The 144179-nt window shown below is 34.5% G+C and overlaps 1 protein-coding gene, 1 non-coding gene and 2 pseudogenes across 2 annotated transcripts; 3 read left to right on the plus strand and 1 right to left on the minus strand.

The window, feature by feature from the left end:
• Positions 1-2957: 2957 nt before the first annotated feature.
• On the plus strand, positions 2958-69679 carry LOC144373373 (uncharacterized). The gene is given in 7 exon segments (XM_078036467.1): positions 2958-3063; positions 21623-21700; positions 58577-58703; positions 63770-63848; positions 66800-68717; positions 68719-68760; positions 68762-69679. Coding segments are annotated over 6 exon segments (2775 nt in total). The 5' UTR covers positions 2958-3063; positions 21623-21664; the 3' UTR covers positions 69335-69679.
• Positions 69680-122540: 52861 nt separating this feature from the next.
• Positions 122541-124671, plus strand: LOC144373375 (TNF receptor-associated factor 4 pseudogene; annotated as a pseudogene).
• On the plus strand, positions 123462-124671 carry LOC144373376 (TNF receptor-associated factor 4 pseudogene; annotated as a pseudogene).
• Positions 124672-141189: 16518 nt separating this feature from the next.
• LOC144373377 (U6 spliceosomal RNA) lies at positions 141190-141292 on the minus strand. Its single transcript, XR_013433075.1, has one exon. It is a non-coding gene; the product is annotated as a U6 spliceosomal RNA (small nuclear RNA).
• Positions 141293-144179: the final 2887 nt, after the last annotated feature.

Consider the following 144179-nt stretch of genomic DNA (forward strand, 5'->3'; position numbering starts at 1 on the left):
ATGCTTGAGGGTATTACCAGCATTGCTGGACTAGTACAAAGTTTCTGATTCAGTTGTCTGGATGTGAGCCTGAAAATTTTAATTTTAACAAGTTATCACATGATGCTGATGCTACTGGTACAGGAACGATACATGAAGAACCATTATACTAGAGGGCCCTCATTGTACATTTCTCTCCTCTTTCCTAATTTCTTACTCCTTCAAATAGCTTTTTAAAAACAGATTATCATATCCTTTAATTTGATTGAAAGGGGGAAAAACATTTTTTGTGATGACCATACCAAGATTACTTTTCAGCATCTAATTTCGGGACAGAAAATCTCTTTAAAGCTTGGCTTTAAGTCTTATTTATAGGTGTCTCTTTATCTTCTTTCTGTAAGTATTCTTTTTAATGTTTAAAAATTCTTTTAATATAAATAACTTATTTTTATGGTTCAAAAGTTAAAATGACACAGGCATGCTTGGGAAAATCTGATTTCAAACAGCTTCCACCCCCCCTTCACTCCTCTTTCTTAGACAACCTCTTTTAATTTATTTCTCATAGATATCAATTGTTTCCTTTTATCATAGGAGAAATGCCAGTATACTATATTCTTTTTATATAAAATGTAGCATACTGTGTAACTAATTCTGTTCCATGGCTTTTTCTTTATATGCTCTTGAGATATTTTTTTTTTAATATTTATTTAGAAAGAATACAATATTTGTTTATAGAAAACACTTTTTAAAAATAACTTTGTTTAAATAGCATCTATTAAGTACATTGTTTATTTCACCAGCCCCCTTGGTGGGTATTTGGGTCATCTCTATGTTTATCACAGACCATACTGTGGTGAAACAGCTTGTATACATATCATTTTATACATGTGCAGGTACATCTGTGGGATACATTCCTAGAAGTGGGATCACTACACCAGTGGGCATTGCATTTATACTTTGTTAAATATTCTCTTTTTTAAGTATTGCACCATTTTGAACTCCCACAAGAACAGTTTCTCCTGTTATCCATGGAGTATTGGTTGTTTGTGGATACGTAAATTCAAGGATGATTGAGTCTCTTTTATAAAAAGGCTTAGTATTTGCATGTAACTTATGCACATCCTCTACATACTTTTAAATTATCTTTAGATTTCATAGAATACCTAATACAATGTAAATGACTTGTAAATAGTTGTTATTGTTTAGGGACTAATGACAAGGAAAAAAGTTGGTGTGTGTTCAGTATGACAATTTTTTTTAAAATATTTTCACCTATGATTGTCGAATCCAGTCTGGATACCACAGATACAAGAGGGCAGATTTCAGTGTATGAGAGAGTTCCTATTTTTCTGGCACCTTTCCAATGTACTATGTTTACAACCCTTGAATTTGTTAACAGTTTGATAGATGAGAATTATCAATACAGAGTAGTTTTAATGTGCATTGCTATCATTATTAATAAGGCTGAGCATTAAAAACTAATTGTATTTCTTTTTTCTGTGAATTCTCTGTTCATGTGTTTTGCACATTTTTGTTTTGGATTCTTTTTTTCCCTTCTCAATTTCTAGAAATTTATAATTTGGAGAGATTAGTCTTGTGTGATATAAATTGTAGTTTTCCCCAGATTTTCACTTATTTGATTTACATTCACATATTTTAGTATACAGAAGCCTTACATTTTTTTCTTTGAATTTCACAGTATATATTACTTATTATGGTATCTAGATTTTAAGTCACTGAAACTCTTTCAAGATTTTTAGAATTTGCCCATGGTTTCTTTTAGTATTTTTATGGCATCATTTTTACATTTAAATGTTAAAACCAGGATTTATTCTGGTGTTCAGAATGATGTGTAGGTTCAACTTTATTTTTTTGTGTGTGTGCCCGTTATTTTCATCTGTTGGTTTTAGAGCCCTTATTTGAACACTCTTATTGTATTTTTAACTTTTGGATGTCCTGAAGTGTCTCTGGGTTTGTATGCTATTAGTCTTTTTCTTCATGTGCCAGTATCACATTACTGGTTTTATAAAAGTTTTAATAAAAAACTAACTAGTTTTTTCTTCTTGCTTTTCAGAAAGGAAACAAAAAGTCTTGTCTTCAAGTCCCTCCTGTTTATTTCTCTCTTGTGTGCACCCTAATAACAGTGCTACTCAGCATTTCCCAAAAGCCCCATGTGTCCTATGATGCCATCCTTTCCACCCAGAATCTTCCACACCGAATTCTGCCACTTAAGATATGTTATACTTCCAGCCAAGTAAAAACCAGTGTCTGTCACTTCAAGCAGCTTTCCTATCTTGTGGTGTGAGCCTTGGTAGATAGGACACTCCTTGGGAGAAATCGTTGTCTGTTCTGTAAAGGAGAGAATGCCAGAACCCAGCAAAATACCCGACAATGTTCACATTGAGATGTTTGTTAAATGAACAAATGAAGAATTCACTTTGGACTTTTCGCCTTACATGTCTGGGTAGCTCCTCTCACCCATTACACTTTAGTCTTTGTAGAATACAAAGACTATGCCTCTTTTCAATAAGAGTTATAAGAAATACAATAAATAATAGGGGTGGATGTGGTGAGTGGCAGATTTTTTAATTATGTGAGAGGCTATAATGTTAAAACATTGAAAGTTTGTTCTAAGAATTATTTTAGAGCCTCTGATGTGGATTATCCCTCATATTCCTTAGAAATCTTCCTTATGGGCATTGCTATTATACATATAAGGAACAGACTCAAAGAGGGGGGCTGACATGACTTGCCCTTGGTCACAGGCAAGTGGGAGAGGCAGGGTCCAGGTGCAGGAGATGAGCGTGCCATGGTGCCCCAGACATATGCACTGAATGCAATCATTTACATAGGTTAGATTTGTAATAGTGCCCAACTTTACTTCCCAATTGTCCTATTCTGTTAACTTCTGTTTTGTTCTGATTGATCTCACATGTTCACATTCTCCAGGAGGATTTCTCTAACTGCCTTGGATGCTGGCATGTGTTTGATAGAAAATAATCTTTACTTTTTTATTTTCAGGTTCCTAATGAAGGTGATAAGAAAGAATGTAAGGCCGGAAAACAACTAAATATTTTTAATGTGGTAAGTATTTTATGATTTTACATTTAAAAAATTCTTTAATTATTATTTGTCTAGTGTGGTTCATTAAGGTGTAAAAGGGATATTGTTTTAGGAGTGTTTGAATTTATAGAACCTATGGGTGGTAAGGTGAATGCCAGGAATATGGGCTGTTTGAATAATGATGTTTGCCTTTCTCTATCTCTTTGACTCTAATATTTTAATTTCTATTATCTTGTCATTTTAAAGTGTGGTTTTGAGAAGGAGATCCTGTATTACATCTACTTGCAACATTCAATGAATTCTTTTCTTTTAACTAGGAAGTTGAAAGTATTTGAAGAAATTTTGGTGATATAGAGGCACTTCTTTATCTTAAAAGTTTGTTGTGATTTTTTATTATAATAATTAGAAAAATTTCTGCCCATATGAAAAAACATAATGACAAAAGTAAGTCCTCATCTCCTACACAAAGAAATGGCCACCATTAACACACTTTTGTAAACTTATTGATGTATATGAAAGTATATATAGGACTTTAAATAAAATTCAGTCTCTATCTCTCTATATGAAGCTATGTGGTCATTTTTAATGTGTTTTATATATCTCTATTTGTGAGTTGAAACTGATGTGCATAATCATCTGTGATCATTTTACTGGCTGCCTCTTTATTTTTTTATTTTTTTTAGTTGTCAATTGATCTTCATTTACATATATAGTGCTGAGAATTAAACCCTGTGCTTCACACATGCCAGGAAAGTCCCCTACCACTGAGCTACAACCCTAGCTCTGGCTGTCCATCATTTAGAGGCATCATACTTTATGTATCTACTCCTTTGATAACCATTTAGATTGTTACTTGTTTTTCTTTCTTGTGAGTAATGGTATGTTGATGACAGTATACTTATTCATTTATCTTCTTAGAGGTATAACTGCCAGGTCAAACATTATACATTTTAAATATTGATAAATATGGCTAAGCTTTTATCTGTAAAAACTATTCCCCCTCAATTTTTATGAGAATACTATTTTCAAAACCCTTGCTCATAGCAAGTTTTGTTAATCTTTTTAATCTTTGCTAATCCAATAGGAAAAAAAGAGCATTTTTGAAGTAACATGTTTTTTATTGGTACTGGAGTTTGAACCCAGTGGCACTTCACCAGTAAACTAGATCCCCAGAACCTTTTGTTTTATTTTATTTTGAAACAGGGCCTTGCTAAGTTGCTGAGGCTGTCATTGAACTTTTGATCCTCCTGCCTCAGTCTCTTGAGTTGTTGGGATTACAGGTGTGTTCCACTGTACCCAACTATTGAAGAAAACATTGTATTATTCAAAGACTTCTTTTATTCAATATTCTTATTAACATAAAGAATTCTAATCCTTAAGAACATACTTGTGATTCTTATTTGTGATATATTCTTAGGTATTAAATGTAATGAAAATATTTAAACATATTGAGTTGTTTTTAAGTCTTTTGCCTTGATTTTAACTTATTATTAATATTTGAAAACTTGATGGTTGGGGATGTGGCTCAAGTCATAGCACACAAGCCTGGCATGTATGAAGCACTGGGTTTGATCCTCAGCACCACATAAAAATAAAATAAAGGTATTGTGTCCACCTTAATTCTTTACCCTTTATTTCTCCTGTTACCTGCATTTGTTAAAATTTTTTATACTACATTTAAATAGATATTAAGACATAATTACATGGCTGGGATTTTGGCTCAGTGCTTGGCATGTGTGAGGCACTGTGTTAGATCCTCAGCACCACAATCAATCAATCAATCAATCAATCAATCAATAAAGCTATTATGTCCATCTACAACTACCAAAAAAAGACTTTATTACATGTTAAATGGGTTGGATTTTGTGCATTTGGAACAGTTTCTTCCTATATTAGGCATAAAGCTTAGTTTAGACTGGCATAGTAAGTGATCATTTAATTGGAAATTTGGGTAGACAGAGAAGTTCAGTCTTCCTGTGCACAATTTAAGACTTTGTACCCTTTGAGATGGAACAGCTATGCAGTCAGGGTGGTAGTACTGAGCTGCATTTGGAAAAGAGATGCCAAGTGCTGATGTACAGTGTAGATGAGAGCTGCTCAGGGTTTCCTTCTGTAAACACTGCAACTGACCAGGTCTCCCCCAGGGGCACTGTTAACTCAAAGTCTTATGGGTGGAGTTTTAGAAAAGGGAGGAAAGAGCAGTAGCTTTGGGGTACAAGGTCCATAATGAGCTCAGAGTTTAGTGAAACTCTTTGGGGATATTCCAAAGTTCTTAGAAATTCCCATCCCTCTGAGGAATTTCCTCTCTTCTAACACTGAAAGTTTTTTCCAGTGTGTGGCATGATGCAAATTTGTGTGGAGCTATGCAGAGTGAGTCTATTACTACAGAGTCTAGATGGTGTCTTTAAATAGATATCCAGCAATCCAGCATGGGAGTATGGCTGCAAACCACTATCACCTTCCCCACACCTTATCTATAGCAGTGCAATTGAAATTTCACACAAGCTTTTCCTTCTTTGGTTTGTAAAGAAGAGAACACCTTGGTGAAGCTTCGGTTTGTGTATGTTAAACCCCATGTGTTTTGTTTTAGATATATTTTAGTCTTTTCTTTTTTTAAGAGAGAGTGAGAGAGAGAGGGGGACAGAGAGAGAGAGAGAGAATTTTAATATTTATTTATTTTTTCTTAGTTCTTGGCGGACACAACATCTTTGTTGGTATGTGGTGCTGAGGATCGAACCCGGGCCGCATGCATGCCAGGCAAGCGCGCTTCCGCTTGAGCCACATCCTCAGCCCTCAGTCTTTTCTAATATAAGATAGTTTTTCAGTATGAACATTCTAGCAGCCATCACTCAAACATTAACTGCTGTCAATGAGAAAGGATATGTTCCCACATCTTCTCTTGGTGCTTGAAACCATCCCACTTCATTTTTCTTTGACTTTAAGAGCAGATAACAGACACTTGGGAATTATAATCAGATTGTATCATTTTTTATGGAAAGTTTACCAATTATTACACTGCAAAATAGTCATTTCATTGTAACAGAGAGTGTTTCTCTCCATGTCTCTCTTTCTCTTTCTCTCTCAGTTCAGTGCTCTGAAAATACCTCTTAGGTGAATGAATGCTTTGTGTCATGCCCTGATTTAATATGTTTAAAAGAGATCTTATTGATAGGGTTTTCAAAAACCTATGTGGGAGGTGGATGAAGGAGAAAGATTATTCATTCAATGTGAAATCTTTATAGATCTTTAGATGTCCACAAGTTAGAAGGATGGCCAATGTTAATCATCCATCCCTACTCTGATATAAGTTCTGAAATGAGTATTTGCTGTGAAGAGTTGTGAACAGTGAGGATTTTTGTGGTGGGCTGTGGATTGAGCATTGCACTGTGCTCTTTGTGTGCATTACTTCATTTTGTTCTCAATACAGCAAGGACTCAGTAAAATTGTGAAGTTTGTCCTTGGGCATGTAGCAAGCATGTTTTAAAAAAATGAAAACAAACAAACAAAAAACTGTCACTTGAATTCAGTTCTCTCTATCTCTAAGATCAAGTGCTTTCTTATGGATACAGAAAGGGGTATTGGTAGAAGCTTAGAAAATTATATGTGACTTCAGAGGCTGAAAGAGGAAGATAGATAGTATAAGGCCATCTTCAGCAACTTAGTGAGACTCTGTATTAAAATAAAAAGGTCTGGGGATGTAGCCCAGAGGTTGTACATCTCTGTGTGGTTCAATCCTCAGTTCCACAAAAAAAAAAAGAAAAGAAAAAAAAGGAGAAAGTTGTTTGAATGTTTCCATGGTTGTAGTCTAGATAATGGAAGTGTTGAAAAGACTGACAATAACTTTATTCTGTCATCACCACTGCCATTATTAATACTATCCTCTTGGGATGAGGATGTGGCTCAAGCGGTGTCGCGCTCGCCTGGCGTGCGTGCGGCCTGGGTTCGATCCTCAGCGCCACATACCAACAAAAGATGTTGTGTCCGCCGAGAACTAAAAAATAAATATTAAAAAAAAAATTCTCTCTCTCTCCTCTCTCACTCTCTCTTAAAAAAATACTATCCTCTTTATTTTTAATGTTCTTCAGCATCAACTAATGAAGTCTAGGAGCATGCCAGGGTGTCTGGCTCATAGGCTTGTATAATTTAACAGCACTCCAAAATGAAAAGTTCATGCTGCCAAGTACAAACAGATGTTCTGTGGATTGTTAATTTGGTTATAGGAGAGAATGCTTGTTTTTCCTTTCTATGTGCTAATAAAGAATCTGGAAGGTTTTCTTATAAATGTAATGGATTTTGACTTGTTTAAATCCATGTAATTGAAAAGAAGTAGGCATTCCTAATAAACATTTTTTTTTCTTTTGTAGTGTTTGGTTAGTTTCATTCTGTAACCTGCCAGCTAATTGTGAATTGCATGCTCATTTGTTCTTTGCTCTTTTTACTTTGGATCTGGTTTTATGGTTGGTTTCAATAGGAATTTATTGGTAGGAACATAGATTATTTCCCAATTTGAACACATTGTGTGTTTTTATGATAGAATATTCTGTCACAGGCAGAGTGATTCAACCAGACCCTTATGCAGAGGTGTTACTATATGACTTTGTGCAATCATTTTAAAAAAGAACAGTTTTATTGATATATAATTCACATTGCCATCAAGATCACTCCTGAAAAGTACAATTCACTGAGTTTTAGTATATTCACATGGTTGTGTGCCTATCTTGCTGTCTAATTCTGAAATACTTTTGTCATCTCCAAAGAAGACCCATACCCTTTAGTCATCACTCTCTGCTCACTCTTGCTTCATGTATCTATGAATCTCCTTTTTCTATTTGTGGATTTACTTGTTCTGGATATGTTATATAAATGTAATCATTCAATATATGGCCCTGTGTGTCTGGCTTCTTAGCCTATTTTTGAGGTAGCCCATATCAGAATTTTATTCCTTTTTTATTGCTAAATAGTGTTCTTTTATATGGATACACTACAGTTTGTTTATCCATTTATCAGTTGTTGGATATTTGGATGACTTACACTTTGTGGTTCTTATGATCATGCCACTGTGAATATTTGTGATTTTTATTTGACTTATGTTTTATTTGGGTAGATATTTAGGAGTGAAATTAATGGATCATAAGTAACTCTGCCAGATGTTTTATAAAATGACTCTACCATTTTACATTCCCATCAGCAATGTTTGAAGATTTCATTTCTCCATATTCTTGCCAACAGTTTGCCATGGTATTTTTTTTCATAGTAGTCATCTTAATGGGTATGAAGTGGCATCTCATTGTGGTTTGGACTTGCATTTCCCTGATAACTAATGATATTGAATATCTTCATGTACTTTTTAGCCATTATTTATCTTTGTTAGACAAATGCCTATTCAGATTCTTTGCCCATTTTAAAATTGAGCTGTCTTTTTCTTGTTCATTTGTAATAGTTCTTATGTATTCTGGATATACACAAATGTACTCTTATGAGATATGAGAAGTATAAAATTTTTCTTATTCTATAGTCTTTTCACTTCTTATGAAGCAAATAGATTTTTTGTTGGAGTCCAATTTACCAGTTTTTTTTGACTGCTTATGCAGTTTTCTCTGAAATTTTCTATAAGTTAAAAAAAAGACCTTATTTCTCAACATCTGCTATTAAAATTTTTTTCTACAGAAACTATGATCATTTCTTTAAGTACAAAATAGGTTAGAGATATTAGAAAATATTTTGTGTTTTCAAATATTTTCTTCAAATTTAATGGGTGAAGCCCAAGTTTTCAAACCTGATATCCAGTGTACTTTTTTTTTTTTAATCAGAAAATGTCTTTGAGTGTTCTGCTTAGCTCAGAATGCACATATTATTCTGTAAACATTTATAAATGTCTAATGTATTCTGAAGACTTGACTGGGCTTGGAGATCCAGGGATGCTGGGAACATGGTCTTGTCCTTAAAAAACAAGAGGTCATGTGCCAGGCTACAGATTTCTATGGAGTGTAGCGGCACCAGTGGAGGAAGAGGGGCACTGTCTGGGTGAGAAAGCCTCACAGGGAGTCAGTGCTGGTATTCTGTCTGCAGAGATGTGTGTGTGATCAGAACCTTTAGTTATAGTATACGATTCTTTTTTCAGACATTTGCTGTTGTGTGTGTTGTGTACCTTGGTGCCAGTTATATAACAGCAATATTTATGGATATTGATGTAATAAAATGTAAATATCAATATGATGACTTTGATACATAGAAGAAAGCCTGAAGAAAGCCACTTTTCTTTGATTTCTCCAGGTTTTCAAGAATGGGAACTTCCTACTTACTAATTAATTCAGTGTGGGGTGTGTGTGTATCTGAGTTCCAGCCCAAACCCAAGCAGTTCTGGGTAATCAGAGCTAAAATGTGAGTCAAGGAGGAACAGCTATTTGGATGGAGAGAAGATTGTGTATAGACAGTGGGGTGAGTCCTGTTAAGGAATTTAGATCTTTCTTTAATAATGGAGATCCATTGATGAGTTTGGGCATATGTGGGGAACATGGACTCTCCTGTTAACTGTAACACAGATGATGGTTTTGAGGACTAGAGATAGGAGATTTGTGGGGCTGTTGGACTAGTCCAGATGAGAGTCAATGAGGACCTAAGCTAAGGCACAGATGATAGAGGTGGATACACAGACTGGAAATGTTTAGAAGGTGCAATTTGGGATGCTTTGCTGCAATCAACCATCATTAATTAAAAGGAGGATTATTGAAGAAGGAAGATTTCTGAAGAAGGATTAAAGGAATAAAATGCCACAGAAGCCAGCATGATTTTAGGCCCTTGGGGGTAAAAAGTGACATAGCAGGGGGCCATTTTCAGGCTCTCCCACAAGAGGGATGAAAGAGAGTCTCCTCCCATCTGTGTTTTTTAAAATCCTAAGAGCACTCTTTTTAAAAAATATATATATATATATATATATATATATATATATATATTATTTTCTTTACTTGTTGATGAACTCTATTTTTTTTACTTTTATGTGATGCTGAGAATCAAACCCAGTGCCTTATACATGCTAGGCAAGTGCTCTAACACTGAGCCAAAACAACAGCACTCAAGAGCACTCTTAGCTTGGATATTGTGGCCCCTGCTCAGGCAGAAGCTTTGATGGGAGTTCCTGCCATCATCACTAGCATTCCAAGAAGAGGGGAAGGATTGTGGAACAGAACCATCTGTTTCTCTTTGGTAATTCAAGCTGGCTTGGCCAATTGTTGAGATCTGAAGAGGAAAGTTGAGAATAGTTCAAAAGTTTGTGACATGGATAGCCCACGATTACAGCATTTCTGTGCAAGAACAAGGTTCACAAGTGAGTAGACAAGAATGCAGGAAATAAACAGAGTTTACCTTTAGACCAGTTTTGTTTTGGATGTGACTGTCCAGATGTTATGTTTTTGTGACTATTCCCCTCTAGAGACTGGTTGTTTTCTTTGCTATGACTTTCCAGCATGGATTTTTAGAGGTACCCTTTTCAGCTTCTAGAAAAATTAATTCATTTTATACAGTGCAGCTTATTGAGTTTTTTGTTTTCTGCCTTTTTTTTTGTACTAGGAATTGAGCCCACAGTGCTCAACCACTGAGCCACATCCCCAACTTTCTTTTTTCTTTTCTCTTGAGACAGAGTTTTGTTAAGTTGCTTAGAGCCCCACTAAAGTGCTAAGGCTGTGTTTGAACTTGCAGTCCCCCTGCTTCAGGTTTGCAAGCCATTGGGATTACAGGTGTGTTCCACCAACCTGGTTGAACAATCTTTCTTAATGGACAAAGAACAGTAGATGCGGTTTAACTGGTTCTTGCTCCTATGTTAGTGAAGTGTGAATTTAAATTTCTTTATGCATCTCAAAGAGAACACAATATTGTACAGCAATTCTAAAAGGGTGGAAGTTATGTGGTTTCTGTAAACTACTTTTCTTGATGTTATCCATGAAACATCAGTGTGTTTAGCAGTTAAATAGAAATTTTTGTCAGAGGACAGTGGAAGGCTGGACTGGCACTACACTGTTACACCAACAGCATCATTCAAAACAAGCATTCTTGGCTGGGGATGTGGCTTCCCTCACATGTGTGAGGCCTTGGGTTTAATACTCAGTTCCACAAACAAATCACTGTTCTATGTTTTCATTAATGAAATACAAAGTCATTTTTGGAGGAATGAAGTATCAATTACTCGTTTATATATCTTATTTGTTATAACATGACATGAATCATTTGCTTATGTGATAAACACTGCTACAGTTAAGATCAGAATTGTCTTGAATATATAATGTAACTTTAAACATGGTCAGGATTAATAATAATAATGCTGGTAAGGCCACTCTATAGATGTCATTTTACTAAGGATCTTGATCTTGCCTAACTTTCCAAGATATAACAATAAAGGCTAGCTGAAAGCCAAAACTCAGAAGATAAATTGTTGCACACACTCAGCTCTGCCACTATGTTTTTTCTCCTCCATGCCACGGCAGATGGTCAGATTAAGGTGAATTCGAGAAAAATAACTGTACTGAGATTAAATTGGGAGTTACTCATGATGGGATGAATCCAATTTCTCTGGCAGGTTTGGTCCAATTTGGAGCCCTCTTGTTAAAAGGTTCAAGATATACTCTGTGTTGTCAGTAATGGGAAGTAGCTCAGTGACCTTGGACAAGTTATTTAAGGTCAGTTACACTCTACCTTTCTAAAATATTCTCCATTGTAGCATTGGTTTGAGGATGAGCACAGCTGCTGCATATAAACTGGTAAGCACAGTGCCAAGCACATTACAAATTACAAGTAGATCTTACTCCATGAAACAGTGTTTTTCTTCAAGGTAAAATGCAGCATGAGGGCAGTAATTGACATTGGACGTATCATGAGGAACCACAATTTGGCTCTTAGCTTCAATGGAACTCAAGCTGTAGCAGGTATTATTTCACAATTTTAATTAAAATAAGTATCAGAGGTAAGATGTAAAGCTTCATAATTTTAATTAAAAGTGGTTAAATGTTTTTGCTTTTTTCACCAATTTACCTAAAGCAAACCATTTACATTTGTAAAACTCCAAAAATCAATAATTAGAAGATGCAATAACTGAATACTATGGTTTGTTTCATCTTTGTTTAGTGAATATTGCTTCTCCATGAGGATGAGAATTCTTGAATATTGTGCTTTCAGAACTCATGTTCTGCATTCCATGGTTACTGAACACTTAAGATTAGTAGTGTTTAATGTAGATATGAATTTGGGTATGATGTGTTTAGAACACATGCAGAAGAATCCTGTCAGTCAAAATTTACTAAAAGCTTATTGTTTAGCAAAACTCTATCTTTGAGAACACAAAACATGACAATTCTGAAAAACTTGAAGAAATTTAGAAGAGTGACTTTCTAAGCGAATCAGAAGCACATGCCATCCATAGTTATTGCTAACAATTGATTTTTATAGATTTTTGTGTACCTGGCATGGGTTCTTTGGATTCTTTTTTTAAAATTATTTATTAGTTATAGTCAGTTATACATGACAGTAGAAAATGCTTAAATTCATTGTATACAAATGGAGCATATGTAGGGTTCTTTTAGAGAAACAACCTTAAAGGATAGTATCATTTCAAGGGAAAAAGATAGTGGAAGATTTACAAATGGATTCCCTTGGTAAGCTGTAAAATGTCTTGTATATTGTGGCAGAGCTATGGATGATTTTATTTGTGATATATAATTAAGCTTGTATCTTCTATAAGATATAGTAATTTCCATACTTAGTCCTTCTAACTGAACTCAGTAATGAAGAATATGCTGCTACAGAGTATTATCTTTGATACCAGCTGTTAGAGAATTCACTTAAAACATCCTATTTTTTATTGGTGTTAAAAATCATTTGGGGTCTGTCTTTTCACATCCTTTCATATTTCTAAGCCAGAATGACCTCTTAGAGCTGGCAGACTTCATACTCACTGTGTGAGAAAGTAATTTGTAATCTTTGTTCTGAGTTCACTTAAGATATGAGAAATACTTGTAATTTTGGAATTAAGCTGTTAGGATACAGTTCTTCAGTCATATTATCATTGAAATTTATTATTTTAACCTTTAATTAGGAGAGTCGCTGTTCTTGGCTGTCTGTGGCCTGTTTCCATTGCTATTCTTTCATCATGTGATTTAAATGTTTCTAAATCTTACAAATTATTTCAAAAGAAGACATGGAATAACTTTGTAGTTCGGTACTTGTCCATTCTGCATGAAATCCAGCCCTTTCAACAGTGGCATACAGAGAGCACATGTGCAGTAAACATTTATTTGAATTAATAAATTGTTTTAGGGCAGCTTGCAAAAGTAATGTTGTCAGTATTCAATCACTGAGCCTTCAGTACTGGTAGTTCAGCTAAACATTCAGACTTCATTTGAAGCCAGTAAACAGACAACTGTGCAATCCAGGGAGACCAATTTGTTAACTTTTCTATCCAATAGTAATTTACTTTTTTTTAAGAGAGAGAGGGGAGAGAGAGAGAAAGAGAGAGAGAGAGAGAGAGAGAGAGAGAGAGAGAGAGAGAGAGAATTTTTTTAATATTTTTTTTTTAGTTTTTGGTGGACACAATATCTTTATTTTATTTTTATGTGGTGTTCAGGATTGAACCCAGTGCCTCACGCATGCCAGGCAAGCACGTTACCACTTGAGCCACATCCCCAGCCAGTAATTTACTTCTACAATCATGTTTATGTAGAGTAAATGTCAAAAGAAAAGGTGTATTTGAAGCAGTTACATGAGTAAGTTTGCTACAGTGAAAGATTTTTGGTATGCTGATGGAAAAGGGACAATTTAAAATTTATATTATAAATTCAGGTTGCTCTTTTTAAAGACAGTTTTATTGAAGTCTAATTGACATCCAATAAACTTCGTGTTTAAAGTGTATGATTTAATCAGTTCTGACACATGTGCACACCCAAGAAACCATTATCACAATAAGGAGAATGAACAGATCCATCACCACCCCAAGTTTCTTTGTTCTTCTATCCTCAAGGTCCTCTGTCCCTTTCTCCAGGCAACCACCAACCTACTGATCTACTATTACTGTAGGTTAATTTGCTTATTCTAGGGTTTTATGTAAATGGAATTATAAAACATGTGTTCTCTCTCTCTCTCTCTCTCTCTCTCTCTCTCTCTCTCTCTGCCTCTCTCTGCTCTTTCCCTCAGTGTAATTATTTTGAGATTTGTCTCTGTTTCTGATTATATCAGTAGTTTGTTCCTTTAAGTGCTCAAAGTATTCTATTGCATGGATGTGCCTGTTCACCACTGACAGACATTTGGGTGTTTCCAGCATTTGGCTCTTAGAACTAAAACCCATCTGAACAACTGTATTACAGATCTTTGTGTGGACTTAGGCTTTCTTTTCTCTTTGTTAAATACCCAGAAGTGAAATGAGTAGATCATGTGCTAGGTGTATTTTTAATTTTTTAAACTGCCAAACTATATTCCAAGTTATTGTTTCCTTTTACATTCCTAACAGCAGTGAATGAGGAATCAGTTGCTCCAAGTCTCTATCTTAAATATTACAGTGGTAGTCTTTTAAAATTTTAGTCCTTTAAAAAATACATAGTATTACCTCAATGTGATTTTTAAATTTTTTTTTAGTTGGATATATACACAATGCCTTTATTTTATTTATTTATATTTATACAGTTCTAAGGATTGAACCCAGTTACTTATATGTGCCAGGCAAGTGCTATGCCACTGAGTCACAACCCCAGCCTCTCATTGTGATTTTAATTTGCATTTTCCTATTGGCTGATTATGATGTTGAGCATATTTTCATGTGCTTATTTGCCATTCCTTGGTAAAGTATTAAATCTTGTATGTTATTATTTATTGAGGTATTTGTTTTTCTTATTAAGTTTTAAGAGTTCTTTATATATTCTAGATACAAATTCTTTATTAGATTTATGATATTTTGTCCCAGTCTGTCATGTTTTACATTCCACTAGCAGTGTCTCTCAAAGAACAGATGTTCTTAATTTTGATGAAATTCAATTTATGAATTGTTCTTTAATGCACTTTTGGTATCATATCTAACAACTCTTTGCCTAACCCCAAGTCACAGAAGTTAGCTCCTGTTTCCTTGAGGAGGTTTATTGTTTTCGGTTTTACACTTAGGTATATGACCCATTTTGAGTTAATTTCTGTATGTGGTGCAAGGCAGCAGTCAAAATTCATAAGTTTTTGTATATGGGTATTTAGTTCTAGCACCATTTGTTAAAAATGAACATTGTCTCTTTGCTGAATTGCCTTTGTACCATTGCCAAAAATCAGTTTTTTTGTGTACATGGGTCTATTTTGGCCTCTATTTTGTATCATGATCTACTTGTTTATCTTTATATCAGTACCACATTGTCTGAATTACTTTACCTTTGTAATAGTGTTTTATTCCAGATTTTTTCTTTGCAACGTTTTTTGGACTGCTCTGGGTCCTTTGTATATGCATTGGAAGTTTATAATCAGCTTACCTGTTTATACAAAACAGCCTGCTGGGATTCTGAGATATTGAATCTATGAATCAACTTGGAGAGAACTGACTTCTTAACATCATTGAGTCTTCCAACAAATGAACATGTTATTTCTTCCCATTTGTTTAGATTTTCTTTAATTTCTCACAGCAATCTTTTAAAGTAGAAGTTTTGCATATCCCTTTCAAATTTGTCTTAAATATTTGACATTTTTAGTGTTATTAAAGTATGTTTTAAAAATTCAATATAAAATTTTTCATTACTAACATAGAACAAGAATTCAGTTTTGTATCTAGCTCTTGTATCATGCAGCTTCGCCAAACTCACCTTCTTGCACTAGCTTTTTTGGGGGCATATTTCATCGGATTTTTATATATAGATAATCTCATCATTTATAAAATGATGAATGTCAAGTTTTTCTTGCCTTATTAATCTAAGCAGAATCTCTGATATATTGTTGGATAGAAATGATGGGAGTGGTCGTCCTTGTCTTGTTCCTTATATTAAGAGAAAAACATTCAATCTTTTTTAATTATGTGTGCTGTTAACTCTAGGGTTCCCCCCCCCCCTTGGATTCCTTTTATCAGAATGAGACTGTTCGTTCTATTCCTAAGGTTTTTATTGTTGTTGTTTTTGAACTAAGAATGGGTATTGGATTGTTATTATTTGTTTGCTAATATAATGATGTGCATTGTGTTTTGAATGGAAAACAAGCTTCACAATATTAGCATAAATCTCATTTAGTCATGAGGTATTATTCATTTTATATATTATTATAATTAATTCATTAAAATTTTGCTTGGGAATTGGATGTATTGGCATACACTTATAATTCCAGGTACTCTGAGGCAGGAGGGTCACAAGTTCAAGGATAGGCTGGGTAACTCAGTGAGATCCTGTATCAAAATAAAAAGGACTGAGGATGTGGCATTAGCCTAGCCACATTAGAGCATTAGCTTAGCATGTGTGAAGCTCAGGGTTCTATCCCTTTTCACAACCACCCACCCCCTCACAATTTTGTATAGGATTTTGCACCTGTGTTAATGAGGGGTATCCGAACCTCTTGTAATGTCATTGTCTGCCCTTGATAGCAGGTTAATGCTGGCCTCAGAATAAGTTAGGAAGTATTTCCTCCTATTTAGTTTTCTTATAGAATTTGTATAATTTTTTTCCCTATATATTTATTGGAATTTTCTAGTGAAGCTATCCGGATCTGAAAAAAAAAATTAAGAGAAGATTTTCAAGCTATAAATTTTCTTAAATATAAACCTGTGACTATTCAATTCAGATTTTGATTTTAGGTGTGTTTGGTGGTATCTTTCTAGAAAATTTGTTCTCTTCATTTAGGTTGATGGATTTATTGGCATATATCCTTTTCATGTCTCTACAAACTATGGTGATATCATCTTTTCTTTCCTGATTTTAGTAATATGTATATTCTCTCTTTTTTTTTTTTCTCATTAGCCCAACTGGAGGTTTCCAATTTTTTTTCTGTCTTCTCAAAAAACCAGTGGTTGTTTTTGGGTTTTTTTTTTGTTTTTTATTTTATTTTATTTTTTTTTGGGGGGGGGTGGAATCAAGACAGGGCCTTACACATGGTAAGCACACACTGTACTATTGAGTTATACCCCAGCCCAAGAACCAGCATTTAATTAGTTTATTATTCTGTATTTTCTCTATTTTTTGTTGTTTATTTATTCATCTTTCTGCTCTTTCTTCATTACTTCTCTTCCTCATTTGCTCTCTACATGTAATTTAATTATTTCTTTTGCCATATTTTAAAATTTTTATACATAAAATATGGTTCTTTGAAGATTATGATTTAAATTGTTCCCTCCCTGAGACATAACAATATTGAGGCACAGAGTAGTGTGTAGCTCAGTGGTAGAGTGCTTTCCTCACACATGTGAGGCACTAGGTTTGATCCTTAGCAGCACATAAAAATAAATAAATAAAGATTAAAAATAAATAAATATAGATTAAAAATAAGAGGAACTAGGAGAAACTAATGTCTGAGGTACCTTACTTTGTTGACATCTGTGGAAATATTTCTGAGAACAAATCCTAAGTGTTACTTTTTTTGTCACTTTCTTTTACTTTTTTGCAGTGGCAGGGATTGAACTCAGGGATGCTCTGCCACTGAACTACATCCCCAGCCTTTTTTATTTTGGGGAAGGTTCTCAATTGCTGAAGTTGGCCTTGAACTTATGATTTAATTGCCTCTGTCTCCCAAGCAGCTGGGATTATAGGCTTGCACCTGTGTGCCCAGTTTTCTGCTGTTAGTTTTTTTTTTTTTTTTAGATGGACACAGTACCTTTAATTTATTTATTTTTATATGGTGCTGAGGATCTACATGAGAACATGACTCTCTGAGGACTGGAAGGTAAATATAATTTGTAATTTCAAAGTGGATTCCTGGAATTAGTGAAAATAGTAATTAAACCACATCTAATGAAAAGTGGCATAGCACATTTGAAAGGAACCCTCTTTTATGATTTTTAGCTCCAGAATATGATGTCAATTAGATACTGCCTTTGCCTTATTGAGAGATTTGCATCCTTATGGAACTTTATTTCTGGCAAGGGTGACACTGACGTAGCTCAGTGGTAGACTAGCTTTGTTTTCAACATGTAGTAATATAAATAAATAGGCCTAAAATGTTGACCCCATGCTTTATTTTCCAAGAAAATTCTGGCATAAATGGACAGGATATGTAACATTCCTTAACAAACTGTTATCTGCTGAAGAAATGCAGTTTCAAAATAATGTTTATAAGAGCAACTTAAGTGACCCTGAAGTGAAGAGTTTTGTGACCTTGCTATAGGCCAGATTCTGGAACTCAGAGAAATAAAGATAATCCTTAATAATCATAAAATCTGTGAGAGTTTATGCTTAAGAATTCAATTAGAAATGGTGAACATGAGCCTAATTAACCTAAAGTTGTCATGGCAGAGGATACTTGAGAGTTTGATGTTATCCTTCTGTCAGTCCATAGTCAAGAAGTGTACCTGGTCAGGACTCTTTGGGATCTTTTTTTAGATCTTCAAAAAAACTGAAGTTCAAGAAAGTCATGCTATTATCTTTTCAGAGAGAACACACGTTCTTCTGTCACAGTGTCACCCTGTTCTTCCTTCACATCACTTCTAATAAACTCATTGCCTGCCACTCTTATTGATAAGTTTGGAAAGTTATGTCTTGATTGAAAAAAAAAGTTTGCATTTGAAGGGAGTGGTCTTCATTCTACCTCAATTTTTCAGAGTGTCCCAGCCCTGTATCACTAAAAGATCCTTGCCAGCTGAAGGGCTATCAGAGACTCCCTGGAGTGTCTTTACTTCATAGTTTATACTGCTCTCTAGAGGGTGAGACCCAGGAAATGATATTCACTAGATACTCCAAAAGAATTTAGACATGGTGGAGAGACCCAGGGAATGATATTCACTAGACACTCCAAAAGAATTTAGACATGGTGGCTCTTCAAACCTTTTGTTAAGCACTTATGAAACCCACAAGTAGGACAATGTAGGAGGTTAGAATGAGGACACATCACACAGGAAAATCTTAAAGGAGGAATTTCAAATCAGATGTTCCTACACATCCTGTCTGACAGGGTCACAGTGTGGGGGATTCTGTGGCAGGGCTGCACAACCTGGAACCCAGAACCATGGGGAATGTTAAGTGTTTTGTTTATGATACTCATGAGATAGATAATAGGGCATACAACAATCAATAATAAAAGTCCATGTTGCCTGAGATTGCAGGAAAATTCCCAGAATGGGATTAAGGATACGACCTGAGATGTATTTTAGTATCTTTGACAATACAAACAATAGTGTTTTTTTTTTTTTTAAGAAATTCACAGGGAAAAGATTGCAAATCAAGGTTCCTGAGAAAAGCTTAACAATTTATACTAAGCCCCTCATTCTAAAGCCACAACCTATGCAACATACATTCCCTTTACTAACAGAGCCTTCTTTTCCCTACACAGGAATTTATGATGAAAATAGGAAACACATAGTCAATACTAATAGCAAATGAGTTGAAATGCAGAGCCTGCTCTTTAATTAAAAATTATAAAGACATTAGAATTCATAATTTGATGAAGGATCAAAGAAACTCTTTAAAAATCAGTTAAATAGGTCATGTGAAAAAAGAAAATTACTTTGGAAAAACAGAATAATGTAAAATTTTATATAGGTATATTTTAGAGTCAGTTCAGAGGAGTAGGCTTTTAAGTAATAGGCTTTCACTGTTTTAAGTGTGTATTATTAGGACTTTAGTTTAGAAGCAAAAAAGCTTACCAATAATCATATGTGTGCTTTAAAGTTAAAAGTTAATAGGTCATGATACAGGTAGTCAAGTTGCATAGTCTAGTACTTAGTGATTGAAGTGAAAATGTAAAAGCTTAATCATGATTGGCAAAGGTTACAGGAACATATTTTAAACAATTTGTTCAATATCTTATGAAGTTAATATATGTCAGAAAAGATTGCAACTCTTGAAAATTATGTAAATGAAAAAAGTTTTGGGCTTTGATGCTATTTTAACCACATGAATAAATACCTTTAAAAAGGTTAAAAAAAATAAACACCCCTTCTGATCCTTCTGAAGGCTGCTTGTAATTTGCAACCTGTTATCCTGTCTCCTCTTTTTTTGCTGAGACCACATATCCTTCAGTATCCAATGTCATTCATACTCAGGACCCCTGGATTCCTGCTAGGGATGGACCCTGGCAATAATAATTAAAATTTTCTTCATTTAAATTTGAGGTTGACTCTGTTGATGGGCTATATTGAATTATAGAAAAAAATATATATATATAGACATAATGCCTGTGATTTGTGCTAATATTCTCATAGTACCCCATACCAAAGAAAAAACAGACATCATAATTCTATTATTATGCTCAAGGCAAAATTGCAAATACTTTATTTTTTAATTCCTTATACTCTAGGTTCTGGAATACTGAGAGATCTAGAGACCTGGCACCATTCACCTCTTGTTTATTTTATTAAGCTAGAAACTTTAGAATTTTATTTTTGCCCCAGTTTTTGTAGGGGAGTAGGGACAGTGCTGCCTCAGGGAATTACTTATGAGTTGAAGTCTCAAGCTCTTTTCTCATAAGGCCAGAGAACAGAAATATTAAATAAAAATTTAAAGTAATTGTGATATTTAATTTTTATATAAATGCACTTCTGTCTGTACTAGATCTAAATATTGGGATGAAACTCTGTCATGAAATAATTTTATCCTGAGGCACTTAATGCAATTCACAGCAAAAAAATAAAAATAAAAGTAAATAAAATAAAAAGATTCCAAGGCTGTGGAGCAGTCCTCTAATATTGTAATATCAGTTACTTGAAAAGCCATGAGAGGAGAATTTGTGACCCTTCCCCAGGACTCTGTGTATGTTTCTATCAATTCATCAATCCATTCATCTGTGGTCCTGGGACACTGTAGTGAATAATACCCATGGGTCTGATCTCCAGTATTTTTTTTTTTCTACTGGCAGTTGAACTCAGGGGCACATTACCACTGAGACCACATTCACAGCCCCATTTCTATTTTATTTAAACACATAATCTCAGTGAGGTTCTTAGTGCCTCGCCATTGCTGAGGCTGGCTTTGAACTCACTGTCCTCTTGCCTCACCCTCTCCAGTTGCTTGGATTATAGGCATGCACCCCTGCATGCGGTAGATCCCCAGTGTTTGAGAAATAAAACAGCAGACAAAAACCTGTCTTTGTGTCCTTATTTGATTGTGATCTGGATGAAATTTACTATTACTCAAACAGTAGGCCTACTGAATTAGGCAGTCAGTGTAGATAGGTAAATTGAGTCAGGATGAATCTAGGAGGCCAATTTTGAGTGAATCTGGGAAGTTGGAGACTGTCCCCTGAGGGATATTATCTAGAAACTGCCCCGCTTCAACCTGTTACCAAGGTAACCTGTCTCAGGAATTTCCCCTTCCTACAGGGAGCTATAAGATTGTAAATGTGTCCTTGTCTACTCCATCCTGCCATTCCCCCTTCAGCCCACCACTTTTCTATTCCTTTTGTTTTTGGAGCCTGCTATTCATTGAATCAATTTCTCTGCTTTCAGGTTTCTGTGCTACACTGGAGCTGAAAAAAAATATATATATATATGGGGAACACTAAGCATCTTGAAAGCCAGAAAATGGTAAGTGTGTGTTCTTATTTTGAGACTGGGTAGGGAGGCTGTTTGAAGCCAGTGGGATTTGCAATGATGGCTGGAAACTCCTCATAATTGTCACCAGAGTCTGGTGGCTAGAGGGTCTCTCTTGGCAGCTCAGACTTCAGTTTTCTCTGACTAGTCTAGTGAAGCATAGATCAGTATTTGAGACCTCAAGTGTTTTGTTCCATAATTGAATGGTGTTTTCAGGGCCTTCATGAATTCCTATGTGGGCATCTGTGTGGCATTAGCTCAGCATGTCCCTAGATTTTGTGATGAAGTCTGGGATAATCATCAGAAGAGGACCCCAACTTCATCCATTGTGTTCCTGTGTGAGAGAAGCTGTGGTTTTTTTCAGGACCCCTGTTCTTATTCCTCCTGTTTATTGTTGTTGTTTATATGTTTGTTTATTTTGGACCAGGAATTATTCCCAGGGATGTTTATCTAGTGACCCACATTCTCAACCTCTTTTTATATTTTTATGCAGAGATAGGGACTCACTGAGTTTCTTAGAACCTCACTAAGTTGCTCAAGCTGGTTTTGAACTCAACATCCTCATGCCTCCTGAGCTTTCTATATGCAGACTAAGAAGTATCTAAAATCCAGAATGGCTATCTGATAGTTTAGCTATTTATAGGTCTGAGATTAAATCTCAAATTTCCAGCTCTCTTCACATTCTCAAAGGCAGGGTTCCCTGCTCACCTTGATTGAGAAAAAAATAAAATAAAATAGATAGTAAAATGACCAGGCAGCAGCATAATGGACATCTTATTTAACCACACCTGGAGGATAATGGATAGATATGTTAATGAGCACCATTAAGGCCTATTCAAATTAAAAATCACTTGAGACTCACTTGTGGGAATACATTCAACCAAATTCTTTGTCCTTGGGGTGCAGCCAGTTGGAAGTCACTGGAAGAAGGATGGGTTACAGAAAGGACAATCAAGAACCCAGTTGGTAATAAGAATGCCTTTTTCAATACTTATGTAAAATAGATTTTGCCCCATGCTCTGCCAAAAACCAGAAATAAACTTTGAAGCTGACACCAAAAAGAAAAAAAAGGGGGGGGGGGTTCTTCTGCTTTCATGCCCTCTACCACATTGTGGGAGTTATATTTCTTCTTGCTAAAATAAATCCTATTATTTTACTATTACCTCCCCTGCGTGTCCATAGATTTGATTCTTCAAAACTTGTGAGACAAGATCCCAGAGAAAATTGGTTAAATGGGAAATTTAGTTTTATCTCAAAACTTCAGTTTCAACATAATTATTTTTCCCATGTTTTGTTTTAAAGGGATGCCTTATTTGTAATATTTTCTTTAAGAACTGGAGGGCAGTTTTAAAAGATTTTGATTTATCTTTATGAGCCTCTCACATAAGAAAAAAGCAGGGAAAATTAGATGACATTAAAAATAATGACTTTTTTTTTAAATAAAATAATGTAGTCCATGTGTCCCAGTTTCCAGGGTTCAAAATTGTGACATATGCAGTCAAGGAGAGAAATAAAATGTGTCCCCATGCTTCTGCCCTTTCAATGCTTTATTCACTCAAATTGCACTCTATAGGTTCTTACTCAAGAAAATAACAATCCTGCATGCCAGGCACTGCAATAAACATAATCCATTCACAGCAAAAAAAAAATAGGTTGATTAATTTACTGCTAACAATCCTAGATTAATTCTAAACACTGAAAAACTCACCTAATCAAGACAGGCTATTGACAGACATTCTCTCTGTGTGCTAACTTTAAATGTCAGATCAAAAGTTTTAAGCCTTAGGCTTTTAGTCCAGCAGATGCACACTCACTCAGACGATGGTGACCAGGTCCAGAACCAAGGCAGGCTTCTCCTGGCTTGGAGTGGACAACAGGTTGAGGAGAGAACCTATGGAGAAGTTGTGGCTTTCACCAAAGTTCAGATGAAGTGGTAGAGTTTGAGAGATGAGAAATTCATGCAGAGGATCAGAAGAACAATGAGAAGTGATGGGATGTCAGGTCCTCTTCAGGCTCTTCAGCTTGAGTGCATGCTAGTTTCTGCTGGCTAAATCCCCACTCATTAGCTCTATTATTTATACTAAATTTGGGGGCTTTTAACCTCTCTTTCAATTCTTATTAGCTATCATGGGATTTCTCCATGACATCATTTATCCTGGGGTCAGAAACTTCTGGTCTTGTGGTCTCCACTCTGATTTTCTTGTCTTTCTCTCTTATCAGGCAAGTGTAGCCTGCCAGATATTTCACTCTGTTTATAAAGTTAAGGAGAAGTAACTTTTTTTAGGCCATACTGGAGTATTCTGTGTGTGTGCCTGGTGCCACTGCATGTTTAAAACTGGAGTTTTTAAAATGGAGTTGTTTAAGCTCAGGGCTAAGGCCATCCTCACGGTCCCAATTAAAGACTTTTTAAAAATGTAATGGGACCTTAGTTGATGTTTTTCCCTCAATATATGTAAGACCACTTTATTAAAATGACCTGTAGGAGCATTCCAAACATTTCCAGGAAACATCTTTGTCCTAGTGTGGAGGAAATTAAAGATGGGACTGGACTTGATTTAAACTATAAGGAAGTTTAATCATAAAGACTAGAGTACATAGTGAATCTGAACATAAAAAGCCATGTGAGAAACCTGGTACATTAAAAAAATAGTTATCAAGGGACTTTTATTTTACTTACTGATATGTGGATCTGAGGATGAACCCAGTGCCTCACCCATGCTAGGCAAGCATTCTTTTACTGAGCTGAAACTCCAGCCCTAATTTTGTACATTTTTTTTTAAAGAGAGAGGGGAGAGAGAGAGAGAGAGAGAATTTTTAATATTTATTTTTTAGTTCTCGGCGGACACAACATCTTTGTTGGTATGTGGTGCTGAGGATCGAACCCGGGCCGCACGCATGCCAGGCGAGCGCGCTACCGCTTGAGCCACATCCCCAGCCCCAATTTTGTACATTTTTAATAACCTGTTTCACATAGACATTAACCAGTAGCCTTAATACTTTTTCAATATCTGTTTGGATTGAATTAATAACCCAGAAATCAGTGAAGCAAAGAATCTAATTTTATCTCCAACTGTGGTTTCAGATATCACAGTGTCTGAGTTAAGATTCCCCTTTGAAGAACTTAACTGTGTGTTGTGTTCTCATTCCAATGTCCCATATTTGCCCAGTCCTTAGTTTTAGAACAGTCTGACATAAGGTGTCCACTGTTATCAATGTCTCTAACCCTATTTAGAAAATATCATTATCTGAGTCTTGTCTTCTAGAGATCAGTTTAAACTATAAGTGTGTAGCATCTAAGGGGAGTAGTTCAATGCTGTGAAGCTGGAAGAAATCTTTTGATATTTTTTTCATCTAAAAGGATGTTTTTTGGAGAGGTGCATACCAGGAATTAAACTCAGAGGCACTCCACGACATAGGCTCATCCCCAGCCCTATTTTACATTTTCTTTGGAAAGAGTTGCTTAGTGCATTACCATTGCTGAGGCTGCTTTGAACTCTCCATCCTCTGCCTCAAACTCCCAAGCCCCTGGGATTAGAGGCATTTCCCACCATGCCTGACTGGCATTTCATTTTTTTTATTAGATACTATGAATAAAGCTACAATAAAAATAGAATTGCTGTTATTTATTTGAGAAAAGTTTTCCAATTCATTTAGAAATATTATTACTAGATTGTATGGCACTTTTTAGCCAGATTTATCATTATTATTTTTATTTTTGAGTCACTATAGATTAACCCATGGACACTTTTTCACTGTGCTATACACCAACCTGTACCCCTTTTTTGAGACAGCATCTCACCCATTTGGTTACAACCTTGCCAAATTGCTGAGACTGGTCTTGAATCTTGAGATTCTCCCTTCTTATACTCCTGAGCCACTGGAGCATGGGCATGTGCAGCCTTGCTTTGCTACCCAAAATTATTATTAGTGAATTATATGTCATTTTTATCTTGAGCTTTGGAAGAACCTTAACACTTTTTTTATAAAATATATTTATTAATTTTTAAATTTTCACTAATATTTTTACATGTATATGTATACTGGCATAATTATAATATTTCAGAAATTGTACACCTTAGTTTGTTTGGCACTGGGAGATAAATCCAGGAGTTCTAACCACAGAGCCACATCCCCAGTCCTTTTTATGTTTTATTTTGAGACAATTTGGAGAAAACAGGAGCCACTTAAGTGAAACTAAAAATGTATCTGATCCCAAGAAAGCAATTTTTTCAATCTACAGCATTTATTTTATTTTGAATATACCTCCTCTTTTCACCTATTTTTTCTGGTTTCAACAGCATGGACAAACATATCTGTAGCCTTATGTTATCATATAACTACATATTATCAGGATCAGAAACACAGTATTTTATATAGGCTTTGCTACTGTTTGAGGAATATCATATATATTAAATAAACACTTTACATGAAAAATAATAGCAATTTATATTCTTTCTCTAATTCAAGAGAAATTGTTTCTTGTCCTCATCAATACTGTGTAATTTTTTTTTGGCATCAGATATTCACTTGCATTTTTATAATTTGTTAAGGTGTTAAGAGGTTTTAATTTTTGAACATTTCTCCTACCATAAGTGTCATTTTCTTTTTTATTAAATATTCTTAACTTTTATGTGAGCTCATAAGTTCTCCCACTTCCCTTTATACCTTTTCTTAAAATTATGTTATTATTTAGTTGTGGCTGGACATAATACCCTTATGTTATTTATTTATTGCTATGTGGTGTTGAGGATGGAACCAAGGGCCTCACATTTGCCAGGTGAGTAATCTGCTACTGATCCAGAACTTCAGCCCATCATTGTACTACTTAATAAAAAAAAGTTTATTTCTTAATGTTGCTCAATTTATAATTTTTTAACATATTTATGTAACTTTCTGAAAATAAATAACTGCTCTGTTTTGTGATTCTTGAGATTTAAACCAAAGTTGCCATTACACTCATCAACATCCCCAGGCATTTTTTAAAAGTCTTATATAGAGACAGGTTGTTGGCAAGTGGCCAAGCTAACCTTGAAATTTTAACCTTTCTGCCTTAGTCTTCCGAATAGATGACATTAGAGGCAAGTACTATGACATTTTCAATATAAATCACTTTTATTCATGCTGGGGATTTAATGCAGGGACAACTGACAAATGAATCACATTCCCAGGATTATTTTATATATTATCTAGTGACAGGGTCTCACTGAGCTTTTTAGTGACTCTTTTTATTGTGGCTGGCATTTAACTCACAATCCTCCTACCTCAGTCTTCAGAGTTTTGAATTGGAGGCATGTGCCACCACATCTATCATAAATTCTTTGTCATAGTAACTTTTGACAGATATAGATGGGTTATTGAATTTAGGGGTGGTATACCCTTAAGTCACAGCCATATACCCAGGCCATTCAATATTTTATTTTGAGACAGAAACTTCCTCATGGTGGTCATGGCCTTCCTGTGTTGACAAGGCTTTCATTGAAATTTTGGTTCTTCAGCCTCTACCTCCCAAGTCATTGAGATTATTTGTGTAATACCATCCACAGCTCTATTTTATTTTTATATTGAAGTATATAATACTTCTGAAAATGAGTTTCTTCTGGTATTAAGAAACTGTATAATATAGTTTTCCCCAAAAATAATTTCTTGACCCAATGACTTTTTGGAAAGAATGTCATATTTCTATGTGTGCAAAGCACTTCAAACTTTCTCTAAATTTCAAGTTTCTTGTTGTTTGTTTTGTTTCATTTTCTTTTTCTTAATAAAGGTTCTCTGTTACTTATATCTATTTATTCATATTATTATAAGGTACGTAATTATTTCTATAAGTTCATATTGTACAACAATGTGTGTTAAAATTCATCTGTTGTTCAGTGATGTACTTCAAGTAAATATAATATGTAGCCTGAACATTTGGCAATACAAAATTCTAGATGTCAGTATTCACTATGACATATAAAAAATAAATAAAATAAATTTTTAAAAAAAGTTAAAAAAAAATTAAAGTTCATTTCTTGCAATATATACCTATTATTAAATGAGGCATATTTGGTACAGGTACATATATATTACTATTATATACAATTAATATTTTATTGCTACATCTCAAATTAATCATATCTCTTTCAATTTAATTTGTCTTCTGGAAACACCCATACATGACACTCTATGCAGATGTACATTTTTTTGTGGTGAGACAATTTTGCTTTTGCTTAGTATGTTCTGCCCTTTACTCTCCTTTTTATGAAATTGTCATTTCAAAATTATACATTTTCCTGAATTTTAGACCTTATAACTAGTGAAGTCTGTAGATTTTCTTTTTATCCTCAGCTTTAGGTGCTTCCCACTATATAAAGTTCTAATGTTCTGTAATTGACCTCTAATATTCTGTAAAATTTACCCCCAATTCTTAGCACTCTGGACTATTGATGTCTGAATGAAAAAATCTCAAAATTATTTATGCAAAAAGCAGGAAATGGATGGATCAGAATGTAAGACTGGTGGATGCTAAGTATGTAGGTGACATTGTTTTTTTTTTTTTTTAAGTATTGGTGGAGGGGCTGGGCTTAGCTCCAGATTTCTGACCTAGTACATAAGAGGCCCTGTGTTTGATCATCAGCACCACATAAAAATAAATAAATAAAATAAAGATATTGTGTCCAACTGCAACTGAAAATAAACACATTAAAATTGTGGAATATATGGGGGTAGGAAGGAAAAGATAATGAAAAAAACTTGAGCAGCAGAAGGGTTCAGATGCAACAAGTCTACAATGGCATCATGAGGTTAGAGGGGTAGTGTTCTTGGAAACAGAAATAAAATTTGGGAAGAAACAAAAAGGTAACTCTTGCACTATTCCCAAGTGAGAGAGCCAGTTGAGTGGGTTCTGTTTTTAACTCTTCCCATCTATAAGTGGAATTTACAATTCATGAGGTATGTCTCAGCAAGTAATAGAACACCATATCGAAGTACATTTACACTTTTTCAAGGCTACAAGCTCTCTTTTACAATTGTAGTCACATTACATCTTTGTACTTTTAAATTATTTATTCATTCATTAAATTATTTTTTCTTTATTTACTCACTTTTTCTTGTCATTGTTTTTATATTACTAGTGATTATATAATGGCATAAATATCCCGAATGTTAACTTCTCTAATATTGGTTTATGTGTTTAGGTATATACTTATTATTTGAACAATTTCCCCCTTGCCAAGCCTGATTAATATTAGATCTTAATCTTGTTTTATAAATACTTGATAAAAACACATTATTTTAAACAGCTTAAGGATCTATCTCCTGAGCATGATTCCAATCACAAACTAAAGTGGGCATCTGGGTCAATTAAAAGCTGTGTCAAATATTTTCTTTGTTCCTATTTACACCTTAAAATAGGACTCCTCTCTCACTTGTATATGTTTGAGAACATACTAATTTTTGAATGTAGCATTTAATAAATATAGATGAGTTTTCATCAACAAACCCACTATTGTTTTTAAATTGTTTAAATCCTTGACACTGAAAGTTTCACTGATTACCCCCACATCTCTCTCTCTCTCTCTTTCATATTACAGATTGAACCCAGGAATGCTTTTCTTCTAAGAAACATCCTCAGCCCTTTATAAAATATTTTATATATAAAAGGGGTTTTGTGGAGTTTCTTAGAGACTCACTAAGTTGCTGAGGATGGCTGGCTTTGAACTAGTGATCTTTCACCACAACCTCAAAAGACTCCAGAATTACAGGCATGCACAACTGCACACAGCTTTTGACACTCTCTTTAAAATAATCAGTCACAACTCTAATAATTGAAATTGCATTTACATCACTCTTTTCTAATGCAGTAATATATTACCATCTAAAATATTTTTTGAAACAAATTTATTAGATGACTACTATTTTATTCCCAGAATTTATTCTGTTTCCTCTTTAGGATTGATAAATGGTCTTCTTCCTCTTCTTTCTTCTTCTTAGATATGTGTGGTCTATTGTTATCAAATGGGTCTATGATAAGTGTGTTGAAAATTATGATTCTAAACCTATCAAGAATCCCAACATTTCCAAGAGTATTGAGAGCAGAAAAAGAACAATATTCATAACTAATGAATCACTTTCAGTGGAAGCATAGTACCAGTGTCCAAGGTGGAATGCAGTCAAGATGCTTCAGTGGTAAGTTGGTGTCAGAACACCACCCTAGGGATTTGGGGACCTCCAAAGCCCCATGTCCATATTAGAATCTTTTATTCACCTTTTAAATACAGTTATTGCTGCTTGCATACAAAATAAAACACTATATATAAGAAAGGTGAATGAGAATTAAATCCTCTGGAGACACCAAGATTGATCTTTAATTCTAGCAGATAATTAGTAAAATAAGAAAGACCTTGCAATAGCCCCATCTTTCCCAACTACATGGAATAGAACATTTAGATGTACTGAACTGAAGTGACAAAAATGCATTTCATGGAGGTGGTATCAAAGAAATTTTAATGGCAGAATCCTGGAAATGTTAGATAAAAATATACACATACATATACAGTTATACATAGAAAAAGATAAATGATAAGCTCATAAATGCAAGGGTAAATTCAGTGTACATGAGTTGTATGTACAAGGTAGTGATAACAGCATGAGTTGTATGTACAAGGTAATGATAACACTTAAAAGATGAAGAAAGTAGTAATTGAGGTGATTCAGAACTCTATAATTGTGGGAAATAATAATAAAAATTTAATAAAAATAGATACTGTTATATCCCTTTGGGTATGCCTCTTTCCTCTGCTTTTCATCTGAATTTGATTCTCTCAAATAAGCTTAGGTGGGTAAAGTGCTTTCTGAATTTTTGTTTTCTTTTGTTTTCAGGATTTTGTAAGCTAAGTCTTATAATGCCCAGTCCCGAACTCACTTTTGCTGCTTTTTTTTACAACTTATTCTCATCTTCAGAGGCACAAACCCACTTCACTCATTTTGTTCAATGAACTGACTTTTTTATATCTTTGCACACAATGTTTGGAATAGTCAGTCTATAGGAGGGTTTTCCATATCATATAATATGGTTCTCAGACCCTGTGGGAATTGAGGGTAGTTCCCTGCTGTTTAACTATCATCTTCCCTGTGAGAAGGCTTATCTATCTACTGTAATCCACCAACTCAGAAGAGAAGTATTCGTGGTCACAAGCTAAAGAACACTAGAAGCTATAAGATTTGAGAAAATGCAAGGAATAATTTTCTCTTAGACTTTTATAGGAAGTATGGCTATTTCATCAATTTGATAAAAATTTATATACTCACAGTCATTAACACTGTGAAAGTCTTGTATTTAAATAATCCATAATTGTAAGTAATAATTTCTGGTTATTTCATTCCAGTAAGTGACTTAATTTTCTTAACCATATTAAAAATCAGAAATTACTGAAAATCAAATCTATGTATTCAAATTTTCATCATGATAATATGATCAGAATTAAGTAGGAATTAAGAGAACATTGAACAAAGTTGCTATAAAATATGATTGAAACTTCCCTGCCTTTTCTGAGTGTAAGAAGCAGGTTGATAAAGCAACATTAAATTTCTGAATAGTATGTAAGTTTATTTGTGATTCATTTTTCAGTACTAGTTTCCAGTGCTGAAGATATAGCTCAGTAGGCAGAGTGCTTGCCTTGCATGCATAAGGCCCTGGGTTCAATCCCTAGCGCGCGCGCACACACACACACACACACACACACACACACACACACACAGAGGGGAGAGAAGACCTGTTTCTTTATGATGTAACTTATTGGTATTCTTTGCTAAACCATTCTCTTCGTATTAGATACTCACATGTTCTCTTTGATTTTAGTTACTTCTGATAACTTCTGCCTTAACTTTTATTTTCTTATGAATCTTATAGGGATACATTTTATTATTTGGAACTAAAAAATGATTTTCACAAAAGGAGGTTTTCTACTGTTATATATATATATACTCTGATCATTCTAGTTTTATATTTTGGTGATTGGCTGTTTTATTTTCAGCTTTTTAACTTACTCAATTTAAACTTGGTCAATTTGTTGGCTAGTTTCCTATCATTTGTTTCATCAAGTGAATGTAGTTTGATCAATTTTATGGTCCCATTCTCTACTTTTCTACCTCATTGATATTGGTTTCTTCAAAGTTTCCCATCAAAGTCTCTGATTGGTGGTGGGGATAATTAGAAACTAAACTCAGGGCTACTGGAGTACTGAGCCTCATACCCAGACCTTTTTTGTATTTGATACAGTGGCAGGGCTTCACAGATTTGCTTAGTGCCTTGCTGCTGAGGATAGCTTTGAAGTTGAAATCCTCCATCCTCAGTCTCCAGAGCTACTGGGATTCTAGGCTTAAGCCACCTTACCCAGCTAGATCCTGCACGTCTTAATTTGATGTCATTTTAAACTTGCAAATACAACTATGTTGCACTTACAGAAATATATTTCCATTCATTATGCAACTATTATTGTGGTAGCAATTTTTTTTTGGGGGGGTAATGTTTCTCTCTAATTATTCTGTTGTACTTACTAAATTAAATATATATATCATATTAATGTCATGTTATTGGCAGTGTTTTACAACATTTACTATTTTTGTAGTTATGTAGTAACTAAAAATGAATAAGCTCATATTTCTTCAATCTTATATGACCATAATGTAGCTAGTTTCAGACATACTTTTTACTGTTTGTACTCAAACTTTTCATTTTATGATGAGTATGCCAATGACAAAATTTAGTTTCATTCAAAAAATCAGTATTTAATTGTATTTATTCAGGTTATCATCACATCTGATAAGCCTATAAAGAAAATAGTAGTGTGACTACTTCATAGGTGATTGTGAGTTGTTTTAGTAATTAATATGTTACCACAATATGTCCATTAAAAACAGCTCATAATTTACTCAGTGTACATTCATTAAAATATGATATTTTGGGAGACCTTTAGCATGACAGCATGAAGATATTCATGAAAAGTTAGCCCAGCAGAACTAGTGAACAGGAAAAAAAAATCCAACTATTTATAATTGCTGGTCCAGAAAAGTATCTCAAGAAAATAGACAAGTAAAGGTACAAACAAAAGTATAAAAGGCAATAGAAATAAACATCTTCTAATTTCTTAATGGATATTAAAAGCAACATATAAAACTGCATATTTAGAATATATGTCCCTAGTTCCTCAAAAACCCTACACTCAAAACTAAAAACAAAAACAAAAAAACCTTTCACTATGTGGTAAGCATTCTTAGTATTCTTCTTTATATTGTTTGACACATATTTTGAGGTTTCTAAAAAAAAACATGTAAATAAATAGAGAGTGTGTTCAGACTGAAGTGTTTAACATTTTTTTTCATCACCCATACACATACATTTGGCTTGGTACAAAAATCCTTGTTTAATTCTACTAATTTGAACTTTTTTTTTCAGAGTGCAACCAAATATTTCAGGATGTGTATCTTCTAGTCTAGCATGTACTTAGTGCCACATTAGTTATTCACCAATGGAAATCAGTCCTCAAAAGGCACTGATTAATTAATTATTTATTTTTTAATTTTACTGTGGAATTGACTTAAGTAAATGTGTGGCTCTTTATTTTATTCTTCTTATTTTTGTTCTTCTTTGTACTAGGGATAAAATCTAGCAGTGCTTTATAATTGAGCAAAATCATCTCTGCCTACGTTGCCCAGTTAGGTTTGTACTTTCATTAGTATCACGAATTAAACCCAGAGGAACTTAACCACTGAGTTACTTAAAAAACTTTTTTTTTGGTTAAATTTCTGAGATTGCTTTTAACCTTGAGAATTACCTGCTTTTTCCTTCTGAGCTACTGGTATTACAGAAGTTCACCATCGTAACGAGGAATCTTGTACTTATTTGGTTGGCCTCACCATCACAACTTATTAAATTATAGATGTACACTGTCATGCCTGGTGCTTGCTGAGCAAGTTTGAGGTACTGGGTTCAATTCTAAGCATCACATATACATAAGTAAATAAAAATTAAAAGTCCATCTACAACAAGATACTTACTTCACATTTATTTTTTATTTTATTACTAAATTAATATTTGTTAATAAAACTGGTTATTAAACCCATACTATTATAATTAAGCTTTATGAAACTGAGTAATGAACTAAAAGTAATGTATATGTCCTGGTCTCAGGAGATTACAGTTCATCAGTTATTTACAATATATATCATGTTCCTTTGATTTGCAACTGTTAGTTATCTCCTTCAAATACAAATTAAAGTAGAGGCTAAAAAACTTTTAGGCCATATTTGTTTCACCTAAGTGCTAATTTTGTAATTTAAAGAACTATTAGATAATTAATTTTTAGTATATTTCAGATATTAGTCATTTTAAGGGTTTTGGTGATTGACCCCATTGACACTTTACCAATGAGTCACAGCCTGAGAATTTTCAATTTTAAGATATGGTCTCTCTGTGTTGCATAGGATCTCACTAAGTTGTTGAAGTTGGACTCCAACTTGCAATCCTCCTGACTCAACCTTCAACATTTCTGTGATTACAATAGTGTTCCACTGCCCCCTAAAGTTATTAGATTTTAAGAGAGGACAATTGGAAATAGAATGACCTTGCTTAGTTTGCTTTGTATTTGTAATCCTCTGACCTCAGCCTCCAAAATTGCCAGTTTTACCAATGTATGATAAATTTTGTAATTTGCATCTTTGTGAATTACTCATATAACTCATGTGTAAATAACATGTCAGGAAACTTTATGCTCAGGATCTTATTTCTCAGGTTTCATTTTGTCTTTTAGTAAATGCCTTGTGACTCCTTTTTCATAAATCTGACTGTCCCTATGCATAGTTTCTTCTGTCTGAAAACATGGCTATGAATTATGGATGATTTTTGTTTGTTTTAATGCAGACTTGTTCCTTGCTATGTTAGAGTAAGACACATGACATATGCAAGAGCATAGATAAGAGAGACTGCCAACACTGAACTAGAGCAAAAGCATGAGTGAGGAGGCTGAGGAGCCCAGAGAACTGAGGATTGTGTGAGACTGAGCACACTAATCAGCAGGGAGATCAAGTTTATATTCAACATAAAATAAATAGGCAATACAAGAAAGCATATATGTGAAGTATTAGAAGATACTAGTTAATCATGTGAAATTTTTACTCTCTCATAAAACAGCAACAACAATCAACAGAGTATTAGCAGAATGTTAATTAGAACATAATAAATGTTTACTTTTACAATAAGAAATATATATAATACAGTTGAAAATTGGCATTAGATATCTTTTCAATAAGTGAAAATAGATATAGCGAGACACGCCTGTAATCCCAGGACTGAGGGCTGAGGCAGGAGGATTATAAATTAGAGGCCAGCCTAATACACTTAGAAAAACTCTCTGCCAAAAAAATCAAAAGGACTAGGGATGTAGTTCAGTGGTAAATGACCCCAGGGTGCCATCTGTGATCAAATATACAAAACAGAGAGAATGAGAGAAAGATAGAGAGTGACGGGCTAAGAGAGAGACAAAGAAAGAAAGAAAGGGGGAGAGAGAGAGAGAGAGACAGACAGACAGAGACAGAGACAACCAAGATTAAAAATATATATTTTACATGGGTTGTGGCAAAACAGTCAAACACCTGCCATGCTTGTGCAAAATCTTGGGTTTGATCTCCATTGGTGCATGCACACACACACTCACAAAAATGAATATTAATTCATATAAGAATATTAAAAACTGACGACTTTACAATAGTGGTTAATGTATAGACATAGTTTTCTTATATACTTATTACAAATTATAAAGTAAAAATGAAAATTTTAAAAGTCACAGTATATTCACATAAATGTAAGTGGATCTCATAATGAAAACTCAGTGGTTTTTTTTAACAGTAATAAGTTACAATTTTATTTCCCCATTTTACAGGCTTTAATTTTGGCTGCTTTATGAATTCCATAAATTATTTATCTTTTCATTCCTAGAAAGCACATGTGAACTTAAAATTAACTTTATAAATATTTTCAGGGTGTAATTCTTTATCATTTAGTATATTCACATGTTTACCATCCCCAGAATTTAGTTTCAGAAACTATTTTAGATGAAAAGAAAGTAGTGCCCACTAGAAGTTTTTCCTTTTTGTATTTTTCACATAGCTCAAGGTAATGACTTATATGTGTTTTGGATTCATGAATTTACTTGTGCAAAAAATTAAATATAATATTAATTGTAAATCACATTACAGTTTCTCTGTTTACTTTCAATTACCTAAAGGTTTCCATGTACACAGTCATTGTAACATTTAGTGCTCTCATGAATCATATTTGCTCAATATGGCTGGGATAATAACTCAGAGGTAGAGTGCTTTCCTAGCCTGTGTGAGGCCCAGAGTTCAATTTCTAGCAACTCGAGTATAATATTCCTGAGTAACAGTCTACTGTGAGGATTTACATGTTTCCATTTATCTATTTACCTTGAATTGATTTATCATATTGGTTCTTATGAATAGTTCAGTTATAAATATTCCTATATGAATGACAGTCTCAATAATTTCCAGTTACTTTTGGTATATTTCAGAAATAAATGCTTCTTCATCTAGTACTTCTTTATTTTACCAAGAAACCATCAATGTAATTTTACTTTTGTATCAGAGAGGCATGGAATTTTCAATATTCTGCATATTTACATTTTTTTCTTTTCCATATTGTTTTTTGTTTTAGAGTATTTTTGCAAATATTTATAATTTTTTTTTACATAATATAAAACAGTTGCTTTAGATAGGCAAAAGGAACAAAAGAATAATGTCAAAAATAAACACATAGTTGTTCACTCAAAGGTATAACAAAGACATATTAGAACTGTGGTAGCAGTTCTATGTACTCTGTACTATATACTATGTACTATGAAGTCATCTAGATTTTAGGAATTTTTATTGACTTAACAGCTTAAAAATTTGGGGGTCTCTGGGATGTATAACATTTTTTTTCAATGGTTTAGTTTCTTATTGTTGGGTAATTATGAAGGGTGCATTTTGGCACTGGAGTATGAGAGTCTAAAAGGTAATTATTTGGGCTCTGGGCTCAATCATCCTCTCAATAAGGAGGAATGACTGCCCTCTAGCCAAGGCTAAAAACTTGGAAAAGATAGTTCTTAGCAAACAAAAAGGAAAACTTTATAATTATGTCTTCACTTTCATGGTGAGGTTATTTTTTGTACAGAAGTTTTTTCAAGTCCAATTTCTTATTTTTTATTTTTACTTTGGAAGCATAATGAAGACTCCACAGCTGAATCTGATTTATAAATATGTAATTGTTTTTTTTCTTAATTTTTTAGTTTTAATTCTTATATTCTAGAATTAAAACACATTTTTGTTAAATATTGTACATAATTTCATGTAAAATCTAATAACATTACTTAAATCATAAACATGCATTTATTTCAATTTACATTAAAGAAGAGACTACTTATTCTCCATTTAATTTTTCTGACACAATTGTCAAAATTAAATTGACCAGAGGTATGGAGTTTACTTATAGACTTCTAGTTTTCTTCCATTGTTGTGTTGTTCAATCTTATTTGTATATATACTCCCTGAATATTCAAATAATTATAATGATTAAGGTAATAGGATATGTCAATGTTAGTAAGATATAATATGTAATGACAGAACATTTTTACTTAATTTTATGTATCATTAACAAGAACAACTAGTAGAAAAAAATGAAGCACAACATTTTTAGAAAAAATAAACAACACTTTTTTTTTTTACCTTGGATTGAGTCAGAGGCACTTCACCACTAATGCACATCTCCATACCTTTTCATATTTATTTAGAGACAGAACCCCTCAAAGTTGCTTAGAGCCTCACTAAGTTGCTGATGCTAACTTTGAATTTATTATTTTTCTACCTCTACCTCTTGAGCCACTGGGATTTTAGATATGTGCCATCATGTTTTGTTAGTTTTTGTATTTTATAAAGATGAAATATTGTTAACTTTCATTATTGAAAATCATTCTCACAGAAGTGTTAATAATCAGAACACTTTAGGATAAATGTGGCCTCTTTAGTTAATAGCTGGAACTGAATTTTTATCTGTATACCAGGGATTACTCTTGTGACAGAGGGGGGTTTACGTACCTCAGGTTTCTCTTAGAATTGATTTTTATTTAAATTATTTTTGGGTTTCTATTCATTTATATTTTTTTTACTCTAACTCATATATGGATTTCTCTTGTTATATTTAAAATAATTTTTGCAATTAAATTTAAAAGAGTGCTCCATCAATGCATATATATCATAATCATGGAATGCATTTCCCAATTATGTCTATTTGAAATCCTTTTGTATTGACACAAGTTCCATGTAGCTTTATGTTCTCATATAGAAAGGCACAGATAATAATCTCATCAGGGATTCTAGTGTATTCCGTGGTATCTTGTTTAAAAGTGCTGTGTTCTTCTACACTCTTTCATGGGTTTTTAAATTTTCATTTTTAGCAATTTTGGGACACAGATGATGTATTCTTTTTCTAAAATTTCCATAGAATATTTTAATGCCATGCCTGTGGGATGCATTGTAGCATTTTCATATTTCTCACATGGTAAGAAATTAAGAATATATTGTTGATAAATGATTTTTTTTAATTGAGACATCAGTCATTACTCAAAATTATTCCAAGTTCTTTTTAGAAGGCTCAGAAGTACACTCTTGAGTATATTATCCCCACTAGTGATGTACACAATATGGATACAGATCCTGCTCTTTTTGGTATGTCTCTGTCCGAACCCTAAGAGAGTTAGCAAATTTGCATGTAGTATGTGGTTTAGTGAAAATCTTTGGGTTTGGAGTCATGCATAGTTGATTCTGAATTCTACCTGGTAAGCTTAATAGCTATGGATATACAAACACATTTTTTCCTTCAAACCATTATATAAGCTTCATGTATAAAATAGGGTTGAATGATATAGAGTGCTTGATATCAGCATTTCTTCCTTATTTTCTGCCTTTATAAAGTACGTATTGTGTTTTTCATCTTCACCTGTTAAAATGCAGAATCTAAATTCCTAAGTCTATCTAATATTTATTTCTTTTTTTTAATTGGAGTGGGGGTGGAGTACCAGGAATTGATGTCAGTGGCACTTGGGTACTGAGCCACATCACCAGCCCTTTTTTGTATTTTATTATAGACAGGGTCTCCCTGAGTTTCTTAGTTTCTCAATATTGCTGAGGCTCAGTTTAAATGTTTTTAAGAATTCTCCAGCCACAGTATTAACACTTGTATTGAGACACTTGTATTAAGTTCAGGCACCACTGTTATTTGCACTTTTTAAAAATTTATTGTGGCTCATAGGAACCAGTAAAGATGAAAGTGAATAGTATAGTACCTACACTCAGAAGATCTTGATTTTACTTTTCAAATCCTATTGTGTCCAAAATAACAAGAATACATTAGTGGAGGAATTATCAAACCAGAGAATCAAGGTGCTTCTTTTGAGGATGATAGCTAACCCTCTGAAGTTCACCAGCCATCAGCTAACTTTTTCTACCAGAAAAACCCAGATAAGCCCAGCTTGAATTAATAAAGCAGCCCAATCATAATCTAATAAGCTCTAGAGTCAATTATAAATCATTCACCATTTATAATTGGAAACCAAGATTCTGTCACATACTTGGAGAAAATTCTGTGGAAAACAGCAGTTGCCTATTGGTAGTGTTTTCTATTTCCCCTAAGTAAAGTCTGGACCATTATTGAGGTGCTTTTAGCTTATGCAGACATGTATACATCAGATTGATGCAAAAACTGTCACAATACCTCATACAAACTGAGGAAAAAATATCAGCCTAGGTAGGCATTAGGTCAAAGGCTAAGTTACAAAATAAGGTATTTGTCTTTAATATATTTAAGTTTTAGAGTCAAGGCTGTGAAAAGATATACCAAAATGAGACATCCAACTCTTGGAACTCTCTGTTTTGCTATCTGACATCTGAAATGAGAATGAATCTGTGTCCAGCATCAAATAGAAAAAGAAATCATTATCTTATATACTTTGTCTTTTGGTCTTCCTTCTCTTTCTGAGGGCAGTGTCACTACTGATGTTTGGTTTTGTGAAAAAGCATTTATTATAAAGTGTATTCTCATATCTCTTGTATGGAATGCAGGGGTCCACACCCTTTGACTCCCCAAGGACAGGGAAGCCATATTCTCAAAATGGAATGTGATCATTATGAATTAATTTGTGCTAGAGCATTAAAATTGAGGGAGTTGTGAGGATGGAGTTCTAAATACATATATATTCTTTATTAGTAATTTTATATTTGTCTCATAATAAGAATACTCTAGATATATTCAGTTTTGTAATTAAAATAAATTTCAACTATGTCTATTTTATTTTATATACTAAAATAGTTAAATCTACACCTGTGCCTAACATATTATTTGTAGTTGGAGATTAGGGGAGTGCTTCCCAGTTCAGAGCTCTAACTGTCTTAGATCAAGAGACTTTAATTTAAAAAAAAAAATTATTGCTCATTATATAGTTTTCAGTAATTAACAGTATCTATGCATTTAATTCATACATTGATATTATCCTATATAAAAGGCTTAATGTAAATATCCTATTGCCAGGATAGATTCCATAACTTTTGGATAAACTCTCCTTTTAAAAAAAGCTGCTGTCTGTACACAATTATAATCACCTTTAAAAAATGAAGTAAATGCACACAAGAACATTCATTTCTTGACTCATTCTGGCTTCCTTCATTCCTGGAGTTGATGCCATCTACTGTTATTAGATAGTAGGCTCAGTGGATTCAGACTAGGAGAGCAGCAGTTTCCAATCGGGTGCTCTTGGATGATAATTGTTTAATCCAACATATGATAAGTACAAAAGCTATGACTTACACTATCTGATCGAGTTTTAATTTCTGGAGCTTGTCATTCTTTCAGATTAATTTCTAGGCTTTTTTCACAGTGATCAGGAGACTGAGGTTCTGCTTCCACCTAGATAATAAAAAAATCTATTGGGAAAATGCAAGTCATCCTGAAAGCCAGGCAATAGTTACTGTGCAGTGTATTGAGACTGTATCTATACACTGTAAAGGGAGAAGCACTCTGAAATATTGTGTGGAAATTATCTGGAGAGTAGTTGGATGCCCTGCACCTGAAATAAATCTCCTGAAACAACCTTCGCTTAAGTCTTTTTTTTTCTTTGACTATTGGTAATACTGCTACATGATAATGGGCATGCAGTCATTTCTTTTACTTACTCATTTTAACTCCTTGAATTTATATCCAGAATTAATTTAACCATGTTATAGGTTATTTCTGTTTTAAATAATTCAAGTTTACATTATTTTCACAAATGACTTTTTTAAACTTACATTTTCACCAACAGAGTGCAAGGGTTTTCTTTTTTTCCATATCCATAGTTTCTTGTCTCTTTGTTTGGTATTAGATTATTGACAAAACTATTCTTCTTTTTGGGGGGTAGGAACTCGGGATTTAACTCAGAGTCACATCCCCAACCCTATTTTGTATTTTATTTAGAGACAGAATTTAACTGAGTTGCTTAGTGCCTCATTTTTTCTGAGTCTGGGCATTGAACTTGAGGCCCTCCTGCCTCAACTTTCCAAGCTGCAGGGATTACAGGCATGTGCAACTCTGGCTGGTGACGAAAGCTACTCTACCACCTGTGTTCAGTATACAAGTGTCCATTATTTGACTTGTTTATCAAATATGTCAGGGAAGATTGTGGAGTCCAATTTGTCAAGTATCCACAGAGAGAGTGTGTGGAAACCTTTTCTGGGAATTAACAAATATATGTGCTTTAAACACCTTATCTGAACTACTGCTTGGGATTTTAGAAGCCCATTTAGATGCTTGCAAATCAATAATAAAAAAATATTTTGTGATCTAGGGGAGATTTGCATATGATCAGTAAGCTTTATTCCCAGAACTTGAACATATGGAATGGCTTTTTATTTGGGGTCCTCTGCCTAAGCCTCCTACTTTTCTTTCTCTAGAGTGTTTTCTTATATGTGAGGAAACTAGTTTCTTCCATTGAATGGAAGATGTTGAGATACATCAGTCAGTACAAAAAATTTTTTCTGCTGGGAAAAATTGGCTGTCATGGAATTTTTAGAGGGGCAAGCTGAAGACTGGAGCTCTTTGTGTGCTGAACACCCATAAATGCATAAACCAAGTTATTTGTGATTTAACTTCTCTGTCCCAATCCCAGGGTCTTAAGCCCATGGATGCCCTTGCAAGAACTATCATTTTTTTTTCTGTATTCTTAGTAGTTTTAATGTGAGCATCCTTCTTCAGCACAAGCAAAATTAAGATCTAAAGCACAGAAAACAGTTTAGAGGTAGGGTGTTATATATATGGTCCCAATCTTCCTCTTCTTGGGGTTTCACTAGCTGTTGGTAATTCTGTTCCTTTTACATAGCACATTGCCTAAGCCTGGACTAAAATCCCAGCCTACCCTAGCTTTTTTAAATCATCAAAGTGTAGACATTTTCCAAGTTGTAGAGTTTATATAAATCTTTCAACTCATTTTTTACTTTGCCTAAGAGGAACATAAAATATAATATTTCCATTTAATGTACTCATTAATGGAAAGTGAGTCAGGAGCTACTACTTATTTATATTCCCAACATTGCCCTCACTTAATGTATGCCTTTTATTATTGGGCTATTATTGTAATCCTGTGTTTTGCAGATTGTACACAAACTATTCCAGTGAATTCTTCTCCCAAGTCGATCTTTCTTCAGATTGGCCATGTCAACCATTCACATGTGATGTTGTTCTTGAGGTGTTTAGATTTATGTTGACCTTTCAATTTCTATTAAGTATACATAAAGTTTTACATACATATACATTCATCTATGGATTTTGTTTTTTATTATTTTAAAATAAGTTCTTCTTTAAATTCAGAATTTGGGGGTTGCTGGTTTCATATGTAACATATAACATTCCAGATGAATTTTAGAATTTTTTCTCTGGTCGCTTCTCTCATTAAAAGTAAAATATGCTAATATTTTAATTAAGTGATATTGTAGATTTAGAGGAAATTTTACATCTTGGTAATGATAAGTTTTATCATGTACACAATGATGTGTATGATAAAGTCTTTTATCTTCTTTTGTATATTTTTATTTTCTCAAACTACATATTTTTATACACGCATGAATGCAAAATAACACATGTACGACATAAAATTATGTGATGACTCACATATTTGTCAAACTGGATATGTTATGATGAAAATGGGTTTTGAAAATCATTTTTCTCACTGTATTCCCTTTGCCTTTCTAACCTTATTCTTGTTAAATCTTTCTCAGTGTACATTGCTTTTTCTCCATGTCCTGGATTTCAGCTGTTTGGGCCAATACAGCTATATCCTTATATGTTGTCATGGTTCAGATATGCAGTAATTTTAATAAGCATGTGCTTCTGCTGTGGAATAGACATGTATTTCAATAGCCATTTCTTAAAAGAAATAACAATTTTTACTCTCTCTTTAGTTCTGAAAATTTTCTTGCTCCATGTTTTTATATATACTATTTAATTTTTGTGCCACAGATATGATTTTAATTGTCATTTTCAAATTTCTAAAGCTATTGAGCTATTTTATATTTATTGAACACTATGTTTCCTTTTAAAAGGTGGCTATTGAAGTCTTTTCCCTTCCTTTTATTGGCACGGAGAATTGAATTCAGAGGCACTTAAAAATATTTTAAAAATATTTTCTTTTGATACATGGTCTCACTTGATTGCTTAGGCCCTTACTAAACTTCTGAGACTGTGTTTGGACTCACAATTCTCTTTCCTTTGTATCCTGAGCTGCTGGGAATATAAAAATCTGCCACCAATCATAGCTCTTACTTTCTCTATTTTGGAGTCTCTGTGTTTTTATTTACTATTTTAGTGCCCAGTTTTAAAATCAGGGATTCTTAACTACTGTGCAACATCCCCTAATATTTTTATTTTATTTTTTTAAGTTTTAGAAAGGGTCTCTAATTTGCTTATGGGCTTGGATGTGTTGCTATGGCTTGGGATACTCTTGTCCTAGCTTCTGTTACTCCTTTTTTATATGTGAGGCAATTAGTTTTTTCCCCAATTTGTTACTTCAGTTTGTACCCTTTAATGGTATCATATTATAAATATGATTTTCATTTAAGTATTTTCCTGGTTTGTTATAAAAATATCATTTAGGGGATGGGGATGTGGCTCAAGCCATAGTGCACTCACCTGGCATCTGTGGGGTGCTGGGTTTGATCCTCAGCACCACATCAAAAAAATAAAATAAAGATGTTGTGTCCTCTGAAAACTGAAAAATAAATATTAAAAAATTCTCTCTCTCTCTCTCTCTCTCTCTCTCTCTCTCTCTCTCAAAAATAAATAAATAAATGAAGGTATCATTTAACTTTGAAAATAAACAACCATATTTCTGTCTCTTAATGTTATTATTATTTTCATTCTTCATGATTAAAAAAAGGTGTGTCATACTACTCAGACACATTCACAGCCATTTCTAAAGTTTATTTTGAGTAAGGATCTCACTAAGATGATTAAGCTGATCTTAATTTTGCAATATTTCTTTTTTTTTCTTCCAAGTAGCTGGTATTACCGTCACCAACCATTAAGTACACTGTATAAATTTCTTTCTTGTAAAAACTTTGGCATATTTTATATTTTTCTTTTATATTAAGGTGTATTTTACCAGTGAATGATTTATTAAGTAATAACAGGAAATGATACAATGGCATCTTTTGTTATGTAGATACTCCATTGTTTAAGCAGATTTTTTGGAAAGTTTATTCTTTTTTTTTTCTCCTTCATGGTAGTTCTGTTTCTGTGTTATATCATTGTCTAAGTGGCCAGAGTCTTCTTAAGTATTCTGTCTTTAGTTCCACAGGGCTAATAACTCACCTCATCATGATATCTATATTGATTGCTATAATGTTAAATCCAATAGTCATATGTAGCACAATGTTTTCATTAATGATGGAATTTATGTACTCTAATGGCTAAATTATAACCTAGTTGTGTAGTGGTATATAGCATGTAGAATTATGTTAGTACCCTGCATCATTAGTAAAATAACAGAATCCCCTTATGGTGTGTTTCCTATAATGTATCCACATAATTAAATGAGGCATCATTATACATACCATACATTTTACAAGTATATAATATATAAATAATATAAAAATTTTACTTATAAAATTTACCAGAGCTCTTTTAATTTTACTTGTGTTCTCAATGCAACATTTGGAATTACTGATAATTTCTATGCTATATTCACTGTTAATATGTTCAAGTATTACTCCTTTGTTAGTATTTTCCCTATACTCTCTACCTATAAAAATTCCCTTTCTCAAAATATTGAGACTGATATTTAGTTAATGAATTCTTACTTTAATTTTGAATTAGTCATTTAATAGTGTAATTTCTAGTAGCCTAATTTTTTAGTCTCCCTTATGCTCTTCCCCACCAACTTTTATGAAATTAATTTGATTATATTTAAAAATGCAAATACTTGATCAGCATCACACTCTACCGATTAATGAATTATTACAAGAGGAACATACTATATGACTACTATTTCTATTAAGAAATAGAACATTAATGATGCTACAGAGAACAGCTTCATGTCCTCTTGCTTTCACTATACACTCCAGTCACCCTAGTGGTAACTTCAACTTTTTTGTTTCAACTAGTTATCTTAAAGTATTATTCTTTAAACAAACAAACAAACAAACAAAAAACAAGTGGGACCATTTATTTATTTTATTAATTGTACAAGAAATGAGTAAAATATGTATCTATTTGTGTAGGAAACAAAATCTTACACCAATTATGCCTGAAGCTTTTTTGGTGGAGCAAATATGAGGGTGATTCAGGAGTCATAAAAAAGAGGGGTAGCTCAAAATGTCAGGGATGGAGCATTAAGTGTTCAATTATGAGAGGTTACCTGAGTTTAAGGATTGGTGGGATGGTTTGAAGAAAAAGAAAAAAAAAAGATTAGGTATGAGTTACTGAAGACAATCTGAGGGAGCTCAGGCAGAACAGGTTCAGAAGTAGAGGACCAGCAGTTTTAAGTTGGATGAGCAGTGCCTGGAGAGGGATAAATTCGAAGTCTTGAAAGAAAATGAGAGTGACATTTCTGGTAAAGCTCTAAGAGCAGGAAGCCAGGTGTGTGGAATACTTGATTGATTACAGCATTATGGTTTTTAGGAATGTCCAAATATGAGGCCACTGGGGTAAGTATCTGGCTGCCAAAATATTCCCTGTCTTTTTCCCCATGGGATCAAACTCTTTTCTCATCTAATACACAGTTAGCAGTTTCTTCATCCTCCTTAGATTCATTCATTTAGTCAGTGGAAGATGGTGGCAGAAGCACTGTATTTTCATGATGAAAACAGCAGTGACAGTAACCTGTTGGAAAATTCAGAATATTTTATTGTGCAAGAGTAGAACTGATGACTCATTGAGGTATACCTATGTAGGCAGTATAAAATCAATTTTCCACAAGGCTTGTAATTTCAGTCATTTTTTTTTGCCATTCTATTTCATGTTCTCCTTACTGATTGATATGCAATAGTAAATTTGCTTTTTTTGTAAACTTGTCTAAATAGTCATGATTTATACTCCTTTTTGTAAATTTACATAATGGTTTAATATTTCCTCTTTAATTAAGTGAATTTAGAAATATTTTGACTGAAACATACTCTTTTGGTATGCCTTCTTTTCCTCACAAATATAAACCACTTTCATTCTGTCATCAACTTTTTGCTACATATGTACTTTGTAAGTATTTTCTCTCACTTTATATTTTAGCTTGGATACCTGAGTGTTCCTCATCTACAGTATTAAAAATTGGCCTTCACATACATAAATCCATGAAAATAAACAGGAAAGGGTCTTAAAAATTGAGTAATATAGGTCACTGATATAGTTTCTCTTTTCACAGTATTCAAATAAGTACCATGCACATTCATTGTAAGAGGATGACCAAGGACAGGCAGAAAGTATAAATAGAGTATTAGTTGGAATAATCCAAAGCTCCATGTAATTGAAAGGGTTTACAGGGTTTCAAGAAAAAAATAAGACTTCCACTCTGTACACAGCTCTGTCCTCTGCTCTGCATCTGGAGACAATGTATTATGTCATAATTTAATCTATCATAGTCAATTTTGTGCATAATTAACCTGTCTTGCTATGTTCTCATGGATAAATGTCCCCTCTCTTCCTTCATCCACTGTGCATGAAATTTTATTTTTTGTGATTCTGTCAAATACTCTGTGCAAGAATAAAAATAAGCTCAATGGAGGATCTAACATCTACGTTGCTATAATTCTCAGATTCTATGAGGCTTGAATGTTGTAACTTGTTATGACAGCACCATTCCCTCTTGCGCTTGCTCTCTCTCTCTCTCTCTCTCTCTCTCTCTCTCTCTCTCTCTCTCTCTCTCTGTGTGTGTGTGTGTGTGTGTGTGTGTGTGTATAGTCTCTCTTTATTCTTTTGAAGGCTGTATTAGTACTATAAGAAGGGAAACATTTGTAACCACAGAAAAAATACTAATAGCCATTAAAAGCAGTAATGATTTTCTTCCAGAGTTTCTGAAGGAGTGTGTCTTTGCTAAAATTTGTTATTAATCCTCTATCCTGATAATAAAAACATCCATAACTATAAAAGAATGAGTTTCTATTATTTTAAGCTGTTATATTTGTGATTATTTCCTTTAGTAGCAATAGGAATCTAGGAATTTTTTGCAAGTTTAATTGACAATGTAACCAAACTGAATCCTCCTAAAGTGGTAGGTATCAAATATAAATACTGGTTTTCCAGGTTGTTTATATATATTTGCAAGTTTAATTGAAAGCTGCCTAGCATATTTTCAGAAACAGAATGAGCTTGGTAAGGCAAATTCTTCAGTATTTCATTTATTTATTTATTTAAAATCTTAGCTGCTGTTTACTGCAGATGTTACTCTATCTTTTATATAACTTCTCATTACTTATTCTTTATAAAATATTTTGTTCAAAAATACTTTTTAATATATTTTATTTTTGCAGTTTTCAAAAGTGTAGGGCTGATTGTGACAAACTTTCTGAAAATGTTTTTATTTTTAAAAATTGGAGGAATTCTTTATTGCTTCTCTCATCTACTTAATTGAGAACAGAAAATTTACAGGTTCATGTTTCTTTCACTTCTTTCACTGAGTGGATGTATTTGTTTCTCTTTGGTGGTCTTGTTTTTTTTTTTGTTTGTTTGTTTGTTTTGTTTTGTTTCTGAATTGTAGATTTTTGAGATTCGAACCAACGTTTTTAATATGGTAAAAGTAAGGTATATACCAAGTAGCTTACTTGTGTCTCTTGCTATTTAATTTTGTTTTTTCCCAAAATGAGTTACAACAGAGCTAAAAAAGTAGATATTTTCAAGGTCACCATAAATGAACTGTGTAAAAATAGAAAAAAAAAATTAGACAAAATGGAAAAGTCAACAAAACATATGCACTTGGGCTTCTGACTAATTTGGTAGATTTCTCGCTGAATGTTATCTAAAGTGTGCTGTCATTGTGTACATAAAAATTTGAGAGTGAAGACTTAAATTCAGAATGGTCACATAGAAGTGTTTTTCATCTCTAATGTGTGTTAGAGTTTTTACCAGGGGTATTAAAGAATCTCTATACTCATTATTGGGTAGTGTTTAGTGACTTTGAAATCGTTTATGAATTTACTTTCCTGAAAACTTTAAAATGCTGAGAAAAAGTATCTTGTAAAACATAAAACAATCATTATAAAAGTTCTGTTGTTTAAATGGTATCTCAACCTATAAATAGTGATATTAAAAATCTATACTTAGAAATATGTGCACATAGCAAAGAAAATTTACCAAAAACTACATACCTATTAATATTGCAGCCAAAATGTCACTAATAACATTTTATAATTTCTCAGTATTATCTATTAAATTCTGTATGTGGTGCATTATTGTCAAAGTTTTACCACACTGCCTAAATTTTGTAATATATTAGAAATCTTCTCTTTTTTTTTTTTTTGGTACCATTGATTGAACCTAGGTACACTTAAGCACTGAGACGAATCCTGTGCTCCCATGCCCTTTTTATATTTTTATTAGAGACAGTGTTTTGCTGAGTGACTTAGAGCCTTGCTAAGTAGCAGAGGCACTATTTGTCCTTATGATCGTACTGCATCATCCACCCAAGTCACTGGAAGTATAGGTGTGTACCACCATGGCTAACATATATTAGCAACATTAAGATTGACACTTGTTTCTCTTTGTTTTTAATAACCTATGGTTATTTTGTACAAAAATTATGCAATGTATTTTGGGATGTATAATGTGTACATAAACATTTATAGTACTTGCACAAAGTGTACGAGAAAATAAATAGTCTGTGGTAAGGTTTTTATTTTGTATTTAGTAAACTCATATAATATTGGCTCTAAGTAAATTGAAATGATAAGATGGGAGTTATAATTTTCTTAGCAACCAGTAAAAATAAAATATAGTGTCATTGAAATACTAGGAAAGAATAAGCTGAGTGGAATAATTATTTGTTTAAAATTATTGATGGCCCCACTCATCCTAATTGTCCAAAATAAGAAATAACTCAAATATTCTTGAATGTTGAAATGAACAATTTGTAGTGCATCTATAAAATACAAAAGCAGTCACCAATAAAAAGGAACACTTTACTAATGCACACATGATTATTGACTCTTACAGCAGCTGTATTTAAATTATATTGCATTATGACAGGCAAAATAAAATTATAGTTTTTATAATACATTACAGTAACATCATTCTGGGGAAAACAAAGTTGCATGTAAAAGAAATTTTTTTTGGGGGGGGAGCAATGATGTAAATACTTTGTGCTTAAAAGCAGTGAAGGTTTTTAACATTCTAATTTGTTAAAACTGTATAATGTATTTCTATGACATTCAAGATTTGTACATATGACCTCACTGAAAAATAAATATACAAGGAGGATGGCTGGCCTATGTTGTGAAATGGGTAGAAGCATAAAAAAATAAAAATGGCATACAATACACAGGTATTAAATCTGGGTAACTGGTAAAATATTTACTTTTTTAAGATGCATTTTACATTTATGTAATAAGACATTCCCATGCTAGTTATTAAGAACCTTTTTTCTCTTTGGGATAGTAGATGAAAAAACTTATTTAGACTTTACTGAGCAAGGCTGATACAAAATGTGTTTACTTTTGAGTAACTTCTGAATCTTTTCATAAATGCTTTATGTGGTTTTATATGTGCATCATACTTTAATGAAAATTTTAAAAGTTATGTTTCTGAAATAATTATGTTTCTCAGAATACTAGTAACAATTTATGATTTGGTATAAATCTCAAATTGGTTTTCTTTCTATTTAATATTTTATCATTCTCAAGCATTTATTCATGTTCTAACACTTGGACGTAACTTTATTTATTTATTTAATTCAGCAACCATTTGGTAAACATTATTTTTTATTCACTTTTTTTCCACAGTACACAGGGTGGAAGTAAGTATCACCAAACACACACACACACACACACACACACACACACACACACACACACACACACCAGTGGAGATATATATATATATATATATATATATATATATATATATATATATATATATATATATTCATTCATTCACTGGTAAAATATTCACTTTGTGAATATACTTTTTTTCCTTTGAAATGACACCATACTATGTTATGAATTCTGTCATTGAACTTGCAATCCAAAAGCATAAGTTACATTTATTGCTAGGATTATTGGCATGCAGCACAACACATGGCTTAACACATTTTTAAAATAATTTTCTCCAATTAAATTATTTGATAAAATGATGTGGTTCATAATCAAGGCACTTAAAACTGTGCCTGGTGTATTTCCAGTAATTTTTAACTGAGTTGAATTGGCAAAATGAATATCAATGATCCGTGTATGCAAAGGATATCAATAATATAATATAGGCACTCTGGTTTGAATAATTGCCCAATAATAGTCCATATATTTACGGTTTATTTTCAAGGGTGTTTTATTTAGTGGAAACTTTGCAAAAATAAATCATATTTGAAATTGTTTAGTTCATTGTACAGTATGTACTTGAAAAGAATTGTTGATACCTGGTGCTTCTGTTTGCCATGGGCTTCTGTCATAATGTGCTCACTCACCTCAAACATAAAGGAATAACACCAAGCATTTATCAACCATAATCTCCAGAACTTTGATTTAAAAATAAGATTTTTTATTTGTTAGTTGATTATCACAAGTATATTTCATAGCTTAAAAAAAAAAAACACAAAAACAAAAAATACTGAGAAATTGGGTGGCCAAAGTAATGAGCACATATCTTATATGTCTTTGCAACTCATTCATCAAAAGATGTTAATTTAAAGTAGTAGTTTTTTGTTTTTACTACACATGATAATTTATTTCATATCTTTCAAAGACACACATGCCTGGGTTTCTCTCCAGGGATATGGATTACATTGTTTTAATGCAATATTTATTTATTTTTATTTTTGGAAATTAAGGAGCCCTTTAGGTGACTGTACATTTTAGCCAGAACTAGGAACCATTGGTTTATAGTTGAAATCACATTAGCTCTGTGTGGTTTTCTTGTGTGTTGTGTAGAGTTGCCCACTTCAGCCTTGCATGTGGGGGTATATAGAGAATAGATTTGCCATGTTGAAAAAAAATCAAAGAATTTTATATATATATGTCTTCAGTTGTTTAGTCAAACTAGTTGTGGAGGAAATATTTTTTTCAGTATACCTATCTTGTTCTCTTGCTTTCATGGTAAGAAACTCTTTAATTAAAAATAATATCTAGGGTTATTCTAGGTTAAAAATTATAAGTAGACTATGAACACCAAAAAAAGAATAAACTAAGTTGAAGATACATTATGTGTTATGCACATTTTTACTATTATTTCATGATGAAAAGTAAAAATGAATCATTTAGCTTTAATTTCAAAACATAGTCCAAATAGATTTACCCAAATTATTTCCTACTAAACACACACACACACACACACCCACACACACACACACACACACACATACACACCCACATGCACACAAACTTGAATGTTCTAAAAAGTGTTTGAATAGGAAAAAATAGTAAAGGATATGAGGCTTAAAAAATTGTGCTTCTATAACATAGGTGTAATTCTTCAGTTTCTTAATTCTTAGAACAATTTTTTATGATTTTTTTTTGTGCTGGGAATTACACCCAGGGTCTTTTGCATTCAATTGAACTATATCAAGAGCCCTAGAAAAGTTTCATGATTATTGTGACCTGGGGAAAATCTGAATTCTTGAGGCAGGCTGTTGTGATTCTAAGTTTAAAACTTGAATAACCTTTTAGTACCTGTGGCATTGTAAAGTTTTATTAATTTAGAATAAACATAAAACTTATTCTCTGAAAAAAAAGAAAAAAGCATAAAATGCAAAAATATCTCCAGTTCCATATCCTTTCCTGTATCCCAGCAATTGTCAGTATTCTTTTATAACTGTCCTTATGAAGAGGCAGTATCTCTTTGCCAATATGTGAATTTAAAAATAGCTATTATATTACACCAAGTAGAAGAGAGAGAATATGCAAATGTACTGGTATTGTGCTTAGATCTAAAGTGTCTTGAATTCTTCCTGTTTTTGTCTTTGTAAACTTCATCATCTTAAGAAGAAGAAGCTCATATTAAGCTTATGAAGGAGAAGAGGTTATGTGGATGAGAATGAAAAGACCAGAGTGGACAGCCATCTCTCTTCCAGAAACAGGGTAACCATGTCAAGTAGCTGAGCTTACACTTGTAAAGTATCTGCTGAAATCAGAATAGCCCAGATAAACCCAGTCCAAATTTGGCTTGCTCATTAACTGCTCATTTGAATCATGAATTAGTTGGCTGGTAGTTTGTGATACTTAACAGCTTTGTAATACTTAATAGCTTAAATACATTTAATAGAAACAGAAAGCCAGAATTTACACATGCTAATTTCAAGTTAACTGCATAGATTTAGGCTTGGAAGAAGCACTGAATTTATTTTTGTTGATTTAATGTTGAAAGTCCTATAAAATTATATTGAGTAATGCCAAAATTCATGTAGACATGAAAATGTTATTAGTACATTAACTCACAGCATATTCTGCAACAAATATAAACCAGACAACCATAGCTGGATTACTAGGATGAAGGTCCAATGAGAAAACAAACAAAAAAAAATTGATTTTTTTGTTCACAACTAAATTTCAGTTTCAAGGTTTTGACAGATATCAAGACATGAGAATACTTTTCCCTGGATTTTTATCATCCTTTGTTTTCTGTCTAATATATGAAAAGGCTACTGACCTTAACAGTTTTCAGTTTGGAAGAATGGCCTGCCTCAGGCAACTCTCACCTTATAGCACACTCCTGGGTCTAAAAATACCATTTCTTTCTCATTTGGTTTAAAGGAGAAATATTGTTAAAGAAGACACATTTCCTCACCTCTGATAAGAAAAAAGGGTTTTAGTCATTCAATTATCTGCAGTCCAGGGAATCACAGCATATCAGATACACACTTGTGATGTGACAGCCATTTGACACATGTGGCTAATGAGTTCTTGGAATGTAGTTGATCTTCATTGAGAAGTATTAGAAGTGGAAAGAAGTGTGAGATTTGAAAAAATTAATGAAAAATACATGAAGTTAGCAAACAATTTTCATTGTTTCTATATTGGAATGATAAAATTATGAATATTTGGGTTAAAATATAAAAAAATTACTTGGAAATTATAATCATGATTTTATTATATAATGTAATGTTTAATTATTTTATAACTTAAATTATTATAAAGTACCAATTATTTGTAATAACCTATAGGTTCTAAGAATTTATAGGAATTTATTTATACATTCTTATAATTATTTATTTTTTTTGTTTTCCTTACAAACCCTAAAAGTTCAGTTACACGTATATTTATCATTTTATTTCTTCCAACTATGATCCTGTAGAAGATTGTCTACTTTTTATAAAATCTAGTTGCTTCAAAATTTCTGAACATGAGCTGGGCATGTTGTTGAATACCTGTAATGCTGGTGCATCAGGATACTAAAGAAAGTTAATCATAAGCTTAAGGACAGCCTCAAACACTTAGTGAGATTCTGGCAAAAAAATAAATAAATAAATAAATTTTGAAAACAACTGGAGATGTTCCTCAGTAATGCATCCCTGGGGTCTGTCTCTGGAACAAAAACAAACAAACAAAAAGCCTTATTTAGCCAGAGTATGAAGGTTATGAAATCCAAAAATGTAAAGTAATTCTCGCTCTATTATTTGCATTTGTGAATCAGTCATTGGTATTACTGTCATTGATAATTGATATAAAATTATATTCAACATTAAATACTTATGTCCCCTTTTATGGCCAGGTATTCTTGCACGTAGAAAGCTCTGTCTGAGAAGGAGTATAATTAACATTTTGTTATTTTTGGGTCCTACAGCCTGAATTGAAATTATTCACCTTGCACTCAGAGGCATAGGGGTCCAAGCATGGTATTTTTTTCTATTCAGGTAAAAATTATAAAATAAAAATTATTGAGGTGATAATTATTGAATCAGAGGGAAAAACAAAGAATAGAGGTAAGGCTTCAAAATCTGGGAAACAATTTATCTCTGTCTCAGGCAAATCTCTTGATACACCTCCAGGTTTTTGGATGCATGAATGGCTCTGTAATGGACCCTTTCCTTCTGACTTTCAGGGTCTAGAGTATTTAAAAATAAGAAGTCTTCAGGGCTGGGCATTATAAAATAAAAACAAATGGGCTGAGTAAAAGTATTCAAAACTAATTGTGAGAACTGCACTTTCCTGAGGTCACCTTTGTAATATTTTAACCCTAGTCTAAATTTGATAGAGCTCAATATACTGCCATGTCTGTCCCATGGGGTTGACAGTCAGGATTCTACTTTTTGTCCTCTGTATGGTGACCTCTGTCTGGCCTGAAACCAGCTCTGTACTTTCTTACCTACACCCCTTCAGAGTGGTTGTTAAATACAGGATCAGGACATGAGAATTTTGACTCATATAAATAATTCATATTTGAGAGGAGTTGTGGTCCAAGGAGTTTTCATTTTCTCTTTTTTTATCAGGGGGCACCCACTTTTTTAAATGCATCTTCCAATGTAGGCAAGCATGATTTTCCTAAATGCCATATTTTCTCTGCTGTATATTATGAAGTATTGTTCCCTGGAACATTTCAAATTACACAGAGTTTTAATTCATCTTTTCTCTTAGCTTTGTATGGAATTTTAAAAAGTGAGTGTGTGTGTGTGTGTGCATTTGTGTGGTTGTACTTTTACATGAGAGGAACGTGTGGTTATAACTTGAAACTCTTTAAAAAGTATTTGTACCTAATGTCAGGTGTGAAGATGCAAGTTCATAATCTCAGCATTTTAATAGGCTGAAGTGAGAGAATTAATATATTGAGAATAAAAAATATAAAGGAGAGGTGAATGTTTCTCAGTGTGTAGGCACTGCTGAATTTAATCCTTGATATTAAAATAAAAAAAAATCTTTAAACTTTTGTTTATTTGTCTTTCGTAAGCATAGACAGCAAGTTTAGGTCTCCCTTAAGAAAGTTTAGAATATGATGTCTCTTCAGTATCTGCCTTGTCTTTGAGTTGCTCTGGGGTAAAAATTACATGAAGCTGACTCAAGGTCTCATCAGGGTCCATGTTTGTTGAATTTCCTAGAGAATGCTAACCTGTGTGTAATCCTCTCTTCCTACAGAGCAGCTTTTGGTCAGAGAATGGAACACCTTGTTGGACTAGCTGGATACTCTAGATACTCTAGAGATTACAGGAATATCCTTTATAGGTTTCATCTAAATACTTCAGATATTGGAATATTAATATTATTTTCCCCAAATGTTAGGTTCAGCTCCCCAGAAACACATTACTGCTCAGATTTATTGATTCTGTAACTGAAAAGAAAGGGAAATTTGATTTTTATCCTCCTTTTTCTTTCTCATGCAGGGAAGATTGAGTATAAGGGGCCAGAATTTGAAATGAGAATAAGCTGTAGCAAGAATTTAGAAAAAACAACATCCTAGTGTTTTTGTGCACACGTCTTCAAGGAAAAACTCAGTATATGCTAATTGGAAGACATAATGTAATACCTCAAGTTTGGGGTGGTAACTAAATATTTAAATAAATAGGATGGTGGATTTAGCATGTCTCACTTAGTCTAATATTTTTATTACCTATAAAATGCAATTTATCACTAATATTTGAAAGATTAAGAAAAGTTGCCAAAGAGAAAATATACAGGCAAATTTCAAATAAAATTATACTCAAACTAAGGTAATTTTTTGAGCCTGAAAAAGAACATCATTGAAGGTTAAGTAAGATCTTAGTTGTATCTGTGGCTATAATTTTCTTTGCTGTGGAGCTATTTCTAGAATGTCAGATTGGAAAAAAATTAAGAGATAGGTAATAAGTAGCTTTTGTTTTTTTAAATCTACTTTGCAATACTTCAAATTCATCAAATATAAGATATGGATGCATCCAAAATCTTAGGCTGTCAAGTTTTTCTTTTTAGAAGAAATAGCAAATAAATAAGGTGAAATGAAAATGGACCAAAGAAAGTTAGAGCATTCATATTTTTCTGGGCATATTGTAACATGCCAGAAATCACAACAACCTGGAGGTTGAAGAAGAAAGATCAAAGCTGAAGCTTAGTGTAGAAACTTAGTGAGAGACTATCTCAAAAAATAAAAATAAAAGGCCTAGAATATATCTTAGTTGTAGAACACCCCTGTACCAAAAAAAAATCAAAATTCCAAATGAAGTATCCTTTTCCCTGAAGCCAATGAATACTTAGGAGTTTTAAGAAAATTCTGTGTATGTTGGTTTGGGCTGCCATGAGATGGCTCAGTATTCTAAGGTTTTCATATAAAGGAAATTATCTAAAGAATACCAACCTGTTTTTTTTTAAACAAATATTTTGTTCTTACCACTGAATGTAAAAGTGTTCAATTAAATATTATTTTATGTAAAACAATGAGAATATTCAGAATGAGTATCTGAATCAGCATATTTAAAATAGTTAGGATCTTTTAAATCACATTGGGAAAGGGCTCTTCTATGGCACTACATAAAAATTGGAGGTAATATCTTCAACCACTTATTTCTTAAAATGGCCTATATAGTGTCCCATTTTTCTCTGACTTTTTTTATATTCTATGCAAGGTTTCAATTGTCAACTTCCATATTTATATAATTTATCTCAAGCTGGTATACATAACTGTGTTATTTTTTTATCAGAATAAATTACTTGAGTGAGTAAATGTAGAGTCCCCTAATTTATAGGAAATTGATTATAAATATGAATATCGTTCTATTCTGGGGCTTGAAACTGGCACTTCATTTAGTAAAATTTGATAGGAGCGAACACCAAACTTTTGGGATCTGTACTAGATGGTATCAGAACTGAATTATTGGACTACTAGTTGTTGAAATATTGGTTGTTGAGCAAATTTACACATTTGGTATCAAAAGTAGTTGCAGAGTCAGGAACGGTGGCACAAACCTGTAATTATAGTGATGTGGAAAGATAAGGTAGTAAGAAAGTAAATATGATTCAAGACTCAGTAATTCAGAGACCCTAAGCAACATTGTAAGCCCATTTATCACAATAAAAAAAACAAAACTTCTTGAAATGCATTTCAGGGGTAGAGTGCCCCTGGATTAAATCTCTAAATTAAAAAAAAAAAAACAAAAAAAACAAAAAACATGCTGTTTCAGAAAAAAGACATCACAGATCAGAATGTTAAACTAACTTCATGTATGTGTTTGTTCACTAGTGATAATTGAGACCCTGGTAAAAGGAGTATTTCCAAGCTGTCAGAGAGGCATTTAGGGTACAAGAACCGTTCAGAATTTTTTTTTTAACTGCTTATTATTCTCTCACTTTCTACTTTGAAATGAGCCAAGTGAGGATAGAGTTTCACAGTGAGAGTGGTTTTACAAATCTGGGAATGGTAAACCTGATATGTCTGTTTCCTTATGAACTGAGAGAGTAACAGTCTATTCACTTAATTTGCTTTTTTATTTTTATATTTTGTTATAACTTTGTGCCATGTGATTCAAGTTCACCCAAGTACCTAAGTGTTTTGTAATAGTTTGATAGTTAAAAATTTTATTCTTTTGTATTAGAAGTGAGTTGTGATTTTGTAAAAGTAATTCTTTTAAATACAGTATAGATTTATGTTATATTTAAATAATGAGAAGATAGACAACTTTGGTGATAAACATTCAAATAATTATGTGGACTGTTGAAAGTTTTGGTGTGTCTTTAGTGATCTCTTATGTCTTCTATACACTAAGGTGACCACTGTCATATGAGTATAGTTATTACTTACAATTTTGCTATGCATATTTCAAGTATCATTGATTTGTTTCATTGTGCTTCTTTTGAATATTCAATAACTAATTGCAACTATTATTTATCCTTTGGAATTTTGTTGGATTTTTTTCCACTTTTTTTGCTTCATTGATTTTCTTTACATGTGCTGCTCCCTGGGTTTTATTATAACAAAATTATCCACCAATTTTAATTCTTAAATTATTGAGGCTGAGGATATAGCTCAGTTGGTAGAGTGCTTGCCTTTCATGCAAAAGACCTTGGGATCAATCCCAGGCACCACAAAAAATGTATCATATTGAATGGTTGATATCACTACCATTTGTGAAACCCACCTCTTTTAACTCTCATTAAAATTTGTATGAAATTAAATACTATGTCATTAATCTTATGATTTATGTATTATGTATTTCTTCATTTTTATTTCAGGAACCATTGACATTAAGGGATGTGGTCATTGAATTTTCTGAAGAGGAATGGAAATTCCTGGACTCTTCTCAGCAGACTTTATATGGAGATGTGATGTTAGAGATCTATAAAAACCTACTCTTTATTGGTAAGCCTAAATTTCATTCAGAATTTTTAATTCAAAACCAATATTTATTTTTCTAACTTTATACAGTATCTTATGATAGATTTTATTCTGCATTAAAAAGTTTGTTTCTTGTTTTTAGTACAAAGATTGGGAATTTGTTTATGTAGAAAAGGAAATATTAAAGATTTTTTTTTCTTTTTATGTTTAACTTATCTTTTCTAAGTAGTGCTCACAATGTAGAGAATGAAAATGGTTTCAAAGTATTTTAGAGTTTTTGTCTAGAAAAAAATGTTTAAGAAAATAATTTTGTAGACTCTTATAGGATATTTTCTCTTTCTTTTTATTCCTAATAAGGGTAACATTAAAAAGACTTCTTTAGTTTACAAGAAAATAACAAAACGTGACATATTACATCAAAAAATATTGATGTCTCTATGTAATCTTTGGTCACCATTTGATCTCCAATGAAATAACCTTGGGATTTGAAGAGAAAAGTGACAGTAGACATATCAAATTGGGTAGAAATCAATGAAGCAAAGATTACAGATAAAAGGTCCAAAATTAAAGAGGAATTCACATTTAAAAATGTTAATTGATAAGCTAAAATCTGACAGAAAATATTTTTTCAAGCCTAGGTTTGTTTCAGTTGCAATCATTAAAGAGCATTTCATTCTCTCCATTTACCATGCATATCAATTATTTAAGCTCCTTTGCTCCTTCTTGTTCTTCAGTGATCTCCCTACATTTAAATTAACATATTGTAGGAAAATCAAAAGAAGAGGGGCTGGGGATGTGGCTTAAGTGGTAGCATGATTTCCTGCAGCCTGGGTTCGATCCTCAGCACCACATACAACAAAGATGTTGTGTCTGCCGGAAAAAAAATATTAAAATTCTCTCCCTCTCCCTCTCCCTCTCCTTCTCCCTCTCCCTCTCCTCCCCTCTCTCCCTCTCTACCTCTCTCCCTCTCTCCCTCTCTCCATCTCTCCCTTTCTCTCCCTCTCCCTCTCTCCCTCTCCCTGTCTCTCTTTAAAAAAAAAGAAAATCAAAAGAAGACACAGACAAGAGACAGGAAATGTGACATAGTACAGAGAGGCCAAACTGCCAAGCTTTATTTATATCAACAGGTTAATTTAGGTCATTGGCATCACTAGTACATACTGTTTATTTTATTACTAGGCAAGTTACAAACTTAGCAACATTATGCAGCTTATTTCTCAGTTATATACTAAGTTGCAAAGTGCAGTGTTAGGAGTTTTGTGTAGCTCTCAAGAAAGTCCATTTTATAAACTTACTGTTTTGTGGACAGGTTTAGGCTCAGTGAAACATTGTGCTTGTAAAAAACAGAGTTTCTTTATTCCAAGAAGTTGTGTGCCAGAGATTATGTTTGAGGCTGATAACATTCTAGTGCAGAACCTTTTCAAGCATGGCACTGCCATAGCAGCTTGACATTGCACATGTATTTAATTACTTGACTAGTTCCTAGGGAAAATTGCAGGGAATTCTAAGGCAGGGAAACAAAGTACTGTTACCCTTGGGAGTTTTCTCACCAGAGGAATGCTTCTCTGCATATTTCCACAGTCAGAATCCCTACAAATTATTCCACAATGACTGTGAGGATATGCATAACCTGGCATTTATTTGCATTTGGGGGGTCCCTAGAAAATCTGCTCATTTCCAAATATCTCTAGGTTAAACCATTGTAAGATATTAATATTACAGGAGAGTGTCTTTAATATAATTTAAATATTTATTTATTCAAATTTTTCTCATCAGAACTTTATATGAATGCTTATATTGAATATTCTGTGAAGTTTTTCTGCCATGTAATGAATAGCAGTATTTCACAATACCTGCTCCTAGTGGTTATGTAAGTATAGCTGATCAATGTGGTTCAAAGAAGAATTTTCAGGGCTAGGGCTGTAGTTTAGTGGCAGAAGGCTTGCCTCACACATCTTTAGCACTACCTAAAAATAAACGAATAAAATAAATGCATTCTATCCATCTATAGCTACAAAAAAATTAAAGGAAAGATTTCTATTATAATACAATTATTCATATTATTGTAGGCAACATTTCTCTAATTCTTGTATCTTTCTTGAGTCTCACTCTTTAGAGAGCTTTAGTGTTCATTATGTTTTATCACATTAGTGATACTGTTTTTGTTTTTATATCTATATGTAATAATTAAATAGAAATTATTATGACTTGTCACTTTAGGACAACATTAGGTAAAATTAAACTGCACGTGACCCATCTGCTAATTCTCAATCAAGTTTTCTATGCTTTTACTTACATGTATAAATATTTCCTCTGTTTTATATATAATTGTATATAGTGCTTTGATTATTTACTCTGCCTTTGTGCTTAATCATGTAATGTATCTAAATTTTGTTTATACACACACACACACACACACACACACACACACAAACAGCAGATTGAACTCAGAGGTTCTTATAATATTGAGCTACATCATCACCCCTTTTGACTTTTAGTTTAAAATAGACTCTTGCTAAGTGGCTAAAGTTGGAATTGTATTTCCATGTTTCAGCCTTCCAAGTAGCTAGAATTAATGGTATATTCATCATCTCTCCATATATGCATCTGTTCTTTTGTCTAGGAGTAAGACTTGAGCTTTTTAAAGGTACCATGAAGATTTTACAATTATTTTATTTTTTATATATTTATCAAATTTGTAATTGTGGTCAAAACTGTATATCTTTTCTGAACTTATTGTCTCATATATTTTAAACTTACTGGTCAGTTCTGTTCATTCAATTTTTTTGTAACTTTTTTTTTCTAGAAAATTTGTATCACATTTTTTCTTCAAACAAGTGCTCCTTTGTCTTACTTTTTCATCCCTAATGCCATTCCTTTTGGTCTGTATATTTGGCTACAGAAGATATCTCTCAGAAGTAGAATTACCTGGTATTTGTTTTATTTTATTTTTTATTTTATTTTTTTTTGGGGGGGAGGTGAATTATTATTTTACTTAACATACTCTCCTGAATGTTGATCATTGTAGATATTATATAATTTATTATATTTGAAAAGATTTCTAACTTTTTCATTCCAAATTGCCTTCATATAGTCATTTGAAATGATATTTGATTAAGTTGCCACATTTTTCTCTTTTGAATGTTGTTTAATGAGAATAGGTCTGTAAATATATTTTGACCATCAAGTTGAGGGCTAATTGATATACTTTCAATTTTATTACTCATTGCTTTCTCACTTAACTTCATTCCATTGAATATTGTAGCTTTTATTATTTTATATCAGGAAGTACTTTTAATTTTTTTATTATGTGTAGTTATTGATGTACCAAGAATATTCCAAAGAATTGTTCAAATAACTTATTTGGATTACACAAAATAATATTGATTGTTTGGTATTACATAGTCTTCTTAGATTTTTTTGGGTGCTACTTGCACTTCTTTTTAAAATAGGTGCTTAACCACTGAGCCACATCAATAGCTCTTTTTGGGGAAGGGTACTGGGAATTGACCTCAGGGGCACTTGTCCATTGAGCTACATCTCAAGCCCAATTTTTAAATTTTAAATAGAATCATGGTCTCCTTCATTTGCTTAGCACATTGCTGTTTATGAGGCTGGCTTTGAACACAATCCTGCTGTTTCAGTCTCCCAAGCTGCTTGAATTACAGTTGTATATTACTGTGCCCAGCTGGCAGCTGTTTTTATATTTTATTTTGTGACAGTGCCTAGGTAAGTTGCTTAGGGCCTTGCTTAATTGCTGAATTTGGCTTTAAACTCCTATTCATAAATTTTGAATATCACTTTCACTTTTGCTTTCCAACTTATTATTTTATGTTATAAAGCAACTTCAATATTTTAATATATTTAACATTTGTTTTGTATTTTTAACCCGATCTCTTTGGAACAATATTCCATACACTATAAAGAAGATTGTCTCTTTAAACCTAATTATTTTTTAATGCTTTTTGAAGATTTTCTATTTTCTGGGTACTAATGAAGTGATATATATTTTTTAAATTTGCATCAACTGGAGATTGATGTATCCTACTATTACTGTGTTTCTTTTTATGCTGTTGAATTTTTTCCTGTGATTTCTTTATATATATAAAAAAATATGATTGAAGTTACAGCGTGTGCTGCTGGGGACTAAGCCTATTCTTTTGCATGTGGGGCAAGAATTCAAACATGTGAGCTGTGTCCCCAGCCTGAGACATTGTTTTTAAAAAATATTTTAGTATATAATTTCTAACTTTTATGTTGCTATTTTTTCTATTTTTTTAAATTTTCTACATTGATAGTTTATTAAATACATTTCAGGTGGATTTCTGGCATTAGTTAGATAATTAACAACATCAATTTTTGAAATCTCAATTACTAGTATTACATTGTTTGTTTGCTTGAGTTGATTATACATTTTATTGTGTGAGCTATTATTTTCATTGGGATTTTTCTATTTAAAATCTGTTCAACTAGATCATTATAGTCATTTTGGAAAATATTTGGAAGTTACAAAGTAAACAAAAAAGGTGATGTGCAATGATATATAAATTTAATTCCATATAACTGGAAAGCTGAGACAGTGGAATGCCAGTTTAAAATAATTTTTAGCATCTTTTTGATAAACTGTCTTTAAAAAAGTATATAGATATAGAAATATAGAAATAGATATAGAAACATAGAAATGCCTGTGGATCTAGTTTGGTGATAGAATACCCCTGTGTTCTCTTATGAAATAATCCCCCCAAAGATAAAATATAAATAAAAAAATAAGAGATATTCATTTCCTGAAATATTTGAGTCACAGGTGGAGTCTGAATATGTTGAAGTGAAGGGCTATGATTTGACATTGTTGTAGTAATATTAGTCAGTTTGCATTTTGTCCTCATCTGTGGTGCTATAATTTCTTAAGATAATTTTCAAAGTTCTCAAGGCTTTTGTCATCATGTTGTAGTAAATTCTATATGTTTCTTGAGTAATAATATCCTTGAATCATACTGTTCTGTGGCTATTTCGCCTCACTTTGATAAAGTTTTATATAATTGCAGAGTTATTCACCATAGTAAGTGAAATAACTTCCTGTTATTTTTTAGGTATGTCTTCTAATCAAAACCAAGAATTTTCAGGAGAGCAAGAAATACAATATTTTTTGCAAAACTTGAAAAAGCAAAGGTATGGAAAGCAGGACAGTTAATACTTGGTTTTAAACAAGAAATTGAAATTGAAAGAGAGGGAAGTTCATAAAATTTGTCTTAATGAATGGAAAAAATACATGAAAATTATTTATTCAGAAAATTACAAGTTCATCAGGTTATATTATTACAAACATCTCAGAAGACTGACTGCTCAACTAGTGCCATTCAGTTTTCTTTGGTTAAAACTTTAAATTACATTATTGTAATTGTAAAATTTTTACTACTCAGTATTTTTTGTAAAACCACTTGCAATACACAATATTTTAAATTGCAAAAACATGTATCAAATTACATTTACACAATGTTTACAGGGCATTATGAAGCTGTATCTTAAAAATACCTTTAGAAAAATAAAGACAACCAGTTTGCTCAGCTTTAGAAATAAGATTAGAATAGAAATAGGCATTTTAATTAAAAAAACTCAAAAAGTTATAAAATGCTTATAGTCAGTTATGTTTTAAAAACTTTTAATAATCTCGACATAAGCGCAGGATAGAGAAAAGTGTACAGATCATTATTTTAAAGTTGCAGCATTCTAATCTGTCTTTCTTATAAAGTAATAAAAAGATTTTCTACACAGTATAGACAGATTGTCTAATTTAAACACATGCATAGTATTTCTACTTAAAAGAAATACATGCTGATTAAGGAAATGCTGAAACAAGTCTTACTAAGACATTTCTGTTGAAAAGAACAATTCAGTAATTAAATGTGCTTACAGGGAAAGTTTGGTAGGTATTGTGTTTAAATGCAATAATAATTAAGCAAAAGAGAAGAAGAAGATAAACAGTTTAATCTTTCTAAAACACATCAAATAAGCATACAGCTCATCTATCATGTATGACAATCGAAACACAGGAAAGTCTCAGGAACTTCTAGCACAGTCTCCCAGAAAACCCACAGCCCAAATGGCTTGCAGGAATGCATCACACCCCAAAAGCAGAGATGAGGGTCTTGTGAGAATTGTGGAAGACTTCTGACACTTTTCTGGGCTCGTGCTAAGAGGTAGAAAACATGCCTGGGACAGAAGTACTAGGGCTGGTGTGGGGCAAATGAAGAACAATGAAGGGCATAAGCTAATAATTGTAAAACTCTTTGAGAAAAGTAAAGCAGCCACAGTGGTGAGGTAAGACCACCTTTGAATGAGAAATGGCTTACTATGAAACTTAACCTCTGTAAGAAAAAAAAAAGATCTATAATTTCTTTGTCATTTCATGATTCTGTCTATCATTGCAGAAGCCCACTTTTATAGACCCTTCTCCATGAAACTTGATTTGAGTCAAAGGTGCTTGTAAATAATTATTTATAATTTTAATTCAACTTGAAGCAGTCTTTGTGTAGTTACCAATATATTTATGGCTCATAAGTTAGCATAATAACTCCATGTCATGGGACATCAAGCATCCCACCTGAGAAATTTCTTTTTTAGAAGGTTATGAGCCATCTGAAAAAATATATATCTGAAATAATTAGTAAAGGAATATAAGACCAGGCAAGAACTTATGTTAAAAGAGGTAAAACATCTTATAGATTCCCTAGACCACATAAGTTCTGAAAAATAATTTCTAGATAATTTTTCCGGTTCTTTATTTAAGGAAGTGTGCATCAAAGTAGGAATAAGATTTCAAAAGGAAGAGTATTTCTTGAGACAGGTTGATTCGCGTTCTGACATGTCTCACCATCTCTGTGATGCTATGTGGCTCCAATGGATGATACCATTTCCAATGCCATGCTGAATTTAGACAAAACTAGGTAGTACATAACATGTACTGGATAGTCTTAAACCAGCTGGATTTCAACTGTGAGTTCTCAGATACCAGATTTTTTTCCCTAAAGGCTTCCATGCTTTTTAAAAAAATTTCATGCAGTTTATAGATATCTTTCAGCAGCTCCATCTGACATGCACTGCTTCATCTTTTATATTAACAGGGATTTTGACAAGACTCCAAGTGAATATTCCAAAAGATCTTTGGACTTTGTGGTTTTGGGTGGAATGGAAAAAACATTCCAAGTGTGAGAAACAGAGACTTTCTGGATCCTATACATGTCCCTAGTGAACTAAATCCTGTTGCCATTAGATTTTTCTGAGGCCAAGCACTACTTATCTGTGCATCTCAAGGAATATGTTTTCAACAAATCAAAAGTATTCTCTAATTAATTTCAGTAAGCTAGTTACATAGAAAGAATTTTAAAAACACCCTCAGTGATAGATATTTTTGTTGGAAAGTTGAGCAGCTCAGCTCACATGGAGTTTGCTCTTTGGCTTAATGAAGAATGCTCTGGCACATCAGGGCCATGATTATGTCCCAGTGCCTGCAGGATTCCCAGCAAATTAAAACTAGACAATAGTGTGTTGGAGGCAAGGTGGAACTCTAGGGATGTGGGGCATTGGCTAAGCTGGAGAGAGACAACAACACATATGGCAGTACAATTTGAGGACCTGTGTGTGCTTTTAAATATATTTGCACAGCATTTTGTAATTATACCCTTCCTCTAGAAAATGAAACATTTCCTATGGAGTCTATTTCATGCTTTTTAGTCACTGGAATAATTAAAAATGCACTATTGAGTAAATATCCACAAATATTTCTTTAGACAGGATAGAAGAAAAAGAAGGAGAAGAAGAAGAAAAAAAAAATTCTGAGTTTTATTAGTTTGTCTGACTGTTACTTTACAAAAATGATGAAATGAACAGTTTCTCCTTGTGGCAATGCATGAAATTATAATGAATGTGAGAGTATTTGTACTTACCTAATATTGCTTAATTTAAAAGTAGACGTAGATACTCAGAAAGACCTATATTTACGATAAATCTTTTAGGACCTATAGACAGTCTCTACCCTAGGTAATTAGCAATATAATAGATTTGGTGTAAAACAATGTAAATTCTGTGAAAGTAATTAAAATTTTCTTTTTTTTTAATTCTAGAAATCACCCATATCATGGTTTAAAAGAGCTTTACAATGAGAAAAGTGTAAATTTTTTTAATCCATACCCAAAATTTATTTATTCAAGCTTTTATAATCAAGAGACAAATTACAGATATAAGGTATGTGAAAGCATTTTTAATAAAACTAGAAGAATTCCTGAACTCCAGAAAATTAATATTGGTGGGAAGCTCTACAAGTTAAAAAAATATGTAAAATCATTTAAAAATTCCTCAATTCTTTATCAGAGCAGTGATAAATCCTCCATAAGTAAAGAATGTAAAAAATATTTTAATCAAATTCTATTTGTTACTAAAAACAATAGGTTTTACAAAGGAGATAAATCTTACAAATTAAAGAAATGTGAAAATGTCTTTAAGTGTTGGTCAAACCTCTTTAAACACTATAGTAATCATACTGGAGAGAAAATCTGGAAATGTAAAAAAAGTGTCAATGCTTTTAATCAAAAATCACACCTTACTGAACACCAGAAACTTCATACAGGAGAAAAGCTATACAAATGTGAAGAATGTGGCAAAGCTTTTTATCAAAGTTCACACCTTACTGGACACCAGAGACTTCATACTGGAGAAAAGCCAAACAAATATAAAGAATGTGGCAGAGCTTTTAATCGAAAATCACACCTTACTGAACACCAACGACTTCATATCGGAAAAAAGCCAGACAGATGTAAAGAATGTGGCAAAGCTTTTAATCAAAAATATTGCCTTACTCAACACCAGAAAATTCATACTGGAGAAAAGCCATACAAATGTAAAGAATGTAGCAACACTTTTAATAAAAAATCAAAACTTACTCAACACCAGAGACTTCATACTGGAGAAATGCCATACAAATGTAAAGAATGTGGCAAAGCTTTTAATAAAAAATCACACCTTACTGGACACCAGAAAATTCATACTGGAGAAAAGCCATACAAATGCAAAGAATGTGGCAAATCTTTTAATACAAAATCAAACCTTATTCGACACCAGAAAATTCATACTGGAGAAAAGCCATACAAATGTAAATCATGTGAAAAAGCTTTTAATCGAAAATCACACCTGACTGAACACCAGAGACTTCATACTGGAGAAAAGCCATACAAATGTGAAGAATGTGGCAAAGCTTTTAACCAAAAATCACAACTTACTAGACACCAGAAAATTCATCCTGGAGAAAAGCCATATAAATGTAAAGCATGTGGCAAAGCTTTTAACCAAAAATCACAACTTACTAGACACCAGAAAATTCATCCTGGAGAAAAGCCATATAAATGTAAAGCATGTGAAAAAGCTTTTAATCGAAAATCACACCTGACTGAACACCAGAGACTTCATATTGGAGAAAAGCCATACAAATGTAAATCATGTGGCAAAGCTTTTAATAAAAAATCACACCTTACTGAACATCAGAGACTTCATACTGGAGAAAAGCCATACAAATGTAAAGAATGTGGCAACACTTTTAATCAAAAATCAAAACTTACTCAACACCAGAGACTTCATACTGGAGAAATGCCATACAAATGTGAAGAATGTGGCAAAGCCTTTAATCAAAAATTACAACTTACTAGACACCAGAAAATTCATACTGGAGAAAAGCCATATAAATGTAAAGCATGTGAAAAAGCTTTTAATCGAAAATCACACCTGACTGAACACCAGAGACTTCATACTGGAGAAAAGCCATACAAATGTAAAGAATGTGGCAAAGCTTTTAAGAAAAAATCACACCTTACTGAACACCAGAGACTTCATACTGGAGAAAAGCCATACAAATGTAAAGAATGTGGCAACACTTTTAATCAAAAATCAAAACTTACTCAACACCAGAGACTTCATACTGGAGAAATGCCATACAAATGTGAAGAATGTGGCAAAGCTTTTAATCAAAAATCACAACTTACTAGACACCAGAAAAATTCATCCTGGAGAAAAGCCATATAAATGTAAAGCATGTTAAAAAAGCTTTTAATCGAAAATCACACCTGACAGAACACCAGAGACTTCATACTGGAGAAAAGCCATACAAATGTAAAGAATGTGGCAAAGCTTTTAAGAAAAAATCACACCTTATTGAACATCAGAGACTTCATACTGGAGAAAAGCCATACAAATGTAAAGAATGTGGCAACACTTTTAATCAAAAATCAAAACTTACTCAACACCAGAGTCTTCATACTGGAGAAATGCCATACAAATGCAATGAATGTGGCAAAGCTTTTAATACAAAATCATCCCTTACTCAACACCAGAGACTTCATACAGGAGAAAAGCCATAAAAATGTAAAGAATGTGGCAACACTTTTAATCAAATATCAAAACTTACTCAACACCAGAGACTTCATACTGGAGAAATGCCATACAAATGTGAAGAATGTGGCAAAGCCTTTAATCAAAAATCACAACTTACTAGACACCAGAAAATTCATACTGGAGAAAAGCCATATAAATGTAAAGCATGTGAAAAAGCTTTTAATCGAAAATCACACCTGACTGAACACCAGAGACTTTATACTCGAGAAAAGCCATAGACTTAAAAGTCATTTCCTGTAATATCAAACCTCATTGGTCACCAGAAACTTCATACTGGGAAGAACAATTACAATTGCCCAGAAATAGCTCTGTAGCATTGACTCCATAAAATTGCAACCCTTGCCCAAATGGCCATTACTCATTAGCCCATGGAAGTGGGCAGGAAGCATGATTGGATGCTTCACCTTCTTTCCTTCTGTGGACCTCTCCAGGTTCAATTGTCCTTTCCTCAGTTTCTCTGTATTGATTGAAATCAAATCATTTTTTTTTTCAAAAGCTATATCTGGACTTACAGGCCTATTTGTACCAAACCAACACATTAATAAAATTATCTTATGCCTGAAGTCTATGGTAACATCAATTTATTCCCCATAATCTCAGCTGGACAGCATGGTCCTATGTCGATGTCTTATTTTATTTATTTAATTTTGTTTTGGTTGTATACTGAGGATTGAATTCAGGGGCATTCAACCCCTAAGCCACATCCCAGCCCTATTTTGTATTTATTTAGAGACACAATTTCACTGAGTTTCTTAGGGTCTCACTTTTACTACTAAGATTGGATTTAAACTTGTGATTATTCTGCTTCAGGCTCATTCACTGCTTGGATACAAGGCATGCATCCCTGCACCCAGAAATCAATGTCTTTTGCTTTGTAGTTAGTTTAAAAAATTTTACTCAGGATTTTATGTCCATAAAAAGATGGTTTTGTCACACTTCAGGCATCAGATTCTGGCTTTTGAAATGTCCTGCATGAAATATCTTAGCTTTCTACATCAAATGCAGAGATCACAAATTTGAAACCAGGTGGCTGAGAAACAAAGATATTGAACAGTAAAATGCAACATATGTTGTGGTTAAATCCACACATGTAGTGGGTATGAATGCTCACACTAAATAGACATCAAGAGGCCTGTCCATGACCCCTGAGGATCCTGAGCCTCCAGAGAGTCTGCAAAAATGAGAAAGAAGCACACTACATTTTCCCACCTCTAGACATACTATAGCTTTTACTAGACAGACCAGGGAAAGCACTGTGTGTCTTTGTAGCAAAGTGTGGCTCTGCTTGCATATATATGACATCTGTTTTAGAGAACTCTGAGACAGTACCTGATAAAACATAGTTGCCCTTTTTTCTCTTAATAGAAAACCACAGCCCTGCAAATTTTTTAAATCAATAATTTTGTTACAGTTGAAAAATAATAATAATGGTTAAAAATGGTGTCAATGAAAAGCATTTGAACTAGTGAGTCCATCCTTCCAGTAATACTTACAAGGATACAGCTCTGTCACTCAGAAAAAAGTCTGTCCCAAGCCACACAGTGAAAGCTCAGAAAGTTACATCTTTTCCTGGACCCATCCTTGGCTCTTCAAATTGCTTCTTCCAAGTAAATGATGTTTTTAACAGTTAATAAAGTATGAGAAAATCTCTTCCACTGAAGTACTTCAGGTCCTCTCAGGATTCTGGAAGGCTGGGCACACTTTTCATCCAAGCAGCAGGGGAGTTCAAGGAAGGAGAATCACAGTTTCAAAACCAGCCTCAGCAATTTCACATGAATCTAAGCAACTTAGGAAGATCCTAACCCTAAATAAAAAGATTTTGGGATGTGGCTTAGAGGTAGAGAGCACTTTGGTTTGATCCCAAGTACAAAAAAAAATAAAAAAGACAAAGATGCTCAGGTCTTGTGGTCATCAGACTCAGTTTTTGCTGTACATAAGTCTGAACTATTGCATTATTTAAAAACTTTTTTAAAAAAAAATGTACTAACTATAGTTACTTAGTGATCACCATAGTACTATAAAGCAGAGATACCTCCACTAACTTTTACTGTCACAGAAATACCTCCATGATAATCCCAAATATTAATATGGTACCTCTGTTGATGGAGCGATTCATCTGTTCAATTACTCTCTCACAACAGGTGTGCACTAAATCCCTGAAAGTTTCAGTAATTTAGACTCAAAAATCATGCCTTACTCAATACCAGAGAATTCATACTGGAAAAAAACCCATACAAATGTAAAGAAGGTGGGAAAGCTTTTAAGAAAATATTATGCCTTACTCAACACCAGAAAACTCAAACTGGGAAGAAACCATTCAAATATCAATGATGTGGCAAAGCTTAGAAACTTATGAAGCTAAATATAGCAGACTCCAAGAAGGCACAAAGACACCCATGCAAACGCCACTGCAGGTGTGAACTTAGTTTTTGTGCCTCACTGCTAAGTAGTTCTCAGCCATGGCAATGGTTACACCAAGTGGATATTGGGCATTCTAGAGGCATTTTTTATTTTCAAGTAGGGAATAGGATTACTAAACATCATCATGATGGGCAAGCCCCTTACCAAAAACAAGCTTTGGTCTCTAAGTATTACCATGCTGAGGCTCAGGGTAGATCATACATGCTGAAAAAAGAACTGATATTTCTCTAATTTATTTTTTCTCCCAGTGCTTTAAGCACAATGATTGTCTCCCAGTAGTGAGGAAGGGAAGAAAGAAACAAAAGAAGGAGCAGAAGGAAACACACAGCATATTATAAGAAGAAACATAAAGCCTCCAGGCAGGATTATTATTAATTTGGGCCTGATTGTGTTGCTACTAACTCTGTCAAAGAGTTCTACCAACCTTCTAAAACTTACCAGTCTTGCGTCAGTTGTCAGTATCAAGCCAGATTCCCCTACTTGAACAACAGGCAAGATTCTCCTTAGCAGAAACCCCATTCAATAAGCAGTCTTTCCACGTCTTCTTTTCCAAGAATGAATAGTGAGTCATTGAGGACTTCACCTGCATTCTTGTGTTCATTAGAGACATTTGTCTGTAGTTTTCTTTCTTTGAGGTATCTTTGTCTGGTTTCAGAATCAGGGTGATGTTGGCCTCATACAATGAATTTGAAAGCGCTCCCTCTTTTTCTATTTCCTGAAATAATTTGAAAAGTATTGGTATTAATTCTTCTTTAAAGGCTTTGTAAAACTTCGCTGTATACCATCCAGTCCTGGGCTTTTCTTGGTTTGCAGTCTTTTGATTGCTTCTTCTATTTCATCCATTGATATTGGTCAGTTCAAATTGTGTGTATCCTCCTGACTCAGTCTGGGCAAATCATATTACTTAAAAAATTTATCAATGTCTTCACTATCTTATATTTTATTGGAATATAGGTTTTCAAAATAATTCCTAATTATCTTCTGTATTTCTGTAGTATCTGTTGTGATATTGGCTCTTTCATCCTGTATGTTAGTAATTTGAGTTCTCTCTCTTCTCTTCATTAGCATGGCTAAGGGTCTGTCGATCTTATTTATTTTTTCGAAGAACCAAATTTTAGTTTTGTCAATTTTTTCAATAGTTTATTTTGTTTCAATTTCATTAATTTCTGCTCTGATCTTAATTATTTCTTGCTTTCTGATATTTGCTGTTGTTTTGCTCTTCCTTTTCTAGGGCTTTGAGATGAAGTATGAGGTCATTTATTTTTTGGTTTTTTCTTTTTGTGAGAAATGACCTCCAGGCAATAAATTTCCCTCTTAAAACTGCTTTCATTGTGTCCCATAGATTCCGATATGTTGTGTTTGTATTTTCATTTATCTCTAAGAATTTTTTGATTTCCTCCTTTATGTCTTCTGTAACCCTTTGATCATTCAGTAACATATTGTTCACTTTCCATGAGATGTATGATTTTTCCTTCTTTCTTTTATCGTGGATTTCCAGTTTCATTCCATTATGATTAGATAAAATGCATTGTATCAGCTTCACCCCTTTATATTTACTGAGGGTTGCCCTGTGGCATAATATATGGTCTATTTTTGAGAAGGATCCATGTGCTACTGAGAAAAACATGTATCCACTTGATGATGGTTGATATATTCTATATATGTCAGTTAAGTCTAGGTTATTGATTGTTTTATTGAGTTCTATAGTTTCTTTATTCAACTTTTGTTTGGAGGATCTGTCCAATGGTAAGAGAGGTGTGTTGAAGTAACCCATAATTATTGTGTTGTGGTCTATTTGATTCTTGAACTTGAGGAGAGTTTGTTTTATGAATGTCGCAGCACCATTATTTGGTGCATAAATAATGATAATTGTTCTGTCTTGTTGGTGAATGGTTCCTTTTAACAGTATATAATGTCCTTCTTTATTCTTTTTGATTAACTTAGTCTTGAAGTCGATTTTATTTGATATGAGGATGGCCACCCCTGCTTGTTTACAAGGAGCGTGTTTGTGGTATATTTTTTTCCCAATCTTTTACCTTCAGCCTGTGTATGTCTTTTCCAATCAGATGTGTCTCCTGGAGGCAGCATATTATTGGATTTGTGTCTTTAATCCATGTGACCAGCCTATGTCACTTTATTGGAGAGTTTAAGCCATTAACGTTTAGAGTTTCTATTGATATATGGTTTGTACTTCCAGCCATGTTTGATTATTTATCTTTTTTTTTTAATTTAATTTGCTTCTCCATGATTATCTTTCCCCCCACCCTCTGTCTTTATTGAGGTATTTCCCACTGTTGGTTTTGGTTGTTGTTTTTCAATTCTTCCTCATGTAGTGTTTTGCTCAAGATGCTTTGCAATGCTGGTTTTCTGGCTGAAATTTCTTTTAACTTTTTTTATCATGAAAGATTTTTATTTTCTTGTCATACCTGAAGCTCCGATCTACATATTGTGGGGTCGGGCTCCAAATTTTTTAATAGAACACCCATAGCACAAGAGTCAATAACAAGAATCAACAAATGGGACTTACTTAAACTAAAAAGTTTTCTCTCAGCAAGAGAAACAATAAGAGAGGTAGATAGGGAGCCTACATCCTTGGAAAAAATTTTTACTCCTCACACTTCAGATAGAGCCCTAATATCCAGAGTATACAAAGAACTCAAAAAATTAAACAATAAGATAACAAATAACCCAATCAACAAATGGGTCAAGGACCTGAACAGACACTTCTCAGAGGAGGACATACAATCAGTCAACAAGTACATGAAAAAATTCTCACCATCTCTAGCAGTCAGAAAAATGCAAATCAAAACCACCCTAAGATACCATCTCACTCCAGTAAGATTGGCAGGCATTATAAAGTCAAACAACAACAAGTGTTGGTGAGGATGTGGGGAAAAGGGTACTCTTGTACATTGTTGGTGGGACTATAAATTGGTGCGGCCAATTTCGAAAGCAGTATGGAGATTCCTGAAAAAGCTGGGAATGGAACCACCATTTGACCCAGCTATTGCCCTACTCTGACTATTTCCTGAAGACCTTAAAGAGTTTACTACAGGGATACTGCCACATTGATGTTCATAGCAGCACAATTCACAATAGCTATACTGTGGAACCAACCCAGCTGCCCTTCAATAGATGAATGGATAAAAAATGTGGCATTTATACACAATGGAGTATTACACAGCACTAAAAAATGACAAAGTCATGGAATGTGAAGGGAAATGGATGGCATTAGAGCAGACAATGCTAAGTGAAGCTAGCCAATTTCTAAAAAACAAATGCCAAATGTCTTCTTTGATATAATGAGAGCAACTAAGAACAGAGCAGGGAGGAAGAGCAGGAGGAAAAGATTAACATTAAACAGAGACATGAGATGGGAGGGAAAGGGAGAAAAAAGGGAAATTTCAAGGAAATGAAAGGAGACCCTCATTGTTATACAAAATTACATATAAGAGGTTGTGAGGGGAATGGGAAAAAACAAGGAGAGAAATGAATTACAGTAGATGGGGTAGAGAGAGAAGATGGGAGGCAAGGGGAGGGGGGATAGTAGAGGATAGGAAAGGTAGAAGAATACAGCAGTTACTAATATGGCATTATGTAAAAATGTGGATGTGTAACTGAAGTGATTCTGCAATCTGTATATGGGGTAAAAAGGGGAGTTCATAACCCACTTGAATCTAATGTATGAAATATGATATGTCAAGAGCTTTGTAATTTTTTGAACAACCAATTAAAAAATTGTTTTTAGTTTGAGGTGGATGTATTTTTTTTAAATTTTATTTTATGTGGTGCTGAGGATCAAATCCAGTGCCTCATGCATGCTATGAGAACACTCTTCCACTGAGTCCAGCCCCCTTTAGTTTTTAAACACGAGATTAGGTATCACTTTAATCTCTGGAAGAGAAGTAAAGGTTAAAATGTTTACAGGGATTGACTCTTAGCTCTGGGTGTTGTGGTTGAAGGTCTTAATAAGGTTATTGCAACAGTATTCTGTGAACATCTCAGCAGTAGAGATCCATGCACCCAGACCCTTGCATCTCAGGGTCGCTCCACCAGGGCTGAAACTATACAATTTTGGATTCATGTCATTAAGGTATAAGTTAGTGAGGTCAGAATAACTTTTTTTTGTAAAGTGGAGAAAAAAAATTGTTCTTGGAAGAGAGACCAAATCAGGGCATAGATTGTAAGCCCCAACCAGGCAACTGAATAGATCATAAAAATTAAGATTTGTGAGCCACTGTGAGTCTCATATAATAAAGCTGAGCTGCAACCTGAGAACCCACATTTCTATCCAGTACTCTGATAAAACTGATGTTTGTCTGGGGCCCAATCTTTGTGATGTAGGATCAACAACAGTATGAGTTAGGCAAAACTACTTCTTGCCAAATGATAGGGGACAGATGTTAGTGGTGAGAGCATGAGGTTCAGAGAATAATTCTATAAAGTGGGGGTCACTGTGCTCACCCCCCCATGCTTTTCTTTTCATGAAGAAATTAACCTGCTACCCTGCCTACCTTAAGTGGACAGGGTATATCACATTTATCAGTAAACTGTCTGTTATCTGCAGGAGAAAGACAGGTATAAAATAAATGTCCATAATAGGAAGCCATGTTACCTTTAAGAAGGAAACTTTTCTGATTCTTTCCACATACCAGCTTCTGAAACTCAGAGAGATAAAAATATTTTTTCTAGCTCTAAAATCTACAAGAATTTATAGTTAAGAATCCAATTCGAATCACTTGCATTGGCCAAGGTGACTTAACGTTATCTTAGCAGTGGGGACTTGACAGTCAGATGCCATCCAGCAGTCAGTTCAAAGTTAAGTAGTAGGCCTGTGTGGGACTCTTTGGAAACTTCTCTGGGATACCCAACAAAAGTGGATTGCATGAAAGGCACACTGTCTCTCTCCCCTCTCAGAGGACCCATGATCTACTATGACAGTGTCCCCTTTCCTTGTTTATCTATTTAATAAACGCATGCCTGTTATTCTGAGTGAAATGTCTGAAATCTTTCTGACTTAGTTACAAGAATTAGAGTTTGAAAGGGGGCCTTCTTACTCTCTCAGTTTATTTGAAGTCACGAACCTTGTATAATTAAACATTTACAAAGTTCTCATGATATACATTAAGCTTGCTCCAGCTACATTTTCAAGATTTACAAAGTTGTAGTCTCCAGCTCTTTCTTTTACCATTTTTAAATGGTGTGACTGTCTTTTTCCTCACACTCTAGTGGTTAGGACCACCAGGAGATAAGGTTGAGCTCATTTCCTGTGCAACAAAGACCTTTGTTTCCCACTTCTGCATCCAAATTACCAATGAGGTTAGAATGGTCATCATCCACAGTATGTGAGGCCAGATATGAGATGTTTTCACAAGATACATGTGCATTTTCATTACTTTCAAATAAAGATTTGCAAGTGAGGTGTTTTATGCTAGAAACTCACCAAAACAAATGGTAAGCCTGTGCACTGGGGAACCAGAAGAATTTCATCAGAGGATCAGTTCCACCCTGTATCTCCAGCATAAAGGGCTCTGGTAAATGCTTGGCTCAATAAACCACTCTTAGTTTAGAAATAAGCAAGAGTCTGATCTCCACCCACAAATTCTTCTCAGCCTATTCAAACCACTAGTACATGTAGCCAATCAGAAGTTATCCCTGCTCAAGGGACACTCAAGAAACTGGAATCCATAACATGGCTCTACCTGTTCTACTCACTCAAGAAATGTATCTCAGTTGATATGGTTTTAATATGCATTGCAGACCTAGTAAAAAAAATAATGTACCTGAAACTAGAAACAAATTATTGGTTATGAATGTATGTATGTATATATATATATATATATATATATATATATATATATATATATATATATATATATATATACAGTAAAATAAAAAAACAACACTTTCAGAGTTAGTTTATTCACTGAGCAACATCCCCAACCCTATTTTGTATTTTATTTAGAGACAGAGTTGCTTAATACCTTGTTATTGCTGAGGCTGGCCTTGAACTCAGGATGCTCCTTCCTCAGCCTCCAGAGCCACTCGGATTACAGGCATGTGCTACTGCACCTGGCCACAAATTTGTTTTCTTTTACACGTAAAATATCTGTGGGTAGTTCTGACTGAGGCACAGCTGACATCAGGAATCTGTGTCTTTTCATCTCTCACTTCCCATTTTATTTTCTGGCCCTGTAGTCATAGTTGGCAATAAGCTTTCCATGCTCACTTTCTATTTTTATTTGTGGCCCTCTGGATGAGTATGTTCAGGCCAGCTCAAACCCACTTTGCAGGTTAAGAGCATCTTGTTCAGGGGGCTTCATGCTATGACTTCCTGGTCTGAGTAACCTGTCTGACTCACCCCACATGGAGTGGACAGCAGAAGGGGATTCCCAGAAAAAAACACAAGCAACTTCTGGAAGAAGAGAAAAGAGTCACTGGTGATAAATAACAAATCAGACTCCCTTCTGATCTCCAGGAAAGCCATTGTCTATACTGTAAAGCTGAGAATCTATTTTAGTTCATGACACTGTTTAAGCACTCAGGGCTCAGAACATCTCTATTTTATAGATGAGGAGACTAGAGCTCACAGGGAGTTTAAACTTTCTGTCAAATGCCACTGGCCTTGAAAGTTGTAGACCTGAATATGAAGACAAATCCAGACTGTTTTGAATCAGTGTTGAAATCCCTGCTCAAGGCTGTACTCTCCATCAAGTACAAGATGATTATCATTGACATAGAGGAGGAAGAGGGGAGGCAGGAAAGATAAAGATCCCCTGATAGAACTTCACATAGACCCTGTACTGGTAAGTTTGTTCTTGAGTTTGGGCGGTTTTCTGCCTACTAATATCTTGTAGTGGTTGATAAACATATATATTTCCACATCACCTTTCCAATTTTGGCATTCATATTGTTTTTTTGTTCACTTATTTTTCTTAAGTCAACTTGTCTGGTATACTTACAGAAATGTCCTCAAAACCTTAAGTGTTTGTGGCAGTTTTAAATCAAAATGAGTAATGCTTGCCTCAAATAAAAATTACATTAAAATTCCATGAAAGAATTAAATAAAAGGCTAGCCATCTGTTCACCTTTTAATATCATCCCACAACTGAGGTAGGGTCTTCTGAATCAATTTGAATAATTAGAGCTACCAGGTCACACCAGAACACAAATGACCACTATGCTTCTCCTCCACATGCAGTTTTCCATTCCTGTATTATCCTCTGCACTCTTAAGAGCAAGTCTAAGGAAGTACCAGGTCCTCTAAACCAAGATTCCAGGTTACCCTACTCCAAATGTGGCCAAGTCTCCACACATTTCCTCAGGCACTAGATCCTGGCCACTGCACTCCCTAGTTTCTCAACACATAGTTTATAGGTTAATAATTTTATTCAGGGGCCTTGGTTTCTTCCAGCATTATTTTGTGTGAATACTATCATGTTGTAACTCCCATTTTACCTTTAGTGTGATTATTGCTTAAGTGCCCTTGGAAGAAGTCAACAGGATTGCATTGTGTATCCAGGAAGCCAGGCCATGCTAGGCCTTGCACATCTTTTTCCACTTTTTTTCTGCCTATCTGTTGCACAAATGTCTGTCTTAGACGAATTTTCAGGAGAAGACAGAGAGGCTACCTACCTCAGAATAAAGAAGAGCCTTTGAGAGTAAGAACAAATACCAGTCAATGTGAAGAGAAAAAAAGTCAGTCCTCAGGGACCTGGTCTAACAATCTTGCACAAACCACTAGGACAGAGCTGTATTTGATCAATATCCCCTGATTCCTTGCACAAGGATTTCTTTTATTCAACTGACATTATTTCTATCACGAATGACATTGATCTCCTTTCTCTGAGAACAGAGTGTGCAAACTTCTCATTTTAAAATTGACTAGTCTCTGTGGAACAGCCATGTAGTAATAATGACTTTCTCTCACTTAGGAGATGAACCATGTGACCTCCTAGAAGCTAATGATCCTATAGAAATAGAAATTAAAAAAAAAAAACTTGGAAAAACAAAAGGATATAGAGAGCCCCACCACACCTTGCCCTCATCCTGAAGACTCCAAGACATTTTATCCTGTGTATGGAGAAGGCTTCATGTGATTGCATAAACCAGAAGGCTGCACATAAAGTACATTTCCTCTGTCTCAGAAAGCAATATGAAGTCATTGTAGCTTGAACTCTTTTCTCTCACAGTTGGCCACTCAGCTCCCTTCTGCTCAACCATGTTTCACAACTGGGTTTCAGTCTGGCTACTCTCTCAGTGCTGGTAAGGGTCATCCTTAGGAGGTCAATACATCCCATCTGCTCAAAATCAGTACAACTAAACCAGAAAGAAAGATGAGTATGGGTAAGAGACACAAAGAGTCTAAGGAGTAGAGGTCCAAACAATTTAAGGACAGATATTATCCCAAAAGCCTAGACTTCCAAGAAAGTCTGGTCTTGTTAAAAAGGGAAGGGAGAGGAAAGAAATAATTCCATAACCAAGAATATTTTCTCTACACTCACTTCTTGTTTTATTATTTGGCATAAGATGTTTATTATGATTATTTTTAGAATGGCTAAAAACTATAAGAAACCCAATCACCCAAATAGTAATATGGCTGGGTATCTATGGTGCAACTATTCTACAAGCTCTTATGCAGACCTAAGAATGATGGTTTAAAAGTATGGATGATTTATTTCAGATAATGTTCATATGTAAAAACAAATAGTTAATTGTGTGTGTGATGAGATTACTACTGTGCTAGTTGACGCTGCATTTCTTGAGCAAATTATTTCAACCCATATACAACTATAGTGGTCCTAGTGAACTTCATGCTAGTGCATACAAATATAGAAATACATGACTGAAGTATAATCCTTGTTTCCACTCAGTGCCTCAGAGTGACCTGGGATACCCAACTCTGGCCTGCATGCCCTGTACAGCTGTCCCTTAGAATTTATGCTAGGAAGCTCATCCAGGTACCAAACCTGTCCTGCTTCATAGGAGGTGCCACACAAAGAAGCATGACACTGTATTTTGCAGAGTGCATGTGGTCTTGAGGAATTTTTTTTTTAATTTAAGGCTTGGAATGGACATTCCTATGAGAATGTTTGTGTCAGTGTTGCTTGGGGGTTGAGCCCTGACCCTTAACTCAGGGGGTTTACAATTCAAGATGACTATTCACAGGTCTTGCTCATTCTCCAGTATTGTAAGAGAACTCAAGGTCACTAGTACCTGTCAAGTACCATGACCACAGTTCTCCATGTCTGTTTCTCTGTCTCTTCTTGCTGCCCATTTTTTTCAACAGGATCCCACAGGAAGTTTCTTCATCAGCACTATGTAAAGCCATATTTGGCATGTTTCTTGTTAACACTAGGATGAAACTAGAGCTTCCTTGTTGGGGCTACTACCTCTACTGGTCAGAAAATACAAGGGGAGTGTGGGTCATGTCTGCCATTACCAAGAGTCTGTGCCAGCATTAATCTCAGCTCTTGGACCAATGTGCCCAAAAGGGGTGTCTGCATTAATTAAACCTTGAAAATTCAAGAGGATAGTTACCTCAAGTTGTAACTTCCAGAGATACATGGCACACCATAGCTGGGAGCATCTTGGGAACATTGCTACCAATCTCAGGTTGGCTTAGCTAAGCAACTGGTCTTTGGAGAAATGGCCCATCCCTCTCCTATACATCTGAGGACCAGGCCTGGTTTGGATTCACTTACACTTAATTGAGGAAGATATATTTCTTTGTCCCCAATATGTTTAAACTCTTTCTTGCTCCCTACTTTTTTCCCTCTTCTCACCCTATATTCATTTTTTCCATAATCATGGTCATGACAACAGTGTAAAAGTCATCCATGGACTCATGGTCATGTGTATTAAGCTTCAGAGTCATTCCTTCAAGTGAAATCTTGTTCACACTTCATAAATAAAGCAAAACTGGTTCCCAAAATGCCATAGATGCTGCTACCAAGAAACAAAAGTCAAAAAAACTGAGAAGGCAGCGCCTCTAGCATTTAGAGAAATGCAAATTAAAACTACACTGAGCTACCATCTCATTCCAATTATAATGCCAATTATCAGGAATATAAGTAAAAGCAGATTTTGGTGAGGATATGGAAAACAAAAGGAAACACTCAAACATTGTGGTGAGACTGCAAATTTGTGTAAACTCTCTGGAATGCATTGTGGAGATTCAAAAAAACAAATATCTAGTATTTAACCCCCCGACTTTGAACCAAATATCACATTTATATATATATATATATATATATATATATATATATATATATATATATATGACTTGGTATCAGCATAATACAGTGTTACAAAGTCACATCAATATTTATAGCAAAACAATTAACAAGAGTTGAGCTATGGGACAAAGCTAGATGCTCATCAACTAATAAATGGACAGAAACATTGTTGTATATATAAACAATAAAATATCACTCACCCATAAAGAAGAATGACTCTATTACATATCCCAGTAATTAAATGGATATGGAGACTCATTGTGAGCAAAAGAAGAAAAAAAAAACATAGGTGGAATGTTTTTGCTGATAATTGGAGGCTAAACCACAATAAATGAGAGAGGAAAATGGGAGAAGTTCAGTAAATTATCCAAAGAAACCTTCAAGAAAGATAGAATAGATAGAAATAGGAAAGACATTAAAATGAATAATTAAAATAATTATGAAGTATTTTTTTAACTGGACAAGATATCATTATTTATTTTTATGGTGCTGAGGATTGAACCAGATCTTTACATGTGAGGCAAGCACTTTACCAATGTACTATATTCCCAGGTCGAAAAAATTATGAATTATAAATGAGAGTTTCTATGCTTGTATAATTTTATCAAAATGGATTCTGTGCCATGAAAACTTATGAATAACAACTAAAATAAATTTAAAACTAGGAAATAGGAACATGAAACAAAATTGATAGAATAAAAGTCTGATGATTAAATGTCTTTAGGTTCATTTCAGAATTTTCTGAATCTCTCCCTATGTGGAGTCTGCCAAAGGTATTCAGGACTGAAAGAAAGGTAGAAGTTCAGGATGTTGCAAAGAGAAGAAGAAGGGACTGCACCCCTGCTGCATTGATATACAGGTGAAGGCATCCAAATGAGAAGATAATCTCAAGGTCCCCCATGTTTAACTAGGGCAGAGAGGAGCAAGGTGCTTGATTATATGTTTATTTAATGGCACATACATGGAGATATATATAGAATTATAAAAATCTGAAATTAGTTTTCCTGGATTTACAAATGAAAGCCAAATGTTTTTTCCTTGAAAAAAGAGATCCTTGACCCTCTTTTAACACTAAGTCTCATCTGTATTATATGACTTTTTGCACCCCTGATGTTTGGGGAGAAAGATACAGATCTCTTTTTTGAATCTTATCAAAACAAGCAGGCAGAGGTGAGAAGTAAGTAATGCTGTTTTTTTTTTCTTTGTAAAGTACAGAGTGTCCAGATGCAATTAAGGATGCACCCCTTGGCAGGGCTTTTTTGACTGTTGTAAGAAGGCAGGTGAGCACCCAGGTCCCAGAATCAAGGTGAGTGGTGGGAGGCAGAAAGATTGCCCAGGTTTGCCTTGTTCTGTGGAAAGCTGCCATCATGTGGCCACCATAGGTATTTCTTTCAAAAAATGTCTCACCAGTGACCAAGGGAGCCCAGGGACAGCTGGATTTTACACGTCTGTGCTCTCCGATGTCTCTTCTTTGCTAATCTTCTTATTCTGCCTCCAGAATAAACCACTTAGAGAAAAACCAGGCTCTAATTCTGACATCCACATCCAAGTCTACTACAGGGCACCTGTAAAGGCTGCTGGAAGCACTCACCAATGTGGGCAAAAGGCAATGTGTTTATTTGGCACTGAATATTTCTTTTCTGTTTCTACTGTTTTTGTTTTAGCTACCTGCCCCAGGTAGCCCATGTATCAGTCAATTCTACTGGCCTTCCAGTAATTTTACAAGATGTACTGACAACTTTCCAACAAAATGAAAGGCCATATTCATTTACATATATTTAAATATATAAAAGATGAAACGTCAGCACTCCAAAGAATGCTTTGTGATAGTCTTATTATAGGAAGTGGCCCAGGTAATGAAGCTTTCAAATCAACCTCAATTTTTTAGCATTAGAACCAAATAGAACTTAGAGCTCTGGTAACCAGGCACACACATTCCATAGAGGGTGCATTATTTATCTCATGTAAAGGGAGATGAACAAGATAAAGAGATGTTTTCATGATGTATTCAAACCTTTCAGGGTTCTAGGCAGAAATATGTCCAAACCACATTTGCACGTTGGCTCAGCCGTCACAGCAGGACCTATGACTATTTATCAGAAGGCATTTATGGGTAAAAGAGAGAAGTTCAGAGAAGACCAATCCAGATAAGTCCTCATCTGGGATCACAGCTGGTAAGTTTTTTGACATTCCCCTTGTGTGTGTGTGGGGGGGGAGTAATTGAGGGAAGAATTAGGTTATATCAGGACATGGGTGATAAGGTGGATATATAAATATTGGGTCCTAGTTTTTTTTTTTTTTTTAACTGAAATTACTATTCAAAGACCTTATTCTGTAATCCAATGTGTGGAGGTCTATGCATATATTCATCTATTTATAATCTGTCTAAAAAATTTTTCGGTAGGAATGTCTTCTTTGGAAACAGCCAGTATTAATTATTGTCCTACATGTAGAACAAAATTTTTGCCAAGCTCCTTGTAGACCATAATGAAGCTACTTGTTAATTCTGTCTCCTGGGGAAAGAGGAAGTGCACCAGAAAACTCACAGTGATATCTGTGTTGCAAGGTTAGCTAAGCCTTCTGGAGAATTTTCTCTTCAAGAGAAAAAAAAAGCTGGAGATGGCCAGAATATGCAGAACAAATACCCATGATGAGGAATCTCCTAAACTCTAAGAATTTTTCCACTTGAATAGTCTACATGCCCATTTCAAAAGAATTCTAGATTGTATTATTCTCCCTTACAACATAATACATGTAAATCTTCAGATTATATACGTGGAGAAATAACAGAGAAATCATTTTCACTTTGTTGTCAGTGTTTATTGGGCACTTATATTTCTTTTCTGTTGCTACTGTTTTTGTTTTAACTACCTGCCCCAGGTAGCCCATGTACCAGTCAACTCCACTCACCTTCTAATCCTTTATGAAACTTATATATGAACATCCTTACTAGGAAAGTTTTGACACAAAGAGAAGTGGGAGTTACACAAACAAAGGAGGTAAATGTAGTCTATATTGTTTTATGGATGTGCCATACCAGAAAACAAGTCTCTATAGCCCCATCCGGTAAGAAGCTATGTCCTTGAATGCCTTTAGAATATTCTAGTAAGAAATTTATTTATTTATTTATTTATTGTTGCAGCAGGTCAGCCTTTCAATGCTGTTGGAATGTGATTTGATCCAATTGTACATTCATTCAACCAAGGGGCAGGGACAGTATATGTGTATCCTAATGGGCTGCATCAGTGTCACAGGGATCTCATTAGACAATGAATAGATTGAGTTACACAGATATTTATTTGTCCTAATTCTTGAATTTTTATATCAAGATACTTGCTGGAATGATTTCCTTTGAGACCAACTTTTTGAGATGTAGATTGCCATCTTCTGTCTCCATGTTTGCAAGACATTTTTCTGGGCTTCTCTGTGTCCTTAGAAAGTAGGTTGCTCTAAACATTAAAGCTTCAAATACAATTGATCATACCTCCTGGCACCATTTGCATATTAAGTGAACCAAATAAATTACCAATAATTTGAAAAGAATATCCTCATTTAAGAGTCGTAACTCAGTCTTTATTGAACAGCTATTTTGAGAATAGCTTTGTTATTTTTCAGCCAGTGCCCATGTAACATTATTCTTTGCAGCTCATAGTTCTGTTCTTCAATAGATGTTTAGGTGTCACTCTTACCCCTGAATTGTGTCCAGCTTCTAGTATTAATTTGGCCAGGCCTATTGTTTACTTGTACAGCTGTGGACTTTCCCTCGTTTTTTTTTTTTTTTATTGAGCTGCATTTGATATCACTTTCTCTATCTTATCAATCTTATCAATTTTATCTTATCAATTTTATTTACTTTTGTCTAATTAAAGGCAATCTATTACAGAATAGTCTCTTTGTGATTGGTTAAGCATTATTTCAAGGTTTTCTTTCTTATCTCTAATTCAAGATATTTTTATAATGCCAGACAGGTTTTTTTTATTTTGAGATTTAAGTTGTTAACAACAATATTTGGTATACATTTTAAAAGATTGTATTTTTAATCTAAAGACAATATTCTGACTATAAAGGTTTTAAAAAATAATAATTTTCAAAAGAATCACGAAAGCTTGGATTAAAATATATTTATGCAGCCAAGTGGCTTCACTTAAATGAAGAAATTTTATGTAAGTGTAAAAAGATTTTGTTGTGCTTTGTTGTTGAAAGCAGATATTCCTAAGACAAATTTCTGAATAGATTTTATTAAAATTATGAAAGTAACTGTGGTATAAACTTTTATTCTCCCATAATGAATCACCAATGAAATCTTCTCTTTAAGCCCAGTTTGGTCATTTGTCCACCTTGGCCTCCAAAGACTGTTTGAATCTATAGTATTTTTAAGCTTATTTAGCAAATATTTCCATTTTGGTTATTGAAACAGGAAAACAATCCTGAAATATATGTAAAAGTCATATTTAAAAATTCTAAAAGTATTAATTACCTTAGAAAATGTGGTAACTGCTATCATTTTTATTTTTTATGAAAAGTAATTAAGATATAAACTTTATATCAAATTCAATCATAAGAGATGCCTTTTTTGTTTGGGTGAAACAAAAAAGAAAGAAAGAAAGAAAGAAAGAAAGAAAGAAAGAAAGAAAGAAAGAAAGAAAGAAAGAAAGAAAGAAAGAAAGAAAGAAAGAAAGAAAGAAAGAAAGAAAGAAAGAAGGAAGGAAGGAAGGAAGGAAGGAAGGAAGGAAGGAAGGAAGGAAGGAAGGAAGAAGAAAGAAAGAAAGAAAGAAAGAAAGAAAGAAAGAAAGAAAGAAAGAAAGAAAGAAAGAAAGAAAGGAAGGAAGGAAGGAAGGAAGGAAGGAAGGAAGGAAGGAAGGAAGGAAGGAAGGAAGAAAGACTCAATATCTCATTGCCTTAGAAAATTGTTAGGCTGAGCAAATGGCAGTGCAGAGTTTTATAGAAATATTCTAGCAAATATCACTCAGAGTTACTGAAGATTGAACTCAGGGGCACTTAATCACTGAGTTACAACCAACCCCATTTTTATATTTTATATAGAAATAGGGTCTCACTGAGTAGCTCAGTGCCTTGTAATTCCTGAGGGTGACATTGAAATTGTGATCCTCCTATCTAAGCCTCCTGAGCCACTGGGATTAAAGGCATGCTCCACATGGCTAGCTGTGTAAGATATTATAAATCAGTATATGCAAGACATTTTTTACAAGTTTATGTGTTACTCAAAGATGTATAGTTTTTTGTTTCTAATGAAATTCTACTTTTAGTTGAAGATGGAAAGACAGTCCTGCATTGCTCCTGCCCATATTGTTGACAGGAAAAATCATATGTCATCAGATGTGTTCTGTACCAGCAGAGGTGCTTTTTAGCCTGAAAGATGTTGGGAACCTCTCTGGACAGTACACACATTTAAGTTCTGAGTAAGGGGTACTGAATGATTATTGCACCCCACAATATATTTGATTTTTACCCTCACTCCAATAATAAGGTGTGGTTCCAATTTTGGAAATCACTCAGTGAGGTTGAGTTACACACTCCTGTTCCTTAGGAATCCTATCCCTTTGCACTTTTTGGGATAAAATGCTCCATGGAACTTCCCCTTGTGTGTCCCCTATAAAAGAATAAAAATTTCAAGTGGCTCTTTCTCTTTCTATGGAAACTAAAGGTTGGAGAGCCATCCCAAAGTGTATAATGGTACCTTTTTTTGTCTTATGTGCTTCTTTTACCATTTTATTACTTTTTGAAATAGTCAGAGTTGTGAACACAGCATACGTCACCAGCTCCATTGCATGGCAATAGGAATATTTGTCTGGAAGCATCCTACACATTAAAAGATTGCATCAGCTTTAAATTTCCTCAGTTTGCAGACACAACAAGAGTGAGAGATTTTTATCGAGAAAGAGGAACCTCTTCTCCACTCCTACTACTTGTTAATGTTATCTCATGTTGAGCTTTTATGCTTACATGTAATTTTTTTTCAGTTTAAAGAGAAACCATAAGTCTTATTTTCCAACTTGAAAAATTACTTATATAGCCTACTAATAGTTTTAGTGGCTATTATATATTGAGGACCTCTTGAAACATCTTTTTTCCTTCCTCCAATTGGATTCTGAGGCAAGTATAATTAGTTTCACTTAGAATCCTCACAACTGCAGATTAGAGCTGATAACTTACCCAAGAGCACAAAGGATGAGCTAGGATTCCAACCCAGGTCTACACACCATGCTCTCTTCTGCATCAGCCTAATTCTTCTTTACAATTTTCTCGCTGAACTTTTTTCATGCTCTTGATAATTTTTTCTCATATTGTTTTTCTTTTTCTTCTTTTGTGTAGAAGATTGGCTTTCAATTTGAAAAAAAAAATTTCACTTTTGGCTAAAGATGGAAAGGCATTTTACTTTTACTGTTGCCCAAATGGTTTGCAGGCAAAAATCAGATGGCTTCAGCTGTGTTCTGCACCACTAGATATTTTTTTTAAAAACTCTGAAACATTTGACCAAAAGTTCATTGTGCAAAATAAAACAATTTTATGCTTGTTATGTAGGTTTTATTTAGACTAACCTCAGTTTGTTTAGCAGTGTCAGTTATTTCTGTAATTCAAAACTATAATCAATAATATTTTTTGATATGGTATTGGCAAGCAGCCATGGATAACACTTAGGATTTCTGGCCTGATCAACTGATAGGATAGATCTTTTTCTGAAATGATGAGACCCTTTTTATATTTATTTATTTATTTGTTTGTTTGTTTGTTTGTTTAATTATTTTGAGATGCAAGTTTGTGTGTGTGTGTGTGTGTGTGTGTGTGTGTGTATTGATGGTTGTGTATGCAGTTTATTTTGGACATTTGAAATTTGAAATATATATTTCTTAGTGAATGTTTAGAGAGTTGTATGTATTGAATCCAAAGTAAGCAAAGGTATCTAGGTTAATTTTGGCATGTTAATAAAATTTAAAGTTTTTTTTACAAACCTTTAAAACATGTGAGGCAATAGGTCCAGCTCAGAGACTCCCATTGCATTAGGCAAGCTCTTATCTTGGAGTCACAGTGTTGGTTTTGGTTTTTTGATTCTATAAAAATCATTGACATCCCATTATTGCCTAATTTAGTACTCTAAATTATCATTTACCAGTGCTTTTTAGAATTTTGCAAATTTTGAAATCTACATCATTCCAAGAACTTTGGAAAAGTAATTCACTCCTGATACATTTATTAACATTTTTTTTTCTTAATTTCAGTCTGGATAGAAGCTGCCATATTTGGACTAAAGTTACTTAGTGAAATTATAGCTAAATTTAAGAATTTTGTAGAAATGAATTTGAAATGTACTTGTGTCAATTCAATTTGAAGTGAAAAAAGATATTGGCAACCTGCGTTTGGCTGATCTCTGATCCTTGTTTGTGAGTGGACTATCTAGTTATTTAGAGCTTGGCCTTCAGCTACCAGACTGTTTATGAATTTGAAAAATTGTAAATGCCATGGGTACAAATTAATAATTTATCTGATTTTGTGATGAAATAAAGAATATTCGCTGTCAGGTAATTTTGAAAAGCATTTAGTAATTAAAATATAAAAGAATTCTGAATTCTTCATTGAAAACATCCTTTATTTAATACAATTTTGTGTTGTTACTATTAACGTCTTTAGGAATATATAATAGTTACAAATTGAAAAGAGGTAATGCAAAATGTTAGGTAAGAATGTGAACTTAGAAATCTGACTGACTGCCTGGGCTCAAATTCTGGCTCTGCCATGGCACAGCCACGTAGCCTGGGCACACTACTCAACATCTCAGGATTTTTCTTTCCTTTTCTGTAAAGATGGCATAATAATAATGCCTGTGTCAGGATTGCTGTAGGATACCTGTTGAAAAATGTGTAGAAATATGTAAATCTTTGGGCCTTAAGTAGGTCATAGAAAAGACCATCATAACTTTTCTTTCTTTCTTTCTTTTTCTTTTTTTTTTCTTATCACAGGAGGTCCCTCTTATTCAGTTTCCTTTCCATAATTTTAGTTACTAGGTCAGCTGCAAGTCTAAGTTGTTGCATGGAAAATTCCAGAAATAAAGAATTCATGAGTTTTAAATATGTGCTATTCTGAGTATAGTGATGAAATATTGATCCTTCCTATTGAGGAATAATCTGCTGGCCACTCTGAAGATGCTCATAATGCCCTGATTCACTGGGGAGAGCTCCAGCAGATTGTTGCTGGTGTTTGCATGCAAGCCACCTATGGGACCGTCTGGGAGCACCTGTATGTGGAAGCCAATTCCCACGTTGTAGTATAGCTGATGTAGCTGCTTGATGCCTAGCAGGTAATTGCTGGTGCCACTCTGGATGGCAGCCTCTATGTGCTGTGAGGCAACCAACAAGCGCGCCAGCAGGCTCTCCCAGAGGTGCTCCAGCTCCGCCTCCAGCGTGCTGCAGTGAGGTGGTTCCTACAGCGCCCCCTCGGCCTGCCTGGGGCACCATCAGGGTCAGCAGGAGTGCCAGGAGCAGAGCCTCCCCGGCCTTTCCGGCCCGCCATCCCAGCCCAAGGGCCTTTGTGTCTGTCAAACAGTCCATGCCCCTGGGAAGCAGGGAGCGAGCTGTTCCAGAGGCGCCCAAAGGAGCACATGGTCTGGGCCCAGAGGAGTGGCAGAGAGAGGAGCTGGCAGTGAGCGACTGGGTACCCTGGCATGGATGCTAAGCTACTTGGGCTGTAGAGAGATGTGTGGCTGCAGCTGGGATTCTACCAGGCGGTGCATACCTCCCTGCTCACTAGTTATGCAGGTTTTAAAGTTACTATCCAAATTTCTCACAGTGCTTTTCAAACGACATTGTTCTTGGTTACAGAAAATTCTTGGCTTGATTCTTCGTATGAAACTGGAAGTGAAAAGCACATCTTCTCTTTGCTTCCTTTTCTCACCTTACACATTAACCCTGAAAGTAAAACCCATTCTGTGGACAACCCTTCAAAGGTGCTGTCCATCATTCAAGACCCTGTTTTAGCAGACAGAGAAGGTGCTGGTGATCCAGACCTTATTTCTTGTTATTCTGAGGAAAAAAAATGTTGCTGAAAATGCCTGCTGAAGGGAGGGTCCCGCCCTCACAGTCTAGGTCAGAGAAGGAGGTGCACAGTAACAATGTCAGATATTTTGCCCTCTGCATCCTCCAAATGCATCTCATTTTACATGGTAAAACTATGTAATGTATCTTCAAGTGTGTGTGTGTTTGCACAGATGTGCATATGTGTATCAGACAGCCAGTATATCCATTTTATTTCATTCTGAACTTTGATAATTAGACTTGATAATTTCAATTTGATGATTAAATAATCAGATTATTTCATTTCCATATATTTAACTTATTACAGGGTAAAAAGCTTTGATTCTTGTCCATGTTTCAAGTAAAATCATTATATTAATTTTTAGACTAAGATTTTTATTATTATTATTATTATTTTGGTGCTGGGGATTGAACACAAGGCCTTTTGCATGCAAGGCAAGCACTCTACCAACTGAGCTATATCCCCAGCTAGAGAAAGATTTGTAATTAAAATAAAATATCTCACATCAGAAAAGTGAACATACATGTTTTTTTTCCAAGTGTGGTAGTTTCAGTTGAAGAATAAAAGCAGAATCTTGTTTCATACATACCGATCATCCTATTAACATTTTTAACTAAAAACGTTCATGGAAGTAGGATTTAGGTTCAGAATATATTTCTTTGGTCTCACGGTTTGTTGCTCTACTTTCTTTGAAGCTGTTCTCTTAGAAGTTTCTGCTGATATTGAGCATTGTTATATTACCACAAAGGATATGTTGAAGAGAGAGAGACCATTTAGACCATATGTCTATAAGTTGCACATGTGAGTGTAGGGTAACCGGATCAATTTATTTTGCCCTACATTGTCCCTGTTTCAGTGGTTAATATTTTTTTAGTCCCTGGGAATGTCAAGGTGGTTGGCCACACTTCTTGTTCACTGTTTCTTGGGTTATATAACTTGCCCTATTGTATTTGTCTTTTATTTACTACTGTCAAAGTTTCTATATTTCCAAGGAACTATAGAAAGTTCAATGCTAAGCAAGGCTGAAATATTTTGTGAATAAAACTGAATTTATTTCCAAAGTATTATTCTCAGTAATGTACCATTATCCCTACAGTAGAACTTACTATAAATTCCACTTATATAACATTATTAAAATTAGAAGATGACAGGCTGTTGGGGGTTAGTGAGGTAGGGGAGAGCCAAAGGTTAGTGGACTAGAGAAGAAGAGCCCAATGGAGCCTTATGGCCATGGAAATACTCTGCATAGACTGTTTCACAGCAGCATTCTGGTCAGGTGTCTGGTTATTATTTTTCAGGATGTTCGCATTTCAGGAAATTTGGTAAAGGGGATGCATCATCTGTGAATTATTATTTCTTAAAAAACCTGTGAATCTGTTATTATGTCAAGAGCTTAGACACAGGGAATGGGAAGAGAAATATTAAACCTGCTATCAGTATTATGCAAGGTTTTATTTCCAGGTTTGGTCAGTGGCTTAGTGGCAAAATAGCTTGCCTAATATGTGTGGGGCACTGGGTTTGATCCTTAGCACCAAATACATGAATAAGCAATAAAATAAAGGCATACTGTCCATATAAAACTACAAAAAAATAAGGAAAATGTTTCATTACCAAAGTCTGGATGGTTTCCATAAGGAAACTCCTTTAGAAATTCTTTATAGCTGTTCCTTGACAGGCAGTGTATTAAGAACTTTGAGACCATAGATACTCATTGTGGTGATAGCACAGCTACTGCTTAATTTTTTGTTTGATGCTGTACATACCATGTTTAGCATATTAGTACTCTTTCAAAATGTAGAGGCTTCTGAGTATTTCTTAGAAATGTGATATGCTGTCTCATTTCCCCAAAGAGCAGTGGAGTGAAAAGGACTCTGTGGTCAGTACAGTCTGGTGGTGCAGAGCCTGGGCTCAGACACCACACCAGGGTTCATGCCTTAGCTCTATTTCCTCTGGGTAGTATAATCTTTGGCAAATCAGTTATGTTTTTTGGCATTGATTCTTAAATGTAGCACGAGATCAGAAAAGTCAGTTGTGTCTCTACAGGGTAATGTGAAGAATAATTGAGACAATAAATGCATTCTATGAGTGCTTTGTAGATGCCAACTTTTATTCAGTTATTATTTGAAGCAGTTATAGTAGTGGTGCAGGAAAACCAAGAAATATAGTTCTTCTTTCATTTCAATAACTGTGATTTGTAGAAAGTCTCTTAGCCTTCCATAACTTTGTTTTCTTCTGTGGAATCTCATAATGTCTTAGTACATGAAAAGTCAACAGGTTTCTTGGTTCCAAATGCTTAGATTATAAGGTGAACTTTCTAGAGGCAATAAAGCCATGACTGAAAGCACAGGCTAGAGTCTCACAGGCTTCAATTTGTAGCTTGCCTCTGCCTCAGTTTCAAGGCACATATATCTCACTGCTTATCCATATCTTTTCCCTCTGCTTTTCTATAAGACTGCAATTTTCTTTTCCAGAACAGAACTGTAATCAACCCACCCCAGGTGAAAATCACAATTACTCCTACAGTTCTAATACCTCTAATATCACTACTCATTCTCTACTCAAACTATTACCCAATAGGCAAATTTACCATTGCCACCACCTTCTGCATTATTTTTGACTGCATTTACTGATTCTTTACACCTTGGCTTTCCTTCTTTTTCAGCCCTATGGTTAGAGTTGGGTAAGTGGAAGAAACCATAGAGTCTGAAAATTCTAGCTGTTTACTCTTTGGTTCTTTGTGAAACATATTTGCTGACCCTCATCTAAGAAAGTTATGACAGACACATCCTTCAGTTTCTTGGTTTGCATTCCACCTGAGAATTTGTGGCATGTGTTTTCCTCCTCCATTTTCTGGTTGAGTTGTATTAAATTGTTTTAAGGTGAGATGTTTTTGGTGTGATAACCCTCCATAATGATATAGCAGTGAGCATGTGGACAGGCTAGGTGAAGTGGAGCAGAAGGAGGGCAAGGCAGAATTCTCCACAGCCATGCCACAGCTGCTTTCTTGCTCCTAGGCTACCTATATTAAGTGTTTTATTATATATATATATATATATATATATATATATATATATATATATATATAATATTTTTGTAACACTTTTAAAACCATTGGTTGTTGTTGCCTGTGACTAGATGAAACAGACATAATATATAGTCTTATTAGTAAAATTGTGAAAAAATTGTTTGACTTCTCTAACTTTCAGATTATCTATCTGCTTCTCATTTTAATAATAATTATGATGATAGGTTATCAATATAAAGCTTTGTCTCAGTTATTTTTTGTGAAGTAAGCAAGTAATTGGAAGTTATTATTTTTATTTCCTAATAAGTCTATACATTATTTTAAATTTCTTTGAGTCTATGTCTATGTGGGCATATATTCACCAAATTAAGTACCTTTATTTAGAAATGATTTGACAACCAGAACATGTATTTTAGCTGCAAACAAGAAAATATTTCCTCTGTAGATGTAGTTAATTTGATCATCTCTGTGGAAATAAATGTTTTGTATTTGAGTTGAGCTACAAATATTTTTGCTGAATGTTTTAGAAAACATATGCATCCATTTTTTAGAATATTGTCTCAAGCAAGCATTCAAATGTCATTTATGCTATTATGTAATGTTTACAATTTATAACAGAAAACAATATCAAAATTTTTTCTTTTTAAAAAATAAATGATATTAATAATAAAAAAAATGATGGATACTAATTTGGGCAGGATCTGAGATCTAAATATAACATTGTTTTAGATATTTATTTCATGGTACTTAATCCATAAAACTTGTTAATGGCAATGCCATGTAATGATGGCTATTTGAAAGTACAAAATTCAAGAGATGTGTTCCTTAGTATTCCTATGATAAAGAATTCACAATTACTGCTTTTGACTGGGAGGACTTTAATACAAAAGTAGCCATATATTTTTTCCTGAGTTGTATTACATCAGGGATTTGAAAAAAATTATAATTATTTTAATACAAGTATATCTAAATTGTTAGCTGTAAAGAAATTTTTTCACAATATTCAGATGATCTGTTTATACCCAACCCCAACTAGGAATAAAGATATTCAAATAATGTATTGCTGCATTAAACCACCTCATGTCATGCAGGCATGAGATGTCCATAAAATGACTTAGTTTTCTAACCAAGTCACCTATCTGGGATTTCAAATTTGCCAATGAATCTCAATTATAATGTCATATTTTAAGCAGGCTATCTCAAGCCTCATAAAATCCAGGAAACAGAGATAGGTACGTGGCTTCTTGGAAATATAAGTGTTATGATTTAGATATTAATTTTCCCCCAGAAGCTTATGTAAGAGACAATGCAAGAAGGTTTAGATGTGAAATGATAAGTTCATGAGAGTTTTACCTATTCAGTAAATTAATCTTCTGATAAGGATTGAGTGGTAGCTAGAGGCAAGAACGGAATAGCAAAAGGAGAATTGTCCATGGTGTCAGGTCTTTGGGGTTTATATTTTCTCTCGAATGAGCCAAGTACTGTCTGTTTCTTGGCAACATCTTTTCAGCTTCTTTTTTCCACCACACTCTACTGCCATTGTATTTTTTCTCATTCCAGACCCTGAGGAATGAAGTTAGCCATGTCTGCACTGAGACCTCTGAAACTTTGAGCCCCAAAATAAACTCTTCCTCCTCTAAAATTTTTCTTGTACTCAATTTTAGTCACAGCCATATAAAAGCTAAATAAAACAGTAAGATGCTTCCATATTTGGGTACCTAATTTTAGACTAATAGGCAATCTATGCAAGGCCTTACAAAGTTCAGATAAAGTGTTGACTCTGCATCAGAATTTCAAGATTCCTTTGAAAAGTTAAAATAGCATCATGACAGGACCTGCCATAGGCTAGTCTGGCACATATAAAATGGTAAGGCTATATACATATGAGAAACAATGTATACTTTTTGAAGATCTCATACAAACATTAAAGACATACTGTGATCAGTAACCTATGTGTCAGAAGACCTTGACCATACAGTTAAAAAGGGTTTTCCTTAATTTGGGGTATAGTTGTCACATTTTTAATAGCACAAAATATTGAGAAACCCACTCTCAATTACTTCTTTGGGGTAAAATACATATCAACAGAGTACTGTAGAAATGATAATTTTTTAAAAATCACATAGGAGGAAATATTCAATTGATACATAAATATATGAACACGAGTACAAAGCAACACTATTTGAGGAGCTAAAATTTAAGCCAACAGAGAGACTATTGTACACTTACCAGAAAGAAAAAAAAAGAAGAAAACACACAGAAGAGACTAATTGTAACAGACATGTTAAGTGATTGGAATTGTCTAGCCTGCTCTGGCAAGGTAAAAGTTAATGACACTTTGAAAATGGGGTGGTAAACTATCTACTAAGGCATATACTATGGACCATTAATTCTAATCCCACACAGAACTGAAGTGGAACAAGCATTCTATAGAAATGCTCTAACTGACCCCCATCACTGTTGCCTTTACCACTGGGAACTAATCTGCCAGCTTCCACCACACTCTTCTGTCTAGGATTCTCCAACCTGGACACTGAGACCTAGTTTTCAAACAAATCTAAACACCACTTTAGCACAATGTCAGAGAAGGTCAACAGGTAGTGCTCTTTTAATGCCAGGGACCTGAAGAATAAGAAAATGAAGAATAATGCAAGCAGGAAAGACCAAAATAAAGAATGAGAATGAGAATGAGGAGAAAAAAATTGTCTGATAAGGATGTAGAAGGGAATAAATAGGATACAGAAGGTGAGGAAGAAGATAAATTGAAGCCCAGTTGGCATAAATTAGAAACTGTGGTGACAGTAGTAGAACCCTTCCAGTGGGTTTGGGAATGGGTTCCTCTTGGGTAATGAGAGTGAAAAAAAAAGTGTGAACATTTTACCTGCTTGTAGCTTGGATAGCTTCTCCAGAGATGACACTTTTTAAAATTCAGGCTTTTTATTTTCACCTATCTAAATGCTGACCTGCTTGCTCTACCATTGTTACACCAGCTGACCTGTTCCATTTGAGCTTTACCCTGGTTTCCAATTTCCTTTCTCCTCTTCTTTTCTCTTTTTCTGCATCCTACCACTTATTCTCTTGGATCCTCTCTTAGCAGGCCCCAGCATTATGTCCTACCTTAGCCTCCTCCTTCTACATATCAGGATTTACCTCAATCCTCTTCTATCAGAGAACAGTGGGCTGATGTGAGGTCAGGGTTTAAAAGAACCAAACAGATTACCTCTTTTTATATTGAGTAAAAAAGGAGTAACCCTTCTTTTTTATTATTTGCTTTTTTGAAAGAAATGAATAGCCCTATATAGAAAACAAAAAGAGTAATCACCATTGGGGATTATGGAGGGGTTTTAAGAGGAAGAGAGAATGAAGTGATTTTCAGAACATCATTAATGTTCAATTTCTTGATGTAGAGAATAATACATGGTTTGTTTAATTTGTGATAATTCCAGGATCCCTATCAGTTTTATGTTTGCCTATTCTTACTGTGTTCAAGAATATCAGATTTATTAGGTAAAATATTGTAAAGGAGATTAAAATGTGGGATTTAAAGTAACTCTAGGAGACATAGTAATGGACATGATAATTTTGTTGATTTTGATGCTGGTTTCATGGGTTTGTACATATACAATAAGATAAAAATATACACATAAGATATATACAGACAAATATGTGCCAATTAAACCTCCATAAGGCTGTCAAAAGTGGCATGCCTCTAAAGTCAAGTTTAAAAAAAACATAAATTAGTAAGCCATAAAATGACTAGGAATTTGTTAGTAAATTATTTATCTAAATATTTGGAAAAGTACATTTTAAAAAACTAAGGGGAAAGAAAATCTAAACAATAGAGCAAAATTAGAAGCTATTGAAAATTAACATACATGAGAAGAATGTCAATGTTGGTTCTTTTAAAATGCAAATAAGCAGGGATGAGCCTGGGCCTCAGTAGAAGCACACTTGCCAGGCATGTGTGAGGTAATAGGTTCAGTTCACAGCACCACATAAAAATAAATATAATAAAGCTGTATCAACAGCTAAAAAAATTAAAAAGCAAATAAGCCACAGTAGTGGTGAAATCTTTTAATTTCAATGACTCAGAAATCTGAGGCAGAAGGATAATGATTTCAAAGCCTGTCTCAGAAACTCAGTGAGGCACTTAGAAATTCAGCAAGATCTCTTCTCTAAATAAAATACAATAAAGTGCTGGGGATGTGACTCATTTTTTAAGTGTAGACTTCATAATAAAATAGATAAGTGGAGAACTCCCCACAAAACCCTTTCTTGCTATTTAGGCAGTGGTACCTCATAGATGTTATAGTGTATGGAAGAAGAAAAATGGCATTCATTCCAAAAGACGATGTTAGAGTATTGAGACATCTGTGTGATAACATAATGCTATTGTGCCCTTCACTAATACCACATAACAGCTTATTTTCACATACTAAATATTGAATATAAGAATTAATAATAAATATTCTTTAATAGAAAAGAAAACACAAAGAATTCATAAGTTAACATAAATAAGAGGGACATACAATTTATATTTTGTGCACACCTGAAATATTCTGTACTCTGAAACCAATAGCAAGAGCATCACAATTCTAAAGTAAAACCACAGGACTGAGCAAAACCCCATCTCATAATAAAATCATAAAAATAGTTCAGTATATAGCTCACTAATAGGACACCCTGAATTTAATCCCCAATATCACAAAAAATAATAAAAAATAAAATCACATCATTTACACAAATATTATTGATTAACATATGAAATAAATGCATTCTCAAAAAAAATAGAGAGTTTAAACACTTTTTATCAACTTTTAGAAAAATTTTGTTATTAAACATACATGATACACTCCTACCGCATACAGAAACTAAATTTATAAAACTTGCACATATGAGGATACAGTTATATTCCTTCAGATTTAAAACCCAGGGCATGTTTAATGTGAATGTACATTTAGGAAGAAATAAATAATATATTGGGGAAAATAATGACTATAGAAGCCAGATACTTTTATCATATTTCATTTAGTTTAACAAAAAATATGAAACACCAGGTACATTTTTTGTAGATGTCACATGAATGTTGCATTTTATATGTAAGCATATTATAAAAGGAAATGTGCACAGTTTGAGAAAATCAAAATACAGAAAGCACACAAAAGACTCAATGTACACCCTATTTATAGATGATAAAACTGTCATTATAAAGAAGACCATTTTCCCCAGGTTAACCTATAATACCTCATCAAAATTTTACCATACTTTGCTTTTTGTTAAAAAAAAAGTCAAAACAAAAATTTTAAAATTCTCTTAAAAGGTTAAATGTATATAAAATTTGTCAAGGACTTTCTGATATATAAGAGCAAAAGTACCAGCTGTCTTTACCTGACACTAATATATGTTATAAAATTAGAAATCACCATAGATAAACTCATATGCATATAAATCACACTTTTATTTTTAAGAGCAACAAATTTTTAGTGCACCAGCCAAGTGTAAGATCTTCTGTAGCCAAAGCACAGCTGTTAGAATGGCTACTATATAAATGTTAAACAATTATATGAATGTGGAAGAAGGTAACACTTTCACAATATACGAGAATAGTAATTTAGTGGAGACATTTTTTTAAAGCAGTGGAATTTGAAATTTTCTTTCAGCTACTTTTCTGAGAAAATATACCTATTATATTTAGACTTATCTTTAACAAGAAAAGATCCAAATATTGACATGAACAAGACTCTCAAAAGACATAAAATATTCCAGCTGTGGGATCCTCATATCAGAAAGTTCTGAAATACAGTACCAAGAAAATACCAGAATGGGGAATGAGAACACTCTGACATAAATTTCACAAGAGGGATTCTCTGAACAAAGACACTTTGACAATGTGACTGCTTTTGGAGAGACAAAGAAAAAACAAAGAGACACATTTTTTTCAAAGGTTAAGTGATTCTTCTCCAATTTTCTATCATGTAAAATGTTCATAAACAAACAAAAAAATCAAACATTTGATGTTGAGTTTTTCTAGGATACTGGGAATTTGAAAAAGAAGCATGGTAAGTCTGAGGTACATATCCAGTCCTTGTTTTAAAATTTGAGAAAAGTCTTTCTAACTTTCCCATTGTCTAACTTTCTCATGTTGACCTTGAAAATGTAATCTGTGCAATTATATGCATTTGTCATTGCACCCCACAAGGAAATCAATCCTTTAAAACATTTCATGCAGGGGCTGGGGATGTGGCTCAAGCGGTAGCGCGCTCGCCTAGCATGCGTGCGGCCCCGGGTTCAATCCTCAGCAGCACCACATACCAACAAAGATGTTGTGTCCGCCAAGAACTAAGAAAAAAAATGAATAAATGTTAAAATTCTCTCTCTCTCTCTCTGTCCCCCTCTGTCTCTCACTCTCTCTTAAAAAAATAAAATAAAATAAAACATTTCATGCAGCTTTTAGTAAAAACAAATAAAAATACTGGGCTCATTTTGTATTTAATATGTAAAAAGTAATTGATAATACCCGGAAAATGTGAAGTTGTCATTGGGAATGTGGGCACACGCATACACACACACACACACACACACACACACACACACACACACAATATTTAGTCTGGAAGACAGTGTTCTAGATTTGAAATTTTGCTTCTCATCAATTTAGAACATTCAAGAGTATGCAAGCATTGTGACACAAACCTATAGCACCAGAAACTCAGGAGACTGGGGCACAAATTCAATATCACACTCATCAATAGTCTCAAGATAAAAAAAAAATCAAAAAGTACCAGGAGTGTAGCTAAGTGGTAAAGGTAATCTGGATTCAATATACAATACCATGATCTCCCCAAAAGAATAAGAAAACTCAGGAAGAGGAAAAAACTAAGGCACCTACAGGCCACAGACCCCACCTCATGTAGAAAAAACATCATATATTTCTGATTTTGAATTTTTTAAAATATACAACATATGTTTGAAAAAGATAGACAGAAATCAAAACAAGTTGAAAGAAAATGTCGGAAACTTCCCAAGGCACAAAGGGAGCAGAATAGTAGAATGATGTCAGAGTACCATGCATATGTGATTTTTAAAACAAGCGAGGTGGAATTTAGAGGAGAAGCCAAAATGAGTACTTCCGGTTTTACAGGCTATCTTATTTATCTGTAATGTGCTTTAATTCATTTCACTTTAAATTGTATTTTGGATATATACATTATATATATATACTCTATACCTCTTGAGGAAAGATGTTTTGTAGATTTCTAAAAGGAAGAATACATTTGATGCCCCCTTCTAATATCTCAGTTTACATTATTCTTATAGCTAATTTTAACTGAGTAATGATTTTCTTAAAATAATCATGTGATATTAGATAATAGTGGGCATAAATAAGACTATGATGAGAAAAGAAAAAATGTGATATAGAAATATAATATACTTTTAAATTGTTAGATTAAATTTTTCAACTTTTATATTTTGAAATAATTCTATTATTTTTTAAATTGTCAGATGATCTCAGTACTTACATGAGAATGATTCATAACTGAGAGCACACTTCATGGTTGATACCTAGCCTAGCCTGTGCCAGGCCTTGGGTTCCATTCACAATAGAAGGGAGGTGGAGAAGACAAGAGGGGGAGGGAGGATGGGGAGGAGGAGGGGGGCAGGGGTTAAAGAAGAAAAGGAGGAGAGGAAGAACTCAATTATTATTAGTTCAGATTTAGTGTAATTGATACTGATGACAGAAGTTTAAAGTCTAGCATGTTTTTTTCTTCACATTTAAAATTGCTGTCTGAATTTTTGACTCAGAAATAAATGAAACAAACACATAATAATTATTTGGATTCTAATTGATTTTCAAATATATTATTTTTATTTTCTATAGACACAAGCAGCAGCTGCAGAAGTTACAGAGTAGTTAAGAAAGACTAATTTTGCTTCAATAAAAAGTTAGATGCACATCAGAATTAGCAATCTGGAATCTGAAGGAAAATTCTAAGAAATACAACTGAAAGAATATAGGCACATTTGTATAGAAAAATCCAAATTTTATAAGTATCTCAAAACCTAGAATAAAAGATAGCAACCTAATCTCATTAATTTGTCTCTAGTGCATAACTTTGAGACAGGTTCCTGAGATCAATAGCATACAAAAGCTAACTAGACCATTTAATTTGTTGAAGCAATGTTAGGAAATGAGTGTATTTTTTAAATATTTGTATAGAAAGTTTATCTCTCACCCCACTTTGCATTTTACATTTTTAAGTGAACTATCAACCTTTTTTCCTTAGTTTTCTCCTATGTGAAATCTGGTCTACTTTTTGAAGTTTTCTAATTCAGATGGTTATATTTTGACCAAAATTTTTCTAAGTATTCCATTACATGCGAAACATGAACAAGTTTAATGATTTTAAAATGATTATAACATAAACCCTTAGTTTCCAGTGTGGCTATAACTACACTCTGTGCAAATTCTGACACCTGATCGATTTACTGCTTTTATTTTAATCTTTGATATTATCCTTAGATGATACCTAGAAACAAAATATTCTATATAGTTTTTTCCTCTCTACATTGTCATACTGGTGAAAAAGGGAAAGATAATCACAGGATAAAGGGAAATATAAATTAAAAAGTGGTTAAAAATATTCTCATAGTCAGTTTTGGGTCTTGTAAATTACAGAATAAATAGGCAGGAGTCTCTTAAACCCCTGGTAACAAATTCCTGAGCCTACTTTCTTGGCAGCAGCTTTAATCTATCTTGATCACCAACTCAACTATCTTGTTCTGCACCAGTGATTGTTGCTCTGAATTGGCTCAGTGCCAAATGCTTAATTTATCTAGGTAATGGGTAGAATGTACATATGGCAGTAGTAAATGCTTAAAAACATCTTTAAGTCCTTGAACTGTTTCTCTAAATATGAAGTTTCTAGCTTTACTAAAATTTTCTGGTTGCATATTTTTAAGAAAACCATGATAATTTAATACACTTTCAACATATTAAAATGGCTTTGGTATTCAAATAAACTATGGTATAGATCATCTGCTCTATTTATCTTTAAAATACCATTATTTCTAATGGCATCCTCAAGAATCTTCCAAAGAGAGTCTTTCAAGGAGGCAGTATTGTTACTTGCAAAATCATACATCTCTTATTGCTGTCTCTCATCCACCTACATTGCTTTACTTACAAGTTTGAAGCCTTCCTAGAATTATGTACAATTCTTTTGAGTAAGTAAAAACATATAATTGCATGCATTACTTCTTCTCTCACTCTTTATATTGTGTGTAACCTTACTGTAATCTCAGTGTCTACTTAGAATTTCCACCTGCTCTTTTTTTTTAATTTATTCTTATTTTTTATTGGTTGTTCACAACATTACAAAGCTCTTGACATATCATATTTCATACATTAGATTGAAGTGGGTTATGAACTCCCAATTTTACCCCAAATGCAGATTGCAGAATCACGTCAGTTACACATCCACAATTTTACATAATGCCCAATTAGTAATTGTTGTATTCTACTACCTTTCCTATCCCCTACTATCCCCCCTCCCCTCCCCTCCCATCTTCTCTCTCTACCCCATCTACTGTAATTCATTACTCTCCTTGTTTATTTTCCCATTCCCCTCACAACCTCTTATATATAATTTTGTTTAGCAATGAGGGTCTCCCTTCATTTCCATGCAATTTCCCTTTTCTCTCCCTTTCCCTCCCATCTCATGTCTCTGTTTAATGTTAGTCTTTTCTTCCTGCTCTTCCTCCCTGCTCTGTTCATAGTTGCTCTCATTATATCAAAGAAGACATTTGGTATTTGTTTTTTAGGGATTGACTGGCTTCACTAAGCATAATCTGCTCTAGTGCCATCCATTTCCCTGCAAATTCTATTATTTTGTCATTTTTTATTGCTGCATAGTACTCCATTGTGTATAGATGCCACTTTTTTTTTATCCATTCATTTATTGAAGGGCATCTGGGTTTGTTCCATAGTCTAGCTATTGTGAATTGTTCTGCTATAAACATCGATATGGCAGCATCTCTGTAGCATGCTCTTTTAAGGTCTTCAGGGAATAGTCTGAGAAGGGCAATAGCAGGGTTAAATGGTGGTTCCATTCCTAGCTTTCCCAGGAATCTCCAAACTGCTTTCCAAATTGGCCGCACCAATTTGCAGTCCAACCAGCAATGTACAAGAGTACCCTTTTCTCCACATCCTCGCCAGCACTTGTTGTTGTTTGACTTCATAGTGGCTGCCAATCTTACTGGAGTGAGATGGTATCTTAGGGTGGTTTTGATTTGCATTTCTCTGACTGGTAGAGATGGTGAGCATTTTTTCATGTACTTGTTGATTGATCGTATATCCTCCTCTGAGAAGTGTCTGTTCAGGTCCTTGGGCCATTTGTTGATTGGGTTATTTGTTATCTTATTGTCTAATTTTATGTGTTCTTTGTATACTCTGGATATTAGGGCTCTATCTGAAGTGTGAGGAGTAAAAATTTGTTCCCAGGATGTAGGCTCCCTATTTACCTCTCTTATTGTTTCTCTTGCTGAGAAAAAACTTTTTAGTTTAAGTAAGTCCCATTTGTTGATTCTTGTTATTAACTCTTGTGCTATGGGTGTCCTATTAAGGAATTTGGAGCCCGACCCCACAATGTATAGATCGGAGCCAACTTTTTCTTCTATCAGACGCAGAGTCTCTGATTTGATATCAAGTTCCTTGATCCATTTAGAGTTAACTTTTGTGCATGGCGAGAGGAAGGGATTCAGTTTCATTTTGTTGCATATGGATTTCCAGTTTTCCCAACACCATTTGTTGAAGATGCTATCCTTCCTCCATTGCATGCTTTTAGCCCCTTTATCAAATATAAGATACTTGTAACTTTGTGGATTAGTCTCTATGTCCTCTATTCTATACCATTGGTCCACCCGCCTGTTTTGGTACCAGTACCATGCTGTTTTTGTCACTATTGCTCTGTAATATAGTTTGAAATCTGGTATCGCTATACCACCTGATTCACACTTCCTGCTTAGAATTGCTTTTGCTATTCTGGGTCTTTTATTTTTCCATATGAATTTCATGGTTGCTTTATCTATTTCTACAAGAAATGCCATTGGGATTTTGATTGGCATTGCATTAAACCTATAGAGAACTTTTGGTAATATCGCCATTTTGATAATGTTAGTTCTGGCTATCCATGAACAGGGTATATTTTTCCATCTTCTAAGATCTTCTTCTACTTCTCTCTTTAGGGTTCTTTAGTTTTCATTGTATAAATCTTTCACCTCTTTTGTTAGGTTGATTCCCAAGTATTTTATTTTTTTGGAGGATATTGTGAATGGAGTGTTTTTCCTCATTTCCGTTTCAGAAGATTTGTCGCTGATATACAGAAATGCCTTTGATTTATGCGTGTTGATTTTATATCCTGCCACTTTGCTGAATTCATTTATTAGTTCTAGTAGTTTTTTTGTAGACCCTTTTGGGTCTTCTAAATATAGAATCATGTCATCTGCAAATAGTGATAATTTAAGTTCTTCTTTTCCTATTTTTATGCCTTTAATTTCTTTCGTCTGTCTAATTGCTCTGGCCAGTGTTTCGAGAACTATATTGAATAGAAGTTGTGATAGAGGGCATCCCTGTCTTGTTCCAGATTTTAGAGGGAATCCCTTCAACTTTTGTCCATTCAGAATGATGCTAGCCTGAGGCTTAGCATAAAAACCTTTTACAATGTCAAGGTACTTCCTATTATCCCAAGTTTTTCAAGTGTTTTGAACATTAAGGGATGCTGTACTTTGTCGAATGCTTTCTCTGCGTCTATTGAGATAATCATATGGTTCTTATCTTTAAGTCTATTGATGTAGTTAATAACATTTATTGATTTCCGTATATTGAACCATCCTTGCATCCCAGGGATGAATCCTACTTGATCATGGTGCACAATTTTTTTGATGGGTTTTTGTATTTGATTCGCCAGAAGATTATTGAGAATTTTTGCATCTAGGTTCATTAGAGATATTGGTCTGTACTTTTCTTTCTTTGAGGTGTCTTTGTCTGGTTTCAGAATCAGGGTGATGTTGGCCTCATAGAATGAATTTGGAAGAGCTCCCTCTTTTTCTATTTCCTGAAATAACTTGAAAAGTATTGGTATTAATTCTTCTTTAAAGGTTTTGTAAAACTCTGCTGTATACCCACCTGGTCCTGGGCTTTTCTTGGTTGGTAGTTTTTGATGGCTTCTTCAATTTTATCCATTGATATTGGTCTGTTCAAATTGTGTGTATCCTCCTGACTCAGTCTGGGCAAATCATATGACTTAAGAAATTTATCGATGTCTTCACTATCTTCTATTTTATTGGAATATAGGTTTTCAAAATAATTTCTAATTGTCTTCTGTATTTCTGTAGCATCTGTTGTGATATTGCCTTTTTCATCCCGTATGTTAGTAATTTGAGTTCTCTCTCTTCTTCTCTTTGTTAGCATGGCTAAAGGTCTGTTGATCATATTTATTTTTTCGAAGAACCAACTTTTAGTTTTGTCAATTTTTTCAATAGTTTCTTTTGTTTCAATTTCATTGATTTCCGCTCTGATTTTAATTATTTATTGCCTTCTGCTACATTTGCTGTTGTTTTGCTCTTCCTTTTCTAGGGCTTTGAGATTAAGTGTGAGCTCATTTATTTGTTGTTTTTTTCTTTTATTGAGGAATGACCACCAGGCAATGAATTTTCCTTTTAAAACTGCTTTCATTGTGTCCCATAGATTCCGATATGTTGTGTCTGTATTTTCATTTGTCTCTAAGAATTTTTTTATTTTCTTTTTTATGTCTTCTGTAACCCATTGATCATTAAGTAACATATTGTTCATTTTACATGTGATGTAGGATTTTTCCTTCCTTTTTTTATCATTGATTTCCAGTTTCATTCCATTATGATCAGATAAAATGCATGGTATTATCTCCACCCATTTATATTTACTGAGGGTTGCCCTATGGCATAATATATGGTCTATTTTTGAGAAGGATCCATGTGCTGCTGAGGAAAAAGTATATTCATTTGATGATGGTTGATATATTCTATATATGTCAGTTAAGTCTAGGTTATTGTTTGTGGTATTGAGTTCTATAGTTTCTTTATTCAACTTTTGTTTGGAGGATCTCTCCAATGGTGAGAGAGGTGTGTTGAAGTAACCCATAATTATTGTGTTGTGGTCTATTTGATTTTTGAGCTTGAGGGGAATTTGTTTTATGAATGTCGCAGCGCCATTATTTGGTGCATAAATATTGATAATTGTTATGTCTTGTTGGTGAATGGTTTCTTTTAACAGTATATAATGTCCTTTTTTATCCCTTTTGATTAACTTAGTCTTGAAGTCAATTTTATTCGATATGAGGATGGCCACCCCTGCTTGCTTACGACGACCGTGTGCGTGGTATATTTTTTCCCATCTTTTAACCTTCAGCCTGTGTATGTCTTTTCCAATCAGATGTGTCTCCTGGAGGCAACATATTGTTGGATTTGTTTTTCTAATCCATGATACCAGCCTATGTCACTTTATTGGAGAGTTTAAGCCATTAACATTCAGAGTTACTATTGATATATGCTTTGTACTTCCATCCATGTTTGATTATTTATTATTTCTTTAAAAAATTTACTTTGTTTCTCCATGATTATCTTTCCCCTCACTCTCTGTCTTTACCGAGGCACTTCCCTCTGATGGTTTTGGTTATTGTTTTTCATTTCTTCCTCATGTAGTGTTTTGCTCAAAATGCTTTGCAATGCTGGTTTTCTGCCTGCAAATTCTTTTAACTTTTGTTTATCATGAAAGATTTTTATTTCGTTGTCATACCTGAAGCTTAATTTTGCTGGATACAGAATTCTTGGTTGGCATCCATTGTCTTTCAGTGTTTGAAATACATTGTTCCATGACCTTCTTGCTTTCAGTGTCTGTGATGAAAAATCCGTTGTTAACCTTATTGGTTTACCCCTGAATGTAATCTGTCTCCTTTCTCTTTTAGCTTTTAATATTTTCTCTTTGTTCTGTATATTGGATATCTTCATAACAATGTGTCTTGGCGTTGGTCTACTGTGATTTTGTGTGCTCGGTGTCCTGTATGCATCTTCAATTTGTATATCTGTTTCCTTTTATATTTCTGGAAAGTTTTCTGTAATTATTTCATTCAGCAGGTTACTCATTCCCTTGGTTTGAATTTCTGTACCTTCTTCTATCCCGATGACTCATAAGTTTGTTTTTTTTATGTTATCCCATAACTCTTGAATGTTTTTCTCGTGATTTTTTACCAGCCTTTCTGAGTTGGCTAGACTCTTTTAAGATGATATATTTTGTCTTCATTATCTTACGTTCTAGCTTCTACTTGCTTCACTCTGTTAGTGATACTCTCAATTGAGTTTTTAATTTGGTTTATCATTTCATTCATTTCTAGAATTATTGTTTGATTATTTTTTTATAATCTCTATCTCCTGATAAAGATGCTTAACTTCTTCTTTTATCTGTTTATGTAATTCATTCTCAATGTGTTCTTTTGCTGCTTGAATTTGCTGTCTCGTATCCTCTTTAAGGTTCCATTCCATCTGTCTAAGGTGTTCCTTGAGTTCTTTATATGACCATTTTTCTGATGACTCTAGGTTTTCCTGAATATTTAGGCTGTCCTGCATTGTTTGTACTCCTTTTCTTCATTGGTTTTTAAAGCTGCTCATGTTACTTCCTGTTCTGTTTGACTGCTGAGTTACTGTTTACTCCTATAAATTTATTTGATGCTTGGGAGGAAAGGTATTAGAAGGGAAGGGAAGAAGTCACTAAAGAGTATGAGAGTAAGCAGGTAGAATTCAAGGAAGGCGGGATAAGATAATTGAAAAGAAATGAAAAGACAAAAGAAGAAAAAAAATAGGAAATAGAAAAAGAAAAAAAAAATTTTAAATAATTAAAAAAAATTAAAATTAAAATTGGAAGAAAAAAAATTTTAAAAAATTTAAAAAACAAAAAAGAAAAATAAAAATGAAAGAAAACCCCAAATCAAAATTAAAACAACAACAACAACAAAAAAAAACAAACTAATAAATGCAGTCTTAGAGTTTGATTAACTTCTCTTTCAGTAGGTGGCTCTGTGCCCACCAGGCCAAGTTTCTCCTATCAATACGTGGGAACCAATCACTGTGCAGCAGCTCCTCCTTCCAGACTGGGCGAGTCTCCAATCCTGGGTGCGTAGGGCCTCCTCTTGTGTGTAGTCACTTCCCCACTTTTCCTCCAGCCAGGCCCCTCTCACCGGTGCTGCTCACCACAATACTGGCTACACGCCATGTCTGTTGCTCCCGGGAGCCCTGTTGTCATAAATGACTGGGCACACTCTTGCAGTTTGCCATTCCCTCAGACCCTAAGTTTGTAGAGCTTGGGGCTGAGAATCCTCAGCAAATTTTACTGCCCCTCCGGTAGCCACACCCCCGGTAGCTGGTGCAAGAGACCTCAGCTATCAGCACTGGTGGGAGTGGTAGTTCCGAGCCGCGGGTCCCGCACCACCTCTAATTCCCTCGGTCTGGCTACCGTGCTCACGGGAGAACTGGGAGGGGCCCTTACGGGAGAGCTGGAATTGGCCCTTAAGGTTTCCCCCGATGTGTGGAGAGGGAAGGCTAGGGAATTACACACCTGTAGCCGCAGGTTTTAATGAAGTTATCTCCTCAGCCGCAGTCTGATGACGTCAGTTCTCTGCCATGGTGGTATCTCTTGCAAATGGCGACAGTTTGTTTCCCTTTGCCGGGTGACCAATGCAACAGGTGGTCCTTACTGTGTCTCCCAAGCCCCGTTTCAAACCTGTGGCCACTACCTATGAAGGCTCGGTTGGCATTTACCTCCGTAGGATCAGAAGGGCTGACCGGTTGTTTCAGCTGGATGGATTAGTGCTGAGTCACAGCTGTTTGTCTGCGGGAAGCAGGCAATCGGGAGCTTGAATTCAGCCGATCCGGGTTCAGTGTGTGTTCTGAGAGGCCTAGACTGCTCGCCCCAGATCCACGTCAGCTCAGCATTGCCTAGTGATCTTGAGCAAACAGATTTAGGCTGTTTACGACTCCCTATGCCTGCACAGCTGAAGAGGTCAGAGACTTGATCTCTCCATGCCCGCCGCCATGTTGGAATCCCTCCACCTGCTTTTTTTAAAGATATTTTATTTAGTTGTAAATAAACACAATACTTTTATTTTGATTATTTCTTTTATGTGGTGCTAGGATTGAATCCAATGCCTCACAGGTTTAGGCATGTACTCTAAAACTGCACCACAATACTTTCACTACCTCTTCTGGCAACTTTTAAATTATTCTTATTTTGATGAAAATTTTAATAGTGTATTTAGATACACATAATATTGAGGATAATTTTGACATAATTTAACAAGCAAAAACTATAAAGTGCTCTAATTCAATGACCAGTACTTCCACTTTATCGTCCCTGCTTCCCATGTGTTCTCTTTCTTTTTCTCTATCTCTTTCTTCTTCTGATCTATCCTATAGATATTTGCATTTTTAGTGGATTATCGATATACATGAAGATGAAATTCAGTGTTGTATGTTCATATGCATACAAAGAAAAAAAAATTATTAGATTCATTCCACTATTCAACATTGAGTTCTTTCCCCAAATTTCTGGGTTGGTTTGGGGTAAGGATTAGGGTTAGAGTTAGGGTTGCATTTTTTAACAGAAGCCCTTCAGTATATCTATGGGATTGTCTTGATTTTAAGATTTCATGTGGGGATGTCAAATCTTATATCAACAATGATGGGCTATTTTTTTAAAAGCTGACAAGAAAAACAATGTTCAATTATGTTGAACCCATTTAAAGATACTTCCATAATATTTAATCATTTTTTAATCAGGACAAATATTACAATAATAAAATATCTGTTTGAAAATAAAAAATAAAAGCCTCTTGCTTTCATTGTGTGTTATTATTGTTATAATACCCATTTTATGGCTTCTTCATTTAGAGTTTCCATGATGTTTTTGATGTTGTGTGTTTGTTTGTTTTGGTACCAGGGATTGAATTCAGGGGCACTTGACCTCTAAGCCATATTCCCAGAACTATTTTGTGTTTATTTAGAGACAGGGTCTCACTGAGTTACTTAGAGCCCCACAGTTGCTAAGGCTGGCATGAACTCAAGATCCTCCTGTATCAGCCTCTTCAGCCACTGGGATTACAGGTGATCAATAGCACACCCTGCTTCCATGGCATTTTGATGGTCTTCATAAAACACAGTGAAGCCATGCATGTCTATTTTAAATATGGCCTCAACCTTAATCACTTATTTGGATTGTTGACCTAAAAAAAATCACAGAACAAATCTAAATTTTATAAAGAAAGTGCTGCATTCAAATAGGTTTGACAGAAAGAATTAAGTTTTAATACAAAAAAAGAATGTAATTTAATAACATATATGTGTTATCTTGTTTACATAAATATATTTCAGAAAAAATGAAAGAATCAGATTTGAAGTGCTTGAAATTCATGAAATTGAATGACCATGTACAAAAAGACAATAAAATTCAGTTGTTATGCAGGCTACAAAGTATAAGTTGTTCTTATTAGTCCTTACCAGAAAAATGAGATAATTGATTATTTTACAAAACAGTGATAAATAGTGTGTAAATGTAGAAACAATGCAAAGGGAGATCAATTATTTTCTAATAATTTCTGAGAGAAAGTGATGTTTATTTTTTAATTATTAATAAACTAGTTTACTTAAAAATTAATTTAATAGTTTCTAGATTTTCTTATGGAACATTAATTGTCCATACCATGCTAGCCTTAATAAGAGAATGTAAAAAACACTGTTCTATCAAGATACAATAATATGTCTTCTTAATCACTGTAGAATGCCTTCAAAGGTAAAGGGAGAGGAAGAGAGGGAAAAAATGTACTAGAGATAAAGATCAAATTATTTTTAAGTGAATCTGTGAATATTTAATAATTAATTCCACTATTATGTATAATTAAATGCACCAGTAAGCATTTTGTTTAAAATAATTTTACTTTAAAAAAAGAAAAAAAAAAGAAAAACAAGAATGGGAATTCTGTCAATTAAAATCATTTGTTTTCATTCATGTGTAAAGGAATTGGGTATAACATTATTATTATCACTACAATATAATACTATGATCAGTAATCTATTTCTGACCCTGTTTGGGGAATTAATAAGTGAACAACTTTTATACAAAGAACACTCTACATAATGACACTTATACAAGAGTTGACATATTTTCACACATTTCTCATCAAGTGCACACCTATAATGAACCAAATGCTTCAAAAATTTTGGTCATAACTTCTGAGAAGAAATCAATTACAATTAAAGATCTATGTATTTTTTCCAAGTCTGAAAATCAATGTATAAAATATCGTAAGTTTGAAACTCCCTCTTTTTTTCACTTCTGCCCCACTATGAAACTCTCACCCTGCATGCTGAAATTCTTCTGTGGAAAACAACAGCATCACCCATTTTCTATGATTCAGTTTTTATTGAGATGTTTTCAAACTGTCTAAATGCTAACATTTAAACTTCATTCAACAAGCAAATGGTCAACACTAATTTGGTGAATCTAAATATCACATTAATGATAGATTATTTGTATTTTATAAAATGTATCCCTGAATATGGATCCAAAAATTTAGGAAACATTACTTTGGTATTCCATTACTATATTCACTAATGTGTTAATTTATTAGAATTATTATACTGCCATCAAACACACAGCCTTTCAATTTTTAGCATTAATTTGAAGCATTGACTTAAGACTTGTTTCTAATAAAATCAGTGTTTGCTTAATACTTTTTTTCTTTTCTCATTGTTTATACAATCTTGGAAAATAATAGTGAAGTTTCAGTTTCTAATATAAAGTACTTTTGTTCACTGAATAATTTTAAAGTGAATTGTTTACATATGCTGTCATTCATGATATTTTTAGTATTTTCTATAGGTCAGAACATGCTACATAACTACAATACAACCTTCATTCCTTATGAATGTGTTTTTCAAATGTTACCAAGTAACAGAATACTTGTTAATCATATCAGTTTTATAAAAAAATGCTGTATTGTAGTTATCTAGCATGATCTGATTGTAGTAAAAACTAAATGTATCATGGATGATGTCATATGTCAGCAATTCACTTTAAAATGTTTCAGTGGACAAAAGTACTTTTATTAGAACCTTCAAATTTACTATTATATTTCAAGATTATATGAAGAAAAAAGGCAAAAAACATTAAGCAATTGCTTTTTCTCAAATCAATAATAATACATTCTATCACAATGCCTTCAACCACTTAATCCTCAAATCATTTTCATTCATTGCTAGTAACCTGATATTGTTCTTTATGGCAAAATATTTTATTCAGAGGCATGAAATGAAATTTATTGTTGTATTTTAGAAATGCCTTCAGATTCAAATGGTTCTTAGTCTCTTATTTACCTTTGAATCTTTGCAGGAAGAAAGCATGTAGAATGTGCTTAAAATAGATTTTCTGATTTCTTTATGATTGAATCTAGATTACACGTTTTTTGTCAAGTGTATCACAAAATCAATTCTCTTATTTTCTGTTTGAGTCACATCATGTGACATATAATATCCTCATTACTGCTGATGTTAATATTGGTTATTAAGGTGATATTTGCAGTATTTTACTTTGTAATTAATTTTTTTGTAGGGAGAGAGTTTGAGACTATCAATATCTTTGTAATCATCCACCACTAAATTTTTTATTTAATTATACCTGTAGAGATCCACAGTTTATTTTATTGAGTATCCTTTACTTTTTAACATTTTAAAGAAATATTTTTCTTTCACAAATATTCTCTTTTGACAGTTTCAGATTTATAGAAAATTTATAATAGTAATGCAAAAAATCCCTAGGAAACATTTCTCAAATGTTTTTCTTTTCTTTTTTTTTATTGTTGGTCGTTCAAAACATTACATAGTTCTTAATATATCATATTTCACAGTTTGATTCAAGTGGGTTATGAACTCCCAATTTTACCCCGTATAAAGATTGCTGTATCACATCAGTTACCCTTCCATTGATTTACATATTGCCGTTATAGTGACTGATGTATTTTGCTGTCTATCCTATACTCTACTATCCCCCCTCCCTTCCCCTCCCCTCCCCTTTTCTCTCTCTACCCCCTCTACTGTAAATCATTTCTTCCTCACTTGTATTATCTTGTTTTACCCCTCCTTTCCTCTTATATGTAATTTTGTATAACCCTGAGGATTACCTTCCATTTCCATGTGATTTCCCTTCTCACTCCCTTTCCCTCCCACCTCTCATCCCTGTTTAATGTTAATCTTCTTCTCAAGCTCTTCGTCCCTACCCTGTCCTTGGTTACTCCCCTTATATCAAAGGAGTCATTTGGTGTTTGTTTTTTAAAGATTGGCTAGCTTCACTTAGCATAATCTGCTCTAATGTAATCCATTTCCCTCCAAATTCTATGATTTTGTCATTTTTTAATGCAGAGTAATACTCCATTGTGTATAAATGCCACATTTTTTTATCCATTCATCTATTGAAGGGCCTCAAGGTTGGTTCCACAATCTTGCTATCGTGAATTGTGCTGCTATGAACATCGATGTAGCAGTGTCCCTGTAGCATGCTCTTATTAGGTCTTTAGGGAATAGACCGAGAAGGGCAATAGCTGGGTCAAATGGTGGTTCCATTCCCAGCTTTCCAAGAAATCTCCATACTGCTTTCCAAATTGGCTGCACCAATTTGCAGTCCCACCAACAATGAACAAGTGTACCCTTTTCCCCACATCCTCTCCAGCACTTGTTGTTGTTGGACTTCATGATGGCTGCCAATCTTACTGGAGTGAGATGGTATCTTAGGGTGGTTTTGATTTGCATTTCTCTGACTGCTAGAGATGGTGAGCATGTTTCCATGTACTTATTGATTGATTGTATGTCTTCCTCTGAGAAGTGTCTGTTCAGGTCCTTGGCCCATTTATTGATTGGGTTATTTGTTATCTTATGGTCTAATTTTTTGAGTTCTTTGTATACTCTGGATATTAGGGATCTATCTGAAGTGTGTGGAGTAAAGATTTGTTCCCAGGATGTAGGCTCCCTGTTTATCTCTCTTATTGTTTCTTTTGCTGAGAAAAAACTTTTCAGTTTGAGTAAGTCCCATTTGTTGATTCTACTTAACTCTTGTGCTATGGGTGTCCTCTTAAGAAATTTGGATCCCGACCTCACAGTATGTAGATCATAGCCAACTTTTTCTTCTATCAGATGCCATGTCTCTGATTTAATATCAAGCTCCTTGATCCATTTTGAGTTAACTTTTGTGCATGCATGGTGAGAGAAAGGGATTCAGATTCATTTTGATGCAAATAGATTTCCAGTTTTCCCAGCACCATTTGTTGAAGATGCTATCCTTCCTCTATTGCATGCTTTTAGCCCCTTTATCAAATATAAGATAGTTGTAGTTTTGTGAATTGGTTACTGTGTCCTCTATTCTGTACCATTGGTCCACCCACCTGTTTTGGTATCGGTACAATGCTGTTTTTTTTATTATTGCTCTGTAATACAGTTTGAAGTTTGGTATCGCTATACCGCCTGATTCACACTTCCTGCTTAGCATTGTTTTTGCTATTCTGGGTCTTTTATTATTCCATATGAATTTAATGATTGTTTTATCTATTTTTACAAGGAATGCTGTTGGGATTTTGATTGGCATTGCATTGAACTTATAGAGGACTTTTGGTAATATCTCCATTTTGATAATGTTAGTTCTGCCTATCCATGAACAGGGTATATTTTTCTATCTTCTAAGGTCTTCTTCTATATCTCTCTTTAGGGTTCTGTAGTTTTCATTGTATAAGTCTTTCACCTCTTTTGTTAGGTTGATTCCCAAGTATTTTATTTTTTGGGGGGATATTCTGAATGGAGTAGTTGTCCTCATTTCCATTTCAGAGGATTTGTCGCTGATATACAGGAATGCATTTGATTTATGTGTGTTGATCTTATATCCTGCCACTTTGCTGAATTCATTTATTAGCTCTAGTAGTTTCTTTGTAGACCCTTTTGGGTCTGCTAGGTATAGAATCATGTCATCTGCAAATAGTGATAATTTAAGTTCTTCTTTTCCTATTTTTATGCCTTTAATTTCTTTCGTCTGTCTAATTGCTCTGGCCAGTGTTTCGAGGACTATGTTGAACAGAAGTGGTGAGAGAGGGCATCCCTGTCTTGTACGAGATCTTAGAGGGAATGCCTTCAATTTTTCTCCATTCAGAATGATGCTGGCCTGTGGCTTATCATAGATTGCTTTTACAATGTATGATCCTGTTATCCCTAATTTTTCTACAGTTTTAAACATAAAGGGATGCTGTACTTTGTCAAATGCTTTTTCTGCATCTATCGAGATGATCATATGATTCTTATTTTTAAGTCTATTGATGTGGTGAATCACATTTATTGATTTCCTTATATTGAACCATCCTTGCATCCCAGGAATGAATCCTACTTGATCATGGTGTATAATTTTTTTGATATGTTTTTGAATCGATTCACCAGAATTTTATTGAGGATTTTTGCATCTAGGTTCATTAGAGATATTGGTCTGTAGTTTTCTTTCTTTGAAGTGTCTTTGTCTGGTTTGGGCATCAGGGTGATGTTGGCCTCGTAGAATGTATTTGGAAGTTCTCCCTCTTTTTCTATTTTCTGAAGTAGCTTTAAAAGTATTGGTGTTAGTTCCTCTTTAAAGGTTTTGTAAAACTCTGCTGTATACCCATCCAGTCCTGGGCTTTTCTTAGTTGGTAGTCTTTTGATGGTTTCTCCTATTTCCTCTATTGTTATTGGTCTGTTTAGGTTGTCTATATCCTCCTGACTCAATCTGGGCAGATCTTAAGACTTAAGAAATTTATCTATGCCTTCACTATCTTCTATTTTATTGGAGTATAAAGATTCAAAATAATTTCTGATTATCTTCTGTGTTTCTGAAGTGTCTGTTGTAATATTGCCTTTTTCATCCTGTATACTAGTAATTTGGGTTCTCTCTCTTCTTCTCTTTGTTAGCATGGCTAAGGGTCTGTCAATTTTATTTATTTTTTCAAAGAACCAACTTTTAGTTTTGTCATTTTTTTAATTGTTTCTTTTGTTTTGATTTCATTAATTTCACCTCTGATTTTAATTATTTCTTGCCTTCTACTTCTTTTGCTGTTGTTTTGCTCTTCTTTTTCTAGGATTTTGAGATGAAGTATGAGATCATTTATTTGTTGGTTTTTTCTTTTTTTGAGGAATAAACTCCAAGCAATGAGTTTTTTTTTCCTCTTAGAACTGCTTTCAGTGTGTCCCATAGATTTCGATATGTTGTGTCTGTGTTTTTATTTAACTCTAAGAAGTTTTTAATTTCCTCCTTGATGTCTTCTAAAACCCATTGATCATTCAGTAATCTATTGTTCATTCTCCAAGTGACACGTGATTTTTCCTTCCTTTTTTTTTCATTGATTTTCAGTTTCATTCCATTATGATCAGATAAGATGCATGGTATTATCTCTACTCTTTTATATTGTCTAAGAGTTGCCCTGTGACATAATATATGATCTATTTTTGAGAAGGTTCCATGTGCTGCTGAGAAAAAAGTGTAGCTACTTGATGTTGGGTGGTATAGTCTATATATGTCAATTAAGTCTAGGTTGTTAATTGTGTTATTGAGTTCTATAGTTTCCTTATTCAACTTTTGTTTGGACGATCTGTCCAGTGGTGAGAAAGGTGTGTTGAAGTCTCCCATGATTTTTGTATGGTGGTCTATTAGACTCTTGAACTTGAGACGAGTTTGCTTGACAAACATAGCTGCACCATTATTTGGGGCATATATATATTTATGATTGTTATGTCTTGGTGTATGGTTCCCTTGAGCAGTATGAAGTGTCCTTCTTTATCCCTTTTGATTAACTTTGGCTTGAAATCTACTTTATTAGATATGAATATGGACACTTCTGCTTGTTTCCACAGTCCATATAAGTGGTATAATTTTTTCCAACCTTTCACCTTCAGTCTATGTATATCTTTTCCTATCAGATGCGTCTCCTGTAGGCAGCATATTGTTGGTTTTGTTTTGTGATCCATTCAACTAGCCTGTGTCTCTTAATTGGTGAGTTTAAGCCATTCACATTTAGGGTTATTATTGAGATATGGTTTTGTTCTTCCAGCCATATTTGTTTATTAATGTTACTAAACCTGATTTGTTTTCCTCTTTGATTACTTTCCCCCCCTTTACTGTCCTACCTCCCACTGTTGGTTTTCAATGTTATTTTTCATTTTCTCTTTCTGTAATGTTTTGCCAAGTATTTTTTGAAGAGATGGTTTTCTAGCTGCAAATTCTTTTAACTTTTGTTTATCATGGAAGGTTTTAATTTCATCTTCCATCCTGAAGCTTAATTTCGCCGAATACACGATTCTTGGTTGGAACCCATTTCTTTCAGTGTTTGAAATATGTTATTCCAGGATCTTCTAGTTTTCAGAGTCTGTGTTGAGAGATCAGCTGTTATCCTGATTGGTTTACCCCTAAATGTAATCTGCTTCCTTTCTCTTGTAGCTTTTAAAATTCTCTCCTTATTCTGTATGTTGGACATCTTCATTATAATGTGTCTAGGTGTGGATCTCTTATGATTTTGCACATTTGGTGTCCTGTAGGCTTCTAGGATTTGGGATTCTGTCTCATTCTTCAAGTCTGGGAAGTTTTCTCATATTATTTCACTGAATAATTGTTTATTCCTTTGGTTTGGAGCTCTGTGCCTTCCTGTATCCCAATGACTCTTAAGTTTGGTCTTTTAATATTATCCCATAATTCTTGGATGTTCTGCTCATGGTTTCTTAGCAGACTTGCTGAGCTGTTTATGTTCTTTTCAAGTTGAAATACTTTGTCTTCATTGTCTGTTGTTCTATCTTCTAAGTGATCTACTCTGCTGGTAGTATTCTCAATTGAGTTTTTAAGTTGGTTTATTGCTTCCTGGATTTCTAGGATTTCTATTTGTTTGTTTTTTATTACCTCTATCTTACTGTGAAATTGATATTTTACTTCCTGGATTTGTTTATGTAGTTCCTTTTCAATGTGATCTTTCATTGTCTGATTTTGCTGTCTCATGTCTTCCTTGAGACTCCAGATCATCTGAAGCATGTATATCCTGAACTCTTTATCTGACATTCCATCTGTTGCAGCTATTACCTCTTCTAAAGTTGAGTTGACCTGCATTGCTTGTGGTCCTTTCTTTCCTTGTCTTTTCATACTGCTCACGTTTTTTTCTGCTTGGTAAAACTGTTGTATTTTTTAAATTTACCCCCTATTTATTTATATTGCTCTTGTATAGCTGGGAATTCTCTCTTGCAGGGTGAGCAGTGGCTGTGCTCCTCCTCTAATTAGGGTGGTCTGTCTACCACGCTGGTTGGTCGCAGGTCTGCCACCCCCCTGCGGGCGCGGGTGGCGGCTCTGCTCTCACCCACTCCAATTGTGGTGACGTAACTACCACACCCTCGGGTCGTTGGTCCTGATCCGGATGTGGGTGGCGTCTCTGCTCTATCCCCACTCCAATTGGTGTGACGTGTCTATCACGCTGGCAGGGCTCTAGACCTGTTCCACCGGTGGGTCGCAGGTCTGCCCACCCTGTGGGCTCGGGCAGCAGTTCTGCACAGCCCCCACTCCCAATGGGGGTACCTGACTGCCTCTCCAACTGGTCGCTGAGCCCCCTCCGGACACGGGCGGCGGCCCTGTTCCACCTCCACTTCAACCAGTGTGACGTGACTGCCTTGGTGCTGCGTGTCCTCCACGTTGGCAGGCTACCAGGCCTGTCCTGCCAGTGGGTCGCAGGTCTGCCTACCTTGCAGGCTCAAATGGCAGCTCTGCACAGCCCGTACGCCAAATAGAGTTACTTGGCTACCGCGCCGTCGGGTCGCTGGTCCTATTCTAGGCGTGGGCGGCTAATCTCTTTGGCCCCAGCTGCAGTTGGGGTGTCGTGATACCACGCCGGTGGGTCACTTGGCCTGCTCTGGGCACAGGCGGCAGCTCCACTCTGCCCCCCCCCGGCCCCCACAGCACCCAGCAGGACCCTGACCGAGAAGCAGTCACCGCAGGTTCCCCAGCCCCAGGCCAAAGCAGCTCCGGAAGCCAGAGCCCGGCCGCTCCATGCTCTCCAAACTGGGTGCACGCTCCGCTGGGCACAGGCTCAAAGACACAGTCCCCGCGGGCTCCCCAGCCCCTGGCCAAAACTGTTCTGGGAGTCAGAACCCAGCCGCCCCAAGCTCAGCGCACACTCCACTTGGAGCTGGCCTCCACACGCAGTCTCCGCAGGTTCCCTAACCCTGAGCCAAGGCAGCCCTGGGGACCAGAATCCGGCCACTCAGAGCCCGGTGCACGCCTTGCCAGGAACGAGCCCCCAGGAGTATTCTCTACAGGTTCTCCAGCCCCAAGCCTGAGCGATCTGTCTGGGAGACGCAGGCAAATACCAGCCTGAAATCACCTGTTCTGTAGCTGAATGCGTTGAGGTCAGTAGAAAACAGGGATGATTACATCATTTCTCCAAGATGGCGGTTGCTGTCCTCCTCCGTGGTCCGACCGGTGTCGGGAACCGAACTGGACCACTTCTCTCCTCTGTCTCAAAGCCGGAACTCAGCACTAAGCGTGGCCATTGTACCACTGGCGGGAGCTGCACCCCTGCTCTGGCACCTCGCCGATTCCCCACATGCGCCGCAGACTCGAGTTTCGGGGCGTTCCCCCGATCAGGCAATGCGACCCTCTGTGTGGAGAAATTGCGGAGAAATCGCCCTCGACCGGGCTCCCGCAGCCGAACCTCACACGATGGAAATCCGTCCACTAGATTCTAGAGCACCTCAATTTCACTGGAAATTCCCAACACGCTAGCCTTCAGCCGTTTCACCTTGTCTTTCTCCCACTCAGTGACGCGGCGCACTGGGATAATGCATTCCCTTCGCCGCCATCTTCCTCCCCTATCCGGAATCTCTCAAATGTTACTATTTTATTAACTTGTTTTATCTCTTTTTCTCCATTTCAAAAAAAGGTACATAATAAGAAAATTAAATTATGAATATCTACTCTACAAACCTTATTCCAAATTTGACAGTTATTTCAACAATTGTCTTTGAACCAAAATAAATCCAATTTTGGGAAATTTTAATATCAATTATTCACTGTGTCCAGTAGTCTCATTTTTTTCTGTCTCTTTTAATCTGAGACAATTACTGAGTTTTTCTGGGCTATTTATGATATCTATGATTTGAATGGTGTACATCAGTAGTAGTTTTGTAAATTTTCTTTCAGTTTAGAATCATACAATGTTTTCTCATCAGTGGATTCAGATTATGCCATTAGAGGAAGACCATCATTCATACAATGCCTAGTTCTTACACTAGAGCATATTCTGGCAGCACTGACAGACATGGTAACAAGCTATGGTCAGCCTCTATTAATGGTGGAAAAATTCTAGGATCTAGAGTTAGCTCCACTTAAGAGTAAGCAAATATCTGGGGCCTCAATAACACAGGCACAAGAGACTGTGGAAGTATGTAATGTCACTTTGTTCCATCACTGGTTAGTGTTGCCTAATTATTTGGTTAAGAAGTATTTGCCAGGTTGCTCCATTATAAACGTAGTATTTGTTTTCCCTTTATAATTCATAAATATTTGGGGTGGTGATATTTGTGACTTTTTAAAATATCTGGTTGGTCCTTAAATTTTCACCCACTAGAGTTAATATTTTATAGATGATTTCTCCTTGTGTCAAATTATTACTATGTGGTGGCCAAATGATGATATTTTCATTGATTCTACAAAAACAAATATAGCAAAAACAACTATAAGTGGGCAAGAAGATGAAGTTTTTCATTTTGGTACTCACATACCCCAGATATAAACATCAGCTGCCATTTAAAGATGATTACACATCTTTTGGATTTGTTCCCATTCATCCTGGACTACTTTTCACTTTCTCACAAAAAAAGATGTTTCAAGCACATCATTTATTTTCTTGTTCCAGACCTGTAATTAACCATTTATCCTAGAAGCTCCCTTCTCTGTTTGAGAAGAAGTGTCTGACCAGTATTTGTGATGGTTATCATAATTGCATTTGGGGTTTTCATGTTAAGGACAATTATCATATATATATAACATAAAAATGTGTATATTTTTTCTTCTTAATATTTTTTAGTTGCTAATGACCCTTTATTTTCTTTATTGATGTATGGTACTGAGAAACAAACCCAGTGCCTCAAACATGCTAGGCAAGTGCTCTGCCACTGAGCCACAACCCCAGTCCAAAATGTGCATATTTCATATAGAAAACATGCATAAAGAATCTCTTATATATATCCTGCTTTTGCATATAAATCTTTATATATAATATGATTTATACTGATATATTACATATGTAAATGTAAAGAATATTCGTTACAGAATTTTCTTATGAATTAGAAATAGTCCAAATACACTTTAAGAATTCTGTTTTTATATCTGTAAAATAACATATGATGCAATCATTTTTTAAATGAAGAGAGATTTATAGAGTATATACTATTTCAAATATAAAGCATATTTAAAATACTTAGTGGCTTTGGCTGGGGCTGCCAGTTGGAGCTGCCCAGAGTCGAGAGTGCGGCTGGGGCGAGGTACAGGCTGCGGGGCAACTATGTGCCCAGCACCACTTGTCCATGCCCGCCACTCTCCTGCCATGTCTGGCTTCAACTACAAGTTCCAGAAGGCTGTGCCCGCTGTGCCGGAAACCAATGTGCGAGCCCCTGTAGGTTTCTACCTGGGGCAACCACTTCTGTAACACCAGCCTGCAGGAGTTCCTCAGTGAAGGAGAATTCAAATGTCCTGAGGACCAATTTCCCCTGAACTATGCCAAGATCTACCCAGTCCCAGAGCTGAAGGTCCAGGTGCTAGGTGTGCCCATCTGCTGCATCCACAGTGAGGAGGGCTGCCGCTGGAGTGGGCCACTTCGTCATTTACAGGGACACCTAACTACTTGCAGCTTCAATGTAGTTCCCTGCCCCAATGGCTGTCTTGCCAAGCTGAGTCGCTGTGATCTGCCTGCACACTTGCAATACGACTGGCCCAAGCGGCACCTCAAGTGCAAGTTCTGTGGCTGTGACTTCAGTGGGGAAGACTATGAGAGCCATGAGGGTATGTGCCCCCAAGAGAGTGTGTACTGTGAGAGCAAGTGTGGTGCCCACATGATACAGCGACTGCTGGTCCGAGATGCCACTTCTGAGTGCCTCAAGTGCACCCAGCCTTGTACCTATTGCACAAAGAAATTTGTCTTTAACACCATCCAGAGTCACCAGTACAGTGCCCTAGGCTGCCTGTTCCCTGCCTAACCAGTGTGGTGTGGGCACTGTGGCTCGGGAGGATCTGCAAAATCATCTGAAGGACAGAGGTAGCACTGCCTTGGTGCTATGCCTGTTCAAAGACTCCGGTTGCAAGCACAAGGTGAGATGCCCCTTTTTCCTGTCAACCCCTCTTTAGCCCATTAAGTCCTAGATGAAGGCTAGGTTTCCTGGCAGTTTAGTTCTTTGAGTCATTCCCCCTGCTGTTCAGCTGCAGGTTCTTCCTAGCACCCTGTCTTCCTCATGCAGAGTTTGGCGCCTGCTACCTCTGAGCTTTCCCCTTTTGGTAACAGTCCTCCCTTCCCTCATTTCCTGGGGCTTTGCCAACAGTGCCCTAAGCTGGCAATGGTGCAGTACATGGCGGAGAGTGTGAAGCCAAATCTGGCTATGATGTGTGCCCTGGTGAGCCGGCAGTGGCAGGAGCTGCAGGATCTGCATAGAGAGCTGTAGGGAATATCAATAGGCAGTGATGGCGTGTTCATCTGGAAGAATGACCGCTATGGTCAGAGGCTACAAGAGACCAAGGCCAAGCCCAACTCGAGTGCTACAGCCCAGACTTCTATATACATAAGTATGGTTACAAGCTACAAGTGTCTGCACTCCTCATTGGCAATGGCAGTGGTGAGAGCACACATCTGTGTCTGTACATTCGTGTGCTACCAGGCACTTTTGATTATCTCCTTGAGTGGCCTTTTGATCGTCGTGTCACTTTCTCCCTGCTAGATCAGAGCGACCCAGGGCTTGCTAAGCCATAGTATGTCATTGAGACTTTCCACTCTGACCCAAACTGGAAAAATTTCCAAAAGCCAGGCACGTGGTGAGGCTCCTTGGATGAGAGTTATCTCGGCTTTGGATACCCCAAGTTCATCTCCCACCAGAATATCCAAAAGAGAAACTATGTGCGACCTGATGCAGTTTTCATTGGTGCCTCTGTTGAACTGCTCAGGAAGATCCTCAGCTGAGTGCAGAGCTTGCAAGCTAAAGGAGAGAAGGGGGAATGAATGGGACATAATTTATCAGGCATTGGTTGAACCTGGAAAGGGGACTGGACCCCCTTTCAGCTGCTTATGCTGCCGGGGTTGTTACCCTGTTCTCCCCCTACCACTACTACCCTCAGGTGCCTCCAATTGGTGCTTCAGCCCTGGCCTCTGCAGGGAGCAGGTCTCTGGGTTATCAAGGGCTGAAAACAAATGATCCCAGGACCTGTCTCCCCTCCTGGGCAGGGCAGGTTTGCCTTGGTGCCGGCCACATTCTACATGGACTGAGGTACCTGCTCATGTGCTATGTCCCAAGAGCCATAGGGGGAGGGGTTGGAAAAGTAAGGGGTAGTTAAAAAAATCTGTCTTGAGATTGATTTTTCTTTCCCCAGCTGTGTCCTTTCTGTTTATTTATTTCCTTAGCGACAGGAAGGCACAACAGGGGATTCGTGATTTTTAATAAATTTTGAATTGTATTTATTAACTTTGTTCATGCCTGTCTCCTCCAAGTTAGTCAAGGCCCTGGGAGGTTGGGGCTAACTATGCAAAGGACCACTGAGAGAAGAAGTGCTGACACTATGACCCCAAGATCAGCTGCCCGCTGGGTCGCCCCCTGGTGGGTACCAGGGGGAACCAAAGCATGCATTGGAAAAGACCTGTTGCTGCCTCCTGGTGGTTAAATGGAAAAGGTGCAGGATAAGGCTGGAATCCCCAGTTCTTTATTCACCAAAAATTGAATGCTATGACATAAGCAAGACCCAGCCCCAAGCCTCTGGTTTGGGGATTGAACCCAGGAACAATCCATTAATAAGCTACATCCCCAACCCTTTTGTATTCAGAGGGGACTCAGATGCTGAGGCTGGCCTTGAATTGTGATCCTCTGCCTTCTGAGTTATATCATCAAGCCAGGCTCCTGCTGAAAATTGCCATTTATTTAGTATTTTTTTGGTTACAGACACTGCTGAGAACTTAATGAAAAATATTTCTTTCCATATAGCAGTCAAGTTAAAATTAACTTTTACATCACAGTTAAAGGACCTGTCTTAAGTGGGACATATTGAAGGTAATGAGACAATACAAGTTCCTGACACTTATTCTAAGTGCTTAACAAATGTTAACCTAACTGAAGCAAGCCTATACCTGGGGAGTGAATAGAGAGGTCTTTAAAATGTACAAGGCGAGCTAGGGTTGTGGCTCAGTGGTAGAGTGCTTTTGTAAGAAAGTGGTGTAGAGCACTCGTGTGAGACACTGGGTTTAATCCTCAGCAACATAAAGAAAACGAAGTTCTACAACTAAAAGAAAAAAAAAGAGATACAAGAAACTTCAACTTTTTTGTCTATTTTCATATAGGCCTCAGTGGCCACCCGCAGTGACCCATAATTTACCAGCAAGGAACATTAGTGAATTATCAGTACTCTTTCAGCTGGTCTAAGACAGGGCTGAATTTCTCTTTTTACCCTGGTGCTGGGTATCCTTGTGCATACTACCTATATGATGTACTGAGCTAAAACTCCAGAAAACTCTGGAAATGTAGCTCCAATTCTGGCAATACACTTGGGCTTGCAAATGGCAAGTTTCTTAGGTGCATGGGAATGAATTCTGCTCAATTCTAGATTTTGTTGAAATGATTAAATTAACTAATAAAATAAAAATAAAATAAAATAAAACACTGAGTGTGATAACACATCTTAAATTTATTTTATTCTAATATTTCTAAAAACTTGCCAAGATGCAGAAAGAAGCTTCCTGCTACACTAACACTCTACCTGGTTACCTCAATTTTACTCATAATTAGATTTAGATTTTTATTACCAGCAGATAAATGCTGAAATATTTGACTCCCAATTTAACTAGAATGCTGCTGGGGATTGCACATCAGGATCCATATTCCAAAAACTTGTCAATATATTTGGTGGTATTAAAATTATATCAGTGGATTTTCCAAAATATTTCTTCAGAGGACCACATCATAAAGATTTTAGGCTGTGTGGATCAGAAGTTCGATGCAGTCATAGCCTAAAATCTGCAAAATATAATAATTTAATGCCTGTTGGAATTCCAATAAAACTATATTTTTTCAGGAGAAGGGGGTATAGCCCAGCATGTATAAAGCCTGAGGTCACATATCAACACTTCATAACAAAACAACAGAAGCACTTGATTTGCTAAAACATACTACATGCTGGATTTTATCTTAATCTGATGGTCCAACATGCTGCTAGTGCATTGAAACTTCAGTGGTGCCCTGCATGCATGTAATTTTCTTTTCTACACACAGCACACTTCATATGGACCACACCATTTTTCTACACAGAGTTTCTGTACAATTCAGTTTATAAAATAAGACTATTTTCTGAATCTGCTCTCATATGTTTTGTTATTGAATTCACCATTTCAATATGAATAAGTACTTTGAACATCTTTTTGATGGACAGAATGCCTTTATTTTATTTATTTATTTTTATGTGGTGCTGAGGATCAAACCCAGTGCCTCACAGGTGCTAGGCAAGCACTCTGCCACTGAGATACAACCTGAGCCCAGAACATCTCAAGTTATAGATAATTATATAAGTCTAGATATACTGGCCATTTGAATTTCTATTACTTGTGAGTCATTAGGATAAAACAATTCTGTAAGATAATTTAATTATATAATATAATATTTTCATGTTATACATTATAGTAATAACAAAAGTAATTCTATAAAACATGGAATAAGTTTTAATTCAAATAAATTTTGTAGCATGTTGGGAATAAATACCTGTGTTCTGGATAAGATGTAGTAATAGACTTGAAAATGTCTTCCTCTAGCACCTACCCAGGAGCCTTCTCTGTTTCCCCTCTGTCCAGATTTGTAGCTGAGGCTTTCGGGATGGGGTTACATGGGACCAATAGCTTTAGCTCATCTCAGTAGATTGGAAATCTTAGTTTGAGAATACCTGTCTTACTGTAGACAGAGAGGGAGTCCCTAGTGGAAAAGAGAAAACTTTTTTTTTCATTCTGTTATAAACAAGCACCATCTGAATAAAAATTTTGATTGCACTTTTCATTTTCCAAGGTAAGTGACCCCAGGTTTTTAATGTGGGTACTAATCATAACAAACCAATTGAAGTCATCACATGTGTCTCCTAAAATAAATAAATAAATAAATAAAATTTTAAAAAAAACAGCTCAGAGTAAGACACCCATTATCAATTTATATACCTCACAGTGAGATTTAAATTCTAAATGCTTTGGTTGTGAGAAGAAAATATAGAGACTGGATTGGGACAACTACTTCTAGAATGAAATGAAAGGAGTTAATAGGTAGGAGAAAAACAGATAAGAGGAAAGAAAATTAAGAAAAAAGGAAGGAATTCATGACCAATGGTATTTTGATATTCTGGCATGAAGACAGGGTAAAGAGACCTCCTTCCTATGAGGGAGCCATGTTTCTCTGCACTGAGGTGATTGTAATTTACCTTAATAACTGTGGGTCCTTCGTTATTCTACCATTTTAGTCCATTTCTTCACTTTTCTCATTCAAGTAAAGCGTGAATTTTCAGATTTGTTCTTTTTATTGTACTCAATTCTATCACAAAAGCTACACAGGCCATGGCTTCCTTGAAGGTAATTTCTGTAGCTTCTGTAGATTGTAGCTTAGCCAAGACCAGGTGATGTGAGAACCTTGGATTTCAGTCCAAGAGTACTCTCTCCTTCTCACTTTAGTCTCTGTAAAAGGAAATGTCATTGCTGTTAACTTTGGCTAACTAATATAGGGGAAGCTCAAAACTAGCCATGGGTGTGTCCACCTATTGGGACAGAATTGATTCACAGGCCCTGATCCATGCTTCTGGTTGATAGTGTCAGTTACTACTAAAGTCCAAAAATTTATCTTCCACAGGTGGAAGGGTTATGTTATTTAAAAAATGGAGAAAAAAAATGTGGGGCTGCCCCAATGCCAAATATCAGTTACTCTTTTCATTAACAGCTCTGTTTATAACATCAGACAAAACTCTATTTAATGTGTTCCAGCACTGTTACTTACACAAATTATCCTGCTGAATACCCATCAAATCTTATTAGGTAGCTAGAAGAAAATTATTTTTAAAATATTTTTATTTGTAAATGGATGCACTACCTTTTTTATTTTGTTTATGTGGTGCTGAGGATTGAACCTAGTGCACCACACATGTGAAACAAGCATTCTACTCTGAAGAAATTATCTTAATGACCACACCTTCAATTACTGAAGCACAAGGCTCTGACCAGTCAATACATTTCTTATTGACTTGGACATTCTCCCAGCTCTGATAGCAAGGCTGGTGTTCAGGTGTAGTCATAACCAAGGGTATTGAGGTACACTCACCTATTCCTTTGTAACCCTACCCATTTCCTCATTTGAATGGCTTCTTCCCAATAAAAGGACTAAGCACATACTTCTCTCTGTATCCATGGACCCCCATAGGTCAGATAAGCCATCACAGGATGCAAAGAAAAATGTATTTCTTTGTCTCTGTGTGGTTATTTCATGCAGCCCAGTTCACCTAGAGTCACCTTGAGCATTTAGTCCTTAGACCTGACAATTGGTGGCCCATACTGGGTCTCCAGGGTACATTCAAGAAATTTAATGAATTTGGAATCTTCTCATAAGTTAAGTGCACTTAAGGTTTCAGAGTATTTTGTACAATATTGTAGAAAGTAAGAAATTAGAAGAAAAATCTGTGATGTTGAACTTTTTAAAAAATATCTGGCAATATTTTATTTTTAGAAAGATAAAAAAAATTTGCAATGTTAGAGACCTTAAAATTTTAAAGTATTATTAATATTATTAATAGAATATATTGTTAATTTCAGTCCTCTCCAATGAGAAAATCATTTTTATGGACTTTTTGGATTGTTTTTGTGAATCTTTACATTTAAAAAACAATAGGTAAAGATTTTAGGGTTTTATATGTTAGAAATCCATGCTTGTAAAGTGTAAGAGAAAAAAGAATTATGATTATGATTATGATTATGATTATTTATGATGAGACTTCATAAGAAAGAATTTCTACTTCTTGAGAGGGAACTTATTTTTTTTAATTTTTAGTTATTTTGCTGTTTTACAAAGGTTCTCTAACAATTTATATTAAACCTTTTTACCACATTCTTGTCCTTCCCTATCAGAATGGCTGTAACCCAGCCTCTGTGGACAAAAGAGTTTAGCTGCTTTTCCTATGGGGTCTGTAACTAGACCTACAACCAGCAATGCTTTTAACCATTAAACAACCTGGCCTGGATGCCAAATGCAAACTGCCCTAAGATCTGATAGTAACACTGGCATCTGCCATTAAAACTTGCTTTAAATTGCCCATGTGCTGCAAGCAAAAATACAAAGAAAAAGACAACACACACTGCAAGAACAGGTGGTTAAGACAAAGCAAGCCATTGCACACTAGTCAGATAAATACAAACAAATCAAATAGAATGAAACCTGCTCTTGAAGCCTTTTCCCCAGAAAGCTCCAAGCTGTTTCCATCACCACAGTAACAGCAAGAAGCATGGCTAGCCAATTAGTCTTCCTGGTTCCTCTTTTCCCATTTTTGGGTGCTACCCATTGGTCTTTCTCCTGTCATTCAACCAGGACATCTGATTTTGCCTCCAGTCACTAACCTGTACTTTCAGTTTCACACAGACCTGCTACTGAAACTACATAGAGCCTACATTTTTATGAATTCCCACCTGTAAATGCTAACAAAATGTAATTTTTAGGCAAAATTTAATTACACAGATTTCTACATTGCAGCCCTAAGCCTGACTTGCTCTCAAGACTAAACAACTTGATTGTTTTTTATCCCTCAACAGCTTCCTTTAGGATCTTTCATTTTCCTCTATATGGTTGTTACTAAATAATTTTTTTATTGATGAGAGGCATCAAACATATGTTTCTTTGTATTTTACTTTCAATTTTGAAGGTTAAAAGAAAGCATTTGTTCACCACAAAAAATAAAGCCAGCCATGCCCTGTGATGAGCAAAAAAATGCTATTTTCATCACTGACTATATAATTAGAAAAATAAGTATATGTATGCACAAATATCTTATTATGTGACCTCACAAATATAAAAAAGTGCACTACTAATCCAAAGAAAATTGTAATGGACTCAAATGTCTTAAGAAACACGTTGTTAAAAAAAGTTAATACAATTATAAATTATGCACTTATTCTCAATATGTATTATTCTAGGTATTGGATAACAAATAGTTGCTAATCCAGAAAATAATTTGCATTCATGTCTAATTATTCAGTTAATATATATTCATCTAATCATTTTTCTTCAACAGTAAATATATATATATATATGTATATATATATATATATATATATATATATATATATCTGATGTTCTCTATAATTAGAAATATTTAAGATAAATTTATTTTACTATAGACTTACTTTCAAGAGATAATCAAGTGACTTTTAATTTTCAAATCATTCAACAAATTTTATAAGTTGAAAAACAAATGTAATTATTCCTACAAAAATATCTAAGGGCTTTAACTGTATTTTAATTAAAATTTAACTGTATTTTATTTCTCTTTATCAATGTACAATAATTTGTTTATATTCTAAGATTTTCAAAAATTACTCCATAATATAACCAGTAAGAATTCTAAAGGGAAAAGAAGATACTTCCACAGAGAAGAAATAAATCATCTTTGATTAAAACAAGATCTTTATATTCTAAATTTTAATAATAAAATTATTTTCCGAATTAGAAAAATCTATATCATTATCTCTGCAGATTATGTAGAAAGTTAAAACAATTGAGAAACAGATAACTGGCCCAATTATAAAAATATAAACTGAGTAATTCAAGGACATTTCAGTTTATTTCCTTGATTTTATTATGCTGATATAAGCTAAGATTTTTAACATATTTTGACATAATAAAGACCTATTAAAATGTTAAGCTTATTTTCTTTAAGGAATGACTTTATTGCCTAATGATTCTTACTGTTTAAGATGGGTTAATTTTAATAAAAAATCATGTTTTGATTAAACCCTAAATATAGTAAATGACTGACTTAGATTACAATTTTGACAATTCTCCTTGAAGACTAATTTGATTAATTCAAAGTCACTGCTGATTCTTGTGTATTACCTCTGTTTGTTGGATATTGTAAGATATGGGAGAACATTTTATTAGGACTGATGCTTTCCAAATTAAAGTCCCATGTTAGTTATAATCAACAAAAATTACAATTTTTTTTGGAAATTCATTAGCATTACATAAGTTCTCTGACAGGACCTATTATCCATAAAAATATGGTAATATGTATATACTACTTTCTACACTGAAAGTTACCTGAATCATATTTTCTAGAAGACAATCAAGAGGCACCTATTCAAAGGATGATATTCTAAGAGATAAAGATATTTTGAAACCTTCTCTCAAAAAGAGATCGAGGGTTCCTTTTAAAGTGTCAAATTACATTTAATATTAAAATAAATCATCTATCCTATATACAAAAAATTTACAGTAATTAATAAAAGATGTCTCATCTTCATAACTAGCATCAATTACTATTAATAAAGAGGACCTTTAAAATTTGCCTACTGGAAACTAAAATTGAAGGAAACATCTCAAACTTAATATAGACCAAAAGAAATTAAAAGAGACTTTCAAAAAATGCAAACTCATATAGTGTATCTTTCAAAATTTATGTCAAATATATATTACTTATCTAAACCTTAAAATAGATGGTCATCTCAAAAACAGTTTTATAAAAGATTTATCTTAACCATGTCCCAGTAACACACAATAGGGACAAGTCTGACAGTCTGGAGAACAGTAAATTCCCTGGGACATATTCGTATTAAATAGAGACAATGCTTAAAAAATAATTTATTTACCCTTTAAAAATTTTACTGCTTTTATAGAGAGACTTAAAGAGACAATACAGCACCTTTAACTTAGAAGGAGTCACCCATTTTCAAAATTTGAGTTTACCACCCAATTAGCCCTAGACATTCTAAGACATTTACACAGGTTAACATAATTCTAGTCTATTTTCAATAATACACCATAATTAAATAAAGCCTGAAAAAAGAAAAAAGAAGACAAACTTGAAGACAAAAGAATTAAAATGCTAATTTTATGGCAAGAAAAATAGGCTTTCTAGTTAAAAATTTTATGAAATAATAGTGAAGGAGAGAGAGATTGTACCAGACAAACTGTATGTACACACTCAAGGAGCATGGCTCTCTTCTATTATGTGTAATACTGGTAAACCCCAAACTTAGAAGGTTAGGTTTGAATAAGATGTCACCTTCCTATTCAAAGTCATTAGAGCAAAAAGCAGTGCTTCTTAATCCTCAGGGCCTTTTACAAAAAAAAAAATGAGGCTCTAATTCCAAATATTCTGCCTGCCCTGGCCTCCTGGAGATTTACACTTGAGAGACCTCTGACATGATTTTAATGTATATGGCTCATGACTCATACTTAGAAAAACACTGCTGTGGATAATTGTGAATCCAAGTATGGATTTTAGTCAGTCTAAATCTAAGTTTGAATCATGGCCCTTCTATGAATAGACAAGGCAACTTAATCTCTTTCAATCTCAGTTCCTCCATCTGTGAAATGGGAGGATACCAACTATCTTTTATAGCTGTTGCAAATTTTTAAAACATAGAATATATTTTTTATAAAAGTGTATTCTTAACCTGCTGTGCTTATGAAGTCCCCAAATTTCATAAAAGCCTTATTAGGTATTCAAATATTCCTCTCTACATTTCAAAATATTAGAACATCAGGAGAGTCTATTGCCTAATTTGGTCGTACTTGGTACGATAATTGTAACTGGTCTCGCTGGATCCCTTCATGCAGTGAATAAAATAAATCCCAAAGCACAGAGAACAAATTAATTACTTATCAAAGTATTGTGCAGATGTTTTCTAATAATAACATTCTATGTAGCTATTTGATTTTTAAAGAATACACATATACTAATTAACTATAGTTTGCATTATAAATCAGGATGGAAACATGTTTTGATATTAAAATCCAAGTTTCTGGAAGACCTGTGCTTTTGACTCTTTCATGAATCTCTGATGTTCGCACAGTTAAGTGCACAGTCTTCAGGCACCAGTCTGGGAATTCTGACATGGCAAATGTTCTCCTGTCCCACAGAGGAGTTGGACATACAGAACACTACCAGAGTCAGTGCTGGCCCCCTCTTGCCCCTCCCAGTCACTACCAGTCCCATCAACCTTATCAACACCCATTAATTTCATCACTTTCAAATTTCAAATAAATGAATCCATAAAAGTATATGCTGTTTTCTGTCCAGATTTTCCTCTCATCTTTGTGTCTTTATGTCTGAGATTCATCTATACATATTGTTTGTAGGAATAGTTTCTTTTCTTTTTTTTTAATCAACAGAGTATTCAATCATATGCCTGGGTCACAAGGATCTATCTATAGACATTTGGGTTGTTTCCATTCAGGGATATGATACATAAAGTAACTGAATATTTTGTCCATGATTTGTAGCAAATGTGTACTTACAGCAGAATTGCTGGGTAGTAGGTTAGTCAAGTGTCTAGTTTTAGTTAACACTACTCTCTATTTTTTTGTACCAGCTATTGAACCCAGGGATGTTAAACCATGGAGCCACATCCCTGTTCCTTTTTTGGGAGTGGTGCTGAGGATTGAATTCAGGGGTACATGACCACTAAGCCACATCCCCAACCCTAGTTTTATAGTTTTATTTAGAAACAGAGTGTCACTGCATTGCTTAGTACCTCGCTTTTGCTGAGGTTGGCTTTGAACTCATGATCCTCCTTACTTAGCCTCCTGAGCTGCTGGGATGACAGGCTGTGCCACCACACCTGTCCCTTTTATTTACTTATTTTTTCTAGAGACAGAGTTTCACTAAGTTGCTTAGGGCCTCACTAAGTTGCTGAAACTGCTCTTGAACTTTGATCCTCCTGACTCAGCCTCCTGAGCTGATGGGATGTCAGGCATGCACCCAGCTAACCCCTAAATTTTAATGCAATAATTTTATCAATTTATACTCCCACCAGCAGTGTATCGGTTTAGATCTTCCAACATCGTCAGATTAGCAATGTTGGTATTCTCTATCTTTTCCATTTTAGCTATGATGGAGCATCTACAGTGATGATGTGTTTTAGTTTAGTTTTAGTTTACATTTTTCTCATAGTCAATAAAGAAAATAGACTTATTTTCTTTTCTATACTGTGCATTTAAATATCTTTTTTTTTAAATGTTCCTCTCAAGTAGTTTTTCCCATTTCTCATTTGAGCTACCTATCTTTCTTTCATTTTTATTTTTAATAAATGTTTTAGGGGAATATTTTAGACTTACAGATATACAGGGCATTCCTGTATACCCCTCATGCACTTCTATTTAATGTTTTATATTATGGCACCTTTGTTAAAAATTAGAAACCTACATTGATACATTACTAACCAAACTTCAGGATTGATTTGGATTTTTCTAATTTTTTCAACTACAATATTCTTCTTCACTTTGTAATTCAAATTAGAATATTGCATTGCATTTAGTCAATATTCTTTCTTAGTCTCCTCTGGTCCAGAACAACTTCTAAGTTTTTTTCCTTGTTTTTTGTGACCCTGACAATTTAAAAATGTATTCACATTAGCAAGATAGAATATCCCTGATAGAATTTATAGAATGTCCCTATTATGGTTTAGATATGAGGTAGACCCTGAAATTCTTGTCAGAGTAGGAATGTTCAGAGGTGAAGTGATTGGATTATGGGGGCTGTAAACTAATTACTGGATTAATTCATTTGATGGATTAATGATTCTAATGGACTAACTGGGTGGTAACTGTAGGCTGTAGAAAGTAGGTGATGGGGTTAACATGCCTTTCAGGTTATATTTCTCTGGTGACTTACTTGTGGGTTGTTTCTCTTACCACCCTTGTCCTTTCTGGCAGCCATGAGTTCAGGAGCTTTCCTTTGCCCCTCTATTCTGCCTCACTTCAGGTCCAGAGCAATAGAGCCCGCTGACCTTGGACTGAACCTCTGAAACTGTGAGCCTCAAATACACTTTGACTCCTCTTACTTGGTCTTGAGTATTTTGGTCACAGCTATGTAAAGCTGACTAACATAGCCCCTCAATTTGAATTTGATGGGAGTATGTGATTAGATGGGAATTACATACTTTGTAAAGAACACCACACACAGCCTGAGGGCCCTTTTCATCTTATCCCATCAGGGTTACTGAATAGCCATATAACTCATCCTGATGATGTTAAGTTCTTGGGTAAGGTGATGTTTAATCAGGCTCCCGCTCCTCTGGTAAGTCATTATATTTCACTTTCCATGCACTATTTCATGGAAGTAAGTCATTAAATCCAGTGAAAACTGGACATCATTACTTTTTGATCTACGGTTTTAATGAACTCAAGATATGAACCTCATATTGTTCACATACATGTACTATTTATCTTCCGTATCATCGAAGAATATACTCCATATGATTTTAATGCTTTGACATTTGTCAACACTTGCTTGATGACCCAGCATATAGTTTTTATTTTTATAAATGTTCTATGTGTCCATAAAAAAGAATGTGGAATGCTTGGCATTTTTTTGTACAATATTATATAACCCCACACATACACACATTTGCTCACTGTATTTCTCAAATATTATATGCTTTACTGAGGTTTTCTAACCTTTATTTTATTTGTTTATTTTTATGTGGTGCTGAGGATAAAACCCAGGGCCTCAAACGTGCTAGGTGAGCATTCTACCGTTGAGCCACAACCCCACTTTACTGAATTTTTGACAAGAAAGATATGTTAAAAAATCTCTCACTATGGAGCTGGGGACATAGCTCAGTGGCACAGTGCTTGCCTAGCACGTGTGAGGCCTTAGACTCCTTCCCTAACAGTATCATAAAATGAAATTTAAAAAAAAGAACTCTCACTATAAAGATTATGGGTTTGTTTATTTTTCTTCTTATTTGTATCTGGACTTGGCTTTATTTTATTTTATATATTATTATTTTTTTTTTGTTATTGTTGATGGACCTTTATTTTATTCATTTATTTTTATGAGGTACCGAGGATTGGACCTAGTGCCTCACAGATGCTAAGCAATCACTCTAAAACTGAGCCACAACCCCAGCCCTTTATTTTATATTTAGAATATTTTATTTTTAACCTGTTCAGGGTTTATAGAGCTTTATGACTCTTGAGTCTGATATCCTTGATCAGTTTCAAAAAATATTTTTCCAGTATATCTTCAACTATTTCTCCTGTTTTATTTCCTCTCTCCTCTTCTTCTAGAACTTCAACTAAACATTGATTACCCTTACTACATTTTTATCAAGTTCTATATGCTATTATCTATATTTTTCCATTCATTTTTCTTCTTTGAACTTCAAGTATAATATTTGCTACTTACCAACTTCCAGTTTCTCAATTCTCTATTTTCAGCTCCCTAATTCTATTCTGTTTTCTCATCTGCAGTTATATTTTGACTTCTTGTTTTTTTCTACTATAAAATTTCCATTTAATGGTGTTTTTGTACATTTTAATGTTTGGATGACATTCTTTTGTTTTGAATCTACTTTCTTAAACTTACTGATTATTTTAAAGATTATATTTCTGTTAACCCCCAAATCTATACCAGCTATTTCTATTGCTATTTTTTTTGTTTTGTATTTATCCTGTTAGCTTTGTCATTTGGTCTTGTTTTCTGGCACCCATTGTCTTTTAGATTGAGCACTGACATTACGCATGAGAGGTGGCAGAGATTCTGGATGATCTTATATTTTTTCAGAGAAGATGTTACTCTTCTCTTCCTGAGAAACAGGAAACCCTGATAGAATCAGGGATTAATATAATGGAAGTCTTTTATGGGGAGGGTACAGTGATTGAACTCAGGGGTACTCAACTACTAAACCACATCCCTAGCCCTACTTTTTTTTGTATTTTACTTAGAGTCAGAGTTTCCCTGAGTTGCTTAGTGCCTCACTATTTTGAGGCTGACTAAGGATCCTCTTGCCTTAACGTACCAAACCTCTAGGATTACAGGCATGAACCATCACACCCAACAATGGAAGCATATTAGTAAGAATTTGTGAAAGCTTATCTATTACTGATTTATCCCTAGCATCAGCCATAACACTTTAGAAGTCTCATCTAAAAGCCTGGAAATTTCACTTTTGGCAGGTTCTAAATTATATTTTTGTTTGTTTCTTCCCCAGACTTCTAAAGCTCTGATAAACTTTTTAGCCTCTTAACATTTTAATTTTTTTTCTGGATTTCTTAGCCTTTTACTCCATTCATGCATAGTTCAGAAATTAGCTAATGCCTTGAAGAGAAATTTTGTAAGGAATTTTAAGAGCACTCTTCTTCAGGATCTTGACTTCCTGTAAGTTCTTTCTCCTTCACTAGCCCTGAAGTTCAAATTTGATCTCTTCATCATAGTGATATTGCTGCAAATTCTAGATCTCTGCTTTCTGTAAAATCCTTGCCTGCCTAATTACTCCATTTTTCAGAATGAAAATTTCACTTGACTAAACAATATGCAGAATAAAAAGATTTAATTTATAGTACATATGCATATCTTAATATTAATATTTCTTCTGTTTACTTGCGTATATGACATACTATTTGTTGGAAACCAAAGAAACTTCTATTTTTAAAAAATCAAGATTTGCTCATCTTTAAATCAATACCAATGTCTACCAACTTATCATGTCATGCATGCAAATGTAAATATACATTTGAGTACAAAAAGCCATTCACAAAAAGTCAAATATTCTTCTACATATATAATTTTCATAATATCTTAGAGCTAGAAGAAACTTTAAGGAAAATTAGAGATTATATATGGAAATAGATGGATATATAGCTATCTTCTCCCAATAAAGAAACAGAGCTCCCAAAATTATCTTCAGGTAACCTAAAAGATATATCCAAAATTACAGGTAGATCCCAAATTCTTCAGACTCCCACTACAATACAATTTCTCCTTTATGTACTCCCCAACACATAGTTTTCCTATAGCAAACTCCTTTTCCTACAGCAATAATTACCTCCTGCTTCTATACCCTAGTACATAAGAATTAAAGGATTTGGAAACTCTTTCATATTAAGATATAAAGGGGAAGATATTTTCTTCTTAATTTCATGTAATAGCCATTTAGATTTCTATTCACTAAGCATTTGCTAGGCTACCTATTAGGTAGCTCCCAAGGATTTGGAGATGCAGATGGTTCATTAGAATTTTTTGTTTATTTCAACTGGAAGAATTTACTGAGTACATGATTTATTAGGTAGCTGTAGCAGACACATCTGGTGCTCTGAATCATATCCACCTAGCCTTACATTTGATTTTGACCAGGTTGGAATAGTAATTTATGATTTGCTTCAGATGGTAAGATTTCATCTCTAGTCCCTACTGAATATCTTTACTTTCTGCCCCATGGCTGTCTTGGAAGCTTGAAAAAATTCTCTTAACCCATACTTATATGAAGAGAAAGAACAGAGTCCCATCTTGACCAATAAACAAGAGCTAATTGATATGCACTCCTGCCTCCCAGCCATTGTGCTGAAGATTGGGAGAGGGGGCAGTCTATGTGCTACTTAGTAAGTTCTAATAGAATTGAAGCTTATTGCCAACAGCAAGTTAAAATATCAGACTTATGTTTCTCCTTTGTTGCTCTTCAATCTCATTCTTCCTCCTCTCTTATGACTACTTCCAAGACCAACTTTTGGAGGGACCCAAACATAATTATATATAGAGAAATAGATGGATAGATAGCTATCTTCTCCCAATAAAGACACAGAGCTCCCAAAAGTTATCTTAAGGTAATCTAAAAGATATATCCAACATCACAGGTAGATCCCAAATTCTCCAGACTCCCACTACAATACAATTTCTTCTTTACATACTCCCCAACACAGTTTTCCTGTAGCAAACTCCTATAGCAAACTATTCAAATTCCATATATAACTCCAATACTAAATTCCCCCATTTAAAAAATATCCCTATTACAAAGCCCTCTCTTCTTCAGTTTCACATGGGCCATTCCTCAGCTCCTTTTTCTGTGGCATGTCTTCCTAGACAAGAAAGGATAACTATACAAATGTGTTCTATTATAGTGCCATCTAGTGGCAAGGATGAATCAAAGCTCATGATACCTAAGTGGCCATGGTATAAATATTAAACTTGAACACTGGCAAATTCACATTACATGAGATAGATAGATGTATTCAACAGCAGGCAATCCTACTACAATTCAACTGAAGGTCAAAAAGATAAATGTTTCTGACAAGTTATTAAAAAGTTGGTATAATTTTATGATGTGTAGGTAACACAAGCTAAGACAATGATAAAGATAATAAAATTTCACACATGAAAAGGCAAAAGCTAATCACTGACTAGGTCAGGTGGAGCTTTACCTCCGTTTTGATTTAACTGAGCATGAAGCCATATTAAACATACAAAGTTGTTTCTCACAGCACAGAAATCAGCCCCAATAGCTACTACTATAGAGATCTTTAGATAGAAATAGAGTCCTACCATGACTAGCAACTACTATTTAATGAGTACATACTATGTTCCCAGGCTCAGTGCTAAGCATTTTATTCATGTGAATTTATTTAATTTTCACTATAAATCTATTAGGTGGTTATCACTGAAATCCTTACTTTTTCAGGTAAAAGCAAGACTTAAAAAAAAAAATGAAGTTCCCGAGGTCACATACTCAATACAAAGAAATGAGTTCCAAGTCAGGTCTATTTGGCTACAAAGTTAATATTTTTTTAACCAAATACATAATTCATACAGCATCAGAAATCATAACTAATTTTATGCCAAGTATACTGTTAGTGATCAATGTTGTCTCTAAAAGAACATCTCCATTTTGCAGATGGAGGGCTGAAATAGGGCTGGTTATTCCTTGCCTTGGGTTATCTAGAAAGCAATAGTTTGCTTGAATTAAGTCTTTCTGATCACTGGAGTCCAGTCAAAACATATATTCTTTCTTTTGACTAACTTCTGCCAGCAATTAATTTATATCCTCAAGCAAATGATCTGATTGCCTTATCTTATATTGTATAACAGAAAATGCTATTATTAGATAAGATATTCTACAGGACTATGAAAAATCTCTATTCCAGAGAATTTAACTTGATTTCATCTTCTGAAAATGAGTCTCACAGGTTAGCTAAGTTTTGGGTGAATCAGAACGTGATGGTCAACATATATCATCCTGGCTCTTCATCTTAACACAAGAATCAGAGACAAGATGTATTGACTATCACTGCTCATATGAGTCTGATGATGATGACAGCATCTCTGCAGCTAGAGACATGTCTCTCCCCTCAAGAAAGGGAAAAAAAAGCTTTTGGATTCTGTGGAGCAAACTTTAGCAAAACCTTAGATAGAATATTTAATTTAAACTTTCTGAGACTTTTCATTGCACTTTTGAGTAAGAACAATAAAACCAAGTTCAGAATGGTAGGGAGGATTCATCTATATAAATAATCAAGAATGACACATGATACATAGTAAAACAATTTGCTTTTATTTCCTTCTTTCATTTAGTAAAGAATTTTGAGTTTGCTTATGAAAATGATTTCAAAAATGTTACCTCTTCCTCCTTCCTCTGAACTAGTGTAGAAAAATCTTTATAGCAAGTCGAACACTGTAAAGGACTTTCAAAATGAATACCTTTGAAATATTTGGGTTTGATATTGGAGAACAATTTAGCAATATCTAACAACTTAAAAATTCAAATACTATTTGTTCTAGCAGTCCCATCTATGGGAATTTAACCTACAGATAAATAATATATGTACAAGTCTATTCATCACAGCATTAATTTCAAAAGGAAAGAAATTTTTAAATCTAAATGTTCATCAATAGAGGATTGATATATAAAATATTATGCACAGTAATCCATACAAGGGAAAATATACAACTAGACAAGATTCCAGAATAAATATATATATATATATATATATATAGGAACACTTCATGAATTTGCGTGTCATCCTTGCAAATGGGCCATACTAATCTTCTTTGTATCATTCAAATTTTAGTATATGTGCTGCTGAAGCAAGCAGCCAGAATATAATTTTAATGGAGAAATGTAGAGTATAGAACATTATAGCCAGGTATAGTAGCACACGCCTGTGAACGTCTAGTGCATTTGGGTCCCTGGGTAAGGGTCACAAAATCACCGGGACACAGGGGATGCAGAGCCAAGGCAGCAATTGCAACTGCATGCTGAGGTTTATTTGCAAGTTTCTTTTATATTCTTCTTCTAACAAAGCAATTAATTCTTCAGTAACATTTCATCTACATTGCCCAAACATCATTTTCAGCAGGTACACAGAGCTAAATTCAGATTGTTCCTGTTCATTGATAAGTACCCTCCCAAAGTTCTTTGCAGACATTATCTAATCCTCGAATGTACTGTTCCCAGGTCCAGTATGCAGGAAGCTTCTTCCTCTAGGCCAAACCATGCAGAACTTGTGGCTTGCGATAAGGGGAAGAGAACTTTTCCTTCTCCTAGCTGAGGTTTGCCTCAGCTGACCTAAATCACAGCCACAGCTCTTTGCAAAGTGTCAGGCTGAGGGAGCTAAACTCTGCACACTTAAACCCCAACACGTGCCAGTAATCCCAGTGATTCGGGAGGCTGAGGCAAGAGGATCACATGTTCAAAGCCAGCCTCAGCAACTTAGCAAGGCCCTAAGAAATACAGTGAGACCCTCTCTTTAAATAAAATATAAAAAGTGAAAGAGATGTGGTCAATGGTAAAAACATTCCTGGGTTAAATCCCTGGTACTAAAAACAAAACAAAAGCCCAAAGAACATGATGTGTAATATACTTCCTTAATATTCCATAGGAGAAAAGATAAATATATATTAATATTACTTTCATATTCATAAAGAAATTAAAAGATACCCAAAGAATTTGTGGTTCTGGTGGAAAGAATGGATAAAACTGAATACAAGGGTAAGATGGGTGGGGAGATTTTACTCTATTTCACATTTTTTTTAAATGGCAAATTTTAGTAAATGTTTTAAATGTTCAAAAATATTTTAACCGGATTTTTATCTGCTTATTTCCACTAATGCCCTTCGATCTCAAACAGCTTCTAATAGACAAATGGATATACTGAGCCAGAATCTACCAGATTTTTTTACATAAAGACCATCGTCCAATTCTGGAGACAGAGCTACTGCACCCATGCCTACTTACATTCTTTCAATTTTGGTCACTATTTTCATATTCTTATGCTTTTCCAACAGGACAACATGGTAGCCAATCAGAGGTGGAGTGGTTGCACCACTGGCTTTTAGTAAAACTAACACATGCCATATGCCTTTGAGGTCGTCTTCAGGAAAACTCCTGACACTTAATTGGACTGTGAAGCACATTACTGAATTTTTTTTTGGTACCAGTTATTGAACCCAGAGACACTTAACCATTGAGCCACATCCCCAGCCCTTTTAAAAATTTTATTTAGAGGCAGGATCTCGCTAAGTTGCTTAGGGCCTCACTAAGTTGCTGAGGCTCGATTTGAACTTGTGATCCTCCTGCCTCAGCCTCCCAAGTAACTGGAATTACAGGGATGTGCCTCCACACCCAGCTAAGAATGTAAATTTTAACCATAACTTAAAGATCTTCCTGCAATGAAAACTCCAGATCGAAATTATACACACACACACACACACACACACACACACACACACACACACACACACACAAATTCTATCAAACATTTAAGGGAAAAAAATAATCTGAAACTGAAAAAATAGAAGAGGAGTGAAAATTTCACAACTCTTTTTATCATGCCAGGATTACTCTGATACCAAAACCTAGCAAAGACATTTTGGGAAAAGAAAATCCAGGCTAATATCCCTCATGCCTACTAATGTCAAAATCTTCAACAAAATATAAATGGTCTCTTACTTAAGGATAGTTTGACTTCATATATCTATCTATCTATCTATCTATCTATCTATCTATCTATCTATCTATCTATATATATATATATATATATTGTGATGGTACAAACAAAGGCTCTGCATTCAGTAGAAACCATACTTAGAATTCTGAATTTTGATCTTTTCCTGGGCTGGCAATATGCGGTATAGTACAATAGTCTTCTGTAATGTTGGGCAGCAGTAAGGAACCTCAGCTCCCAATCGGCCATATAATTGTGAGGGTGATATGGGACATTCTGCAGTGGACTATGTTGCTAACCTGGAATGGTCAGTAGGTTATAAACAGTAGATGCATTTTCAACTTACAATTGATTTATCAAGACATGACCCTATCTGTATTAGTAAGTTGAATTTAGAAATACATAAAAAAGTCTGTGCCAGGCATGATGGCTCACACCTGTAATCCTAGAGACTCTGGAGGCTGAGGCAGGAAAATCACAAATTCAAGACCAGCCTCAGCAACTTAATGAGGCCCTAAGCAACTTAACAAGATCCTGTCTCAAAATAAAAAATAAATAAGGACTAGGGATGTAGTTCAGTTGAGTGCACCTGTGTTCAATCCTAGTACCAAAAAAGGGGGAGGTGGGATTCAATATTCAATTATTAATCAATTCAATCAATGTAGTTTACCACATTAACACAAATATAAATCCAATGATCATCACAACAAATATACAAAACTTATTTGGTATGAAAAGCACTCAGAAAATTATTAATAGAAAGGAAATTCTTTATTTTGTAAAGGCTGTCTATGAAAAACGTACAGCTGTATTAATATATTAAAATTCTTTTTTTAAGTAAAGGGTATCTATGAAAAATGCAATATGTATTAATATATTAACACTTTGTCTCTAAGATCAGGAAGAAGGCAATGGTTCTCTCGCTTATTCTGTTAAAGCTAGTACAGAATGTCTTTGTACAATTAACCTACAAAAAGATATAAGCATAAAAGTTGAAAAGGATAAAGTAAAAGTCTTAATTTACAGATGAGT

This window comes from Ictidomys tridecemlineatus, unplaced genomic scaffold (assembly GCF_052094955.1).
Source record: "Ictidomys tridecemlineatus isolate mIctTri1 unplaced genomic scaffold, mIctTri1.hap1 Scaffold_373, whole genome shotgun sequence".
NCBI lineage: Eukaryota > Metazoa > Chordata > Mammalia > Rodentia > Sciuridae > Ictidomys > Ictidomys tridecemlineatus.